Source organism: Hypanus sabinus, chromosome 6 (genome assembly GCF_030144855.1).
Source record: "Hypanus sabinus isolate sHypSab1 chromosome 6, sHypSab1.hap1, whole genome shotgun sequence".
In the NCBI taxonomy this organism is placed as follows: Eukaryota; Metazoa; Chordata; class Chondrichthyes; order Myliobatiformes; family Dasyatidae; genus Hypanus; species Hypanus sabinus.
This window is the reverse complement of record NC_082711.1, coordinates 178,760,229-178,874,416: the sequence shown is the minus strand read 5'-3', so window position 1 is coordinate 178,874,416 and position 114,188 is coordinate 178,760,229. Positions and strand designations below refer to the sequence as shown.

At 50.2% G+C, this 114,188-nt stretch overlaps 3 protein-coding genes and 1 long non-coding RNA gene across 4 annotated transcripts; 1 reads left to right on the top strand and 3 right to left on the bottom strand.

Moving 5' to 3' along the window:
- Nucleotides 1–3,087: 3,087 nt before the first annotated feature.
- LOC132395218 (proline-rich protein 36-like) lies at nucleotides 3,088–7,876 on the bottom strand (the record flags this gene model as incomplete). Its single annotated transcript, XM_059971506.1, has 1 exon — nucleotides 3,088–7,876. A coding segment is annotated over one exon (3,237 nt), but the record flags the coding sequence as incomplete, so codon positions are not given.
- A 3,188-nt stretch (nucleotides 7,877–11,064) lies between these two features.
- On the bottom strand, nucleotides 11,065–89,799 carry LOC132396167 (phosphatidylinositol transfer protein alpha isoform-like). The gene is made up of 13 exons (XM_059973708.1): nucleotides 89,753–89,799; nucleotides 69,989–70,019; nucleotides 52,420–52,491; nucleotides 43,937–44,082; nucleotides 35,256–35,347; nucleotides 29,152–29,159; nucleotides 28,305–28,379; nucleotides 26,264–26,347; nucleotides 23,520–23,597; nucleotides 22,160–22,270; nucleotides 20,851–20,973; nucleotides 13,905–13,973; nucleotides 11,065–12,123 (listed from the first exon to the last, which is right to left on the bottom strand). Exons 1-12 carry the CDS (start codon nucleotides 89,782–89,784, stop codon nucleotides 13,926–13,928), a joined length of 900 nt encoding a protein of 299 aa, XP_059829691.1. The 5' UTR covers nucleotides 89,785–89,799; the 3' UTR covers nucleotides 11,065–12,123; nucleotides 13,905–13,925.
- LOC132395132 (uncharacterized) lies at nucleotides 74,653–79,375 on the top strand. Its single transcript, XR_009512539.1, has 3 exons — nucleotides 74,653–74,929; nucleotides 76,997–77,078; nucleotides 78,893–79,375. It is a non-coding gene; the product is annotated as an uncharacterized LOC132395132 (long non-coding RNA).
- Nucleotides 89,800–104,999: 15,200 nt separating the features above from the next.
- On the bottom strand, nucleotides 105,000–113,510 carry LOC132396166 (large neutral amino acids transporter small subunit 4-like). The gene is made up of 3 exons (XM_059973707.1): nucleotides 113,393–113,510; nucleotides 110,494–110,617; nucleotides 105,000–106,821 (listed from the first exon to the last, which is right to left on the bottom strand). Exons 2-3 carry the CDS (start codon nucleotides 110,581–110,583, stop codon nucleotides 106,660–106,662), a joined length of 252 nt encoding a protein of 83 aa, XP_059829690.1. The 5' UTR covers nucleotides 110,584–110,617; nucleotides 113,393–113,510; the 3' UTR covers nucleotides 105,000–106,659.
- Nucleotides 113,511–114,188: the final 678 nt, after the last annotated feature.

Here is a 114,188-nt window from a genome sequence, read left to right as displayed (position 1 = left end):
GAAGTTACAGTGGCTGTTTAACCCAGGTCATTGGGATGTGGGAGAAAGCAATGCGGTCACAGGGAGAACATGGACACTCCACTCCACTCCCGGGATCGAACCCGGTCCGGGTGCCACAGTGCCCACCAGGCCACATTGTGAGTGGCACTTAGCCCTGGGACATTCCAGAGCCCCAGTCCCCACCACGGGATGTGCCAGAAGCCCTGGTCCCCCAATGGGGCATCCTGGAGTCCGGAGCCCGTGACTGAGTTCCACATCCATGATCCTAGGGTGTGACTGTAATATAACCCCGATTACCCACCATGTCCTGTGGAGGCTGGGGCATCTTCAGCTCCCCCAAACCAGTCCTCCACAGGTGAGGGGACCAACATATTCAACCCGTGCTTGTCTCTGTACCACCTCGCGAGCATCAGACTCTGAAGGAAAGGGGATCACTTGGCCATCCGGTGAGATGTTCCCACAACTGCTAATGTCACCAGACAGGCTGGGCTCTTCCCACAAGTGAGACAGTCTCTCCTATCTCACCTTCTCATTACTTAAAGCTATTTATTTCCATTTCCATTTGCACAGTTTGTCTTCTGCAGTCTGTTTGATCTTTGATTCTGTTGGATTTGCAGGATATGCCCACAGGAAAATGAATCTCAGGGTTGTATATGGTGGCATACGTACTTTGATAATAAATTAGAACGTTTCTCCTCTTGCTCAGCTTCGTTGGTCTGCAGGCGGTCTCTCTCCCTCCACTCACTCATTCCCCTCTCTCCTATCACCCTGCCATTTTCTCTCTCTCTCTCACTCTTATTTAGACAATAGACAGTAGGTGCAGGAGACCATTCGGCCCTTCGAGCCAGCACTGCCATTCAATATGATCATGGCAGATCATCCACAATCAGTACCCCGATCCTGCCTTCTCCCCATATCCCTTGACTCCACTATCTTTAAGAGCTCTATCTAACTCTTTATTGAAAGCATCCAGAGACTTGGCCTCCACTGCCTTCTGAGGCAGAACATTCCATAGATCCACCACTCTCTGGGTGAAAAAGTTTTTCCTCAACTCTGTTCTAAATGGCCTACCCCTTATTCTTAAACTGTGGCCTCTAGTTCTGGACTCACCCATCAGCGGGAACATGTTTCCTCCCTCCAGTGTGTCCAATCCCTTAATAATCTTATATGTTTCAATCAGATCCCCTCTCATCCTTCTGAATTCCAGTGTACACAAGCCCAGTCGCTCCAATCTTTCAACATATGACAGTCCCGCCATTCCGGGAATTAACCTTGTGAACATACGCTGCACTCCCTCAATAGCAAGAATGTCCTTCCTCAAATTTGGAGACCATAACTGCACACAATACTCCAGGTGGGGTCTCACCAGGGCCCTGTACAGATGCAGAAGGACCTCTTTGCTCCTATACAACTCCCCTTGTCATGAAGGCCAACAGATTTTTTGTTTATTTGTATTGTTCTCCCTTGCCAATCTCTGCAATTCTCTCTCTCTCCTCCCCCTCCCCCTCCCCCTCCATCGGCCACCTCTGTTAGCTAGTCGGGTTCCACAGGGATTAGCCGCTAAATCCTCTTTCTCGACAGGTTGGGATCCCACCCTACTTAGCAGCATTCCTGAGTAACGGACCCAGTCACAGGTTCGATCACGAGGGCCTTTCAAAGGCATTTCGGAACGGATTTATTCCTAAATAGAAGCACGTGTTGTAAACAGAATGGTTCACTTAGGCACGAAAACAGCTTCGTGGGAAGAGACTGTGATTAATGGCGAGCTGGCAGTTTTAGCCTTGTTACTTTTCCTGTTATATAACCTTTAAAGACTTGCTTTTCAAAAGAGATTAGCCTTATCCATCACATGTACATTGAAACACACAGCTTGCATCAACAGCCAACACAGGGCGAGGATGTGCTGGGGGCAGCCAGCACATGGCACCAAGCTTCCGGTGTGAACACAAACACACACGTTACTGACCCTAACCTGTACGTCTGTGAAAAGTGGGAGGAAACTGCAGCACCCGGAGGAAACCCATGCAGAGAACATACAAACGCCATACAGACCACGGCAGGAATCGAACCCAGGTTGCTGGCTCTGTGATGGTGTTATATTTCCTTCCACGTGACCATGTCACCCTAAGCAGCTCTTTCGCCTGGCGATGGTAGAATGGCAACGGGGCACGACAGCAGCAGCAACAGTTTAAAGGTAGAGAGTGAAAAGACACATCTTGCTGGGAATGGCTTGAACAGCCAGTTCAAGCAGTATTGCCCCTCCCATGGCACACCGGATCCTCCCGTGATCGCCATAGACAGCCCTTCTTTGCAGAGCTGCTGAATAGACTGGTTCTGGGAGAACATGGCACAGCCACAGGCCATTCGGCCCACAACCCCCTGCTGACCATGACCCCCAGGTGAAGGAGAAAGGTGGCACAATCGCCCAAGTCTCTTACCCGAACTTGAGGGTCTTGTGAGATCCGTGTACAGTCTTCAGCCCCTCAGCATGCAGGCAGCACTCCATCCTTGCCCCTGGTGGGGGCGAGGGTAAAGAAGAAAATCAACACAGTCTTTGGAAGAGGGGAAAGGCAGAGTGTCAAGTGTGGGTATGGAACTTTCTTAAAGCAACAACAGCCGACAGAGAGCCCCTCCCAGAGTGACCCTCTCCCTATACCACCCCTCCCATAGTGACCCTCTCCCTATACCTCCCCTCCCACAGTACCACCCCTCCCATAGTGACCCTCCCTCAATACCACCCCTCCCAGAGTGACCCTCTCTCTATACCTCCCCTCCCTCAGTATGACCCTCCCTCTACCACCCCTCCCACAGTGTCTCTCCCTCAGTGTGACCCTCCCTCAATACCACCCCTCCCACAGTGTGCCCCTCCCTCAGTTGTGACCCTCCCTCAATACCACCCCTCCCACAGTGTGACCCTCCCTCTGTACCACCCCTCCCACAGTGTGACCCTCCCTCAGTACCGCCCCTCCCACAGTGTGATCCTCCCTCAGTTGTGACCCTCCCTCAATACCACCCCTCCCACAGTGTGCCCCTCCCTCAGTTGTGACCCTCCCTCAATACCACCCCTCCCACAGTGCCCCTCAGTGTGACCTTCCCTCAATACCACCCCTCCCACAGTGTGACCCTCCCTCTGTACCACCCCTCCCACAGTGTGACCCTCCCTCTGTACTGCCTGACCAGAACCCTACTGCTCACTTCCAGGACCTATGGAGGGGTATTGTTGTTGTCAGCCCGAGAGCAATTGTATATGATATTCTCCTCCCCCAGAGTGGGTGGGAGATCCCAAACTTATTACAGGGCTGTCAGGGAGTGTGGGGCCCAGGGGCTGGGGGTGACATAGCTTTCTCATCTCTCTCCTTTACTTGTTCCAGTCCATTAGTTACCCAAAGACAGAGAACCCCGTCACATGTATGTTGTGTTAACTATTCTCCCCCGCTGTTGGACGTCCACTGCTGATGTAAATCCCCAGGGAACTGGTCTACAGGGGTTTGATGGTCTAACACATCTCAAATTCCAAGCTGTTACTAATCTGATCTCTCCCCAGTGGGCAATTCTGATTACCCTGGACACACTCTCCCTCACTCACAGAGCGACGCCCTCCAAATAGGTCAGAGTCGACCGTGGATATTGTGTCCTAGCTGTCTAGATACACAAGCCTGGGCAGTACAATCTGGAGAACAAGCTGTTGCTGTGTAGCAAGCTCCCCCTCTCCACACATCTGATGAACCCAGAGGAACGGCAGGGACCGACACAGTTCGGTGCCAGCAGGGTCGCAGGAGTTGCCTGTCAGCATGAACTCAATGTAGGGCGGCCTTAGGGGCTTCAGCTCTGGAGTTTTCCTCAAGGTTTACTCCCAAAGCCTCCCCCATGAGTGGGTGCCAGCCGCAAGGCAGTGGAGGCTTGAGATCAGTTCTCCTTCGCCCAGATGAGCTGCCCAACCATTGTTAATGAGCCCATCTGCTCATGCAACTGGTTTTACAGTGACAGTACTGTCTTTGCCCTCTATCCTCTCAGTAGAAACAGTCCTACCAGGCTCATGTGCAAAGACCGGGAGCTGGACTTAGTTGTCACAGACCATCTGAGGTGGATGCCATTAGGAGCATCTAATAGGTAGTGGGAGCCTAACCCATTACCCTCCTCACTGCTACGACCGCCTTAAGGAACCCATCCACAGAGAGACTCCCATGGTCTACTCTCCTTTCCTCTCAGATTCCTTCTTCTATAGGCCTCGACTTCTCCACCCACCTGGCTTCACCCATCACCTCCCCCTTTTTAGTCTGGTGCCTTCCCCCTTTCTGCTCAGTCTTATGAAGGGTTGGAACGTTGACTGTTTATCCCTCTCCATGGACTCTGCCTGGCCTGCTGGGTCTCCAGCATTTTGTGTGTGTTATCACGGTGAGAAGATCTGCATTTCTACCCCAGGACCTCAAACAACCAACGGCCAACTGAGCAGCTTGAGTTGTAGATCTGGTGGTATAAGTTTCAGATTCATTTATTAGTCATGTGTACGTTGCAACAGACAATTAAATGAGACATTTGTGTTAACAGCCGACACCATCTAGTGTTGTGCTGGGGGAAGCCGCTAGTATCCTCACACATTCCTGTGCTGACATAGAACCACACAAACACGTCACCTGGCTCACACACACAGACAAGTCTCCAACTCCAGGACAGGAACCTTAGCACAGCAAGGTCCTAGATATTGGCCGAACTGAGTCAGAGATAAAGGCCCTTCAGTCCGACCAGTTCCTGCCCACCCAGCTGGTCCCAATTTCCATATGTTTGGCCCACATCTCTCCGAGCCCCCCCGCCCCCATATGTATCCATCCAAGTGCTTGATAAATGGATCTGCCTCAACCTCTCCCGCCAGCAGCTCATTCCGAAAACTCCCTACCCTCCATTTAAACTGTTCCCATCTCACCCCAAACCTCTGCCCCTCAGATCTGGACTCCCTCATCCCCAGGGAAGGGAGGGATGGAGATGGAAATGAAGATGGAGGGAGGGACGGACGGAGATGGAGTGACGGGCGGACGGAGATGAAGATGGAGGGAGGACGGACGGAGATGAAGATGGAGGGAGGGACGGACGGAGATGAAGATGGAGGGAGGGACGGACGGAGATGAAGATGGAGGGAGGGACGGATGGAGATGAAGATGGAGTGACGGACAGACGGAGACGGATGGACGGACGGAGATGAAGATGGAGGGAGGGACGGACGGAGATGGAGTGACGGGCGGATGGAGATGAAGATTGAGGGACGGAGGGACGGAGATGGAGTGACGGGCGGACGGAGATGAAGATGGAGGGAGGGACGGACGGAGATGAAGATGGAGGGAGGGACGGACGGAGATGAAGTGACGGGCGGACGGAGATGAAGATGGAGGGAGGGACGGACGGAGATGAAGATGGAGGGAGGGACGGACGGAGATGGAGTGACGGGCGGACGGAGATGAAGATGGAAGGAGGGACGGACGGAGATGAAGATGGAGGGAGGGACGGACGGAGATGGAGTGATGGGCGGACGGAGATGAAGATGGAGGGAGGGACGGACGGAGATGAAGATGGAGGGAGGGACGGATGGAGATGAAGATGGAGTGACGGACAGACGGAGACGGATGGACGGACGGAGATGAAGATGGAGGGAGGGACGGACGGAGATGGAGTGACGGGCGGATGGAGATGAAGATTGAGGGACGGAGGGACGGAGATGGAGTGACGGGCGGACGGAGATGAAGATGGAGGGAGGGACGGACGGAGATGAAGATGGAGGGAGGGACGGATGGAGATGAAGATGGAGGGAGGGACGGACGGAGATGGAGTGACGGGCGGACGGAGATGAAGATGGAAGGAGGGACGGACGGAGATGAAGATGGAGGGAGGGACGGACGGAGATGGAGTGACGGGCGGACGGAGATGAAGATGGAGGGAGGGACGGACGGAGATGAAGATGGAGGGAGGGACGGACGGAGATGAAGTGACGGGCGGACGGAGATGAAGATGGAGGGAGGGACGGACGGAGATGAAGATGGAGTGATGGACAGACGGAGACGGATGGACAGACGGAGATGAAGATGGAGGGACGGAAATGGAGTGACGGACAGACGGAGACGGATGGACGGACGGAGATGAAGATTGAGGGACGGAGGGACGGAGATGGAGTGACGGACAGACGGAGACGGATGGACAGACGGAGATGAAGATGGAGGGACGGAAATGGAGTGACGGACAGACGGAGACGGATGGACGGACGGAGATGAAGATTGAGGGACGGAGGGACGGAGATGGAGTGACGGACAGACGGAGACGGATGGACGGACGGAGATGAAGATTGAGGGATGGACGGACGGAGATGGAGTGACGGGCGGATGGAGATGAAGATGGAGGGAGGGACAGATGGAGACGGAGATGAAGATGGAGGGAGGGACAGACGGAGACGGAGATGAAGATGGAGTGACGGACAGATGGAGACGGAGATGATGGAGGGAGGGACAGACGGAGACGGAGATGAAGATGGAGGGAGGGACGGACGGAGACGGATAGGCGGACGGAGATGAAGATTGAGGGACGGAGGGACTGACGGACGGACGGAGATGAAGATGGAGGGAGGGACGGACGGAGATGAAGATGGAGGGATGGACGGACGGAGATGAAGATGGAGGGAGGGACGGAGGGACGGAGATGGAGTGACGGACAGACGGAGACGGATGGGCGGACGGAGATGAAGATTGAGGGACGGAGGGACGGAGATGGAGTGACGGACAGACGGAGACGGATGGACGGACGGAGATGAAGATGGAGGGAGGGACAGACGGAGACGGATGGACGGACGGAGATGAAGATGGAGTGACGGACAGACGGAGACGGATGGACGGACGGAGATGAAGATGGAGGGAGGGACGGACGGAGATGAAGATGGAGTGACGGACAGACGGAGACGGATGGACGGACGGAGATGGAGATGGAGGGAGGGACGGACAGACGGAGACGGATGGACGGACGGAGATGAAGATGGAGGGAGGGACGGACGGAGATGAAGATGGAGGGACTGACGGACGGACGGACGGAGATGAAGATGGAGGGAGGGACGGATGAAGATGAAGATGGAGGGAGGGACGGACGGAGATGAAGATGGAGGGAGGGACGGACGGAGATGAAGATGGAGGGAGGGACGGATGAAGATGAAGATGGAGGGAGGGACGGATGGAGATGAAGATGGAGGGACGGAGGGACTGACGGACGGACGGACGGAGATGAAGATGGAGGGACGGAGGGACTGACGGACGGACGGACGGAGATGAAGATGGAGGGAGGGACGGATGAAGATGAAGATGGAGGGAGGGACGGACGGAGATGGAGATGGAGGGAGGGACGGATGAAGATGAAGATGGAGGGAGGGACGGACGGAGATGGAGATGGAGGGAGGGACGGATGAAGATGAAGATGGAGGGACTGACGGACGGACGGACGGAGATGAAGATGGAGGGAGGGACGGATGAAGATGCAGATGGAGGGAGGGACGGACGGAGATGGAGATGGAGGGAGGGACGGATGAAGATGAAGATGGAGGGACTGACGGACGGACGGAGATGAAGATGGAGGGAGGGACGGATGGAGATGAAGATGGAGGGACTGACGGACGGACGGACGGAGATGAAGATGGAGGGAGGGACGAATGAAGATGAAGATGGAGGGAGGGACGGATGGAGATGAAGATGGAGGGACGGACAGACGGAGACGGATAGACGGACGGAGATGAAGATGGAGGGACTGACGGACGGACGGACGGATACCCTTCCCTCACCGATCTGGCCCTGGTTTCCCCGACAGCCGGGCCCACCCCGCTCAGAACCGGAAACAGCGGCGCCCCGGGGTTCCCTCACCCGCTGCCGCTGCCGCCCGTCGCTCGCTCCGACTCCCGTCCAACCGCAGCGGCGGCTCCGGTTCTTAAAGGGATCGCCCGGTCGGTCGGTCGGTCGGCCGGCGTTTAAAGGGATCAGCACGTACCCGCTCGCACCGCCCCCCCCACCACCATTCCTTCTTCAGTTGATGATGCCGCTGAGCTTTCAGCGATTGGTCGACAGCTATCAGCTGACTCGCGGTCTCCACCAATGAGCACGCTGCCTGCTCAAAGCAAAACAGACCGGGACACCCTGAGTCACCGGGTGACTGGTGACCGACCGCCCAACCCACCAACTTTACCCCCACTCCGCTCTCCGAGTGTGTGAATGGCAAACAGCTTCTACCCCCAGGCCACTGAAGGCCTGACCACCCAGGTCTCATCACGTTATACTGCGTACTTTTTAACTTTGTTAATTTATTTATAGTAATATTACTTACTGTGCTGTGTATTTGAGTTATACGCACTGTGTTGTGCACCTTGACCGGAGGAAAGTTGTTAGAGTGGCGGTATATATATCTACAATCAAATGGCTACGAGCTTTAACTTGTTAACTTTAAGATTATTGGGAGGGGAGAATGTCAGAGGGAGTTTTTTTTTATTAAACAGCGACTACACGGTAAGAGTCTCTTAGGTATTTGGATGATGGAGGGAAGGGTTAAAAGGTCAGCACAACATTATTGGCTAGAGTTTTAATCTGGGACATACCCCAGAATTTTGATATGTGTCTGCAAGTTTCAGAAATCTAGCAGTGGAGAGGAATCATTGTCCAATTGCTCTCATTGCAACTAGCGAATGAATTTATTAAGGTGAATAGGGACTGAAGTAACACAGTGCTGGGTGATAAATGTTAGCGACAATAAATGGCACATTCTTCACAGCTGGACAATAAAACACAGGAAAAACATTCCTAAAGCTTTATTTAGAGGAGGGCCACTGTTGAAGGAACCAGGCAATTAATAATTCAGTACAGACTACATGGGCCAAAGGGCCTGTTTCTGAGCTGTTCTATTTTCAATGTTTTAAGAACAGCCTCTTCCCCTCCACTAACCAGTCCATGAAGTTACAAGCATTACCAAACTATTTTACACTCCTTTTGGTTTTAATATATTCTCATTGCAATTTATATTAACTTTTTTTAAAATTTACACATTGCTGCTACATTAGAAATTTCAAGCAACATGTCTGTGATAAGAAAGCTGATTCTGCATTTTGGGAAGTCAAATGGGATAGTACAGATGGCGGGGGATGAGAGATTATTAAAAATCAGAAAGATAAAGGTCTAATCCCTGAAAATGGCAACATGGCTCGATAGGGCAAAGGCAGCATTTGGTACACTTGCCTTCATAAGTCAGTGGATAAACTTTTAAACTCAATGTTTTTCTACAACTTTGCCAATCACCTGTTAGACCACAGAGTTCTGGTCACCACAAGGTACAGAATCAGCTTCATCATCACTGACATGTCATGAAATTTGCTGTTAACTGCTGCCCCAAACACTGCAATGCATAAAAATTACAATAAGAAATATCAAAAATAGTGAAATAGTGACAGTGTTCATGGAAACGGATGGTGGAAGGGAAGAAGCTGTTGAGTGTGGGTCTTCAGTGGTAGCAGTTAGAGGCAGGTCCTGGACGGTGAGGCTTCTTAACAGATGTCACCTTCTTGGGGCACTGCCTTTTGAAGATGCCCTCAATGCTGGGGAGGCTGGTGCCCAGGGTGGATCTGGCTGAGTTCACAACTTTCTGCAGCTGTCTCTGATCCTGCACAGTCCACCCTCGTGTACCCCCTCCCTGATGGATGGGTGGATCACTTTCCTAAGATGCTGGGGAGGCTGGTGCCCAGGGTGGATCTGGCTGAGTTCACAACTTTCTGCAGCTTTCTCCGATCCTGCACAGTCCACCCTCGTGTACCCCCTCCCTGATGGATGGGTGGATCACTTTTCGAAGATGCTGGGGAGGCTGGTGCCCATGGTGGATCTGGCTGAGGTTACAGCCCTCTGCAGTGGCCCCTCCATACCAGATGGCGACGCAACCATCGAGAATGTCTCCACGGTAAATCTGTGGAAATTTGCCAGTCTTTTGTGACAAACCAAATCTCAAACTGCCAATGAAATACAGCCACTGGTGAGCCCTCTTTGCAACTGCATCAACATGTTGGGCCCAGGACAGATGACGTGCAGGAACTTGAAACTGCTGACCCTTTGATAGGGACTGGTGTGTGTTCTCCTGACTTCTCCTTCCTGAAGTCCACAATCGATTCCTTGGTCTTAATGATACAGAGGACAAGGTTGGTATTACAACAATACTCTTGGTTGCAGCGGTCATTCACCAGGATGTTGGATAGCCTTGGCTTGTTCTCCCTGGAGCAAAGGAGGCTGGGATTGGGTGGAGGGGGGAATTGACCTGATGGAGGTGTATAAAATTACAAGAGATGGTAGATGGTGAATCTCTTTACCCAGTGCAACAGGGGATTTGTTTAAGGCATGAGGTAGCAGTTTTAAAGGCCGTGTTGTTTGAAAACTGGTCATGTTCAACTCTCTGACAGAGGTGGTGGCAGTGGAATCAGATGCAATCTCTATGCTCAAAGGCACAACCAGACAGGGTGTAGAAGGGGTTAGGACTTGGGTGGGAATTTTGGTCAGCATGGAAATATTCAGCTGAAGGGCTTGCTTCTTGCTGAATAGTTATGGCTCTTAAGTGGGGTATGGACAGAAAGAAACAAAATGCTGGAGAAAGTCAGTATCTATGGAAATTAACAGATACTCGATGTTTCAGACAGAAACCCTTCTTTAGGACTCAAAAGGTCAGCATGGACAGGATGGGCTGAAGGGCCAGTCTTCATGCTGTACAGGGCAGCATGATAGTGCAGTGGTTAGCACAATGCTCTACACTGCCAGCGACCCACGTTCAATTCCCGCTGCTGTCTCTATGTTTTCTCTGTGATCATACGGGTCTCCTCCCACATTCCCACGACGAAGGTTAGGGTCAGTGAGTTGTGCACTTGTCACGTTGGCGCCAGAAACATGGCGACAGTTGCGGGCTGCCCTCGGCACCTCTTTGGACTGTGTTGATTGTTGTCACGGTGTTTTGATGTATGTGTGACTGGTAAAGTTCAACTTTAAACTCCAAGAACGACACCCCAAAGGAGACAGAGCAGACAGTGAGTGCTATTGGACATTTTTTATTTATTGCATGAGTGAAACAATTAAAAAAATAAGTGATGCTTTGTTCAAGAAATGAAAAAAACCAAAAACTGGTTATAGTACGACAGGAAGGTGTTGATTCTGAGACAGAGAATGTGACAGACGACGGATTAAGCACTCAGAGTAAACTGGGTAAGCGGGGAATGGGGGGTGAGGGGGAGGAGCTGCACTATCGACTCTCAGCCCTGAGGTAAGCTCCTTAGGTCTGCAACAGCCTCACGTGGCCGGACGACAATGTCCCCAGCACATGAAGGTCCTTAATACAAGGCAAATGCCCCTGGTAGGCCCAACTACCCTCTCAGCATGCTGGGGGCTAAACCTCTGGAGAGGCCCAAGCCTCTTTACCGTGGCTCCCACTGAACCCCACTCCAGTCCTAAAGACGTTCCAACCTCCCGTTTGGTGTGGGACAGCGAGAGCCAGGAGGATTTGTAATGGCCCCACTTCGTGTCTCCTTCCCACCATCCTCCCCCTCCACCTCCCCTCACAAACTATCTCCTAATGGATATACCTGGCTTTGCAAAACATGGAATGCTGGTCTGCTCCAGAGGGAGGCACCTCAGGAGCGTTTTATTGCACTTAAGACAACCAAATAAATTAACGATTCTGCAATAAATTAACGTTAATAAGATCACCTCACATGGATGGAAGGAGGAACGAATTGGAATAGCACATCATAGCCACTCGATGGAATATTTGAGATTGGTCACCACCTTTGAACCATGGTCACTCAGTGCTTGGTTCAGACCAGACACACAGTACATCGATAATAGCAGGTAGAGCACAGCAAACCCTAACACTCAGTATATTCTGCATGGGATTAAAGTTAGTGCTTTCGTATTCCTCTGCCTGGTCCCAACAATCTATTTCTTCTAGCAACATCCCAAGATTTGTTTAAAAATATCATTCTGTGAATGGAGAGGTGGGGAGGGGGGCAGGGGGGGAAGGAGGAGGAGGGGGTTACTCAGAGGCAGGACGTCCTTCACCGCTGGAGTGTGACAGCCTCGGACGCAATCTCGTCAGCTACAACAGAAAGGAAAGGCCAGCTTAGAATCACTAGTCTCTCCTCTCTCTCCCCCGACCCACCCACCCACCCCAGAATCACCGGTCTTTCCTCACTCCCCCGACCCACCCACCCCAATGTAGAATCACCAGTCTCTCCCCTCTCCCCCAACCCACTCACCCCACCCCAGAATCACCGGTCTCTCCCCTCTCCCCCGACCCACCCACCCCAATGTAGAATCACCAGTCTCTCCCCTCTCCCCCAACCCACTCACCCCACCCACCCCACCCCAGAATCACCGGTCTCTCCTCACTCCCCCGACCCACCCACCCCAACGTAGAATCACCGGTCTCTCCCCACTCCCCCGACCCACCCACCCCAACGTAGAATCACCGGTCTCTCCCCACTCCCCCGACCCACCCACCCCAACGTAGAATCACCGGTCTCTCCCCACTCCCCCGACCCACCCACCCCAACATAGAATCACCGGTCTCTCTCCTCTCCCCCGACCCACCCACCCACCCCAGAATCACCGGTCTCTCTCCTCTCCCCCGACCCACCCACCCCACCCCAGAATCACCGGTCTCTCCCCTCTCCCCCTACCCACCCACCCACCCCAGAATCACCGGTCTCTCCTCACTCCCCCGACCCACCCACCCCAACGTAGAATCACCGGTCTCTCTCCTCTCCCCCAACCCACCCACCCCACCCCAGAATCACCGGTCTCTCCCCTCTCCCCCGACCCACCCACCCACCCCAGAATCACCGGTCTCTCCTCACTCCCCCGACCCACCCACCCCAACGTAGAATCACCGGTCTCTCCCCACTCCCCCGACCCACCCACCCCAACGTAGAATCACCGGTCTCTCTCCTCTCCCCCGACCCACCCACCCCACCCCAGAATCACCGGTCTCTCCTCATTCTGACCCACCCACCCCAACGTAGAATCACCGGTCTCTCCCCACTCCCCCGACCCACCCACCCCAACGTAGAATCACCGGTCTCTCCCCACTCCCCCGACCCACCCACCCCAACGTAGAATCACCGGTCTCTCTCCTCTCCCCCGACCCACCCACCCACCCCAGAATCATCGGTCTCTCTCCTCTCCCCCGACCCACCCACCCCACCCCAGAATCACCGGTCTCTCCTCACTCCCCCGACCCACCCACCCCAACGTAGAATCACTGGTCTCTCCCCTCTCCCCCGACCCACCCACCCCACCCCAGAATCACCGGTTTCTCCTCACTCCCCCAACTCACCCACCCCAACGCAGAACCATCAGTCTCCTTTCCCCCCACCCGACCCACCCACCCCACCCTAGAATGACCAGTCTCTCCTCATTCTGACCCACCCACCCCAATGTAGAACCATCAGTCTCTCATCCCCCCCCCCCACAGGAGGTGATTCCTCCTTGGGAGGGATTCCACTACCGTACTGCCCCTCCAACCCAATGTCGAACCATCTGTCTCTCATTCCCACAACCCCCGCCCCTCCCATCCAACGAGAGTCTCCCCCACCCATCCTCACTCCCCCAACCCCCGGGACAGTTCCCCTCCTCTCCTCCCTCCCCCAGCATTAGGACAGTGCCACCCTCAATCCCCTCTAGTTTTGGGAATAGAGTCACCCTCCCACCCCAAATCCCCTCCTAATGGGAGATTCTCCCTGCCTCCCAGCAAACCTTTCTGGCCTTGGGACAGGGTCAACAACTACCACAGTGCAAGGTGTTGGTACAGACTGACAGCTGGTGTACAGGAGTCACAGATACAGGCAGACTGTAGATCACAGGCAGAGTTGTACTTACTGCATGAACAGCAGTCCGGCACTATTCATCAGTGGCTGTCAGTCCTCTCACAGGCCCATTCTGGATCATCTGCAGAGGAGGAAATGAGTCAGTACACACATCCCTGCAAGTCTCAAAACACACACACACACACACACATCCACACCTCCGGTTCCCATTCCCACCCCAACCCGGTCTCCCCTCACCTCCCACATTAACACCAACCCGGTCACCCCTCACCTCCCACATTAACCCCAACCCGGTCACCCCTCACCTCCCACATTAACCCCAACCCGGTCTCCCCTCACCTCCCACATTAACCCCAACCCGGTCTCCCCTCACCTCCCACATTAACCCCAACCCGGTCTCCCCTCACCTCCCACATTAACCCCAACCCGGTCTCCCCTCACCTCCCACATTAACCCCAACCCGGTCACCCCTCACCTCCCACATTAACCCAATTCCCACTCCCACCCTATCGACAGTCTCCCCTCACCCACATTAACCCCAACCCGGTCTCCCCTCACCTCCCACATTAACCCCAACCCGGTCTCCCCTCACCTCCCACATTAACCCCAACCCGGTCACCCCTCACCTCCCACATTAACCCAATTCCCACTCCCACCCTATCGACAGTCTCCCCTCACCCACATTAACCCCAACCCGGTCTCCCCTCACCTCCCACATTAACCCCAACCCGGTCACCCCTCACCTTCCACATTAACCCCAACCCAGTCACCCCTCACCTCCCACATTAACCCAATTCCCATTCCCACCCCTACCCTGTCACCCCTCACCTCCCACATTAACCCCAACCCGGTCACCCCTCACCTCCCACATTAACCCCAACCCGGTCACCCCTCACCTCCCACATTAACCCCAACCCGGTCACCCCTCACCTCCCACATTAACCCAATTCCCACTCCCACCCTATCGACAGTCTCCCCTCACCTCCCACATTAACCCCAACCCAGTCTCCCCTCACCTCCCACATTAACCCCACCTCCCACTCCCACCCTATCGACAGTCACCCCTCACCTCCCACATTAACCCCAACCCGGTCACCCCTCACCTCCCACATTAACCCCAACCCGGTCTCCCCTCACCTCCCACATTAACCCCAACCCGGTCTCCCCTCACCTCCCACATTAACCCAATTCCCATTCCCACCCCTACCCTGTCACCCCTCACCTCCCACATTAACCCCAACCCGGTCACCCCTCACCTCCCACATTAACCCAAACCTGGTCTCCCCTCACCTCCCACATTAACCCCAACCCAGTCTCCCCTCACCTCCCACATTAACCCCAACTCCCACTCCCACCCTATCGACAGTCTCCCCTCACCTCCCACATTAACCCCAACCCGGTCACCCCTCACCTCCCACATTAACCCCAACCCGGTCACCCCTCACCTCCCACATTAACCCCAACCCGGTCACCCCTCACCTCCCACATTAACCCCAACCCGGTCACCCCTCACCTCCCACATTAACCCCAACCTGGTCTCCCCTCACCTCCCACATTAACCCCAACCCGGTCACCCCTCACCTCCCACATTAACCCAAACCCGGTCTCCCCTCACCTCCCACATTAACCCCAACCCGGTCTCCCCTCACCTCCCACATTAACCCCAACCCAGTCTCCCCTCACCTCCCACATTAACCCCACCTCCCACTCCCACCCTATCGACAGTCTCCCCTCACCTCCTCCCACTCTCTGCCTGCAACTGGAGCTTCACCTCAAGACCAACAGGTCAGGAGAGCAGCCCACACAGACAATGCTGGAGGAGCTCAGCAGGAGGAAAACCTCCATGGAAATGAATAGAAAGTCAAATTTGGAGCCAAGACCCTTCATCAGGACTGGAAAGGAAGGGGGAAGAAGTCAGAAATAAGATTGGGTGGTGGGGGAAGGAAGTGATAGGTGAAACCAGAAAAGAGCAAAGGGTGAAGCACAGAGATAGGAAGTCGACTGGTGGAAGAGGTAAAGGGCTGGAGAAGGGGAACCTGAAAGGAGAGGACAGAATGTGATGGGAGAAAGGGAAGGGGAGGCGCATCAGTGGTGGCAGGTGAGGTGATAAGGTGAGAGAGGGAAACAGCAATGGGGAAAGGGACTATTACCAGAGGTTTGGGAAATTGATGTTCATGTGATCAGGCCATGGACTGACATGTCAGAGGGGGAATGGGCAGTCGAATTGAAATGGGTGGCCACCGGGAGATCCTGCTTTTTGTGGGGGACAGAGCGAAGGTGCCTGTGAAGCGGTCTCCCAGTCTAGGTCGGGTCTCACCGACAGACAGGAGGCCACAGTATACGACCCAACAGACTCACAAGTGAAGGACTGTTTGGGGCCCTGGATGGTAGTGAGGGAGGTGGTGTAGGGGCAGGTGTAGCACTTGTTCCACTTGCAAGGGTAAGTACCAATAGGAAGTTCAGTGGGAATGACGAGTGAACAAGGGAGTCACGTATGGAGAGATCCCTGTGGAAAGTGGAAAATCAAGAACGAGAGGCAGCAACACCTCTGCCATGATTATTCTAAACGTGATGCTGTCCTCAGCCCGTGACTCTACTCCCTCTACACTACTGGCAACAAGGCCAGATTCTGCTCTGACTATCTACAAGTTTGCAGATTACACCACTGTAGCAGGCTGTCTCTCAAATAATGAAGATTTGGAGTACAGGAAGGAGATGGGGAGATCAGTGACATGTTGATCAGAAGCTTTAGGAAAGAATTAGGCAATTTGGCCCATTGAGTCTGCTCCACCATTTCATCATGGCTGATCTAATTTCCCTCTCAGCCCCAATCTCTTGCCTTCTCCCCATATCCCTTCATGTCCTGACCAATTAAGAATTTAAGGAAAAAAAGGTCAGCCATGACTGAAAGGCAGAGCAGACTCAATGGGCCAAATGGCCTCATTCTGTTCCTATATCTTATGGTATTTCAGAACCCTGGGGTGTAGACCATCTGGTTCACATGACTCATCTACCTTCAGACCTTTCAGTTTCCCAAGAACCTTCTCTCTAGTTAAATTCACACTTCATGACCTGGTACCAGGAAGCTCCAACATACCGCTAAGTGTCTTCCACAGTGAAGACTGACGCAAAATACTTATTCAGTTTGTCCGCCATTTCGTTGTCGTCCCCATTACTACCTCTCCAGCATTGTTTTCCAGCAGTCCTCTAGACTCTTGCTTCTCTTTTATACTTTATGTATCTGAAGAAACTGTGGCATCCTCTTTAATGTTACTGGTTAGCTTACTTTCACATTCTGTCTTTATCTTCTTAATGACTGTTTCTAGTTGCCTTCTGTTGGTTTTGAAAAGCTTCCCAATTCCCCAACTTCCCACTAATCTTTGCTCTATTATATACCCTCTCTTTGGCTTTGACTTCTCTTGTTAGCCATGGTTGTGTCATCTTTCCTTTGGAATACTTTTTCCTCTTTGGGCTGTATATATCATGTACCTTCTAGATTGCTTCCAGAAATTCCAGCCATTGCTGCTCTGCCAGTGTTCTTTCCCCAATCAGTTCTGGCCGACTCCTCTCTCATGCCTCCGTAATTCCCTTTATACCACTATAGTACTGATACATCTGCTTTAGCTTCTCCTTCTCAAATATCAGGATGAATTTGATTATATTATCACTTCCCCTAAAGGTTCTTTTACCTTAAGCTCTCTAATCAATTCCGGTTCATTGCATAAAACCCAATCCAGAATAGCTGATCCCCTAGTGGGCTAACAATATCATACCTGCCATTCTGCAACTGTATTGCAAGTTTATCAACCTTATTCTGAGTACTGCATGTACTCAAATACACCTTCAGTCTGCATTTACCCCTTTCGATTTTGTCCGCCTCTTACACGGCAACTCATCCTGTTGACTGCAATTTTGCCCCATCAACAGCCTCTCCTCTGTTTATAAACCAGCTACCTCATCTTCAGCACTATTATCCACCTTTTCTATGATACTTCTTAAACTGAAATATACACAGCTCAGGACACTAGTCACACCATGCTCAAGCTTTTGATTCCTAATTTTGTCTGGGGTCTTACCAACATCTGTCTCCAAAACTGTTCTGGCACTCTGGTTCCCATCACCCTACAACTCTAGTTTAAACCCCACCATGCAGCATTAACAAACCTTTCCACTGGAATAATAGTTCCCACCCTTACCCCACCCCCTCCCCAAGTTCAGGTGTAAACTATCCCTTCTGTACAGGTCTCATTTTCCCTGGAAGAGAGTCCAATGATCCGAAAATCTTGTGCCCTCCCTCCTACACCAAGTTCTTAAGTCACATATTAAACTGTTTCTGGCCTCACTAGCACATGGCACGAGTAGCAATCCTGAGATCACAACCCCGAAGTCCTGCATTTAACTCAGCACCCAACTCCCTATGCACTCATCCTACCCATGTCATTGGTGCCTACAAGGGCCACAACTGGCTGCTCACCCTCCCATTTAAGAATGTGGAGGTCTCGATCTGAGATATTCCAGACCCTGGCACCCGGGAATCTTGTTTTCAGCCACAGAACTTTCTGTCCATTTCTCTAATGAATCCCCAATCAGCACAGCGTGCCTCTTGCCCCTCACCCCCCCCTCCACTTCTGACACAAAGGCAGACTCAGTTCCAGAGACCTGACGGCAGTGATTCTCCTGTTAGGTCACCCCCCGCCCACCCCCGGGTGATAAACTTGAGGGAAATGGCCACATGGGTACCTTGCACTGGCTCCTTAACCTTTTTCTTGAATGTCACCAGTTTCCTGTGTTCTGCACCTTGGGTGTAACCTCCTCTTTATAACATCTTATCAACCCCTCAGCCTCCCAAATGATCTCGATTTCATCCAGTTCCAACTCCTTAATGAGAATTATTAGAAGCTGCAGTCGTGACAGCAACCTCTCCCTTGATATCAACAACACAACAGAGTTGGTCACTGACGTCAGGAAAGGGGTTTGAAGCACAAACTCCTGTCTGCAAAGGTGTTGAGGTTGAGAGGGTTAGAGATGTAAATTCCCAGAAACTTGCATCACCAATTAGGCCATTCAGCCCATCGAGTTTGCTCTGTCATTCCATCACGGCTGATTTATTATCCCTCTCAACCCCGTTCTCCTGCAGCCTTTGTCACCCTGACTAATCAAGAAGCTATCAACCTCTGCTTTAACTATACCCAATCACTTGGTTTCCACAGATGTCTGTGGCAATGAATTCCACAGATTCATCAATCTCTGGCAAAAGAAATTCCCCCTCATATCTGTTCGAGAGGGACATCCTGTGGGCTCTGGTCCTAGACTCTCCCACTATAGGAAACATCTTCTCCATGTCCACTATCTCGGCCTTTCAATATTAAATGAGATATCCCCCCCCCCCCCACCTTTTTTCTAAATTACAGCAAGTACAGGCCCAGAGCCATCAAACGCTCTTCATGTTAACCCTTTCATTCCCAGAATCATTCTCATGACCCTCTCAAATGCCAGCACATCTTTCCTTAAATATGGCGCCCAAAACGGCTCACAATACTTCACGTGGTCTGACAAATGCTTATAAAGCCGCAGCATTACATCACTGCTTTTATATTCTAGTCCTCTCAAAATGAATGCCAACATTATATTTGCCTTCCTCACCATCGACTCAACCTGCAAGTTAACCTTTAGGGAATCCTGCATGAGGACGCCCATGTTTTAAATGTTCTCCCCATTTAGAAAACAGTCTACGCCTTTATTCTTTCTACCAAAGTGCCCGAGCATACATTTCCCTACATTATATTCCATCTGCCACTTCTTTGCCCATTCTTCTGCCAGTCCTTCTGCAGTCTTCTTGCTTCCTCGACACTATCTGCCCATCCACCATTCTTCATATTGTCCACAAACTTGGCCACAAAGCTATCAATTCCATCAAGCAAATCACTGACATACGTTGTGAAAAGCAGTCCCAACACTGACCCCATGGAACATTACCAGTCACTGGGAGCCAACCAGAAAAGGACACCTTTATTCCCACTCGCTGCCTCCTGCCAGTCAGTTATTCTTCTATTCATATTAGTCTCTTTTCTTTTCTACGTGGTCTAACCATGAAGCCAAGAGAGCTCACCAATTCAGCATGTCCTGTCGACCCTTACTGATTTCCAGTGAAAGCACTCTGTCCGGATACACCACAGCTCTCTGTCTGTGACCGCAAGGAACAGCTCAGCACAACACAGAAACCAAACTCCCCTCCACGTCTGTACTTCTCACTGCCTCGGTGAAGCACCCAAAGACCCTTCCCATCCCACACATTCTCTCTTCTCTTCGATCGGGAAGATACAAAAGCCTGAATGTATGCCCCACCATGCTCAAGAACAGCTTCTACCCTACCGTTATCAGACTACTGAATGGTCCCCTAGTATGCCAAGATGGACTCCTGAATGAGTCTACCACACCTTGACTTTACACCTCAGTGCAATGCAGGCAGACAATTTTTCTATAACTAACCATAAGATACAGGAGCAGAATTAGGCCATTTGGCCCATCGAGTCTGCTGCCCCATTTGTTCTTCATTGTTTTACTTTGCTCGAGGTGATTGGGTCAGTATCTCTGTGCAAGTTTCAATAATAAACCAGTTCCTGTTCTGCTGAGCAGCCCTGGCTCTGATCGAGGACCACCCCCCCCACCTTACAGTCTGTCAGTTCCACCACACACCAATGAACTCTCCAATACTTTCCTCCATTCTGCTTCAAATTATGCCTCCCCCGCCACCCCACCCCCCATATTAGCCATTTCCGCCCTTGGCACACAGCGCGAGGGCTGCCTACTCACCTGCTGCTCATCAAGTCACCTCTCGCCCTCCTTCACTCCACACAGCAAGGTCCTAGCTCCCTCAACCTATCCTCAGACATGCTCCCTAATCCCGTCAGTGTCCTAGCAATCTCCACTGCCAAAACTTCCACACCACTCTCAGTCTGGTGGCAAAAAGGTGCTCAGGACGACCCAGGCTAACACACCTCATCAAGCTCCTTCTTAGTCTCCTCCTCCATCCGCCGGATATCGTCCATGGTCAGCTCAATCCACCGATCTATCCAGCAGAACAGCTGCCGGTGAAAGATTGTGAACAATCGCCTTTCCTGCTGCTCACACAAAAACAACAGACGTTAGTCACACCGTGAGAGACGAGGACACAGTGCGAGGGAGAATCCCAGACACAGACACACTGTGAGACAGGCGCACAGCGCGAGGGAGAACCCCAGACACTTACACCATGACAGACACAGTGTGAGGGAGAACCCTAGACACAGACACACAGCGCGAGGGAGAACCCCAGACACAGACACACAGCGTGAGGGAGAATCCCAGACACAGACACACAGCGCGAGGGAGAACCCCAGACATAGTCACACTGTGAGACAGGCGCACAGCGCGAGGGAGAACCCCAGACACTTACACCATGACACACAGTGTGAGGGAGAACCCCAGACACAGACACACAGCGCGAGGGAGAATCCCAGACACTTACACCATGACAGGCACACAGCGTGAGGGAGAATCCCAGACACAGGCACACAGCGTGAGGGAGAATCCCAGACACACAGCGCGAGGGAGAACCCCAGACACAGACACACAGCGCGAGGGAGAATCCCAGACATAGTCACACTGTGAGACAGGCGCACAGCGCGAGGGAGAATCCCAGACACTTACACCATGACAGGCACACAGCGTGAGGGAGAATCCCAGACACAGGCACACAGCGTGAGGGAGAATCCCAGACACACAGCGCGAGGGAGAACCCCAGACACAGACACACAGCGCGAGGGAGAATCCCAGACATAGTCACACTGTGAGACAGGCGCACAGCGCGAGGGAGAACCCCAGACATAGTCACACCTTGCGAGGGAGAATCCCAGACACTTACACCATGACAGACACACAGTGCGAGGGAGAATCCCAGACACTTATACACAGCATGAGGGAGAATCCCAGACACAGACACACAGTGCGAGGGAGAACCTCGAACACTGTAGATTCCACGCTCTGAACAACCAAGTCAGAGTCATAGAGCACCAGAGCACAGAAACGGGCCCGTCGGGAACCCCTGGATTAGAGGGATCACAGGTAAATGGATCAGTCGGTATGGAGACGGGCTGACAGGCCTGTTTCTGTACTGTATAACCCTGCCTAAAGTGAGACGTTTCGAAGCCAGTAACTGGAAGTAGCCTCAGGAGGATGTATCAGACACTGCAGCCCCCCCCCCCCCCCCCCGTTCACAACCCCCATCCCGTCCCTGCCCAGTGTCCCCTGGCTCGGACACTCGCTCACCTTCTGGATGAAGTTCTCCACTTTACTCTGCAGCCCCCACCACTTGAACTTCACGGTCACCAGCTTGTACGCACACATGTGTGGCCAATCTTTCCTCTTTGGCAGGTTTTTCTAGAGGGGCAACAGAGAGCAGTGAGTGTCCAGTGATCCTGGAGGGGGTGGGTCTGGCAGCAAGGTCCACGTTCGGGGGGTGGGGGGGCTCACTCCAGGGAGCACAACTTTAAGGTCAGAGGCAGTTGTGTTTGTTTTAAGAAACACATAATGGTGGGTGGGTGGATTGTGCTGCCAGAGCTGGTGGTTGGGGAAGATACATTAGCATCTTTGAACAGACCCTTAGGCAGACGAATTATAGAAACATGGAGGCCTATGTGGGAGGGAAGGGTTAGATTCATCTTTGAATAGGTTTAGGGGTTGCTGTAATGTTTCCTACCCTGATTGCCTGTATTGGAGGCAAAAATGAGAGTCAGCTCATCTAGAATCTGGAATGCTGGACGAATACTGGACTCCTTGAATTAGAGTACTGAGTGCATGAGCTGGGATGTTACGTTAACGTCGTATAAAATGCTGGTGAGGCCGAATTTGGAGATTCTGCTCAGCTACCTACAGGAAAGGTATCAATAAGATTGAAAGAGTACAGAGAACATTTACAAGGATGTTGCTGAGTCTGAAGGACCTGAATTATAGGGAAAGGTTGAATAGGTTAGGACTTTATTCCCCAGAGCATAGGAGAATGAGGGGAGATTTGATAGAGGTGTACAGAATTATGCTGAGTATAGATAGGTAAATGCAAGCAGGCTTTTTTCACTGAGGTTAGGTGAGACCAGAAGTTGAGGTTATGGGTTAAGGTTGGAAGGTGAAATGTTTAAGGGGAACATCTTCCCTCAGATGGTGGTGAGTGTGGAATCAGCTGTCAGGGGAGGAGCTGGTTGCAGGTTCAATTTCAACATTTAAGAGTTATTCAGTTAGGTACATGGATGGCAGAGGTATGGAGGGCTGTGGTTGAGTAACAGTTCAGCATGGATTAAATGGGCCAAAGGGCCATCCTGTGCTGTAGCACCCTGTGACTGACTCAGTGGCATCTGTGGAGGGAGGGAAAGGGTCCCAGGGCAGGGAGTTGCACTGGGATCAAGGTGATAGATGGAACCTGATGGAGTCACATTATCGTATTGAAGATCTGGTGGTTCGATAAAACAATGGCACTGAAGGAGGTATTCTGTATCGAGACCTTATGGGCTCCTGCCCTGGGATGGACAGAACAGGAACTTTATTCTCATCTACCAGCTCTTTCTCCTCTAAATTAGCGACACACTGGTTTTAACTCCAATGACTCAAAGGGATTGAACAGTCACATAGTCTGTACCTTCCAATTAGCATCCAGGAGGCCACGACCCGTCTTGACTGATTTGAATATTGCTGGATCTTCCTCCGGTTTGTAATCCTGGAGAGAAAGAGACACTGTGAGGCCGGATGGACTAGATCCAGCTGAGGACCAAGAGGAAGCATTTGGTCCCTGGAAAATGTGCTGTCTTCTCACTGCCACCATCAGGCAGGAGATACAGGAGCCTTGTGTCCCATGCCGCCAGGTTCATGAACAGTTATTACTGTACAACCATCAGGCTCCTGAGCCAGTGTGGATAACTTCACTCAGCTGATTCCACAACCCATGGATTCACTTTCAATGACTTTTCACCCACGTTCTCTCTACCTTTTACATTTGCTCAGTTTGTCTTTTGCACGTTCGTTCTTTGTCAGTCTTTAATAAAATCTGTTGTATTTCTAAACATGCCTGCAGGAAAACGAGCCTCAGGATAGTAGAGAGGAAGATGATCATACTTTGATAATAAGTTTATTTTGACTTTGACATACACTGATCCAGGTAACCCAGGATGTCCCTCGATACCGAGCCCGTGACCGGCTCATGTGGCTGTGATGTACATGCGCGCGTGTCTACGTGCGCAACTCGTCCAGGTGAGTTTAAGGTCAAGGGCAACCCCAGGACATGAAATGTGGAGAATACCACCATGATAATGCCACTGTAAGGGGTTAAGCTCTTGTTCCCCTCCTCCTTCCCTTTCTTCCATGGCTTACCATCGGGGTGGAGACATGCCCACACCAAAGGAGGTTTCTCCCCCCCCCCCACCAAATCAGGGTCACGTGAAGCCGTGGGAGCAACTGGTGCAGATCACAAGTCCCGGTTTTGCGACCACTGATGCCGGGCAGACAACCTCTGAAGAGTATTGATAATGGCTGGGGTCACCCGTCTGCCCACACACTGCCCAGAAGTGGCAATGGCAAACTAGTTCTGTAGAAAAAATTTGCCAAGAACAATCACGGTCAAGGCCATGATTACCCATGTCATACGACACATCACACTGAAAATGAATGATACCTTTTCATCTCTTCACTTCTCATCTGCCCATCACCTCCCCCCATTCCCCTTTCCTTTCTCTCATGGTCCAGCCTCCTCTTCCGCCAGATTCCTCCCCCTTTAGCTCGTTACCTGTTCCACCCATCACCTGCCAGCTTCTTACTTCACCTCCTTCTCCACCCACCCACTTCCCCCCTCACCTGGTCTCACCAGTTGTCTTCACCCCCCACCATCCTCTCCTGGCCTTTTCCCTCTTCCTTTCCCGTCCATGAACATGGGGAAAACGGAAGGCACGGACATTGGGGGTTAGTTTAGTTGGCCATTTCATTTCTAATTTAAGTGGTTCGGCTCTGCACTGTGACCCGAAGAGCCTGCTCCTGTATCGTACAGTTCTTGGCTCTTTCCAGTCCTGACGAAATGCCGACTCTTTATTCCCCTCCAAAGATGCTGCCCGAACGACCGAGACCCTCCGCATTATGTGTGAAAAATGTCCTCGTTAGACAGCCATTACTTTATGCCTTTTCTGACGGAGATGTTACTAGCCACTGCTGGAAGTGAGAGCTGAAGGACCATGATTCAAACCAGTTACCAGCATCGCTGCTGTGCTCCATAGTTGGAGACCCAGCCACACTCACGCCACCCACTGCCCTCCACCACCAGAGGGCACCGGCGATGCAGGAGTCACTGGGATCTATCGGCACTGCTGAGGCCACCCATTGGCTGGAAACACACAATTATCAGCAGTACCTTCAAGCATTTCAGCATCAGGTTTATCACTGACATATGATGGAAAATTTGCTGTTCTGTGGCAGCAGTACAGTGCATATAAAAACATTTACTAAGTTACAATAGTATTAAAAAAAGGAAGCAAATGAGTGAGGTAGTGCTGATGGAGGGAGGTGGGGTGCAGGTCTGTCTCTACCAAAGGAGGTGTAAGGCACCCCCTCCCTCCGGTTGCCCATGGGCCACCCTTGGGCAAGGTGTAGCACCCGCTCAGCCACCCCCCCAATCAGGGTGTCGTGAAGCCATGGGAGCAGCTGGTGGATGGTCGGATGAGCATTCGGGGCAGGTCACATGTCTGACAGCAGGCAGGCAATCTCTAAAGAGAATTGACAGTGACTCGGGCAATGGCAAACTGTCAAATACATTCATGGGCATGGAAAGTCCATGATCTCCCTTGTCACACAACGATGATGACGAGTTTCCACTGACCATTTAGAAATCTGATGGTGCAGGGGAAGAAGCCGTGTCCTGAGGCTCGGACTCCTGTAACTCCTCCTCCACGGTAGTGCTGAGAAGAGGGCAGGTCCTGGGTGGCAAGGGTCCTGCATGAGGCATCAGATTTTGACGATGTTCTCGATGGCGGGGAGGCTAGCACCAATTTGGAACTGAAATTCCCCCTAGCTAAATCTGCAACCCCCGAATGGATCTGTGCCAAAATCTATCCGTTTCACGGCGGTAAATCATTCACGAGCACTGGCCTCCTCGCCACAGGACATCTTTGAAACGGGGGCCTCATGAAGGCCTCTCAGCACCCAGGACCTGCCTTGTTCCCATTCCACCAACACGGACAACAGCACTGTAACACACAAATACTTACATACTGAAGTTACTTCCAACTCAAACCCCCATTGTGATTCAGAAACCGCTTTTCCCCTCCGCCAAAATGACTCAATAGTCCACGAACACCTCCTCCCACAGGAGACCCAGACCAAGCTGACGTGTGAACAACTCACCCGAGCATTAATCTGGTCCCGGTCTGCGATATCGATATGAACTACCTCCACACTTTTCCACGTATTGGGCTCCAGGCAGTGAACCTTTCAGGGTGAAGGAGAGACTGATTATCAGGGAAAGTCCAATCACCTTCACCATATAACAATCACAGCACGGAAACAGGCCATCTCGGCCCTCCTAGTCCGTGCCGAACTCTTAATCTCACCTAGTCCCACCTACCCGCACTCAGCCCATAACCCTCCACTCCTTTCCTGTCCATATACCTATCCAATTTTACCTTAAATGACACAACTGAACTGGCCTCTACTACTTCTACAGGAAGCTCATTCCACACAGCTATCACTCTCTGAGTAAAGAAATACCCCCTCGTGTTTCCCTTAAACTTCTGCCCCCTAACTCTCAAATCATGTCACAGATACAAGGTCGTACAGAATATGATAGTCATCACTGTATCGCACCGGGGTACGGTACCGGTGGGGACGGGTCTGTCGCTGTGTGACACCGGGGTACGGTACCGGTGGGGACGGGTCTGTCGCTGTGTAACACCGGGGTACGGTACCGGTGGGGACGGGTCTGTCACTGTGTAACACCGGGGTACAGTACCGGTGGGGACGGGTCTGTCACTGTGTGACACCGGGGTACGGTACCGGTGGGGACGGGTCTGTCACTGTATAACAACGGGATACGGTACCGGTGGGGACGGGTCTGTCACTGTATAACACTGGGATACGGTACCGGTGGGGATGGGTCTGTCACTGTGTGACACCCAGGTACGGTACCGGTGGGGACGGGTCTGACACTGTGTAACACCGGGGTACGGTACCGGTGGGGACGGGTCTGTCACTGTATAACACCGGGGTACGGTACCGGTGGGGACGGGTCTGTCACTGTATAACACCGGGGTACGGTACCAGTGGGGACGGGTCTGTCGCTGTGTGACACCGGGGTACGGTACCGGTGGGGACGGGTCTGTCACTATATAACACCGGGGTACGGTACCAGTGGGGACGGGTCTGTCACTGTGTGACACCGGGGTACGGTACCGGTGGGGACGGGTCTGTCACTGTATAACACCGGGGTACGGTACCGGTGGGGATGGTCTGTCACTGTACAACACCGGGGTACGGTACCGGCGGGGATGGGTCTGTCACTGTGACACCGGGGTATGGTACTAGTGGGGATAGGTCTGTCGCTGTGTGACACCGGGGTATGGTACCGGTGGGGACGGGTCTGTCACTGTATAACAACGGGATACGGTACCGGTGGGGACGGGTCTGTCACTGTATAACACTGGGGTACGGTACCGGTGGGGATGGGTCTGTCACTGTGTGACACCCAGGTACGGTACCGGTGGGGACGGGTCTGACACTGTGTAACACCGGGGTACGGTACCGGTGGGGACGGGTCTGTCACTGTATAACACCGGGGTACGGTACCGGTGGGGACGGGTCTGTCACTGTATAACACCGGGGTACGGTACCAGTGGGGACGGGTCTGTCGCTGTGTGACACCGGGGTACGGTACCGGTGGGGACGGGTCTGTCACTATATAACACCGGGGTACGGTACCAGTGGGGACGGGTCTGTCACTGTGTGACACCGGGGTACGGTACCGGTGGGGACGGGTCTGTCACTGTATAACACCGGGGTACGGTACCGGTGGGAATGGTCTGTCACTGTACAACACCGGGGTACGGTACCGGCGGGGATGGGTCTGTCACTGTGACACCGGGGTATGGTACTAGTGGGGATAGGTCTGTCGCTGTGTGACACCGGGGTATGGTACCGGTGGGGACGGGTCTGTCACTATAACACCAGGGTACGGTACCGGTAGGGACGGGTCTGTCACTGTGTGACACTGGAATCAATCGCTAATTGTTTTTGTCGTTGCAAGTACGGAGACAGAATGAAAAGCTTTAGAATACATGCCATCTAGACAGATCGGTCAGAATACCGAGGCACAGAAAACAACATTACAGGTTGGGTCGTAGAGAAACTGCAGTGCAGGTGGGTGTGGTGTGGGTGTGGGTCTGTGACTCACATTTTCTGTATTGCCCAGGTCAGGTTTGTGCCAAGTTTCGATTTTGAGCAGGAAATCATCCTTCATGTATTCGTTCTGTAACAGAGTGAAGAAGGGTTGTGCTTGGGATGACATCAGTAGTACAATTACAAACGCCCCACCCAACCAGAAGACACTTTCCTGTGTTCTGGTGCACTGGATCCTTCACCAGCACCGGGGCTGGACCTCCCAGCTCCCCTGACGGGGGTGTACTTTCAGATCTGCCCACTACCTGTTGAGGTGGTAGGTCATGGGTGGGCTCAATCCCACCTTACCCAACAGTGGCTGGACTATGTGGTAGTGCCCAGCACACCTGTGAAGGCAGGTGTAAAGAAATACCAAAAAGCCATTCGGCCCTTCAACCTCTTGCTCACTCAGCTAATCTGGGTGCAGTAAACCCACTGTCCTGGGATTAGGCTAGGTTTAAATCGGGGGATTGACGGACAGCACAGCTCAAAGGGCCGGACGGCCTTCTTCTGAATAAATAAATAAAAGGAGTTTCCAATTCCAGGGCAGCTGCCGGAAAGCACAGACATACAAGAAACTGAAGAATGGTTTTGACCCTATATGTGGAGGATTCCAAGTCACTAAGCTTGTCCCACAGCTGGGGAAAATGGCTGTGAGGGGGTAAACCCAGAATGACATCTTGAGATTGGGCCACACCCACGGAAGACTGGCTTCTTCTCTCTGCCGTAATCAAATCCTGCTCCACCTCCTCAACCGAACCATTGCCCATCACTGGGAGATGTTCTCATAGCAACCCATTAGCCAAACCAAATCTTGCCCCTTCCACCATGGAGCCACAGCCGACTGGCGCCCGAACACTCACCGTGATGACTGGAGTCAGCAGAAGAGCAACATAGGAGAGAAGAGAGAGAGAGAGAGAGAGAGAGGTTAGAGATTGCCAGTGACACCAGCAACAGAGCTGGGCTCCAGGACAGGTACACTGCAACCTGGACCACAGACACCAGCGTTTCACACCCACACTGACTGACCCGTCAACAGCAGTCTGGACCACAGACACCAGCGTTTCACACCCACACTGACTGACCCGTCAACAGCAGTCTGGACCACAGACACCGGTGTTTCACACCCACACAGCCTGACCCGTCAACAGCAGTCTGGACCACAGACACCAGCGTTTCACACCCACACAGTCTCACCCGTCAACAGCAGTCTGGACCACAGACACCAGCGTTTCACACCCACACAGTCTCACCCGTCAACAGCAGTCTTGACCACAGACACCAGCGTTTCACACCCACACAGCCTGACCCGTCAACAGCAGTCTGGACCACAGACACCAGCGTTTCACACCCACACAGCCTGACCCGTCAACAGCAGTCTGGACCACAGACACCAGCGTTTCACACCCACACTGTCTGACCCGTCAACAGCAGTCTGGACCACAGACACCAGCGTTTCACACCCACACTGTCTCACCCGTCAACAGCAGTCTGGACCACAGACACCGGCATTTCACACCCACACTGTCTGACCCGTCAACAGCAGTCTGGACCACAGACAGTAACATTTCACATGCACATCTTGCCCCTCATTTTAAATATCTCAGTACACAGATGTCCCCAGTATTATCCTGTCATTGGGGGCTGCGTCCTTCAGAAACACGTAATTTGCTGTTTTGCTGCAGCTGTACAGTGCAATCCATTATCTGGTCACACGGGTTTAACTGGGCAGTGTGGCCTCGTGCTGGAAGGGTTTATCTTGCTGCTTGTCCAAACAAGTAATAAAACAAAATACAGTAAGAAATTAAAAAATAAATAAATTAGTGAAAGAGCAGAAAGTTGTGAGTTAGAGTTCATGGGTTCACTGTCAGTTCAGAAATGTGATGGTGGAAAAGCAGCTGTGACTACAACATTGAGTGTCTTCAGACGCCTGTACCTCTCCTCGATGCTGGCAATGGGAAAAGGGTGATGGGCTTCCTTAATGATGGCACTGGGTGGAAAAACATGAAAGGGCATTGAAGTTTTTAGAATAATCTGTCACCTTTCAAGCTTATTTTTTGGTATTCTGAAGTTGTGATTCCATACACACCTTTGTTAGGACTGAATCTGACTTACTATCAGTGGACAGTTAGCATAACTTTTGTAAAGTAAACAGAGTACTGGCACTTTGTCAAAGGGCTTTAGACAGTCTCCAGTGTGACACCGATAGCCCACTCTGTCGAGGGCGCGGTGAACTCTCCGAGACTTTGCTTACAGCCAGACAATGCTGGAACATCGCCGGGTTGGGGTTCACACCCACACTCACATTGCAGAGAGCACTCTAACAAACTGCTTCACTGCTCGGAACAGAAACTGCACTGCGGTGGACAGGAAGGCTCTGCAACTTGTAGTCAAAATTCCTCAATGTATCACCACATCAGCCCACCTGCCATCAAGGGTGTTTATACAGAAAGGTGCTGGGAAAGGGTCACTGATCTCATGAAGGATCCCACCCACGCTGCTCATGGAGTGCTAGTCCCACTCCCATCGGGGAGGAGGCTACGTAGCATCCACGCCAGGACCACCAGATTCAAAACCTTGCCCCAAGCAGTAAGACTGATCAATATGTTCACTAATTCACTGCTCTGCACACCCCCACCACCACTTTATCATTTCCTGTCAGAGTCACCTCATGTACAGGCACTGCTGTGCCCAGTGTTACTTTATGGACATACAATCCACATATATAAGCTATCTTATTTATATTTCTTGTGCTGTATCGGATCTTGAGAAACAGGTTTTTCCAATCACTTACATACTGGAAATGACATTAAGCAATCTTGAATTCAGTAGCACATTGAAGGAATAAAGCTGCAGGGCAGGCTTGTCTCCATTTGTACAGAGCAACACTCTCCTTGGGAACTGTTCCATGGGGGGGGGGCAGGATTCCCAGGGGCAATGCTGCAAGGCTTTACAAATTCTCCAGGTGACTGGGGGAGGGGGTCACAAGGAGGTGGACAGTGGAAAGGGTGAGCAGCTTTAAGATCGTCAGTGTCAATGTATCTGGGCCCAATATATTGATGCAATTATGAAAACGGCACAGCCGTGGCTAGATTTCACTAGGAATTGAGGAGATTTGGTATGCCAAAGACCCTCGCAAACTTCTACAGTGGTACCGTGGAGAGCATTTCGACTGGTTGCATCGCAGTCTGGTATGGAGGGGCCACTGCACAGGAAGAAAAAAAGCTGCACAGGGTAGTAAATTCAGCCAGCTCAATCATGGGCACCAGCCTCCACACCATCTTCAAAAGGCCATGCATCCATCATTGAGGACCCCCATCAGCCAGGACAAGCCCTCTTCTCATTGCTACCATCAAGGTGGTACAGGAGCCTGAAGACGCACATCTAGGAACAGCTTCTTCCTCTCTGCCGTCAACAGTCCATGAACCCACGAATGATTTTGGTCTCTTTTTGCATATATATTCTCAGTGTGATTGGAAGTGATTTTTATGGCTGGCTCTGTACTGCTGCTGCTCCCCCGGTGCCACAGTAACACAGCAATCATTGAGGCACCATCACCGCTCAATTCCCACGTCCTCGGTAAGCAAGTTTGTACATCCTTCCCACAAGCACATGGATTTCCTCCCACAGTCCAAAGATGTACCGCTCTGTAGGTTAATTGGTCATTGTAAGTTGTCCTGTGATTAGGCCGGGGTTAAACAGATGGGTTGTTGGGCCAGCAGGGCCTGTTTTGCACTCTCTAAATAACAAATTGCACGATGAAAACCTGATTCAGCTGCAGTGAGAGAACCTGGTTGCCATTTTAAGGGATTATGTAGCTGCTGCCTGCGGGATCCAGTATAGCTGCTCCCTCTCCGTACGTTACAGTCTGAATGACTGCACTGAAATAAGAGAAGGCACCTCCGTATTTTAAAGTCTCTTTCCCACATTTAAAATCTTGAGCATTTATTGGCAGGCTTAATGAAATATTTACATAGCTCTGAAGTGACCCAGTGTGTGGTTTAACCATACTGCAGGGATCCAGTATCACCTCAGTGTCATAGCAATGTCACACACCACCAGCGCACGAGCAAGGCTGATGAATTAAAAAGGAACATCCAGCATGCGATCTTTGTTTCTGCTGCTTAGCTGCAGCATATTATACTTCTGAAAGTAAGCAAGGAGACATACACTTGTCTTTTAAACAAATACATCATTTAATATGAGAAGCTGCAGCTCAGGTTATCGTTTGGAAGCTCCAGCCATGCGCTTCTGTAGTTGTGACATTCTTAAAGAGGCCACTTTCTCCAGGGAAAGGAGGAGCATTTGATGGCTCTGGGCCTGTATTCACCGAAATATTGGGGGGGGGGGGGGTATCTTATTGAATATTGAAAGGCCTAGATGAGGGAGGGGTACCCAACCTGAGGTCCACAGCTTAAAAGTGGATGGGAGCTCCTGGCCTAGAAAGAGTGGACATGGAAAGGATGTTTCCAATAGTGGGGGGGGGAAGCCTAGGATCAAAGGGCACAGCTTCAGAATAGAGGGACGTCCCTTTAGAAAAGAGGAGAGGAATTTCTTTCGCCAGAGAGGGGTGAATCTGTGGAAACGGATGACTGTGGAAACTAAATCATTGGATATATTTAAAGTGGAGGTTGATAGGTTCTTGATCAGTCAGGGCATCAAAGGTTACAGGGAGAAGGAAGGAGAATGGGGTTGATAGGGATAAGTAATCGGCCATGATGGAATGGCAGAGCAAACCTAATGGGCTGAATGACCTCATTTTGCTCCTGTTTTATGGTCTAAACTTTGGCCTACTTGCACCTCAGACACCAGGTGATCCACATGCCTGAAGCAGTTGTCAGAGCTGGAAACCAGTGAAAGTCAAAAAGACCAGGGCCAGCAGTCTGATTCTAGAACAGGGTCTGGCCGTCACCGGGGAGGCCCTGGTTTTCTATCACCACTCACAAAATACTGCAGGAACTCAGCAGGTCAGGCAGCATCTATGAAGAGCAATAAGCAGTCGATGCTTTGGGGCGAGACCCTTCATCAGGACTGGATAGGAAGGGGGACGAAGCCAGAATAAGGAGGTGGGGGAGAGGAAGGAGTACAAGTTGGCAGATGAAGGAGATGAGGAAAGAAGCTGAGAGGGGAAAGGTGGGAGAGGGATAAGGACTGAAGAAGGAATCGAATGGGGAGGAGAGTGGACCATGGGAGAAAGGGAAGTAGGAGGTGAACCAAAGGGAGGTGATGGGCAGGTGAGAAGGAAAGGAGTGAGAGGGTAGTCAGACTGGGCAGCACTCCCCCTCCGCCCCCACCTTATTCTGGCTTCTGTCCCCTTCTTTTCCCATCAACGATGAAGGGTTTCAGCCCAAGACATCGACTGTTTATTCCTTTCCATAGATACTGTCTGGCCCGCTGAGTTCCTCCCACTTTCTGTGCATGTTGCTCTGGATTTCCAGCATCTGCAGAACCTCGTGTTAATGCCTCACACATCTACTCTATCTGAATATATTGAGAAATCTTGAATTTGAGTGATACTGTAAATATTAGAGAAAGTGAGCAGGAAGGTGCTGGATTGGATCCAGACTGAGGAGCCTGAACTGTGTTAGTGATCATTCGGGGGTTCGGAAATTGTGGACAACAGAATTAAAATGAGAAACAGTAACTAAATTGAGAGTGGGTATTGTTTATTCTCCTCCATAGATGCTGCCTGACCTGCTGAGTTCCGGATTCTGGATTTCCAGCATCTGCAGAATCCCATGTCTGTGATTTATGTCACTGACATATCGCTTGGAGAATCGGGGTGTTTGGACATTCATTTCAATGACCTGCTGGTCTGACCAATCTGGTTACTGTATGTCAGACGGAGGCAGGGATCCCTTCTACAGACGGATGGCTCAATACACCTGATAGATTCCAGTGGACACAGCTGTTAAGGACCAAAGTGTGTGACTGAAATAACAGCTCCATTAACGACTTTCTAGATTTTTGTTTGTTTTGAACAGTATCCGACTGCGAGAACGTGACGGGTGCTCATACGGCCGACTGATTGGCCGGTAAATCGATTGGTCCTCCTATGAGTGGAGGGTTGCTTCCTTTTGTGGGCTTTTGTCTCGGCGGGTTCAGTCTGCCACTCCCACACTGTGAGATGCCCAGTGTGTCCCGTCAGTAACATGACTCAGAAAAACGCTCAATTGTAACACTCGTTGTCATTCTCACAACACAGGTTTTCCTTGCAATTTAGTGAAATTAAACCGCTTTTTTTTTTAAGCTGAGACACAAAACTCCCAGGGAATGGAGGATGGAGGCCCAGCGTCTGAGTCTGGGCCAGGGACTGGAATCAGAGACCCGGCAGCTGCCTGTCCTGGGTTTGGAGGCCTGTCTGAGGAGTGAACACTTGTTTTGCTGTTTACCGAGAACTGTGCACATGCTACTCCCAAGCAATTAGCTCTGATCCCCATTCCAAACATGGCCCCAACAACCAAGCTAATATTTGACCCTATCTGTAATCTGACGAACCTGGCTTGTACAGCTGATAAATGATAATAAAGTAATATTCTGGATAGTCACACTGTTTAAGACCATGAGTAATTTTCAGAAGCAGGTTTGGTATCACTGGCATATGTGGTGAAATGTGTTGTTTTGTAGTAGCAGTACATTGCAATACATAATTTAAAAAAAAATTAAATTACAGTACAAAATGCATATATGAAAAAAATAAGTCATGCAAAAAGAGAGCAAACAAAAAATAAGGTAGTGTTCATGGGCTCATTGTCTATTCAGAAATCTGATGGGGAGGAAAGAAGCCATTCTTGAATCATTGAGTGTATGTCTTCAAGCTCGTGGACCTCCTCCCTGATGGTAGCAATGAAAAGAGGGCATGTCCTGGGTGGAGGGTAATTTTCTGACACACACACACACACACCTCTCTTCCAGTGGTCCCAAGCCCTCAACACTCACACAGACTGCTCTGCTTCAGTTCACTCACCAGTTCTGCAGTATGGATATGCGTTCCAGGCCTTCTCGTGTACATTCAGGGCTCCCTCGGGGGCTAACATCTGCACAAACCTCGGTACTTTGCTGAAAGAACAACATGCTTTTAACTGCCTCGCAAGTCACATCAAGTCTGATGTCTTCAAGCTTCTCTCACACAGCCTGAGTACAGGGACATAGTCATCAACGTTAGAATCTGAATGAAAACTACCAAATATCGAAAGGCCTGGATAGAGTGGATACTTCCTATAGTGGGGGGAAATCTAGGACCAGAGAGCACAGCTCAGAATACTAGGACGTTCCTTCACAAAAGGGACGAGGATAAATTTCTTTAGCCAGAGAGTTATGAATCTATGGAATTCATTGCCACAGATGGTTGTGGAGGCCCAGTCAATGGGTATATTGAAAGCAGAGGTTGAGGGTTCTTGATTAGTAAGGTTACAAGGATAAGGCAGCAGAATGGCTTCGGCGCAAGAGGACTTCGGCAAGAAGCCTGCATTTCATTTATTCTGACTAATCTGGGATCAGGTAATGGGGAGACAGTTAGAGCAGTGGTGTGCTCCGTATGCAGTATGTGGGAGGTCAGGGTTGTCCCTGATGACCACACCTGCAATAGGTGCGTCCAGCTGCAGCTCCTATCAGACCGAGTTAGGGAATTGGAGCAGGAGCTGGATGAACTACGGATCATTCGGGAGGCAGAGGCAGATAAGAATTATCGGGAGGTAGTCACACCGAAAAGACAGGAGGTAGGCAAATGGGTGACAGTCAAGAGAGGCAGGGGGAGCAGAGAGAGAGAGAGAGAGAGAGAGAGAAGAGCACCCCTGTGGCCGTTCCCATCAACAATAAGTATACCGTTTTGGATACTGTTGGTAGGGATGACCTACCAGGAACAAGCTGCAGTGGTCCTGTCTCTGGCACTGAGGTTGGACCCTCGACTAGGAAGGGGAGGAGGGAAGAGAAGAGAGCAGTATTGATAGGGGATTCTATAGTCAGGGGGGCAGATAGGAGGTTTTGTGGGGAAGATCCGGAGTCTCGGATGGTATGTTGCTTCCCTGGTGCCGGGGTCCGAGACATCTCAGATCGGGTGCAGGTTATTCTCGAGAGGGAGGGCAAGAATCCAGATGTTGTGGTCCATGAAGAGACCAACGACGTGGGTAGGATGAGTGAGGGGGTCATGCGTAGGGAGTTCAGGGAGTTAGGTGCGAAGCTGAAGAGCAGGACCTCCAGGGTAACAATCTCAGGATTGCTACCTGTGCCACATGCGAGTGAGGCAAGGAACAGAAAGATTATAAAGATTAATATGTGGCTGAGAGGATGGTGCAGGAGAGGGGGCTTCAGGTTTGTAGATAATTGGGCTTTGTTCCAGGGAAGGTGGGATCTGTTCTGAAGGGATGGTTTACACCTGAACTGGAGCGGTACTAACATTCTTGCAGGAAAGTTTGCTAGTGCATCTTGGGGTGGGGGGGGGGGGGTTTAAACTAAATTTGCAGGGGGCAGGGATCCAGAATGTGAGAGAGGATAGCGAGAGGAAGAATAAAGGACAGGTGGGGACTGCACGGTTCTGGAATATTAAGCGTGTAGTAGAGAAAGGTGAGGCGGAACAAGTGATAAAGAGGACACATGTACAGAGGGATGGTCTAACGGAACATGGAGTTAAATGGGTTGAAAGAATAAGTAAATTTAAGAAGGACAACAAAATTCTAGGGGCGTATAGCCCGATGGGAGTTCGGGGAGCTGGGTTAAGCACAATAGGCAGCGATTCAAACAGAGAGAGGAGAAATGGGCTAAAAATTCTATATCTGAATGCACGGTGTCAGAAATAAGGCGGATGAGCTTGAAGCCCAGGTGCGAATGGGTAACTATGATGTTGTTGGGATAACAGAGAGATGGCTGCAGGGAGATCAGACCTGGGAAATGAATGTACAACGGTATACATGCTATCGTAGGGACAGAAATGTGGGCAGAGGGGGCGGGGTGGCCCTGTTGGTGAGGAACGAGATTCAGTCCTTTGCAAGGGGGGACATAGGGTCAGGAAAAGTAGAGTCTGTGTGGATAGAACTGAGGAACAGTAAGGGCAAAAGGACCCAAATGGGTGTTGTCTACAGGCCACCAAACAGTAGCATGGATATTGGGTGCAAGTTGAATAGGGAGTTAACATTGGCATGTGGCAAAGGTAATGTCACAGTAGTTATGGGGGATTTCAACATGCAGGTGAACTGGGAGAATCAGGTTTGTGCTGGACCACAGAATAGGGAATTTATAGAGTGCCTACGGGATGCATTCTTGGAACAGCTTGTACAAGAGCCGACCAGGGACAAGACTATTCTGGATTTAGTGTTATGTAATGAACAGGATTTGATAAGCAATCTCGCAGTAAAGGAGCCATTAGGAGGTAATGATCACAATATGATAAGTTTTTATCTGTAATTTGAGAAGGACAAGGGCAGCTCGGAGGTGTCAGTGTTGCAGATGAACAGGGGAAACTATGGAGCCATGAGGGAGGAGCTGGCCAAAGTTGACTGGACGGATAGCCTAGCAGAAAAGACAGTGGAACAGCAATGGCAGGTATTCTTGGGAATAATGCACAAGATGCAAAATCAGTTCATCCCCCAGAGAAGGAAGGATTCAAAGGGGGGAAAGGGGCCACAGTGGTTGACAAAGGAAGTCAGAGATTGCATAGCATTAAAAAAAGGGAAGTATGACAGAGCTAAGGTGAGTGGGAGGACAAATGATTGGGAAGTTTTTAAGGAAAAACAGAGTTTAACTAAAAAGACAATACGGGGAGAAAAAATGAGGTACGAACGCAAGCTAGCCAGGAATATAAAGGAAGATAGCAAAAGCTTTTTAGGTATGTGGAGAGAAAAAAGATAGTTAAGAACAATGTTGGGCCCTTGAAGAATGAATTGGGTGAAATTGTTATGGGAAACAGAGAAATGGCAGAAGAATTTAATGAGTACTTTAGATCTGTTTTCACTAAGGAAGACACAAGCAATCTCCCAGATGTATGGATGGGCCAAGGACATAGGGTAACAGAGGAAATGAAACAGATTGACATTAGGAAGGAAACGGTGATGAGAAGACTGATGGGACTGAAGGCCGACAAATCCCCAGGTCCAGATGGTCTGCATCCTAGGGTTCTAAAGGAGGTGGCCCTCGAAATTGCGGATGCTTTGGTAACCATTTTCCAATGTTCCTTAGATTCAGGATCAGTTCCTGAGGATTGGAGAATGGCTAATGTTATCCCACTTTTTAAGAAAGGAGGGAGGGAGAAAACAGAGAACTATCGACCTGTCAGCCTGACATCGGTGGTGGGGAAGATGCTAGAGTCCATTATTAAAGATGAAATAGCGGCATATCTAGATAGCAGTGATAGGATTGGGCCGAGCCAGCATGGATTTACCAAGGGTAAATCATGCTTGACTAATCTATTGGAGTTTTTCGAGGATGTAACCAGGAAGTTAGACAGGGGAGATCCAGTGGATGTAGTGTACCTCGATTTTCAGAAGGCATTTGATAAGGTCCCACATAGGAGATTGGTGGGTAAAATCAAAGCTCAGGGCATCAGGGGGAAGGCATTGACATGGATAGAAAACTGGTTGGCAGATAGAAAGCAAAGGGTAGCGGTGAATGGGTGTTTCTCGGAATGGCAGGTGGTGACTAGTGGGGTGCCACAGGGCTCGGTATTGGGACCACAGCTGTTTACAATTTACGTAAACGATTTGGATGAAGGCATTGAAAATAACATCAGCAAATTTGCTGATGATACTAAGCTGGGTGGCAGGGTGACATGTGATGAGGATGTTAGGAGAATTCAGGGTGACTTGAATAGGCTGGGTGAGTGGGCAGATACTTGGCAGATGACGTTTAATGTGAATAAGTGTGAGGTTATCCACTTTGGGAGTAAGAACAGGAAGGCAGATTATTATCTGAATGGTGTAGAGTTAGGTAAGGAAGAAATACAAAGAGATCTAGGAATCCTTGTTCATCAGTCACTGAAGGTGAATGTGCAAGTGCAGCTGGCAGTGAAGAAAGCTAATGGAATGTTGGCCTTTATTACAAAGTGAATTGAGTACAAGAGCAAGGAAATCCTCTTGCATTTGTACAGAGCCCTGGTGAGACCACACCTGGAGTATTTTGTACAGTTTTGGTCTCCAGGGTTAAGGAAGGACATCCTGGCTGTAGAGGAAGTGCAGCGTAGATTCACGAGGTTAATTCCTGGGATGTCTGGGCTGTCTTACGCAGAGAGGTTAGAGAGACTGGGCTTGTACACGCTGGAATTAAGGAGATTGAGAGGGGATCTGATTGAAACATATAAGATTATTAAGGGATTGGACAAGATAGAGGCAGGAATTATGTTCCAGATGCTGGGAGAGTCCAGTACCAGAGGGCATGGTTTGAGAATAAGGGGTAGGTCATTTAGGACAGAGTTAAGGAAAAACTTCTTCTCCCAGAGTTGTGGGGGTGTGGAATGCACTGCCTCGGAAGGCAGTGGAGGCCAATTCTCTGAATGCTTTCAAGAAGGAGCTAGATAGGTATTTTATGGATAGGGGAATCAAGGGATATGGGGACAAGGCAGGAACCGGGTATTGATAGTAGTTGATCAGCCATGATCTCAAAATGGCGGTGCAGGCTCGAAGGGCTGAATGGTCTACTTCTGCACCTATTGTCTATAATGGGGTTGACAGGGATAGTAGATCAGCCATGATGGAATGATAGAACAGACTCAATGGGTAGAACAGCCCAATTCTGATATTTTGTGACACTTCAGATATGGTCGGACCATTGGGTTTCCCCTAGCAAATGACATAGCATAGCGACAGTGACAGTGACATAGTGACTTGGGTTCAATTTGCTGCAGTCTGTAACGAGTTTGTACGTTCACCCTGTGACCACATGGGCTTCCCCCCACATTTCAAAGATGTACATAATAAGTTGTAATTATGCTGTACTGACACTGGAATTACAGTGACAGCCAGCATATCCTCTGACTTTGTTGGTCGCTGACACGTCTGGACCATACCCTTCATATTCATCACTTCTGCTGACAACTCGTTCCACACACTCACTTCCCTTGAGTGAAGAAGCTTTCCTTCAGGTTCACCTCAACAATTCCGCCTGACATCCTTAACCCATGACCTCTAGTTCTAATCTCACTCTACCTCAGTGGAAAATGCCTGCTTACCTTTACCCAATTTACCCCCAGTGGCCACTTTACAGCACATTGCTTGTTAATGCAAATATCTAATCAGCCAATCATGCTGAAGCAAATCAATGCATAAAAGCATGTGGACACAGTCAAGAGGTTCAGTTGCTCTAAACATCAGAATAGGAAAGAAATGACTGACTGTGGAATGATTGTTGGTGCCAGATGGGGTGGTTTGAGTATTTCAGAAACTGATCTCCTGCGATTTTCACACACAGGTCTCTAGAGTTTGCACAGAGTGGTGCAAAAAACGTATCAACTTACAGTGAGCAGCAGTTCTGTGGGTGAAAATGCCTCGTAATGAGAGGTCAGAGGAGAATGGCCAGACTGGTTCAAGCTGACAGGAAGGTGACAATGACTCAGATAACCACATGGTGTGCAGAACAGCATATCCAAATGCACAACACATCGAACTTTGAAGTGGACGGGTTACAGCAGAAGATCACATTGGGTTCCACTCCTGTGCCTGATAAAGTGGTTCCTGCAGTTTAGTAGAGGCTATGCATTCCATCTCGTCCCTGATAGCTTCTTGTGGTAAACCTATTCCCTCTCTACATATTTCTCTGTATCCCTGCACTAACACATACCCACCCAGCGTTTTGCTTACACTGGGGGTATAGACAGCCAATTAATCAGCACTTTGTTGGGATAACATCATGGCTGCAGGATCCATGAGTAAATAGCCCCTTCTCCCACAGGCAGACTCTAGAAGTGAAAAAATATTCACAGATTGAATCCAGCGTAAATAACCTCCTCCCACAGGCAAAATCTAGGGGTAAATAACCCCCTTCTCCCACAAACAAAATCCAGGGTAAACATTAGAGGAGCCCTGAAGGGGAACCTGGTCAAAAACACCTTTGCCAGGTTCAGTTGCTCTACTCCAACCAACCAAATCCCCAATTACTACTTTAGCACCAGTGACACCTTGATCACTTTGCACTAAAATGGACTTTATTTACTGCTCTATTTGCCCCTTCCCATATAATTTGTGTAATTTTGTTTTTCTTGTGAATGCTGATCATCTGACGCTCTGTGCCTGTGATGCTGCCACAGAAAGTTTCTCATTATTCTTGTGCATCTGACAATAAACTTGACCTTGAAAAAGTACAAAGAAAGATTGGGAAGAGATGGATTGGGATAGGATACTGATGTAGAGCAGAAAATTTAGGCCAAGTAGCTTTTCTTTCTGTTCCTCAAGTTCAGTACATAAATGGAATGAATCTGTGCTGAGATGGGCATGAGAGATTTGATAATTCAGCAATGCAGCTGGCTCACCAGCAAGTAGCAAAATAACAAAATATATTTACAAATCCCTAATATTTAGATTGTATTCTTTTAAAAAGAACACTACAGCACAGAAAAGGCCATTTGACCCACAATTTTGTGCCAACGATTTAATCTTCTCCAAGATCAATCTAATCCTTGCATTCCATATTGCCCTCCATTTTCTACCAACCATGTGCTTAGCTGAGAGTCGCTTAACTGTCCCTAACGTATCCACCACTCCTGAATTTTTCTTTCTTCTTGCCTCAGCTCCTGGGGAAAGGCACGTATTGTGTGGATCTGTTCTGTGTAGATAGGAATAGGCTGTTATCACACAATCGCCTGCCGCCGCCTCATTTCTCAGAGTCCACACAAGGTAAAAGTGGGTTTCTGTCCATTAACTCTTTCTATGCCAATCAACATGGTGTAGCCGACCAAGCAAACTTGGGCAAAGTGGGACACGCTGCCTTGTGTTTCGCACAGCACTGCACAGCGCCAGCTGCAAGATCGGAGCTCGATACCCGCTGCTGTCTGTGACGAGTTTGAACGTTCTCCCCATGATCTTGTGGGTCCCTCTGGGTGCTCCAGTTTCCTCCCACAGTCTAAAGTCATAAAGGTTAGGGTTACTTAGGTTGTGGGCATGCTATGATGGTGCCAGAAGCACAGCAATACTTGCAGGCTGCCCAGCACAATCCTCACCGATTCCAGCTGACACCTTACTGTCTCAATGAAAATGTCATAAATAAGCTAACCTTTCATATCTTTAATCCTTATTAATATCTAAATTGACAGATGAATTTATAACAATCTGAAGGCTACGGTGTGTGCTGGTGGAGCTGCTGTCTCAGCTCCAGGGACACTGGGTCAATCAAGTGCTGTCTGCAAGTTGTCCCTGTGACCATGTGGGCTCCCCCACTCCCCCAGCGCTCCTATTCCCAAAGCATTTGTTTGCTGGCTGTGTTAAATTGCTCCCAGAGAGCAGGATATCGGGAGGTTAGAGAAACGGGTGGACGGGCTGAATGGACAGAATATTTTGAGCTGTTGTACTCATGTCTCTCTCCAGAGACTTTACCTGCAGAGGTACTCTCTGATGAAAACAGCCAAAGGTACGTGCTTCAGGAGGACATTCCAAACCAAATTCTTCCCATCTTTGATAAACAGCTTGATCAAGTATTACTTTTCCACTTTAACTAAAGAAGGGCACTGTGGTAGCGTAGTGATTAGCACAACACTAGCATAGCTCAGAGCGAAGTTCTGAGTTCAATTCCCACATCCTCTGTAAGGAGTTTGTATGTTCTCCCGATGAGCGTGTGGGTTTTCTCCACGTGCTCCAGTTTCCTCCCACAGTCCAGAGACATACTGGTCAGTAGGTTAATAGGTCATTGTAAATTGTCCAGTGATTAGGATAGGGTTAAATTGGTGGTTTTTGCTGAGCCGGAAGTGCCTGATCTGCATTGTATCTCTGAATGAAAAAAAAACCCTCTAACCATATCAATAGCTAATTCCTTAAGTTATATATTAATCATTCTCTGATCTGTGCAAGCACTCAGTATCTTAAAGTAAACTGCAGTTCCCTCTCTACACTATTTTGTTCGTGTTGGAAACCTGTTCCAAATGCAAAGTTCACCCACTCACCTTCTGCTCCCCACAAGGTTCACAATAACACAAGCATTTGTTTCTTTGTATTCCAACTCAACAGCTCCCAACAACAGCACCCTGTCAGCTACTGCCAGACCCTCACCAGCACTATCAGCCCAGAGAGACGTGCTACCAGCCGGGGTGTGACCCTGATCTGTTGCTGAAAGTGAAAGAATTAAACGACAAGGGAAGTTACCAGAAGCTGGCCTGTGAGCTCTCCATTTTAGTGGTAGCATAGGACTGAGGTTTTTCCAATGCTGAAAGGGTTTGTGTGGGTGGATGGAAAATAAATGATTTCTTCAGTTGAGAAGGGTCCAGAGTGGGAGTATGAAATAGCCGTTAAACTGGCTCAGGGATTGAAAAAGACCAGTGGATCATGGAACTGCACAGGCCCTTCAGCCCAGGATGTCATACCAACCTTCTAACCCAAGATCAATCTGTGGCTTCTCCTGGCCTTGCCACGCTACACCGAGCACCTCAGCCTGACACTACCTGACTGCAGAGGCTACCCAGAGTGAGAGAGGGGCAGGTCTATTCCCAACCCGCCACGGGCGGCAGAGATCGGTCCTTACCGCTGAAGGTGGTAGATCTTGTGCGTATACTGTCCCTTCTCGCCATCTTTCTCGTATGGTTCATTTTTTAACACCTCAACTCCTTCGCCGCCGCCAGTCTCGTTCTTACTTGCCTCTGCCACAGAAAATAGCTGCCCCACCTGGTACTGCAACATCGGACAAAAAGAAAACAAACGTTAATTCTACAAGAAAACAGCTCTTTCAAAATTGGTATTCTACACTGAATGCATACACCACTACCTTGTACAAGTACAGGGTGGTACTCTTCACTGAATACACCACTACCTTGTACAAGTACAGGGTGGTACTCTTCACTGAATACACCACTACCTTGTACAAGTACAGGGTGGTACTCTTCACTGAATACACCACTACCTTGTACAAGTACAGGGTGGTACTCTTCACTGAATACACCACTACCCTTGTACAAGTACAGGGTGGTACTCTTCACTGAATACACCACTACCTTGTACAAGTACAGGGTGGTACTCTTCACTGAATACACCACTACCTTGTACAAGTACAGGGTGGTACTCTTCACTGAATACACCACTACCCTGTACAAGTACAGGGTGGTACTCTTCACTGAATACACCACTACCTTGTACAAGTACAGGGTGGTACTCTTCACTGAATACACCACTACCTTGTACAAGTACAGGGTGGTACTCTTCACTGAATACACCACTACCTTGTACAAGTACAGGGTGGTACTCTTCACTGAATACACCACTACCTTGTACAAGTACAGGGTGGTACTCTTCACTGAATACACCACGACCCTTGTACAAGTACAGGGTGGTACTCTTCACTGAATACACCACTACCTTGTACAAGTACAGGGTGGTACTCTTCACTGAATACACCACGACCCTTGTACAAGTACAGGGTGGTACTCTTCACTGAATACACCACTACCTTGTACAAGTACAGGGTGGTACTCTTCACTGAATACACCACTACCTTGTACAAGTACAGGGTGGTACTCTTCACTGAATACACCACGACCCTTGTACAAGTACAGGGTGGTACTCTTCACTGAATACACCACTACCTTGTACAAGTACAGGGTGGTACTCTTCACTGAATACACCACGACCCTTGTACAAGTACAGGGTGGTACTCTTCACTGAATACACCACTACCCTTGTACAAGTACAGGGTGGTACTCTTCACTGAATACACCACGACCCTTGTACAAGTACAGGGTGGTACTCTTCACTGAATACACCACTACCCTTGTACAAGTACAGGGTGGTACTCTTCACTGAATACACCACGACCCTTGTACAAGTACAGGGTGGTACTCTTCACTGAATACACCACGACCCTTGTACAAGTACAGGGTGGTACTCTTCACTGAATACACCACTACCTTGTACAAGTATAGCCGAGGGGGCATTAGCGGTTAGTGTGACATTCACAGTGCCATTGACGCAGTTCAATTCTGTCAGGAGTTTGTACATTTTCCGTGACCTTACAATGCAAAGTCATGTGAGTGAGGGTTAGTAAGTTGTGGGCCACGCTCTCTCAGTGCTGAAAGCACGGTGAAACTTGAGTTGGTTGTTGATGGAAAAGTTGCATTTCTCTGTATGTTTCAATGAGCGTATAACAAATAAAACTAATCTGATTGAGTCCACAGACTGCTCAACCAAACTTCAACTCTTTGCTTTGTGTTACAAATGGAACTTCAGTTACCTCTCTAATATGACCTAAACCAGATGTCACTGAGAAACACAAAATGCAGAGGAGCTCAGCAGGTCCTGCAGCATCAGTGCAGAGGAATGAACAGCTGACACCGAGCCAAGACCCTTCATCAGGACTGGACCGATGCACAGGATTGGGAAAAAGCTGCAGAGGGTTGTAAACTCAACCAGCTCATGGGCACTAGCCTCTCCACCAACAAGTGTATCTTCAAAAGGTTACGTCTCAAGGAGTGGGCATCCATTATGAAGGATCTTCACCACCCAGGGCATGCCCTCTTTTTATTACTACCAATAGGGAAGTGTACAGGAGCCTAAAGACCATAAGACATAGAAGCAAAATTAGGCCATTCAGCCCATCAATACCACTCTGCCATTTCACCATTGCCGATTTCAGTTCCCATTTAACGTCATACACCTGCCCTCTCACCGTGTCCCTTGATGCCCTGACCAATCAGGAATCTATCAACTTCCTCTTTAAATACACCCACGGACCTGGCCTCCACCACAGTCTGTGGCAGAGCATTCCACAGGTTCACCACTCTTTAAAAATTCCTCCTTCCCTCTGTTCTAAAAGGTTGCTCCTCAGTTCTGAGACTGTGCCCTCTGGATAGCCTCACCATAGGAAACATCCTCTCCACATCCACCCTATCTACTTTCAACATTTGGCAAGTTTCAATGAGATCCCCATTTAAATTCTTCTAAATTCCAGTGAGTACAGGCCCAAAGCTAACAAATGCTCATATGTTAACTCCTTCATTCCTGGAATCCTCCTCGTGACCCCCCCCCGGTCTCTCTCCACCAACAACACATCCTTTCTGAGATAAGGGTCCAAAACTGTTGGCAGCACTCCAAGTGCGGCCTGACTCTGGTCTTACTCAGCCTTATCTCCTTGTTTTTATATTCCATTCCTCTTGAAATAAATGCCAACATTGCATTTGCCACCTTTACCACAGACTCAAGCTGTAAATTAACCTGCTGGGAGTCTTACACGAGGACTCCCAAGTCCCTTTGCACCCTGGTGTTTGAATTTTCTCCCCATTTAGATAATAGTCTGCAGTTCTGCTCCTTTTACTAAAATGCATTATCATACATTTCCCAACACTGTATTCCATCTACCACTCTTTTGCCCATTCATCCAATTTATTTTAAGTCCTGCTGCAATCACATTGCTTCCTCAGCACTACCTACCCCTCCACCTATTTTCATGTCATCTGCAAACTTTGCCACAAAACCATCAATTCCATTATCTAAATCATTGCCAAACAATATGAAAAGTAGCGGTCCCAATACTGACCCCCAGGAACACAACTAGTCCCTGGCAGCCAACCAGAAAAAGCCCCCTTTATTCCCACACACTGCCTCCTGCCTGTCAGCATCTTTCCTGTAATGCCATGGGATTTTATCTTGTTAAGCAGCCTCATGTGTAGCACCTTTATCAAATGTCTTCTGAAAATCCAAGTGACATCTACTGCCCCTCCTTTGTCCGCCCTGCTTGTTACTTCCTCGAAGAACTAAGATTTGTCAGATAAGTTTTCCCTTGACAGAAACCATGCTGACTTTGACTTATTTTATCATTTGGCTCCAAGTCCCCTGAACCTCATCCTTAATAACAGACTCCAACACTTTCCCAACCACTGAGGTTAGGCTAACTGGCCGATAATTTCCCTTTGTTTTCTTTCTCCTTTATTAAAAAGTGGACTTGCATTTTGCAAATTTCCAGTCCTCCAGGATCTTGCCAGAATCAAGTGATTATTGAAAGATCATGACCAATGCATCTTGTCTCTTCAGTAACCTCTTTCAGGACTCTGGGATGTTGTCCACCTGGTCCACCTTAAGACTTTCCAGTTTGCCTAGCACTTCTTCCTTTGTAATAGCAAAGGCACTCACTCCTGCTTCCCGATACTCATCAATCTATGGCATACAGCTAGTGTCTCCCACAGTAAAGACTGAAGCAAAGTACTTATAAATTCATCTACCGTTTCTTTGCTCCCCCATTACTACCTCACCAGCATCATTATTCAGTGGTCTAATATCAACTCTCACCTTCCTTTTATTCTTAATATAACTGAAAAAAATTATTATCCTGCTTTATATTATTGGCTAGTTTGCCCTCATATTGCATCTTTTCCCATTTTATAGTCTTTTTTACTTGACTTCTGTTAGATTTTAAAAGCTTCCCAATCATCCAACTTCCCACTCACGTTTCAAATACGAGGAAATCTGCAGATGCTGGAAATTCAAACAACACACACAAAGTGCTGGTGGAACACTGCAGGTCAGGCAGCATCTATAAGGGGAAGCACTGTCGACGTTTCCGGCCGAGACCTTTCGTTAGTCCTGCCGAAGGATCTCGGCCCGAAACGTCGACAGTGCTTCTCCTTATAGATGCTGCCTGGCCTGCTGTGTTCCACCAGCATTTTGTGTGTCCCACTCACTTTTGCTACTTTATATGCCCTTTCCTTGGAGTCCTCAACTTCCCTGGTCAGACACAATTGCCTACCCCCGCAACCTTGTGAACTATTCCCAGAAACTTAAGCCATCTATGATCTGCCGTCATCTCAGTCAGTATCCTCCTCCAATCCACCTGGGCAATCTCCTCTCTCATGCCTTTGTAATTCCCTTCATTCCATTGATAATGATACATGTGACCTATGCTTCTCCCTCTCAAACTGCAGAATGAATTCAATCACATTATGATCACTGTCTCCTAAGGGTTCCTTTATGTTAAAATGACTAATAAAATCTGGATTATTACACAATCTGAGACACCAACCTGATTTTCCCAATCCCCTTGCAAACTGAAGTCCCCCATTACAATTGTGACATTACCCTCATTAAATGCCTTTAACAGCTCCCTTTGCAATCTCAACTCCACATCTAGGCTATTTGGAGGCCTGTATACGATTCCCGTAGTGTTTTTTCACCCTTGCAGTTTCTCAACTCCACCCACGAAGATTCAACATTCTCTGACCCCACGTCACCTCTTTCTGAAGATGTAATTCCATCTCTTACCGACAGAGCCACACTGAATATTTCAGGAACAGCTTGCTTCTCCTCCACCATCAGGTTTCTGAATGGACAATGAACCCATGAACACTGGCTGCTTCTCTTTCGCACTATTTACTGTAATTTATAGTAACTTTTATGCATTATTGCACTGACGTTACAAAACAGATTTCATAACATAAACACAAGAGATTCTGCAGATGCCGGAACACACACAAGGGCTGGAGTAAACAACTGTTTATTCCTCTGTGGATGCTGCCTGACCTGCTGGTTTCTCCAACACTTTGTGTCCGTTGCTTTGGATTTACAGCATTTGCAGAAACTCTTGTTTATAGTCACTGAAACACCGTTAAAATGCAGCCAGCGTCATGATGCAGAAAGCACCCAGCCAATGGGCAGATAGCAAAGCCCCGCGTCCAACAACAAGGTGACCATTTCTGTGATAAGTGGCTTATGAGGATAGATTGAGTTGAGAGGTGACTTGATAGAGACGTACAAGATAAGAGGCACAGAGTGGACAGCCAGAGATATTTTCCCAAGGGTGTTAATGGCCAATACAATAGGGGACTGGAGGGAAGTGTAGAAGAAATGTTAGAGGTAGTTTTTAAAAAAATACAGAGTAGTGAGCAACGTGACCAGATCAGAGCCCACGTTTGTGACGCTGTGACATGCCCAGCTGCAGTTCTCTGGAGGTCAGTTACTGAGGTTAATTCGACACTTGGTTGTTAAATGAATTTTGGTCCATTTTGCAATGGAGTTGTACAATCAATTCTGACCTCTGACAACGGCTCTATTTAAAGAGACTCCAGTTAGAGGGCTGGGGGGAAATCGGATTAATGTTAGATCTAAAGCTCCACTTACATTAGCAACTGCGACTACACAAATATGTAAATGCAGATTTCAAGGAGGCAAAGAAAGAAGCTTTGCAACAAACAAGAGAACACAAGACCCCATCACAATATTCAGCCTCTTCAAGTCAGTTTTCAGCAGTTGCACCTTCAGCAGTAATTACACCCTCGAGTCTGTGTGGATAGGCCTCGATCAGCTTTGCACACCTGCACACTGCAATTTTGCCTCTTTAGATTTCACAGGGATCACGGGGATCCAAATTATCATTTGGATTGAGGTCTGGACTCCGACTTGGCCACTGCAGGACATTGACTTTGTTGTTTTTAAGCCATTCCTGTGTAGCTTTACCTATAGGCTTGAGGTCATTGCCTTGCTGGAAAACAAATCTCCCAAGTCACAGTTCTCTTGCAGACTGCATCAGGTTTTCCTCCAGGATTTCCCTGTATTTTGCTGCATTCATTTTACCCTCTACCTTCACAAGCCTTCCAGGGCCTGCTGCAGTGAAGCACCCCACAGCATGATGCAGCCATCACCATGATTCACAGTAGGGATGGTGCGTTTTTGATGATGTGTGGAGTTTGGCTTACACCAAACATAGAGTTTAGTCTGATGGCTGAGAAGTTCAACTTTGGCTTAATCAGACCAAAGAACCTTTTTCCAGCTGACTTCAGAGTCTCCCACATGCCTTCTGGCAAACTCTAGTCAAGATTTCATGTGAGATTTTTCCCCAACAGTGGCTTTCTCTTTGCCACAAATCTGTGACTGGTGAAGCACCTGGGCAACAGTTGTACGCTGTCTCTCCCATCTCAGCCACTGAAGCTTGTACCTCCTCCAGAGCTTTCATAGGTCTCTTGGTGGCCTCTCTCAATAGTCCCCTTCTTGCATTGTCACTCAATTTTTGAAGATGGCTGCTCTAGGTAGATTTACATCTGTACCATATTCTTTCCATTTCTTGACAATTGACTTAACTGTACTCTAAGGAATATTCAATGACTTGGAAATTTTCTTATATCCATCTCCTGACATGCTTTTCAATAACCTTTTCATGGAGTTGCTTGGAATGTTCTTTTGTCTTCATGGCATAGTTTTTGCCAGGATACTGACTCACCAGCAGTTGGACTTTCCAGATACAGGTGTATTTTTACTACAATCAATTGAAACAGCTTGACTACACACAGATCTCCATTTAACTAATTATGTGACTTCTAAAACCAATTGGGTGCACCAGTGATGATCTGGTGTGTCATATTGAAGAGGGTGAATACTTATGCAGTCAATTATTTTGTGTTTTACATTTGTAATTAATTTAGATCACTCTGTAGAGATCTGTTTTCACTTTGACATGCAAAAGTCTTTTTCTATTGATCAGTGCAAAACAAGTCAAATTAAATCCACTGTGATTAATTGTTGTAAAACACAATACAAAAACTTTCTGGGTGGGGGGGGGTGAATACTTTTTATGGGCATTGTATCTAAAAGTCTCTTAATGTCCCTAATGTATCTGCTTCTACCACCACCCCAGCAGCAAGTTCCACACACTCACCCTCTGTAAAAACCCCACCCGACTCCCCTACCCCTGCACTTTCGTCCAATCACCTTAAGCTTCTGTCCCCTGATGGCAGTCATTTCCGCCCTGGGAAAAAGCCTCTGACTGTCCATCTGATCTGTCCCTCATTTCTCGCGGTGATGAGACAGCCCACACAAAGAGGTTGACCCACCCTGACACAGTCACACCAAGATAACAACCTCTCCTTCAACGTCCAAAAAAGAGCTGATTGTGGATTACAAGAGGAACAGAGACAGGTTTGCTTTGATCAAAATCAATGGGTCTACAGTTGAGAGGGTGAGTAGTTTCCAAGTTCCTCAGTACACACATCACCAAAGATCTCACCGGGACTGTGCACACTGGCTTTGTGGCAAAAAAAAGCATAATACCGTCTCTTCCACCTCAGGCGACTGAATCCTCAAGACCTTCCACAGGGCACCATCGAGAGCATCCTGACTGGCTGTATCACCGCCTGGTACAGGAACTGAACCAATATTGATCGCTGGGCACTGCAGAGAGTGTGGTACAGACAGCCCAGCACAACTGTGGATGTGAACTTCCCTCCACTGAGGACATTTACAGAAAGAAGGCCTGGAAGATCATTGGGGACACGAGTCACCCCAACCATAAACTTTCAGCTGTTTCTGTCTGGCAAATGCTACTGCAGCATTAAAGCCAGGACCAGCAGGCTGCAGGACAGCTTCTTTCTACAAGCTATGACACTTATAAATTCACGTCTGTATATTGTGACAGAGTCATAACAAAGATTTTTTACTCCCTCGTGGTGTGGGATGGATGTAAGATTTAAATTCAATTCAATGTAAACAGTGGTTTCTACCCATGTTGGCCAATTGGTTTGGTGATTGGAGACAGACGGTAGACAATGACTGTACCTAACGGCATGGTACGTGTTTCTGTACCTAACCTGTGCTGTCTCTGTTTGGGGAACGAGAGATGGGATCCAACACTCCCTGAAAATATCTGATTTAACAACTAGGAACAGCTTTCTCCTCTGCCAACAGATTTTCATGAACATAACCTCTCCAATTTGCATTGTTTTATTTTATTTAGTGATACAGGCTCCTCTGGCCCAGCGACCCACCAATTTAACCCCAAGCTTGAGGATGAATTTCTTTAGCCAGTATGGTGAATCTGTGGAATTTGGTACCACAGGCAGTTGTGGAGGCCGAGTCAACCAGTGTATTTAAGGCAGAGTTTAATAGGTACTTGATTATTCAGAGTGTGAATGTCTACAGGGAGAAGGCAGGCGACTGGGGTCAGCCAGAGCAGACTCGATGGGCCAGATGGCCTAATTCTGCTCCTGTGTCTTATGGGTCTTGTCATTGCAAATTGTCCTGTGACATTAGCTTACTAACCAGTACGTCTCTGGACTGTGAGAGAAAGGAGGAGGAAACCCACGTGCACACAGGAAGACCACACAGGGGACTCTGGAATTAAAGAGAGCTGCAATAACATAGTGCTAACTGAAACACAACCGTGGCACTCAATCAGTTTTATACATCCTTATTGTCGTTTATCTGCCTGCACCGCACTGTTGCCACAAAGCAACCAATTTCACACCATACTGTAGGCACGTCAGTACTTTGAGAGTGTTGGACAGCTTTAATCGATGGCCCGGGATGAGTTTAGGGTAACGCTGATGCAGGGTACAAACAACAGCACTGCAGAGCGTTGGAGTCCTTTATGATGGAGGCTGGAGCAGTCGGGAAGGTCAGGCAGCCTTCAACAGCAGCTCCTCGATTTCAGCAACCAGCAGGTCTCACACTGCGAAGTGACGTGACTGGGAGGGAGAGAACAGAGACTGCCTGAATGATTATAGATCAGAGAGCCTTCAGTGAATACAGAGAACAAAAGCGTTTCCCTCCTCAATCCTTTTGAAGGCTGACTTAATGACATCTCCATCCTAAAGGAACACAGCTACCAGAGGACCGACAGGACAGCACTCTGGATTAGCAGCCTCAGAGGAAATAACACTGCTCCCCGTGAAAATGAACAGCAAACTGTTGCCAGATTCACAATTCATTTATCACGTGTACATTGAGACAAACTGTGAAATACGTCATCTGTGTTAACAACCAACACAACCCAGGGGGGTTACTGGGGGCAGTACACGAGTGTCGTCCTACCTCCTGATGCCAGTGTAGCATGCCACAATGTTCAGCTGAACAACACAGAACGTGACAAGTAAAGAAGCAACAGCAAAGCGAGTCCCGTTCCTCCCTCTTGCCCACCTACACACTCCCTCCAACCCAGAGCAGACTCACTCACAGACACTGCACCATCGACTTCCCCAGGCAGCATTCATCATTACAGATCCCCATCACCCAGGCATGCTCTCTTCATCAGGGAAGAGGGGCAGGAGCCCCAACCTTTCAGGAACAACTTCCTCTCTGCCAGATTTCTGAATAGACAAATAACCCATGAACACTACGTGACTATTTCCCCCTCTCCCTTTGAACTACTCATTTAACTTATCTTTGCAAGATACGTTTTGTAACTTAGTTATTATGTCTGCACTGTACAATTGTCACAAAACAGATTTCCCAACACGTCAGTGATATTAAACCTGATTCTGAAGTTTGAGGACTACCCCGGGAATGAAAGGGTTAACACATGAGCAGTGGCTCTGTGCCAGTACTTGCTGCAGTTCAGAAGAACGAAAGGGGATCGTATTGAAATCTATAAATATTGAAAGGCCTCGATAGCATGGCTGTGGAAAGGATGCTTCCTGTAACGGGGGAGTCTAGAACCAGAGGGCACAGCCTCAGAATAAAGGATGTCCCTTTAAAAGAGAGACGAGGAATTTCTTTAGCCATAGAGTGGAGTATCTGTGGAATTCATTGCCAAAGACGGCTGTGGCGGCCAAACTATCGGGTATATTTAAAGTGGAGGTTGACAGGTTCTCCGGGAGAATGGGGTCAGAAGGATAGTAAGTCAGCCTTGGTTGAACAGTGCAGCACAATCCTGGGACATCCACACTGAAGGTGGCCTGGTGTCCTCTCACCTGGAGGATCAAAACCAAGTCTTCGCTTCTCGAACACACGCTTCTCAATAGTCTACGGCGCAGCTACACCATTTAAAGTGGCTACAAATGTCAGCCATGATGTGAAGCCTGGACATTTGTGACTGTGGTATCGGGCAGGAAGTGTGTGACCTAAACACAGTCTACAGGATGTGTCTCGATACTAAGGCGAGGCCAGTCTGATTTGTTGACACACAAACCACCAGGCTCCATCTTTACCATCGCTGGGTCCAAAGGAGTTCATCCACACTATCCCTAAATAAATCAATAAATCAATAAATATTAACATATTTATAGAGCTCTTTTCATACAGATGATGTAGTTCAAAGTGCTTTACAATGGAATGAAGTGTGAAGATAAACAGATGTTAGTTAAAAGCAAGGTTAAATAGTCCTGAGCTGGCGTTTAAAAGCATCAAGGGTCTGCATCTCTTACAGTTTTAGGTAGTGAGTGCTAGAGTTTAGGAGCATAGATCAAAACATAGAAAACTGACAGCACAATACAGGCCCTTTGGCCCACAAAGCTGTGCCAAACATGTCCTTACTTTAGAAATTACCTCAGGTTACCCAGAGCCCTCTATTTTTCTAAGCTCCATGTACCTGTCCAGGAGTCTATTAAAAGACCCTATCGTTTCCGCCTCCATCACCATTGCCAGCAGCCCATTCCACGCACTCACCACTCTCTGCGTAAAAAATTACCCAACATCTCCTCGGTACTTACTTCCAAGCGCCTTAAACCTGTGTCCTCTTGTGTTAGCCATTTCAGCCTCGGGATAAAACCTCTGACTATCCACACAATCAAGATCTCTCATCATCCTATACAGCTATGACCTACCAATTATCTTTCGATAAATTTAAGAGACCGGCGGAAGAAGACCTGAGAGCTCGAACAGGGTTCTAAAACAAAAACAATTCTGTGATGTACTCCACTCCCAGACCTTTGAGAGCTTTAAAAACAAGCAAGCAAACTTTAAAATCAATTCTAAATGATACAGGAAGCCATTGCAGAGTAGTTAGAAAGGGAATATGTTCCTCATCCTGGTTTTGGTTAAAAGTCTAGCAGCAGTGTTCTGAATGGGTTGAAGTTTGTCAATAGATTGCTTTGGAAGGCCAGTGAGAAGTGCATTGCAATAATCTAGTCTATCTGGTATAAAGCCATGAATTAGTTTTCAGCATCGTTACCTGACAGTAACAGACACACTGTTGCAATATTTCTTAAGTACTCTAATCACTTTCTTTATGAGGAACTTCTGATTTTACAAGGGAAGTCAAGTTCCCCAGTTTATCAACTAATGTCATAGTGCATGAAGAAATTGTTAATTAGCATCAATTCAATGGCAGCAAAAACACCCGACTCAATGTAGAAGCTCTTAACTGAATCTGATACAACATACATAGACCCCAAGATCACGAAGGGCCCTCACCAGTGACCAGCCTTCTTCTCATTATTCAGCTGAAGGGGACCTTACAAAAAACCTATCAAACACAGTACTGTGGCGACCCATTTCCTGGCGCATCCGAACCGACTCACAATTAGATAGCCTACGGGGGTTTGCGAGCACAGAGCTTTGGAGCCTCTGCGCCATGGGGGGCCGGTTGAGGGAGGCTTAAAAGTGAGGCTGAAGTTTTCGAATAAAGTTTTTCCTTCGACTGCAGTTACCGACTCCGTGTCATAATTTTAGCGCTGCGAGTAGCACACCGCTACAATTGGTGACCCCGACGGTCCAAACGATTTTTGGACCAGAAATGACCGACGCCACCTCTGTTCATGCGGTTTTGTTGAAACTGCCGGGTTTCTGGACACAGCGCCCGGACCTATGGTTCCAGCAAGCCGAAGCCCAATTCCACGTTCCCCAGATCACCTCAGAAGACACCCGCTACTACTACGTGGTGAGCTCCCTCGACCAGGACACAGCGGCCCAGGTCGCGGAGTTCGTACAGTCGCCCCCGGCAGACGGCAAGTACACGGAATTCAAAGCCCTGCTCCTCAGGACTTTCGGACTCTCACGGCGCGAGCGGGCTGCCCGTTTACTGCACCTGGATGGCTTGGGCGACAGACCTCCATCGGCTTTAATGAATGAGATGTTGTCTCTGGCCGACGGACACACATGCCTCATGTTTGAGCAGGCATTCCTGGAGCAGCTGCCCGAGGACATACTCCTGCTGCTATCCAACGCGGATTTCAGTGACCCCCGGAAGGTGGCAGCCCGGGCGGACTTGCTGTGGAACGCCAAAAAGGTGAGCGGGGCGTCCATCGCACAGATCTCCCAGCCACGCTCCCGGCAGCAAACCAGTCCAGGCCCGGTCGCAGAGCCCGCCAACCCCCGGCCCAATGAACACTGGTGCTTCTACCACCAGCGGTGGGGCGCAGAAGCCTGCCGTTGTCGCCCGCCCTGCAAGTTCCCGGGAAACGCCAGGGCCAGCCACCGCTGATGGCTACGGCGGCTGGCCATCGGGATAGCCTCCTGTATGTGTGGGATAGAAGGTCGGGACGCCGGTTTTTGGTCGATACTGGGGCTGAGATCAGCGTTTTACCTCCGACGAGTTACGACACCCGCAGCGGGGCACCGGGTCCCCCCCTGAGGGCCGTGAATGGCAGCACAGTAAGGACCTATGGCACCCGTCAGGTGCAGCTACAGTTCGGCTCCAGCCAGTTCACTTGGGACTTCACACTGGCCACCGTAGCCCAACCGCTTCTGGGTGCGGATTTTTTGCGGGCTCACAGCCTACTGGTCGACCTGCCCAGGAAGAGACTGGTACATGCCGAGACCTTTCAGACGTTCTCCCTGGGTGCAGCCCAGTTGCCAGCTCCTCACCTCGGCTCCATCACACTGTCCGACAACGACTTCACCAGGGTCCTGGCGGAGTTCCCATCGGTTCTGGCACCGCAGTTCACAGCGGCCATGCCCAGGCACGGCGTACAGCACCACATCCCGACCCAGGGACCACCCCTCCACGCCCGCGCTCGGCGGCTTCCCCCGGACAAGCTCCGACTGGCGAAGGAGGAGTTCCAGAGGATGGAGGAATTGGGGATCTTCCGGCGGTCCGACAGCCCATGGGCCTCCCCCCTGCACATGGTGCCCAAAGCGACGGGGGGCTGGAGACCGTGCGGCGACTACCGCAGGCTGAACGAGGCTACCACACCGGACCGCTACCCTGTGCCGCACATTCAGGACTTTGCAGCAAACCTGCACGGCGCACGGATCTTCTCCAAGGTAGACCTCGTCCGAGGGTACCATCAAATCCCGATGCATCCTGACGACGTCCCCAAAACGGCTCTCATCACCCCTTTCGGCCTTTTCGAGTTCCTCCGCATGCCGTTCGGCCTGAAGAATGCCGCACAGACGTTCCAGCGGTTAATGGATGCGGTGGGACGGGACCTGGACTTCGCATTCATCTATTTGGACGACATCCTCATAGCCAGCAGCAGTCATCAGGAGCATCTGTCCCACCTCCGTCAACTCTGCGCCCGACTGAGTGAGTACGGTCTTACAATCAACCCCGCCAAATGCCAGTTCGGACTCGATACCATTGACTTCCTGGGCCACAGGATTACTAAAGACGGGGCAACCCCTCTGCCCGCTAAGGTAGATGCGGTCCGCCTCTTTCCCCGACCCACCACGATCAAAGGCCTTCAGGAATTCGTAGGTCTGGTCAATTTCTACCGCCGCTTCCTCCCTTCAGCTGCCCGGATCATACGCCCCCTGTTCGCCCTGATGTCGGGTCCGAGCAAGGACATTACCTGGGACGAGGAGTCCGCCGCCGCTTTCGTTCAAACGAAGGAAGCTTTGGCGGACGCCGCAATGCTAGTACATCCCAGAATGGACGCCCCTACCGCCCTCACAATGGACGCATCAAACACGGCAGTCGGTGGGGTGCTGGAGCAACTCATCGCAGGTCGCTGGCAACCCCTGGCGTTTTTCAGCAAACACCTGCGACCACCCGAGCTCAAGTACAGTGCTTTCGACCGGGAACTGTTGGCGCTCTACCTGGCAATCCGGCATTTCAGGTACTTCCTAGAAGGTCGGCCCTTCACCGCGTTCACGGACCACAAACCGCTTACATTTGCGTTTACGAAAGCGTCCGACCCCTGGTCGTCCCGCCAGCAACGCCACCTGTCCTACATCTCTGAATACACGACGGATGTCCGGCACGTCTCAGGTAAGGACAATGTCGTGGTGGATGCGCTCTCTCGCCCTACCGTTCATGCCCTTTCCCAAGGAGTAGACTTTGAGGCACTGGCAGAGGCGCAGCAGGCGGATGAGGAGATTCCGAGTTACAGAACCGTAGTCTCCGGTTTGCAGCTCCAGGACCTCCCCGTGGGCCCAGGTGAGAGGACCCTACTCTGTGACGTCGCCACCGGCCAGCCCCGTCCAGTCGTCCCGACAGCATGGCGGCGCTGCGTTTTCGACTCCATTCATAACTTGGCGCATCCCTCCATCCGGACAACTGTCCGGATGGTTTCCAGCAGGTTCGTTTGGCACAGACTCTGCAAACAGGTCAGTGAATGGGCCAAAACGTGCATGCACTGCCAGACGGCCAAGGCGCAGCGGCACACCAAAGCCCCACCGCAGCAGTTCCATCCCGCCCACCGGCGTTTCGACCACATTCATGTGGATGTCGTGGGCCCCCTGCCAGTGTCGCGCGGAGCGCGGCACCTCCTGACTATTGTGGACTGGTTCACAAGATGGCCAGAGGCGGTCCCGCTCACCGACACCACCTTCGAATCTTGCGCCCGAGCCCTGATCGCCACCTGGATATCTCGCTTTGGTGTACCGGCCCACATTACTTCCGACAGAGGCGCCCAGTTCACCTCCAGCCTGTTGTCAGCTATGGCCAGCCTTTTGGGGACTCAGCTGCACCACACAACTGTCTACCACCCACAGTCGAACGGGCTAGTGGAGCGTTTCCACCGTCACCTGAAGTCGGCCCTCATGGCCCGCCTGCGAGGAGCTAACCGGGTGGACGAGCTCCCCTGGTCCTGCTCGGAATCTGCATGGCGCCCAAAGACGATCTGCACACCTCGTCGGCCGAGTTGGTATACGGCGCGCCCCTGGTCATCCCCGGGGAGTTTCTACCAGCCCCAAGGGGGCAAGAGGAAGATCCCGCAGCAGTCCTGGGCAGACTACGCGAGAAGCTCGGTAACCTGGCCCCCATACCCACTTCACAGCACGGGCGGCGGGCGGCACCCGACCTGCGTACCCAAAGACCTACAGAACTGTAAGTTTGTGTTTGTACGAAGGGGCGGGCATCGGCCGCCGCTGCAGCGGCCATATGAGGGGCCGTTTATGGTGCTCCGGAACAACGGGTCCACGTTCGTGCTGGACGTTGGGGGGAAAGAGGAGGTTTTCACGGTGGACCACCTCAAACCGGCCCATGTGGACCTGGCACAACCGGCCGAGTTTCCGGCGCCTCGGCGCAGAGGCCGACCTCCCAAGCAGGTTCTGGCCCAGACTGTGGACATTGGGGGGTGTATCGCCGGTTCTGGGGGGGGGGGGGGTTATGTGGCGACCCATTTCCTGGCGCATCCGAACTGACTCACAATTAGATAGCCTACGGGGGTTTGCGAGCATAGAGCTTTGGAGCCTCTGCGCCATGGGAGGCCGGTTGAGGGAGGCTTAAAAGTGAGGCTGAAGTTTTCGAATAAAGTTTTTTCCTTCGACTGCAGTTACCGACTCCGTGTCGTAATTTTAGCGCTGCGTGTAGCACACCGCTACTGTACCTTGTAAAAGTATTCAAGTATTACAACCAGGGATTGTCCCTGCTTTTTCTGGCTCTACTGTGGAAAAAGGAGCATGTTGTTCACAAATAAAACTTCAGTGAAATTGGTCAAAATCCCTGGCTGGGGGCTGAATACTTCTACAAGGCACTGTTTTTAGAAGCCGAGAGTAGACGTTGAGAGGATGCTTCCTATAGTGGGAGAGTCTAGGACCGGAGGGCTCAATACACGGACATCCCTTTAGGACAGAGATGAGGAGGAATTTCTTTAGCTGAGTTGGTGAATTGGTGGAATTCATTGCCATGGACGGATGTGGAGGCCGAGTCACTTAAAATAGGGAATGATAGGTTCTTGATTAGTCAGGGTATCAAAAGTTACAGGGAGGAGGCAAGAGGATGAGGTAATATCATCCATGATGGAATAGAGGAAACTCAATGGGCCAAATTCTGCTGTTTAATGGTCTAAACAGCTTGTGAAGAAGGTGCCAGCACTGAACAGTTGGCGTAATGAAAGGAAATAACTGCTCTCAGAATGAACAATGCTAATGGCAAAATAAAACACTGACTGAGCCAAGGTGCCACCAGGCAGACAAAGTACAGGAGTGTACTCACACCTACAGATTCACTTTGCACTGATTATGTAGTGGACTGTGGATATTACAGGCATTACTCAGTGAAAGGGAAGGATAATCAGAGCTTTAATCATAAATTCCTTTCAAAGCACGATTATGCTAAGGCCTTAATACAGCTCAGAGCCTGCAGTACGTCACTCCCATTATACACAAGCAGCAGGAGTGGCCCAGTAGCATAGCAGTTGGTGCAATCATATCACAACAGCGACTCTTGTTCAATTCTCCCGCTGTCTGTACGGAGTTTGTGTGTCCTCAGTCAGAGCACTCCAGCACAGAAACAGGTCCTTCAGCCCATTTAGTCCACGCTGAACCATTAATCTGCCTAGTCCCATCAACCCACAGCTGGACACTGCCCTCCATACCCGTCCCATCCATGTCATTATGTGCCCTGTGGTATGGCGTGGCCAGTCAGTGTCTTGACCATGACTGATGCTCCGCTTTCCTCCCACACTCCAAAGACGTGTGTTATCAGAGTGTGGTGGGCCGTGCTACTTTGGTGACGATGCGTGGTACCACTCGCGGGCTGCCCTCACAGAACATGAACTGCAGAGTCCACAGACACAACCAGTTCAGTGCTGAGGGGAGTGAAGCTCGTCCAGGGCCCGATGGCTACAGGCCACAGTAACGGAACCAGTTCAGTGCTGAGGGGAGTGAAGCCCGTCCAGGGCCCGATGGCTACAGGCCACAGCCACAACCAGTTCAGTGCTGAGGGGAGTGAAGCCCGTCCAGGGCTCGATGGCTACAGGCCACAGTAACGGAACCCGTTCAGTGCTGAGGGGAGTGAAGCTCGTCCAGGGCCCGATGGCTACAGGCCACAGTCACAACCAGTTCAGTGCTGAGGGGAGTGAAGCCCCTCCAAGGCCCGATGACTACAGGCCACAGTCACAACCAGTTCAGTGCTGAGGGGAGTGAAGCCCGTCCAGGGCCCGATGGCTACAGGCCACAGCCACAACCAGTTCAGTACTGAGGGGAGTGAAGCCCGTCCAGGAGCCTGAAGGTTTCAGAGCAAAAACTGCTCTCAAAAATGCCAACGAGGACCCAAGACATCTGCATCAATGGTAGCAGCCAGAAGAAACGCAGGCAGTAGTGAGCCGAACACTGGTTCGTCCTCTGCCCTCGGCCTCAACACCTTAATCATTTAAATTTAGCCTGGCGCTTAAATCGGCCAAGCATCTGTTCATTTTCACTTTTGAGCTCAGCTTGATAAGGTAGATGAGAAGAGCCAGTGAAAATGAAGGTGATAGAAGCACCTTCCTACACACAAGGAAATGGAAGCATTGAGTGTTTCCTCAAAAAGCTGGGAGCCCGATGGACCTTCATCAGGAAGTTCTTGTTGGATAATCAAGGATGTACAGAAGTTGGGTAAAGGAGACAAGACGCTGAACAGACAAGGCACGAAGACTGGGAGTGTCTTGCGCTCACAGAACGTACAACAGTACACACCCCTTAGCCCACTATGTGTGCCTATCTTCTAACCTACTACAAGATCAATCTGACCCTCTCCTCCCACAGTCCTCCATTTTTAGTTCATCCACGTACCCAAGTTTCTTCAGTCCCTCCTAAAGTATCTTCTGATGTGTCTGTATTCCAACATGGAATGCAGTGTCTCATGTATCCACCACTCTAAAAAGCCTAGCTTTGTCATCCCCTCCCCCCCATTTACCTCCAATCACTTTAAAATACCCCCCCCCCTTGTGGTAGCTATTTCCATCCTGGAAAAAAGTCTGACCGTCTACTCTGCTTATGCCTCTCATCATCTTGTACACCTCTATCAAGTCTCCTCCTCCTCCACTCTAGAGAGAAAAGCTCCAGCTCGCTTACCTATTCCCAAAAGGCATGTTGTCTGGATTAGAGAGCATCCTGGTAAATCTCTTCTGCACTCTCTAAAGTTTCCACAACCTTCCTATGAGGCAAGCAAAACTGCGCACAATATTCCAGTGTGGTCCAACCAGGGCTGCAACGTTACCTCACTGCTCTTCAACTAATGAGGGTCAATACACCATACGCTGCCTTAAACACCCTATCAACCATATCCCTCACTGAGAGAGACGAAAGGGCAGATTGCAGCTCCGAGCGGGATGGAACCTGGTACACAGGCTGACAGCGTGAGAGCATTCAGAAACAAAATTCAATCAGTCTGTGCTGTTAAAAATAGACAAGTTGCTTTAGCAGACATCATCTGGTCAGAGGCTGGTGGGCAGGTCTGAAGGAGGGATCAGAGAGAAGCATTTCTATTTATAAACAGGTTATTTATTTATTTATTGACATGCAACGCAGAACAGGCCTTCGAGCCGCACTGCCCAGCAACCCAACATTTAACCATTAATCACAGGACCGTTTACAATGACCAACTGCCAGCTGCAAGGCAACGCTGCAGCTCGATAAAACCCTGGTCAGACCACCCTTGGCTTACTGTGTTCAGTCTGGTCGCCTCCTTATAGGAAGGATGTGGAGCTTTAGAGATGGTGCAGAGGAGAGTAACCAGGATTCTGCCTGGGTTAGACAGCATGTCCTGTGGATAGGTTTAACAGGCTAGTGCTTTTCTCTCTGGAGCAAAGGAAGATGAGAGGTGACTTGAGAGAGGTGTACGATATCAGCAAACAGTGGGTGGCTGATTAACAAGCTCTGAGGAATGAGAGACACCAGAAAATGTAACAAAGCAAGTTTAAATGCAGTGCAGAAACCGGGAGAACATGACAGTTCAGTTCAGGACCTTTGGCCCACAGCGTAAACAGTGAATAAGGATCTGATTCCAATGGCGGTGAGATGGACCCGGAGGGGGAGTGGTGGCAGGGACAATGGACCTGATTAGCCCTTGACAACAAGATTAAAGATTAGCTTTATTTGTCACATGTAACATTAAAACATAGTGAGATGTGCCATTTGTGTCAATGACAAGCCTGACGATGTGCTCCCTACCTGTCTATCACCTCCCTCTTGGTCGTCCTCTTTCCCTTTCTCCCACGGTCTACCTATCACCCGCCAGTTCCTCACTTCAGCCCCTCTCCCCAACCCACCTGTATCCTTGCCTAGCACCTACCGGCTTGTACTTCTTCCCAACCCCCCCCTTCCTTATCCTGGCATCCTCTCCCCTTCTTTCCTGTCTTGAGGAAGGGCCTCAGCCAGAAACTTCAACCGTTTATTCATTTCCATAGACGCTGCCTGACCTGCATTTTGAGAGAGTTGCCCTGGATTTCCAGCAGAATCTCCTGAGTCCCTACATCCCTGCCGCCTTCCCCTCCACCCCTCACACACTGGGCGCGTGGGATTTAAAGATTATAGGTCAAAGCAAGCAAATCAGCTTTGTGCTGGTGGTCAATGCAATCCAGTAAGCAAGGACAGTGGCGATTCAGATGCTGGTACACCGCGGATGCCTGGGAACGAATTAGCAGGCAGTAATCTAATCAAATAAACCAGGATTACAGCACAGCCACTAACTCCCTTTCAGGTACTTAGGCTTCGCAACCCTCCGGTTACATCACATGCAGTCACGGTTCAGATCGGGACCCACTACTTAAAGCTGCTCAGTAATTATTTATACAAATAATTTTTAAAAAGCCCTTCAATACAGAAGTCAGTTGGAGTTGAACTCCCAACACTGGACGTGCTCTTGATACCCTTCACAGCAGTCATGGGACAAGCCTGGGACACAGAATCAGAATAAGGCTCGTTACCAGACATATATCGTGAATGTTTTTGCGGCAGAATTAGGCCATTTGGCCCATCATATCTGCTACGCCATTCAATCATGGCTGACCCTTCTCTCCCCTCCTCAGCCAGAACAGCAGAGCATGGTGCAGGCCCTTCAGCCCTCTACCTGCCTCTGGCATCCCCCTCACACTGCGCCCCCTCCTATTAGCCATTTCCACCCTACAACACAACAGTGCAAGACAAAAAAAAGCTATTGCAAGTTACAATAGCAAATATATAAAAAATAAGCAGGGCAAAATTAGAGCAAATAGTGAGGTAGTGTTCATGGAGCATTCAAAAATCTGATGGCAGAGAAGACGAAACTGTTCCTGAAACATCGTGTGGGTCCCCTCAGGCTCCTGTATCTTGGTAGCAATAAGAGGGCACGTCCTGGGTGGCAAGGGTGCCCAATGACAAGTGCCGCCTTCTCGAGGGTCCGCGCTTTGAAGTACATTTTTAACAATAAATTTACTCAGAGTTCGTGTCGCGTGCACAACACAGCAAAACCCACCCTGTTCTGCGGCACGGTTTAACTTCACAACCTTCCTGTTCAGAAGAGGATCTGATGAAAGGTTTCAACACAGAACGTTGACAATTCCCTTCCTCCTGCTGATATTGCTGAACTACTTGAGTTCCCGTGATCAGAGTGGGTTGCGGATACTAGGAGACAGTATCCTGGACACCCCAAGGAAATCAAAAGCTGCCAGCAGAAATGCCGGATGACGGATCAATATCAACAGTCGAGAGAAATGGATGGGAGGGGTATGGGGTACAGGTTGATGGGACTAGACCGGCATGAGCTAGGTGGGCTGAAGGGCCTGTTTCTGTGCTGTATCGATGTCTACTACTGGGACAACAGCTTGCTCTCCATATTGCACTGCCCTGGTTTGTGTATCATGCAGACAGCTGGGACACAACGTCCATGGTCAACCCTGACCAATGGAGTCCTCAGGGTTCTATGACTCTAAAACCAAATCTTTGACAAGTATTTAGCAAAATGTTCACAAACTACCACGAGGAAGAATATGACGATAAAATGGCAGTGCCCGTAATGCCTTCTGTGCCAAAATCTTTCACCTTTAAAATCAATTCGACTTCTGCAGCAGTGAATTCCATTGGCTTCCTCAGCTGATGACAGCTCTGAACTTCTCACTGTACCCATCAAGCCCGGTCAGAGTTGTGCACAAGTTCCTTTCACCGGTTCATTGGTGAGATGACGGCAGTAGTGTGGACGAGGTCCGCATGCCGAGGGTGCAGCTACCCAGGAGAGGGTGTGGCATGGTGGGTCGCAAACTGTCCCCTCCCATACAGTGCTGCCCTCCAGCATTCACTTGGTGGAAGATGAAGTGGAGTGGATTGCATGTCTACAGCCAATCTTTATTTCAGTGCACGATAATCAGACTGCAGTGGGCTTGTTCTTGCCCGCAACACACCAATCTACACAACATGGCACTCAGATTTGGGTTACATTATTTTCTTCTGTGACTATGTTTCTACAACTGTACATATGCCTTGTGCTGTGTTTGACGGTTGGCACCGTTTTGCCCTACGATGAACGCAGTTTCGTTTGGCTGTATTCATGGCCATTCAGGTGTGGTTGAATGACAATTAAAGTTGAACTCATAGTCTCATTCCTCTAGGCACAGCAACAAACTTGCGCTCGACGTCAATAAGACCAAAGAATTGATTGTGGACTGCAGGAAGAGTAAAACAAGGGAACACACATCAGTCCTTATCGAGGGATCATGAGCAGTTACTTCAGACGACAATTGGTATGTCACCAAACACACTTGCAAGGTTCTACAGATGTACTATGGTGAGCATTCGAACGGGTTGCATCACTGCCTAGTGTGGAGGGACCACTGCACAGGATCGGAAAAAGCTGCAGAAAGTTGCCAACTCAGCCAGGTCCACCATGAGGACTAGCCTCCCCAACACTGAGGAAATTTTCAAAAGTTGATGAGGCAGCATTAAAGACCCCCGTTACCCATGACGTGTGCTCCCCTCATAGCTACCCATTGAGGTGGTGGTACAGGAGCCCGAAGACCAGTGATTCAGAAACACCTTCTTCCCCTCCATCAGATTTCTGAATAGACAATGAACCCATCACCACTAATCTGTAATTTCCCTTTTTTGCACTATTTATATATATTGTAACTTTTATTATTTTGCATTGCAACATACTGCTGCCGCAAACCAACAAATCTCACAACATATACTGGTGATATTAAACCTGATTCTGATACAAGCCCAGCCTGCTTGATATACAGCAGCCATGCCATCCCAGGCAATCAGTGTGCTGCTCACACTCTTATGGCAAATCTACCCTTCATTTAAAAAGGTTAGCTTTATTTGTCACGTGTACAGCAAAACAGAGTGAAATTCATTGTTTGTGTCAACAACCACAATCTGAGGATGTGCTGGAGTCCGCCCCAAGTGTCGTCACACTTCTGTCACAAACACAATTCTCTTACCCTGACTTCGGACAGTGGGAGGAAATGCACGCAGTCACAGGAAAAACATTTAACCGGTGAAATTCCACTCCACACTCCTATAATGGCAAGTCTATCCATAAGGAGACTAAATCTGCACTAAACCATGATGTCCCTCATTAGATATCAAATTCTGAAGTGGAGGGCCGAGGAACTGAAAACAAATTGGAGACTGAGCTGGCAGGCAGAGACAGATTCCATTCGGCAAGGATCAGGTTTAACATTCCAGTTGTGAACTGGAACTGTGCGGCTCTGCTGCTGTTGCAGTAAACTCGGGCGGTAGTGTAGCATAAAAAGGGACGGCACAGTACCATTACAGTCCGCATGATCGGTTTACAGCGCCCGTCTGTAAGGAGTTTGCAGCTTCTCCCCGGGACCACACGGGTTTCCTCCGCGTGCTCCGGCTTCCTCCCATATTCCAAAGACGTACAGGTCAGGATAGTAAGTTGCGGTTCTGCTATGCTGGCGCTGGAAGTGTGGCGACCACCCCCTACCCCCACCCCCCCAGCACATCTTCAGATACAAACAATGCATTTCACACTCTTTCAATGTACACGTGACAAATAAAGCTAATCTCTCTAACAGGGCAGCCAAAAGTGTCCACAGCTCCAAGTACAAACACACTGTACTATAAAACTGCAACTCAAGCAGAGCGCGGCATGGTACGTAGCTTTAAATCAAGTCTATCATAAAGTGGAAATGAGCAGCTCTTCTGTTCAGCTAGAAACCCTGTCAGTGCCACTCATGAGCACCATAGATCACCAAGTGAAAGCTTTCAAAGGCTGACACTAAGACTTCAGTGATGACCATAACTGCAAGGCAGCTACAGTCTGAGCACAGAGAGGACAATCAAAGCCCAGCACCAAAATGCATCTTCCCCAGCATCAGTACACAGCAAAGCATCCCAAAGGATTGTGAACGAGACTAACATTAATCATCAGCCACATGGAAGACATACAAGGATGTTACATCTGATATTCCTGCCTATTTTCCTCCAATCATTTTAACATTATGCCCCATCATATTGGCCATTTCTGTCCTGGAAAAAATCTCTGGCCGTCCACTGTCTTTGCCTCTTGTCATCTTGTACACCTCTTTCAAATCACCTCATCCTCCTTCGCTCCGAAGAGTGGGAGGAGTTAAAGAAAGCGTCACAGGTTTTGCAGACCTGGGTCACCCATGAAACAGCTCACTCTTCGTCAGCTGGCTGAGGTCGTGTCGGAGTCCATGACCTACAGTTCTTCATGAGTGTGGGTTCTCGCTCTCGGACTCACCGAGCAGCCCGACATTGGGGTGCGGGCTGTGGACGGCGCGATTCCTCAGCGATGATGCCGACTGAAGTGTCGTGGGAGATTGAAACAGCGAGACAGCAGATGGTGTATGCTGCGGTCAAAAGAAGCCCCTGCACTCAAGTACTCTCCCTGTTAATCTCAATGGTCAGCGACAGTCTGTTGCTCCTCGAGTCGGGGAACTCACAGCGACCTGGCAGATTTTAACATCAAAAGAGCAGGCTGTTGGTCTCCCCTCTTGCTGTTGCAGGAGCAAAACCCGTCTCTCCTCACGAGAGCGGGGTCTGTCTGAGATGTCGAAGTGCTGGGATTTTGGTGGACTCCAGACCTTGGTCTCGGTGGGCTTTGCTATTCCTGCTGCCTGTGTGTGGGACGGGGAGGGGGCTTTGGGGCTTCTAACATATTGCCATTCATTTCAGTTGTTTCTTTTCCTGTTTTGGGGATGTCAATGAAGAGTAAGAATTTCAGGTTCTATACTGCATACATTCTCTGATAGTTAAATGGTTTCATTTACTATCAATGTAGCAGAATACAACCTGAAATACGTAGTCTTCACATACATTCACGAAAACAGAAGAAACTCAAAAGAATGGATGGCTGAGAAATGTTCGAACCCCAAGGTTCCCTCTCCTCCCCTGAGCAAAGCATCAACTGCCCCTCCCAGTTCAGCAAAAAAAGGTGTCAGCACCCACCAAGAGCAAATCCATCAGAGACCATAATCTGCAGTCAACAAAAACGAGTCACCAGTTCGACATGCCACAGGCTCGTTCTCTCACCATTCTCACGGTGAAAGTGGACACTGACAGCTGCTGTTACAATATCACAGTTTGCCATGTCACTATATTCCAAAATTCACCGACTCGAGAATCCGCAGCAGACTCTCCCGCCATCGAGAGAACACGGTCGCTCAGCTGCAGAGGCTTCCACCCGCAGCATCTGCCAGCACAAAATCCTGACGTTCCTTTTCCATGACACCTCAGTCGGCAGCACCGTCCTGGAATCGGTTGTCCACAGGGACACGCGGGGCTGCGCCCCAGTGTCGTCTGTGCCACGGCTGGAGAACTGAAAACGGCCAGTCAGTCAGTGAGCTCCCAGTACGGGAAGTCACCACCGTGAAGAAAATGTAGTTTTGAGTGCCATTGCAGATCAGGGACCTCGATAGAAGCCCAGACACCTTCAAAAGGAGAAAAGAGACATTAAAGACAAGAATTTAAGATGTTTCCACAAATGAGCTCGAAGAGGCAGCCATTTCGCATCTTGAAATTTGTCTGCTTACAGGCAGCCACAAAGAAACCTGAATAAACCAATTTAAAAACAAAACCACTGCGCAGAGAAAGAGAAAAACAACAAATCATGCAAACAATAGAAGCAAACCAACAGTATTCCAATCAGAATGTCCCCAGATCCACTCCTGGAGCAGCCAGAGTAGGCCCAAGCCTCAGTCCCAATTCATCACACCAAACACAGCAGCCGGATCAATTCACAGCCTCTGCACCACAATGTGCTTGGAGCAATCCAATAAGAGAAAAACCTTAGTTTATTCAAATTTCCTCAAATCACATGCTTTCCAATCCAGGCAGCATACTGTACCCTCCTCTGTACCCTCTCTAAAACTTCTACATCCTTCCTACAACGAGGCAACCAGACATGAATACGATAGTCCAAACGTGGGTTAACTTGGGTTTTATTGAGCTGCAACACTACCTTGTGGCTTTTGACCTCATCCCTCTGACTAACACACCGCGTGCCTTCGTTACCACCCTACCAACTTATGTGGAAACATTGAGTGATCTATGGACATAGACTGCAAGATCCCCCATTCATCCACCTGCAAAGAATCCTGCCATCAATCCAGTACCGACTTCAAATTTGACCTTCCAAAGCACAAAGCAGCAGAGATTTAAAGGACAAAGATTTTAAAAGTGAGGCTACACCAGATTGTGAGCCGGCTTGTCAGCTGAGAACAGAAACACTGGGTGAAGGGGACCTGCTGTAAATTAGACGCACGATGACAGAATTTGACATCAATACCACGTCATGAAGTAAATTCTACTGAACAAACAGGACCAGGAGATCACTCACCTCTTCCACAGAGATCGGAAGGACTACTCGACTGAAAGAGAAGGGAAAAAAAACACATAAGCATCCGGAGCTGAAAACAGAACATATATTAATCACACCCACAAAAAAAATCACAAAATTCTGGAAGCGTTGAAGTCAAAGAACATCCGTGGACAGAGAAAGTTAATGTCAAGGCAGTGACCTTTCACCAGAACGAGGAAAAGTTTGAATCCTGAGAATTATTTGCAGAGACAGGGAAGAGCAGGGAGAGATCGGAGAAAACATCTGTGATTGAATGGTGTCCAAGAGAAGATGACTTTAGTTATCTGTGAGGTGGTGAAGGCTTGTTAATGACAGCTAACATACCAAATGCTGGAGGAACTCAGCAGGTCAGGCAACATCTATGAAGGGGAAATGAACAATCAACATTTTGAGCCGAGACCCTTCATCGGGACTCTTCTGTAAAAAAAAAAAATAGCCAAGGGATCTTCACCCAAAACATCAACTGTTTACTCCTCTCCATAGATGCTGCCTGACCTGCTGAGTTCCTCCAGCATTGTTCGGGATTTGCAGCATCCACAGAACCTCGTGTTATTACTGACAGCTAATCTGTCTGGAGACGTAAACAAGATGGATGCAGAGGGTGGGAAAGGGCCCAATCTGTGAGACAAACCAGTAGTTGCTGCAAATCCAAAAAAAGCATTGCTGGCAAAGCCCAACGGGTCAGGCAGTGTCCGAGAAAAAAACTGAGCTACAGGCTGACGGCTATAAAGCAGAAATGGAAAGGTCAGTCATCTCAAACACAGCAGTTTGACAGCTTTACCAGATGGAAGATGAGATGATGTTCCTGAACTTGCGTTGGGCTTCACTGGAAAGGTGCTTTGGGCAGGGGGTACAGATGCAGGTTCAGGAACAGTTATTATTTCTCAATTATCAGGCTCCTGAACCAGTGTGAATAACCTCGCTCACCACAGCTGAACTGTACCTAGGACTGAGACTCACTTTCACAGACTTTTTGCCAGTGGTGCTCCAGCATATTTTTATTTGAATGGTTTGTCAGTCTATGCGTAATTTTCTGAATTGCATTTCTTTATTTTTCCTGCAAATGCTTGCAAGAAAATAAATCTCAGGCAACAATATGGCAACGTACGTACTTTGATGACAAACTCACTGAACTCATTCCATTCCACACTCAGGTGGACTGAAAAGACCGCAACTACAATCTAAAGCCGGGTATTTTCCTTAGAACACGAGCTATCATTTACCTCAGGCAACACTTAAAGCAGATTCTGTTTGTGGACAAATAGGTATTTGCCTTCGTGGTTGTATAATCTGTGAATATACTTAGAAGTCCCTTCATTATAAATCGGTTTGTTTCGTCCAGACGCAGCTTTTTGCTTTCATGTTGGAGGCACAACATCTCATGTGGCCTCTAACCTGATGACATGGTCCTATCAGATCTTCCTCAGCCCTTTAGCTTTTCCACCCATCATATTGCAGCTTCTTACTTCATCTCCCCCCCCCGCCCCCACCTGTCTCACCCTATCACCTGCCAGCTGGTACTGCTTCCCCTCCCCTGACCTTTCTGTTCTTGCCTCGTCCCCCCCAGTCCTTGAGGATCTCACCCGAAATGTCGGCTGTTTACTCCCGGTCATGCATACTGCCTGACCCAAGATTCTCCAGCATTTTGGGTATTAATTTTCCTTTGCTTCCTTGGTTACCGATAAAGGTTCAGACAATCACATTAAGTATATTTAACCTCTACTTCAAGAATCAGGTGCCTTCAGGTAAACCTACTGAACAAAGCCCAAGACTTATTGGACAACTGTCGGCCCTGAAATTCAATACCTCTGCAGCCCGCCAGGAAATGTCACCTTTACTGTGTGCAGGCTCCTTGGAGAACGTATCAATTTCCTCAATGTACAGCAACTTTGACAACTGGTTACACAAGGAGATCGTGAAACAGACCAGGTTTTTGCTCAAAACTGGTTCCCACCACTGCCGAGGTAAAAATTAAAAATGTATGGTTTGAAAGGAAAGTCCGAGAGCAAGGACACCAGTATCTGACCCTTCGAGGGTCTGTCACCAGAACAACACTGCTTGTGGAGTTTGCCTACAGCTTCGGGCATGAAGGTGCAGAGGTGTTCGACCAGGATGCTGCCTGGGTTGGAACAAATTTCTAGAGATTAACATCAACCTGTGCCTCACAGTCCTTCATCTACCATCACTATCTTCAGATCTGGTTGCGCCATGAGGCAATCTACCAGGATGTTGTCTGGATTAGAGAGCACGGTTTTTGAGGATAGGCTGAGGCTGAGCGAGATAGAGATGACAAGGGTGTAGAAAATGTTAAGAGGTGAAGATCGAGTGGACATCCAGAGACTTTTCCCAGAAGTGGAAATAGCTAACCCCAGGGGGCAAAACATTAAGGTGGTTGTAGGTAGGAAAGTATAGGGGAATGTCAGAGGTGAGTTATCCCACTGCCCCCCCCCCACCCCGCCACATTGTCCAGAGGCTGCCTAGGGACGTGGGAGAGGCAGATATGTTAGGGACATTTAAAAAACTTAAGTGGCACAAGAATGACTGAAAAACTCAAAATAATTTGTATTATCAAAAGTATAGAGTATTGTGCAAAAGTCTTGGGTGTGTGTGTAAAGCTAGAGTGCCTAAAACCTTTGCAAAGTACTGAATTTGTCAACGTGCAGTGGAGAGCGAGGTTGTAAATCCGGCAGGAGGGCAAAGGTTAGAACATATGAATGTAAGAAATGGGAGCAGGACTAGCCTCTCTGGCCCATTGAGCCTGCTCGGCCGTTCAAAATGATCATGGCTGATCTGGCCATGGACTCATCTCCACTTACCTGCCTTTTCCCCGTAACCCTTAATTCCTCTACCATGCAAAAACCTTTGTTGTTGGGAACGGCAAGGGTGGAGTGCTGCAGAAAGGGTTTGGAGCAGGTGGCTGAGGAATACCAGGGTGGGTGCAGACACACCCAGCCCTGAAGCACCAGGCAAGGTTATTTGATTCCAAACAATTGGTTTATTGATCTTTACAGAAAGTCTCTCTGGTGCTTCCTGCTCCCTCCCCTCTCCCTTCCCCTTTTCCCAACTATGATTCCACCCTCTCTGCTCCCTTCCCACTCTCAGTCCACAATAAAGACCCACATTTCTGTTGAGTCTAATCTAATATTAGAATCAGTTTATCACTCCATAAAATTTTTTTTGCAGCAGCAGTACAGTGCAATACATAAAATTACTACAGTATTATGTACCCAAGACTGTTGCACCATTTACCACCATGAGATTCAATTCATTTTCTTGCAGGCATTTACAGGAAAATAATGAAATAGAATAGAATTTATGAAAAACTACACAAACACTGACAACTAACCAACATGCAATAAAGACAAATTGTGCAAATAAAAAAATTGGCGGGCCGTACAGGAGGGAAGGCTTAAGTTGAGAGGTGGGCACAATATTGTGGGCCGAAGGGCCTGTACTATGTTCCATAATCACTCTTGGTAAGGGTGCTTGTGAGCAAGCTCTGCAGCTTACAGAAACCAGAAAAATGCTGGAAATATTCAGGAGATCAGGCAGCAGAAACAGGTGGTGTTTCAAATGGAGGCAGATGCAGGAATCTGGGGTAACAAATTACCTCCTAGAGGGACCTGGCAGGTCAGACAGTATCTATGGGAGGAAAGGAATGGTTGACGTTTAGGGTCCAAACCTGCTCAGGTAGTATTCTTGGACATTAATAACCCTCACCACCCTATACATGCCACTTTTGCATTGTTGCCAACAGGGAGGTGGTACAGAAGCCTCAAGACTCACACACATTTAGGAACAGCTTCTTCCCCTCCGCCATCTGATTTCCGAATGATCCATGAACACTACCTTACTTCCTTCAAGCATTCCTTTTTAAAAAAATATTTCCTATTGTAATGTTGCGCCTTGCTGCCACAAAACAACACGTCAGTGACAATGAACCCGATTTGGATATTAGGGAACGACCTCTCAAGGTCACCTGTTTGAAATATTGTTTGGTACCACAAATGCTGCCTATCCTGCCATTTCCAGGATCTATTTTCACTTCACAACTCCAGCATCTGAATTATTTCTCCTTCGTATTTAAGGGATGAAACATTGCATTCCAAAAAACCGGTGGCCTGAGGGTTAAAGGAATTAAGGACTCCGGCCAGTGTATGGCTTGCAGATATTCCTTATTAGAGAGCTGGGGGATTCAGAACTGAGTCTGAACCAGTTTGTGCCGAGGGAATCTCTGATCTGATGCAGAGGACCCTTTCCACTGTAAAACATTTTTTGGGGGTGGGGGGACGACAGCAGCAACATCCCCCAGCTGCTGAGACCACATTCAAGATACTGTACGACTGCTGATTTCAGCAAGTTTGGGCGTTTTACCATTTGGCCAGCAGCCAGCAGAACAAAACACAGGCTGGAAAATCAAGTGTATACTGAGAGATTGTACAATATATTTTTTTAAAAATAGCAACAGATAACCATGATTTTAATTCAAAAAGGTAAAATAAATACTCAGTATTAGCGCTGCCTGCAAACCTCGAAGACTTAGACAGAAGGGAATTACTCAAGGGCTCTCCCACCACACCCACAACTCCACCCTCCCAACAAATACTTGCACCAAGAAAAACAAACAGCATGAGCAGAGCACACCCAGGATCACTGCTCCTGCTCCACGTAGCAAGTGTCCTGACCGGCTGCATCACAGTCCGGTACGGCTATTCCAGTAGCAGACTTGGCCCAATCCATCACAGACACGTCCCTCACCATCAGGAGTATCTACAGGAGGCAACGTCAACCATCCTGGCCGCACCATCTTCTCACAGCTGCCATCGGGCAGGAGGTACAGAAGACCGAAGTCCCACACCACCAGGTTCAGGAACAACTACTTCCCTTCAACCAAATTATCACATACTGATATTGCTCTAGGTAAGTTTTTCTTGCACCTGTGCATTCAGCAATAAATTTATTCTTGCTGCTCAGTGTTGGTGGGAAAAGAAGAGAGACATCTTCAAGGAGCAGAGCCTCAGAAAGGCAGTGTCCATCATTAAGCACCCCCACCACCCAGGGCATGCCCTTTTCTCACTATTACCATCAGGAAGAAGGTACAGAAGCCTGAAGTCACACACTCAGTGATTCAGGAATAGCTTCTTCCCTTCTGCCATCCGATTCCTAAATGGTCATTGAACCCATGAAGACTACCTCAATGCTTTTAATTTGATTTTTCACTAATTTTAACCTATTTAATAGACATATGCTTACCGTAATTCATTTTTTCTATATTTATCATGTATGCCACAGTTAACAAATTTTATGGCATATGCCGATGATATTAAACCTGATTTTGATGCACAGGCTGCACAACGCCGTGTCAAATTCTGGTCACACTTTGGAAAGTTACAGTGATCCCTCACATACTGCAGGACAGATTCACTCCACAATGCCAGGGAAGAGGGGAGCTGTAATATTGAAGTGAGAAGACAATCGCTTGCCTCGGAGCAAAGACGGTTGAAGGGAGATGTGACAGAAACAAGGTTAACCCTAGTTAACTGAGGGCACAGGGAATGTAAACACAAGAGATTCTGTAGATGCTGGAAAGCCAGAGTGACACACACACACACAAAGAATGGTCCATGAATCGAGAAACTGTGCAGGCTAAGTCTTTCGGACTATTTAGCGTGTCGGTTGATAGGTTCTTGAATAGCAAGGGCATCAAAGGTTATGCGGAGAAGGCAGGAGAATGGGGGCTGGAGGGAAAATAAATGATTGAATAGTAGAACAGATTTGATGGGCTGAATGGCCTACTTTTGCACCCAACTCTTATGGACAAAGTTCTGGTCAAATAGAATGAGCAAAATTCTTCTCACCCATCACTGGTTCGTTAGGCCTTTCAAAGATTCAGACAAACACCTGACAATAACTTGCAGAGTTACAAAGGGTACAGGACTGGTAATGATGAGATTACGCAGAGATACAGCAAGCCCAATTCCACCCACCTGACCAATTAACCTACAATCAGCAGGTCTTTGGAATGTGGGAGGAAACCAGAGCACCCAGAGGAATTCAGCAAGGTCACAGGGAGAGTGGGTACTATGGTAGTGTAGCAGTTAGTGTAACACTATTTCAACTCCAGAGGTCACCTCTGGTGCCATCTGTGAGTCTCTGTATGGAACGTTTGGCGTTCCTCCAGGTGCTTTCATTTCCTCCCTCAGGATGAAGACGTCCCGGGTAGGTTCACTGGACATTGTCCAGTGATTAGCTTGGGGTTTAATGGGGGTGGCTGAAAGGGCTGGAAGAACCTATTCCACAAGAAATTTCTAGATAGATAAACGTACAAACACCTTACAGACAGCAGCGGTAATTGAACCAGGTCCCTGGAGCTGTGACAGCGTTAACGTCGACCACTACACTAGAATGGCGCGTATTACTGGGACTGGTACGCATCGAAGGCCTGTGCTGTTACAATTCACTGCGTGCACCAAATTGCTGGTCACGTACACCAGGAGTGGGGATTCTCACACAAGTGCAACTGGTATGCCTGATAGCAAAATCCCCCACTTAACTCTAAACATTGTTTGGTTCCGGACCCTGCATTCCCTGTGAAAACAAAGTCTGCTGAGCAGATTAAAATGATTTATTCAGCTAGCTTTACAGAACACTTACATAACAAGAAATGGGATCAGCACTGGGCCCCTAAAGCCTTCTCCATTCAACAAGATCAAGTCTGATCTACCTTGCTCCTACCTCCCTGCCCCATTTACATCTGCATTACTGAGTTTTAGTGACCTCCTGAAACAGAACTCTCCATATACACTTCATGAAAAACACACTGCAGTCCTGATCAGAATACCAACATTTCAGAGACTGTGACCACTAGTTATGGACAAGACAAAGGGAAATCCAATTCTAATCACTCCATCCAGTCAGCTGAAAATTTCATTCATGCCACCTCTCACTTTTCGGAAGTCTAAAAAATATCCTCGTATTTCACTCAAGCTCTCAAGTACTCGGCAAATCAAGAATCACTGATGCGCCTTGGCAGCATGCCCTGAAAAGCAAGCACATTCCTTATTTTAAGGTAAGATAAAAATTGTATTCAATAGATTGGGTAATATTCTTTTCATAAATTTTTAATATTAAAAAAAGAATGCACAAAATGTGGGCCTGAAAATAAAGGATTAAAAAAAAAGAGGGCCAGACAGAGTGAAACTCCCTCCACACAATCCCGGGGTCAGACACAGAGTGAAACTCCTCCACACTGTCCCATCACACACTCCCGGGGTCAGACACAGGGTGAAGCTCCCTCCACACAGTCCCATCACACACTCCCAGGGTCAGACACAGAGTGAAACTCCCTCCACACCGTCCCATCACACACTCCCGGGGTCAGACACAGAGTGAATCTCCCTCCACACCGTCCCATCACACACTCCCAGGGTCAGACACAGAGTGAAACTCCTTCCACACCGTCCCATCACACATTCCCGGGGTCAGACACAGAGTGAAACTCCCTCCACACCATCCCATCCCACACTCCTGGGGTCAGATACAGACAAGGTGAAATTTCAACCAACTATTAGAAAATCTGACACCCAAGTCTGGCCCAGGTCACCGTGACTTTGGCCGGATTTGATCTCTCTCGGTGACACTGTCTGAAGCAAAGCTAGACATCGCAACGATGTCACCTTTGGTTGTCTTACTGAAGCAGAATCAAAGACACCCATCTTAATCTCCAACATCCTGTGTTGTCAGCAACTGCACTAATCCAGTGCCATTGTCCTTCGTTCAGCCGTGGACCCATGCAAACCTGCTGAAATATCCCATCAGCACTGGCCACTGCTCTACTCCCCATATACACATGACTCTGTGGCTAGGCAGAGCTCAAATACCATCAAGAAATTTGTTGACGATACAACCATTGTCGGTAGAATCTCAGGTGGTGACGAGAGGGCGTACAGGAGTGAGATATGCCAACTAGTGAAGTGGTGCCGCAGCAACAACTTGGAACTCACTGTTAGTAAGACAAAAGAGCTGATTGTGGACTTCAGGAAGGGTAAGACGAAGGAACACACACCGATCCTCATAGAGGGATCAGAAGTGGAGAGGGTGAGCGGTTTCAAGTTCCTGGATGTCACGATCTCTGAGGATCTAACCTGGTCTCAACATATCGATGTAGTTATAAAGAAGGCAAGACAGCGGCTATACTTTATTAGGAGTTTGAAGAGATTTGGCACATCAACAAATACACTCAAAAAATTCTATTGATGTACCATGGAGAGCATTCTGACAGGCTGCATCACTGTCTGGTATGGAGGGGCTACTGCACCAGGACCAAAAGAAGCTGCAGAGGGTTGTAAATCTAGTCAGCTCCATCTTGGGTACCGACCTACAAAGTACCCAGGACATCTTGAGGAAGAGGTGTCTCAGAATGGCAGCATCCATTACTAAGGACCTCCAGCACCCAGGGCAAGCCCTTTTCTGTTACCATCAGGTAGAAGGTACAGGTGCCTGAAGACACACTCAGTGATTCAGGGACAGCTTCTTCCCCTCTGCCATCCAATTCCTAAATGAGCATTGAATCTTTGGACACTACCTCACCTTTTTTTTAAATATATACAGTATTTCTGTTTTTGCACTTTTTAAAAATCTATTCAATATATGCAATTGATTTACTTGTTTATTATTGTATTTATCTTATTTATTATTTTTGTTCTCTGCTAGATTATGTATTGCATTGAACTGTTGCTAAGTTAATGAATTTCATATCACATGCTGGTGATAATAAACCTGATTCTGATTATGAAAGTGTCTCTAAGTTAAACCACAAATGATGTATCATCTTTGTCAAATTCCACCATAGTCTTGCTGTCTGCAATTTCCATCCTCTTCCAGATCTACAACCCTGCAAGACAGACTCTAACTTTCATATCACAGGATCAGTTCTGGGACTAACCGCAAGTGCTTTCACAGAAGGTCCAATGGTACCTCTACCTTCTTACAGGTTTGCTCAATTCAGCATGACATCTGAAACGGCTTCTATAGATGCACAGTGGAGAGTATCATCAGCCTGGTATGGAAACAGAGTGAATGAATAACTTCACTCAGCTCAACACTGATCTGACTCCACAACTTAGCCCAAAGTCAGAATCCAGTCAGCAGGTCCTGCAGACCAACACCTGGATCGGTGGGTCTGGAGTCTGTGAATCCAGGCCAGGGGCCAGAAGCTGATTGTAGACACAGATTGATTGTATTTCATAAAGTGACGCCAGGCACAGGAGTGTCTGTACACAAGGTGACTGACAGGAAATGAGAAAGTAGTGGTGGTTGGGATGGGTGAGTGGGTGGTGGCGTCAATCAGTCTCACTGCTTGGGGAGAGGAACTGAGAATCTGGTAGTCGTGGCGTGGATGCTATGTAGCCTTCCCTGTAATGGGAGTGGGACAAGCAGTCCATGAGCAGGGTGAGTGGTATCCTTCATGATGTTACTGGCCTTTTCCCTGTATATACAGTATATCCTCGAGGACGGGTAGGCTGGTGCCAATGAATCGTTGGGTAGTTTTGACTATCTGCTCTAAAGAAATCTTGTAAAATTCTTGTATGTAATAAACAGTAACATTATCAATTTGCTAACATATTTAATGCATATAGCGAATACCTCCAGCACTTTGATACAGCCCGATGACCACTCAGCCAAAAGCACCACCAGTGATTCTGTGGCACTATCTGCTCAGCACAAGCTTTACAACTTTTCCTTTTTAAGAAAAGCTTCAGTCCTCTCCCTGTCGATGACTTCTCTGCCATGTAAGCCCAGTAATAAGTGGGCCGTCTCCCAGCCCCTCACTAAGGAAATGTGCAGATATTGGAAATAAATAGGCCAAAGCAAACACAACAGACACATTCCCAGTGTGGTGACCATCAACGGCCTGGGGAATAAACATTTCGGCAACCATCTGACCACTTTTAAAAATGCACATGAATTTTACAAGATTTCTAAATCTTAAATACTGAATATTGGAAGCGGGGGCTGGCTGGTTCACCTCTATCTTGTCAGTAGCCACCCTCAAGATACCAGGGTGTCCTTGGAGAGTGTGACCAGCTCTCCAGAGATCTTTAGTGAGTGGTGGATACTGCAGGCCCCTTGGTTCATGGAGGCTACCGGCCTTCACGTGCAGCTAGCTACTAAGCCTGGCAGAATCATTCCTACCGACAGGAGAAGGACAAAGGCAGGTTACCAGCATCTTAATCCAGTCACTTTGTGCGGATGGAGCTCATCAGCTGTGGTTGGCAGCTCAGCTAGATGGAAAACTGATCTCAAACCTCCACTGCCTTGCAACTATACCCATTCACGGGGAAGGCTTCGGGAGTAAATCCCAAGGGAAAATATGCAGCCAGAGTCCTACATTTAATGCTGACTGGCAACTCCTGTGATGCCTCTGGTCTCTGCCGTCCCCTTGGATTCATCGGCTGCGTGGAGAGGGGGAACCTGCCGTGTGGACAACAGCTTGCTGTCCATATTGTACTGCCCTGGCTCGTACAGACAGCTAGGACCCCAATCAATGAAGGGCCTACTTCTAGTCTAAATGTTGTACTTTACTCAACTACTTTGTCCAGCAGTTCATTCTATATCCTCACCACCCTCCGGGGGAAGTTTCGCATCATTCACCTCTCAACTTAAACTAATGCCCTGTAGTGTTTAGCTCCCCTCCCCGGGGAAAAGGCTGTGTGTTCACCACATTTATTCCTCTCATGATTTTATACTTCCCTAAAATCACTGCTCCATCTCCTAAGTCCCGAGGAATAAAGTCCCAGTCTGCCTTACCACTCCTTATAATTTGGTCCATAAATCTTTTGAAATCTTACTCATTTAATGACATCTTTAAACTATTTACAATTGAACAGGTGTTAACAGTTAGCACGATCACTTTACAGCACCCAGTGATCAGCTTCACTTCCTGAAGTTTGCATGCTGGAAATTGCCCCAAGGATTTCCTCCCCAATTCCAAAGACGTACAGGTTAGGGTTGGTGAGTTGTGGACAACTCAATGTTGATGAGTAAGGCACTCGTGCACTGCCCCAGCACAATCCTCGCCGATTTGATTCAACGCAAATCCACAGGGTGGCTAGGCACAGCTGAAATGCTATCTATAAATTTGTTGACAATGTTATTGTTGGCAGAATTTCAGATGATAACAAGAGGGTGTACATGAGCGAGATACATCAGCTAGTTGAGTGGTGTCGCAGCAACAACTTTGGACACAACATCAGTGACAGCAAAGAGCCGATTGTGGACTTTGGAAAGGGTAAGACAAGGGAACACACCAGTCCTCAGATCAATCAGAAGTGGAAAGGGTGAGCAATTTCAAGTTCCTGGACCCAACATATCCATGCAGCTTTATTTCATTAGGAGTTTGAGGAGATTTTGTATGTCACCAAAGACACTTGAAAATGTCTACAAATATACTGTGGAGAGCTGCATTATCGCCTGGTATAAGGGGCAGGGTAGTGCATGTACTGCAAAGGATCGAAGTAAGCTGCAGAGTTGTAAACTTAGTCAGCTCCATCATGGGCACTGGCAGCCACCAAAGTATCCAAGACATCTTCAAGAAACGATGCCTCGAAAATAAGGCATCCATCATTAATAACTCCCACCACCCAGGACATGCCCTGTCCTCACTGCTAGCATGGGGAAGGAGGTAGAGAAGTGTGAAGGCACACACTCAGTGACACAGAAACATCTTCTTCCCCTCTGCCATCCAATTTCTGAATGAACCCACCAACACTACCCCCTGCTTTATTTTTGCACTACTTATTTAATTCAACTATTTAACATACACTTCCAGCAATTCAGTTTTTATTATGCATTGCATTGTACCGCTGCCCCAAAGACGACAAATTCCACGACATATGGCGGTGATAGTACATCAGTATTTCCCATAAGATGGCAACCAGAGCTGTACACTAGTGCAATTACACCAACATTGTGCACAACTCCAGAACAAGCACGGCCGTTAGCACAACGCTTTACAGTGGGTTCAATTCCCACTGCTGTCTGCGAGGAGTCCGCACAATCTCCCCGTGAGATCCCACAGCCCAAAGACACTGTAGGCATTAGTGAGTTGGCGCTGGAATAACAACGACCCTCACAGACGTCCCCAGCACATCCTCGGACTGCGATGACCGCCGATGCAAATGGCGAATTTCACTGTGTTCTCATGTAGATGTGACATAACGCCTCAACTCCTATTCTCAAAGTCTCTCTACCAATTAAGGTTGGCGTGCCAAATGCTTTCTCCACCCCATCTACCTGTGAGGACGATTTCAGCAAACTATGTATTCCTAACTCCTGGATCCCTGTGCTTCACAACACTCCCAATCTTGAATGGGGATGATAAAGTATGACTTACAAATATTCTGATTAATATAAATAAATTTCAAATTAAAATCAAGGAATTGTAGAACAGTGTGAATCACCATCTTTCCCATTTTCCACTAACAGTCTCTAATCCGAAGAAAATGTAAGCCTTGGCCGGTTGGCTTCTTGTGGAGATGATGATTTATTCTCCACATGCAACTGATCTGTGAAGTAGACTTGGTGGGCCCAATAGCCTACCTCTGCATCCTGTGGTTTCGAGCAATGCAGACGACCAACTGTCTGGATACCAAGGGCACTTGGGAATGAGTGGTTTTAATGCTGGCATGGTGGTGATAGAGCTGGGGGAAGAGAGACTGGCCCTGGAAGAGTGGGAGCACCTTCTGATCCACCAAGTTTTCTCCCACTAACCCCACCCCCAAGCCCTCTACACCCACTGAAGCTACTAGGTCCATATCTTCTCCAAATAGGCTTCCTCTGCTCATCAGCCCTGGTTCCAATTGCCACCAGCAACTGTAGGCTCTTGCATCTCTTGTCCACTTCCATCTTCTCTCCACCATTCCCTCTGCCCCCTCCCCCACGTACTCCCCTGATCTCCCATTATCCACCAGCCTCATTGCCAACTCCACTCCTCCCAGCACCATCTCCCCAACATTTCACTCCTTCCTTGGTCCCACCTATCATCTACCAACCCCTCACCTCCAACTCCATCCGGAGCAGCAGTTCCCAACCTTTTTTATGCCATGGACCAGTATCATTAAGCAAGGGGTCCATGGATCAGAAGTAACAGACAAAATACTAAAGGAATTCAGCTGGTCAGGCAGCATCTATGGAGAGGAATAAACAGTCGATGTTTTGGACCAAGATGCTTAATCAGGCCTGAATCTAGAGGCCTATGAGAATGACCTTGGGAATGAAAGGGTTAACATGCGAGCGTTTGATGGCTCTGGGCCTGTACTCACTAGTTTAGAAGAATGGTTTGGGGGGGGGGGGGGTGGAATCTCATTGAAACATCGAATATTGAAAGGTCTGGATAGGGTGGATGTGGAGAGGATGTTTCCTATAGTGGGGTGAGTCTAGGACCGGAGGGCACAGCCTCAAAATAGAGGGTTGTCCATTCAGAGCAGAGATAAGAAGGAATCTCTTTAGCCAGAGGGTAGTGAACTTGTGGAATTCATTGCCACACGCAGCTGTGGAGGACACCATTGAGTTTATTCAAAGCTAAGGGTGATAGCTTCTTGTCTGGTCAGGGTGTGAAAGGTTATGGGGAGAAGGCAGGAGAATGAGCTTGAGAGGGATAATGGAGCAGACTTGGAGAAGCAGAATTAGACCATTCAGCTCACCATCTCATGGTCTCTACATTCTCATTCCTGCTGCAGAGGTGTCATACAACCCTCTCACTTCACAGATGCTGCCTGATTCCTGAATTCCTACAGCAGGTTTGAGAGAATAAGGCTCAGGATGGTGCACTCAACAGTTACAATGCCCGCCAGCATCCACTTCTACAGGAATAATATCCTCTCAGTGATCAATTCCAACTGGGCTTCATCACAACATTCACAATGCAAGAAAAAGCAATCCAGATTTGAGAGCGCTTTTGTGTCAGGAAGCTATCAGCTTCTCCTCCACTACAAAACTGCCTGTCCCACAGGGAAAATGCAGCAGGCTGAGCAGCACCTGTAGAGGCACGAGTACATTTTTCAGGTGGAGGCCCTGCATCAGGACTGGAATGGATCAGAAAGGCAACTGGAGAGTATTCAGCAGCTTAAAGGGACCGGTTGGTGACAGCAGGTGCCAGATTTGGGGGGGGGGGGGGGGGGGTAGAGGAGGAGATGGACAGATGGAACAAGGTGGGAGAGTGGACGGAGGGAGGAACAGAGGGTGAAGACTGATGAGCGTAGCTGGGCAGGGAGTAGGTTAGGTAAAACTGGGGCTTTAAATTAACAAGGCACCACTGTAGCATAATGGTTAGTGCACCACTATCACAGCTCGGGTACTTCTGAAGTTCGGAGATCAATTGCACTGCTGTCTGTAAGGAGTTTGCTCATTCTCCCTGTGACTGCAAGAGTTTCCTCCATGGGCTCCAGTTCCCTCCCACAGTCCAAAGACGGGCTAGTGGATTAATTGGCCATTGTAAATGTCCTGTGATTAAGCTAGGGTTAAATTGAGGGTTGCTGGCTGGCTGAATAAACAAGAGCTCACACATTTTTGCTGTCAGCTACCTGGGGGAATAAGATACTTTTCCAAGTTGTGATTGGCCTCTTGTTAGCAATGGAGAAGGCCATGGACCAACAGGCCAGTAAGGGAGTGAGGAGTGACTGCCGCTGTGGGTGGACAAGGGTCCCTGGTCTACCCCTTGGTTCACAGTTGCACAGGAAGACAGGAAAATTCCCTCAGGGACTTCCACCTGCCCTAGCCAAGGAAGTGGAGGCAGAAACGCAATTGTTAGCGGTGAGAGAATCACTGTGTTGAGACTCGCGATAGGCAAATGGCAGGGCACTGGTTACAGACCATAGCAAGTGGCAGTGGCTTTGATTTAAACAGGAAGGTGGTGCTCATCTTTCCTCCAGGCTCTGGTTTAGAGTGACTGCTTCGAGGACAATCTGAAGCTGTGTTCAGGTTGTCGTCAGCGTGGGGTACAGGTCCTTGCAAACTCCTCTCTTGGAATTTAACACTCTGTAAAGGAAAAACCTAAGAACACGCCAAGAGATTCACACCACAGATATTGAGCATGACTCAACCTGAAACCCTGGCAGACACTCAACTTCCTCTCTAGCTCTTAAAGCAAGAACTACAGAACAAACAATCGTTCAGATCTCACATAGGAAACCATTTGGTCCACTGTGTACTAGCTCACAGCAATCCGAATCACATTCTGTCCCTTTACTTGCCTGCTGAGTCAGAGTAGATACAAGCCATTCATCCTCAACACTCCGTGCTGACCAGTGTTCACCCAGCTAGTTCCAACTTGCCGCATTCAATCTATTTCTCTCCAAACCCCACCCCTTCATTCGTCAATAAGACCAGAAGACAGAAGCAGAATTAGGCCATTTGGCCCATTAAATATACTGTCATTTCATCGTGGCTGATTCATTGTTCCTCTCAGCCCCAATCTCCTGCCTTCTCCCCGTATCCCTTCATGCCCTGACTAATCAAGAATCTATCGACCCCTGCCTTTCTAGACACAATGACTCGGCCTCCACAGCCGCCTGTACAATGAATTCCAGATTCACCACTCTGGCTAAATAAATTCCACTTCATCTCTATTCTAAATGGACACCTCTATTCTGAGGCTGTGTCCACTGATCATAGACTCCCTCACCATAGGAAGCATCCACTCTACCAAGGCCTTTCCACATTCAATAGGTTTCAGTGAGGCCACCCCTCATTCTTCTGAAATCCAGAGAGTAGAGACCACGAGCCATCAAACACTCCTCATGTGACGAGCCTTTCACTGGTACTATCGTACTGCCTCAACCCTTTATCTGGTACTTTGTTCCACAAACTCACCTTCTGGGTGACCCCTTTTAAATCTTTCTCCTCTCATCCTAAACCCATTTTATACTAAAAAATGTAAAAGTAAGGCGAGAGTGGATGTTGGACCACTAGAAAATGATGCGAGAGGTAGCACAGGGACAAGGAAATGGCAGATGAACCAGAATATTTTATTCACTGTTGAGGACATGAGCAGTATGGTGGAAGCTCCAGGTGTCAGGGGTCATGGAGTTACCATAGCCAGAGAGAAGGTTCTTGGGAAACTGAAAGGTCTGAAGGTAGATAAGTCACCTGGACCAGATGGTGTACACCCCAGAGTTCTGAAAGAGGTGGCTGAAGAGATTGTGGGTGCATTAACAATGATCACGTATCACTATATTCTGGAATGGTTCCGGAAGACTGGAAAATTGCAAGTATCACTCCACTCTTCAAGGGATGTAAGCAGATGATGTACTGGATGTTGGCCGCTGTTTGTCACCAGCAAAAAGGAAGGTGGAGGGTGTTCTATAGAAAAAGAAAAGGCACACAGTAGATACAATGACTGGAAGCAGGCATTGCTTTAACATGGGGGATCCCAACCTGGGGTCCATGGAGCCTTGGGTTAACTGCACAGAAGAGTTGAGGGACCCCCTGTTTAAGGGGTCTCACCACCCCTGGGTGGCTCAAGGCACCTGCGACTGGCAACGTGCAGTCACGCTTGTGATGCAGGAAATCCCGCGAACAGCAACGCAGTAATGACCATTTTCATGATAAATACTCCCGGACACTTAGCTGGCTTCTCTTGGAAGCAGCATCGTGGAATTGTTGACATCTTGCCAAGAGGGCAGGAGGGTTTCAGTGTAATGGAGGGTGGGGAAAATGGGAATGTGAGAAGCTCCGGCTCAATTTTACTGATGGCAGTTCTATTTTTGGAACAAACTCAAAGTCCCCTCGTACCCTGGACCAGGAGTACCAAGCTCAAACATTTTCTATAAATTCACTCATAGCATCAGTGTTGGCAGAGTCGCAGATGGTAACGAGGAGGTGTACAGATTAGCTGCTTAAGTGGTGTCACAGCAACAACCTCACACACAGCGACAGTAAAACCAAAGAATTCATTGTGGTCTCAAGCGATTCTGTAGACTTGAAAGAAGGCAGGAGAATGGGGTTGAGAAGGATCATAAATCAACCATGATGGAATGGTGGAGCAGACTCAATGGGTTCGGAATCAGAAGCAGTGGCCTAATTCTGATACTATGTCTTATGACGTTGGAAATCCAGAGATATGCACCCAACATGCTGGCGGAACTCTGCAGTCCAGCAGTCATCAATGAAGAGAAGTAAATAGTCAACGTTTTGGGTCGACCCTTCACCAGGATGCCCCTCCCGAGATGCTGCTGGGTTGCTCCAGCATTCTGTGCTTTACTGAGACATGACCACCAACCCACTTTACATTACGGACCCCTGCTTCTCTCCCTGAGGTGATGGGGAAAACATTCAGGGATTTAACCTTCCTCAATAACCAAACCCTCTGCCATCCTTCAGGATTTTCACACTCATACACAACTTCAGTTCTGAACCCGGCAACTGCAGCTCACAACTACCAAGAACCGGCTTTCTGTTAGAAATAAAATGTTTGATCCTAGAACAGCACAGGAAAAGGCCCTTCGGCCCACAATGTTGTGCCAAACCAATTAAATTAGTAACCAAATGGTTATTAAACTCTCCTGCCTACACAGTATTGCTGTACTTATCCAAATGTCTCTAACAGTCTCTATGTACAACCACCCCCGGCAGTGCAGTCCAGCATCCACCACTGTGTAAAAAGAGTTCCCATCCCATCCCTTTCTCACCCTAAACGCACGTCCTCTGCCATCAGAAATTTCAAGCCTGGGGAAAAAGATACTATCTGTCTACTCTACCTATGCCTCTGAATCTTATAAGCCTCTCTCATATCGCCCTCAGCCTCCTCTTTGGCCACAGGTACCACAGCCCTTTGTGCAGTTGGGAGATAGGTTCTTGACAACCCCACTATTTCACGGGCGATCTTCTGAATCTAAAGCATCACCGATGCATTGTAAATTCTCACCAGGTGAGACTCCCTTTAAGAAGTGAAAAGGATTCACCAGCCTTCTGCAGTATTGGCATTGACAAATAAAATGTGAAGCCGAGAATGTGAACAACTTCACTCAGCCAGCAATGAAGTTCTGTACATTTACATTCTGAACGCAGGCACGTCCACAGAAAATAATCACAGAGGGGTCCTGAGTTCAGCACTGGTGGGGCCGGATCCTCACTGCATTGGGGCAGCATGGCAGTGATTAGTGTAATACTGCGACAATGCCAGTACCATTATTGGGCTGGAAGGGGCTGCTAACATGCCACCTCTCGTCAGAAGTAATTATAGCGCACAGCGGCGGGCCAGCTAGAGTATCAGGGTCACACAGGACAGGTTCTTCAGTCCCATTGTCCAACCACCACTAATCAAATGCCATTTTTCTCCCACACAACCCAATCAGACCACTCACCCACCCTACACACAGGACAATCACATGGGCAAGTGGTCAAGAAAAAGCACAGAAATACGGCAGGAACAGAGCGCCCAGAAACAGCACACTCAAAGAAGCTCGGCATCAGTTCTATCACACCAGATCTCCGGGACACAGTACCGGAGCGGACGGGTCTGTCGCTGTGTGACACCGGGGTGCGGTACCGGTGGGGACGGGTCTGTCGCTGTGTGACACCGGGGTGCGGTACCGTCGCTGTGTGACACCGGGGTGCGGTACCGGAGCGGACGGGTCTGTCGCTGTGTGACACCGGGGTGCGGTACCGTCGCTGTGTGACACCGGGGTGCGGTACCGTCGCTGTGTGACACCGGGGTGCGGTACCGTCGCTGTGTGACACCGGGGTGCGGTACCGTCGCTGTGTGACACCGGGGTGCGGTACCGTCGCTGTGTGACACCGGGGTGCGGTACCGTCGCTGTGTGACACCGGGGTGCGGTACCGTCGCTGTGTGACACCGGGGTGCGGTACCGTCGCTGTGTGACACCGGGGTGCGGTACCGTCGCTGTGTGACACCGGGGTGCGGTACCGTCGCTGTGTGACACCGGGGTGCGGTACCGTCGCTGTGTGACACCGGGGTGCGGTACCGTCGCTGTGTGACACCGGGGTGCGGTACCGTCGCTGTGTGACACCGGGGTGCGGTACCGTCGCTGTGTGACACCGGGGTGCGGTACCGTCGCTGTGTGACACCGGGGTACGGTACCGGAGCGGACGGGTCTGTCGCTGTGTGACACCGGGGTACGGTACCGTCGCTGTGTGACACCGGGGTACGGTACCGTCGCTGTGTGACACCGGGGTACGGTACCGTCGCTGTGTGACACCGGGGTACGGTACCGTCGCTGTGTGACACCGGGGTACGGTACCGTCGCTGTGTGACACCGGGGTACGGTACCGTCGCTGTGTGACACCGGGGTACGGTACTGTTGTGGTAGGCTGATATGATTCATAGTGAAACACTGTCACTGTGGACTGCAACAAGGTGTGTACTGGATGTGTTATGCTGTTAAACAGTTGAGTACCTATCAACATGTGCTGCAGAGAGATCAGGCAGGGTATGGCGTGATCGAGGCTTCAAATTTTTGAATATTTTCTCTAATAGGAATTCAAGTGAGGTAATCCAGCACCAAAAAGCCCCCCAAAATATCTATTTGGAAAATGAAGATTTAGTGATAGGGTTTCGGGCAGGCAATTCCAGAGTTTAAAGGCACAGCAGTGATCTAAGTGGGAACACACTGAATTGTAGAGTACAGACATGACATTGCAAGGCCTGACAAAATCATAGCTGTGGATGAGAAAAGGCTGAAAGGGTCATTATCAGAACCTGGTGAATCAGAGGCCAACGCTTACCAGGAAGCTGGTTTCAAAGTACAACAGGCCATCAACGTTCACAGCCAGAAACCTGAGTGATCCCTGTGCCTTTGTAACACTCCCACAAAGGCAGGGTCTCACCCTTCTTCTCACTGTGGTTGTTCTGTGAAGAATGATGAGATATTGCGGAGAAGAGTGTTATGAACTGATTTCAGCATGGTCAACAAGTTTACACACTAACTGGATCTGATCTCAGGGCTCACATTTACTGTTCTGCATAATAATGAGACAAGTCTTGGTTAGAGGGCAGACAAAGTTACACTAATGCTGCTACAGTCCATTTTTCAATCCTGCCCCTTGTTACTAAGACAACCTGTCTAATAAATATACAAATCTAAGTTGCAAATATCTGGTGTTATAGGAAGACGTCTCAGAGTGCATCATTAATCCTTTTGTACAAACATTGTAAGCTGTGACTCAATACCGGCAGAATAATGTGGGCATGTGATTCAAAGGATTACTGAAACCTTGGGATGAATTCAAGGGGAAACCAAGGATCTTGTCGTGAGCAGCTTGAAGCAAATTCAAGTGCTATCAGTGTCAGAAACCATTTTCTTCTCCAATGCTCCCCTGATCAGGGCATCAGAGCAATGAATCGGACAGGATAGAGGGGGATGTCAGAGGTAGGTGTGTTTTACACAAGAGTAGAGGGTGTGTGGATCCCGCTCACAGGAGTGGTGGTCGAGGCAAACACATCAGGAACATCTCAGAAAATCTTATATAGGCACATAAATGATAGGAAAATGAAGGGTCATGTGAGAGGTTGATCTTAGAGGTTAAAGGGTGGGGTCAGCACCACATTGCAGGCCTAAGGGCCTGGACTGCCCCATTCTACATTGACAGTGTGGAAGCAACCTGGCCATAACCGCTCGGCAATAAGAGAAGTCCATCACGGGCAGTGGCCTCCCCACCTCTGCACATTCTCAAAGAGCAATGCCTCAAGATGGCAGCATGCAGTGTTGGGGACCCTCACTACCCAGGTCACATCCTCTTCTCATGGCTAGTCTCACGGAGAAGGTACAGGAGCCCGGAGACGCACTCAGCAGTTTAGGAACAGCTTCTTCCCTTGCACCACCAGGTTTCTTAACGGTCCATGAACACTACCTCATTATTTTGCTCTTTTTAACACGTTTATATTTCCTATTGTACCTTATATTGATATTTATATTAAATACTATATTAATATTTTATGCCTGGCACAAAACGTATCAGATAATAAACCTGGTTCTGACTGAGAACACAGCTGTGTTTCAGCAGCCCAGGGTCGCAGTCTCCTTCCTGAACGTAAGATGCAAAGCTTGTGTGAGGTTGGTGAAAATTGCTCACCAGGAAGGAAATCTTTACTCGCTCAGCTGGCCCTTAAATAGACCACAAAAAAAGTTGGCCTCATGATCTAATACGGAAAGCAAAGTCAAACCAATTCAGCCATCTTGAGAAAGCAGAGGACGTTAACACACTGAGGCCTGTCCCAACTCGAGGCAACAGGCTCACCACAATTCTCACACACCAACACATTTCTGCAATGGATGAGACCTTTCGGCCCACTGAGGCAATCCTACCTCACTGAACGAGATCTTTACTTAACCACTGCCTGCTGCTCTCACCAAACAGTTAGCAATTTTTTGCAATATATTCATCCTAGTCCATTCCAAAATGTATTCAAAGCTCAATAAATAGGACATTCAACATGGGAAATGGAGATTATTTGTAATAAAACTGTGGACCACCTTGGGAAGAACAGAGTCTCGGAGAGAGTGGACCAACAGTGACACAGTCACAAACAGAACCACCCCTAGTTACAGAATACAGCCCTCAAATGACACTGGTAGCTAAGGAAATCACACATCCATGCAGATTTGAGAATTTATAATGAAAGGCTCAGACAGAACTAGGGAGGGCAAGCCACAATCTGCACCCCCCCCCCCATGTACAAGGCTCACCGTGAAACGGTGAGTTAAAGTGAATTAAAAGACCATGTCAAATAGAATGGCCATAAAGCACCTTTTTTTGAAATATAGCAAGGAGAGACAAGACTGGAAGGTGTGGGGGAAACCCAGAGTGAGATGAGGGGATGCCAGAACATAGGGCAATGGGAGAAACAGGGCGGGAAAGGAGAACATGAGGCGAGGTGCAGGTGGAGGAGGGTGTAACCAAACTGTGGACAAAAAAAGGGAACCACAGAGGGCCCAAAGGGAGTTCAAAAATACAAATGCCATTACAGATAGACACCCACCTAAGTCCAGCAGCAACCCTCTGCCCTCTCCCCAGTATCAACTACCCCCGGCTTCTTATCGAAACCCCTCACCTAGCTCAAATTGCCCTCATCCCAATCCTCCTCCCTTCCTGACCCAAAGGCCCTCCATCCCTCCCAACATTGTTCCCCCTTCCACCAGCTTCTCCTGCTCTCCTCCCATCCAGGCCCTCGTCGGCCTCGCTCTCCTCCACTTACACCCCGCTCCAGAACAGGGTCGCCGTCTCTGACCCACTAACCCCGGTGCAGCCCCTCTCCGGTCCCCCCGGTGCCGGGCCGCCCCTCTCTCTCTCCAGGTGCCGGGCCGCCTCTCTCCCGGTCCCCCGATGCCGGGCCGCCCCTCTCCCTCTCCGGGTGCCGGGCCGCCCCTCTCCCTCACCAGGTGCCGGGCCGCCCCTCTCCCTGTCCGGTGCCCCGGTGCCGGGCCGGGCCGCCCCTCTCCCTGTCCGGTGCCCCGGTGCCGGGCCGGGCCGCCCCTCTCCCTGTCCGGTGCCCCGGTGCCGGGCCGCCCCTCTCCCTGTCCGGTGCCGGGCCGGGCCGCCCCTCTCCCTGTCCGGTGCCCCGGTGCCGGGCCGCCCCTCTCGCTGTCCGGTGCCCCGGTGCAGGGCCGCCCCTCTCGCTGTCCGGTGCCCCGGTGCCGGGCCGGGCCGCCCCTCTCCCTGTCCGGTGCCCCGGTGCCGGGCCGGGCCGCCCCTCTCCCTGTCCGGTGCCCCGGTGCCGGGCCGGGCCGCCCCTCTCCCTGTCCGGTGCCCCGGTGCCGGGCCGGGCCGCCCCTCTCCCTGTCCGGTGCCCCGGTGCCGGGCCGGGCCGCCCCTCTCCCTGTCCGGTGCCCCGGTGCCGGGCCGGGCCGCCCCTCTCCCTGTCCGGTGCCCCGGTGACGGGCCGGGCCGCCCCTCTCCCTGTCCGGTGCCCCGGTGCCGGGCCGGGCCGCCCCTCTCCCTGTCCGGTGCCCCGGTGCCGGGCCGGGCCGCCCCTCTCCCTGTCCGGTGCCCCGGTGCCGGGCCGCCCCTCTCCCTGTCCGGTGCCCCGGTGCCGGGCCGGGCCGCCCCTCTCCCTGTCCGGTGCCCCGGTGCCGGGCCGGGCCGCCCCTCTCCCTGTCCGGTGCCCCGGTGCCGGGCCGGGCCGCCCCTCTCCCTGTCCGGTGCCCCGGTGCCGGGCCGGGCCGCCCCTCTCGCTGTCCGGTGCCCCGGTGCCGGGCCGGGCCGCCCCTCTCGCTGTCCGGTGCCCCGGTGCCGGGCCGCCCCTCTCCCTGTCCGGTGCCCCGGTGCCGGGCCGCCCCTCTCCCTGTCCGGTGCCCCGGTGCCGGGCCGCCCCTCTCCCTGTCCGGTGCCCCGGTCCCGGGCCCCACTCACAATTCCTTGATGACAACCATCCCGCCGAACGCCCGCTCTGCCCGCCGCTACTACGGGAAAGGGGAGGGTGGGCCATTCGTCATCACCTGGCCAACATACGTCGTGACGTCGACGACTCGCCACATCGCGTCGACCGCGCCTAATTGATTATTAATGAGCGCCTGACGTCATGCGTTCCCCCTTAAAGCGGGCCCACCAGAGACTGTCCTGAGTCCGCAGCGCCTCGTATGGTAGAGTAGTGCTGGAGGGTCCGGGACAATCGGTGCAATTGGGGTGTAGGTCCGAGCTTCTAGTGTGACATGCAGTCCCAGGGGTCTGGATACCCAGTGTAGGAGGGTGGTCCCAGGGGTCTGGGTACCCAGTGTAGGAGGGTGGTCCCAGGGGTCTGGGTATCCAGTGTAGGAGGGTGGTCCCAGGGGTCTGGGTACCCAGTGTAGGAGGGTGGTCCCGGGGGTCTGGGTACCCGGTGCGGGAGGGTGGTCCCAGGGTTCTGGGTACCCAGTGCGGGGGGGGTGGTCCCAGGGGTCGGGGCACCCGGTGCCGGGGGGGGGGGGGGGGTGGTCCCAGGGGTCTGGGTACCCGGTGAAGGAGGGTGGTCCCAGGGGTCTGGGTACCCGGTGAAGGAGGGTAGTCCCAGGGGTCTGGGTACCCGGTGAAGGAGGGTTGTCCCAGGGGTCTGGGTACCCGGTGTAGGAGGGTGGTCCCAGGGGTCTGGGTACCCGGTGTAGGAGGGTGGTCCCAGGGGTCTGTGTACCCGGTGTGGGAGGGTGGTCCCAGGGGTCTGTGTACCCAGTGTGGGAGGGTGGTCCCAGGGGCCTGTGTACCCGGTGTGGGAGGGTGGTCGCAGGGGCCTGTGTACCCGGTGAGGGAGGGTGGTCCCAGGGGTCTGGGGACCCGGTGAGTGAGGGTGGTCCCAGGGGTCTGGGGTCCCGGTGAGGGAGGGTGGTCCCAGGGGTCTGGGCACCCAGTGTAGGAGGGTGGTCCCAGGGGTCTGGGCACCCAGTGAAGGAGGGTTGTCCCAGGGGTCTGGGTACCCAGTGAAGGAGGGTGGTCCCAGGGTTCTGGGTACCCGGTGCGGGAGGGTGGTCCCAGGGTTCTGGGTACCCAGTGCGGGGGGGGTGGTCCCAGGGGTCGGGGCACCCGGTGCGGGGGGGGGGTGGTCCCAGGGGTCGGGGCACCCAGTGCGGGGGGGTGGACCCAGGGTTCGGGGCACCCGGTGCGGGGGGGGGGTGGTCCCAGGGGTCTGTGTATCCAGTGTCGGAGGGTGGTCCCAGGGGTCTGGGCACCCTGTGTAGGAGGGTGGTCCCAGGGGTCTGGGCACCCAGTGTAGGAGGGTGGTCCCAGGGGTCTGGGTACCCAGTGTAGGAGGGTGGTCCCAGGGGTCTGGGTACCCAGTGTCATAGGGTTGTCCCAGGGGTCTGGGTACCCGGTGTAGGAGGGTGGTCCCAGGGGTCTGGGTACCCGGTGTCGGAGGGTGTTCCCAGGGGTCTGGGCACCCAGTGCAGGAGGGTGGTCCCAGGGGTCTGGGCACCCGGTGTAGGAGGGTGGTCCCAGGGGTCTGGGTACCCGGTGTCGGAGGGTGTTCCCAGGGGTCTGGGCACCCAGTGTAGGAGGGTGGTCCCAGGGGTCTGGGTACCCAGTGTAGAATGGTTGTCCCAGGGGTCTGGGTACCCGGTGTAGGAGGGTGGCCCCAGGGGTCTGGGTACCCCGTGTAGGAGGGTGGCCCCAGGGGTCTGCGTATCCAGTGTAGGAGGGTGGTCCCAGGGGTCTGCGTACCCTGTGTAGGAGGGTGGTCCCAGGGGTCTGGGTACCCGGTGAAGGAGGGTGGTCCCAGGGGTCTGGGTACCCGGTGAAGGAGGGTAGTCCCAGGGGTCTGGGTACCCGGTGAAGGAGGGTTGTCCCAGGGGTCTGGGTACCCGGTGTAGGAGGGTGGTCCCAGGGGTCTGGGTACCCGGTGTAGGAGGATGGCCCCAGGGGTCTGGGTACCCGGTGTAGGAGGGTGGCCCCAGGGGTCTGGGTACCCGGTGTAGGAGGGTGGTCCCAGGGGTCTGTGTACCCGGTGTGGGAGGGTGGTCCCAGGGGTCTGTGTACCCAGTGTGGGAGGGTGGTCCCAGGGGCCTGTGTACCCGGTGTGGGAGGGTGGTCGCAGGGGCCTGTGTACCCGGTGAGGGAGGGTGGTCCCAGGGGTCTGGGTACCCGGTGTCGGAGGGTGTTCCCAGGGGTCTGGGAACCCAGTGTCATAGGGTTGTCCCAGGGGTCTGGGTACCCGGTGTAGGATGGTGGCCCCAGGGGTCTGGGTACCCGGTGTAGGATGGTGGCCCCAGGGGTCTGGGTACCCGGTGTAGGATGGTGGCCCCAGGGGTCTGGGTACCCGGTGTAGGATGGTGGCCCCAGGGGTCTGGGTACCTGGTGTAGGATGGTGGCCCCAGGGGTCTGCGTACCCAGTGTAGGAGGGTGGTCCCAGGGGTCTGGGAACCCAGTGTCATAGGGTTGTCCCAGGCGTCTGGGTACCCGGTGTAGAATGGTTGTCCCAGGGGTCTGGGTACCCGGTGTAGGATGGTGGCCCCAGGGGTCTGGGTACCCCGTGTAGGAGGGTGGCCCCAGGGGTCTGCGTATCCAGTGTAGGAGGGTGGTCCCAGGGGTCGGGGCACCCGGTGCGGGGGGGTGGTCCCAGGGGTCGGGGCACCCGGTGCGGGGGGGTGGTCCCAGGGTTCGGGGCACCCGGTGCGGGAGGCAGGTCCCAGGGTTCGGGGCACCCAGTGCTGGGGGGTGGTCCCAGGGGTCGGGGCACCCAGTGCGGGAGGCTGGTCCCAGGGTTCGGGGCACCCAGTGCTGGGGGGTGGTCCCAGGGGTCGGGGCACCCAGTGCGGGGTTGTGGTCCCAGGGTTTGGGGCACCCAGTGCGGGGGGGGGGGGGTGGTCCCAGCGGTCTGTGTATCCAGTGTAGGAGGGTGGTCTCAGGGGTCTGGGTACCCAGTGTGAAAGGGTGGTTCCCAGTTCCTGTTGGAGACCTGCCTCAGTACCCATCACTGGGGTATTGACCTGAAACATTGTCATTACCATTCCCTCCATAGATGCTGTTCGAAGCAGTGCGTTCCTCCGGCAATCTGTTTCCTGGCTTCCCCTATCACATGGCTTTGATGGAGTTCGTTGAGGAAGTGACAAAGCTGACTGATAAGTTTGGGCCAGTGAAACTTCTGAAAAGATCTTCAAAGTAGGGTAGTTCAGAAGATGAGGGCAATGAGGTAGAATTCTGGCAGCAAGGAGGCGTACAGGAGTGAGATAGATCACCTGCTGGGGTGTCACTACTGTCAAATGTCTGTAAGTTTTGATCCCTGGGTTCTTTTAGGAGTTCAGGAATGAGCGAGGATCTTTGATTTTTCACAATTGTTTAAAGTTTAAACAAAGATACAGAGCATTTGAAACTAACTGAGGAGCTGAGGTTCAACAGATTCAATCATAAAAAGATGGTGCCTTTGAAAAATCTATCACCTTTATCCCTGAGGTGACAGAAATTCCTTTGATAACAGAATATGATCAAAAGGTTATATAATTAAAAAAATATAGCACATGTAGCCAATTAAAAATGAAAAGTTATACTATCTTCTGCTAGTAAGGTGGGGATAAACCACCATAGATGAGTTTGTTAAAAATACAAATTACGTCAGTTAAAACTATGATTTTAGTGGCACTTTAATACCTTATAAACAATATAAAATCATATAAAAATGGGGTCAGTGGTGGAAAGAGTAAGCACATTGGGTGTCAATGTCTCTGAAGATCTACCCTGAGCCCAACATGTTGACAAATTACAAAGAAGGCACATTGGTGACTGTGCTCCATTAGGAGTTTGAGGAGATCTGGCATGTCACCAAAGATTCTAGCAGGTTTCTACAGATTTGCCATGGAGCCCGTTCTGCCGGGTTGCATCACTGCCTGGTGTGGAGGGGTCAATGCACAGGACCAGAGGAGGGTTGTACGCTTAGCCAGATCCAGCATAGACACTATTCCCCACCCCGTCCAGGACATCTTCAAGTGGTGTTTTGATCATTCGGGACTCTCACGATCTGGGACATGCCCTCTTTCATTACTACCATCAGGAGGTACTGGAGCCTGAAGACATACACTCACTAAAAACACATGAAAATTTCTACAGATGTCCCTTGGAGAACATTCTGCTGGCTGCATCACCGTCTGGTATGACACAGGATTAAAGTAATCGGGAGAAAATTGTAAACTTAGCCCCTTCATGAGCACTGGGCCTCCATAGTATCCAGGACAACTTTAAGGAGTGAAGTCTCAAAAAGATTGTGTCCATCATTGAAGACCCCCAACACCCTGGTTATGTCTTGTTCTCACTGTTACCATCAGGTAGGAGGTACAGAAGCCTGAAGGCACATACTCAGTGATGCAGGAACAGCTTCTTCCCCTCTGCCATCCGATTTCTGAATGGACATTGAACCCATGAACACTACCTCACTACTTCTTAATTTCTATTTTTGCAGGACTTATTTAACTAATGTATATACTCACTGTGCTTCACTGTTTTTTCTCTATTATTATGTATTGCATTGAACTGCTGCCGCAAAGACAACAAATTCCACGGCACACGCTGGTGATATTTAACCCGATTCTGGTTCAGTGATTCATGAAGAGTTTCTTCCCTCAGCTATCAGATTGCTGTCTGTGCAATGAGCCCATACACACCACCGTGAATGTGGAGGGTGAAAACCAGCTGCCTGCCTTCTGATCACTTAGCTGCCAAAGAGAGGAGAGCGTGTGGCCTGTTGCTGTGCCCGGAGGATGTCATTGAGGTTTCCTGTGTGGACAATGGGCCGTGGACTCTTTTTCAGTCACAGGGTTTTTTTGTAGTCTGTGTTTTTGCATGTTCTTTCTCATTTTTTTGTGCAGGGGATTTGGGGGCCGATGTTCTTGTTGCGTTTTGAGTGGGGTGGTGGGGGGGTTTGGGGTTGATCATCGTGTTGATGTTCTTTTTTGTGGTGGGGAGTTGTTTGCTGTCTCTCTCTGATGGACTTTCACGGTTTTTCTATTTCTTGGCTGTCTGGAGAAGAGGAATCTCAGAGTTGTACACTGCATACATACTTTGATAATAAATGAGCCTTTCAACCACCTCATTCTCCCTGCTTCTTTGCACAAAGTATTTCTTTCTGACATTTATATATTTCTATGTATTGCACTATACTGCTGCTGCAATACAACAAATTTCATGTCTTACGTCAGTGATAAAAAACTTGATTCTGAATCTGTACTGGTCAATCAAATTCTCAGTTGGCAGAGGGCAGTGGTGGAGGGGGTGTTATTCTGACTGGAGGTCTGTGACCAGTGGAGTTCCACACGGATCAGCCGGGGTACTTTACTGTCTGTAAGATACGTGAGCCAGATGAAAATGGAGTTTAGTAAGTTTGCCGGCAAGATGAAACTTGACGGAGTTATGGATAATGAGGAAGGTTGTGCCTTGATTTAGCGGGATCCACTGCACAGGGTTGGACAAAGCTGCAGAAAGTTCTAAACTCAGCCGGCTCCATCGTGGGCACCGACCTGCCCGGCATCCAGGACATCTTCAAATGGCAATGCCTTGAGAAGGTGGCATCCATTATTGGGAACCCTCACCATCCAGGACAAGCCCTCTTCTCATTGCTACCATCGCGGAGGAGGTACAGGAGCCTGAAGACACACACTCAGTGTTTTGGGAACAGCTTCTTCCTCGCCACCCATCAGATTTCTGAACGGTCCATGAACACAACCTCACTGGAAATAATTCAGAAGCTGGGTGACTCGGGTGGGCCAACCACCACTTGAATTACGCGGCTTTGGAATTATCTCCAAAACCTTTGGGCATCAAACGCTCAAATGTGCTTGCCGTTGGGAGAACCGCCTGCAGGCAGGCCTCCACATGCACGTGACTCGTCTTCCCCATCAACATACTACCTCACTATTTTGCTCTCTTTATGCATTACCTACATCCTTTTATATTTTGTATTATAACTTGTAGTAAATGTTTATGTCTTGCAATGTACTGCTGTCTCAAAGCAACAAATATCGCGATAAACACTAGTGACATTAACCCTGATTCTGCCATTTGGAAATTTGGGCGTTGGACGTTGCATTGTGGACGTTCACTCGGCTCCACGCTGAACTGCGGGTGTCGGACTCTCTCAGTGACCTTTGGTTCAGAATGCTCTTTGCTTGTGGTTATTATGTACATGTTTTCTTTCCTCTGTACATCGGGGTGTCTGACGGTCATTTTTTGGGGTTTCTTTTGTGTTTCTGTTAGGAGACGAATCTCAGGGTTGTATAATGCAGACAGACTTTGATCTTGATCATGCAGGTAGGATTAGTTTTGTTAGGTATTTATTTACTAAACCAATTAGTCTGACACAGGATGATCCAGAAGGTGTTTCCTGCACTGGACAGTCCTGTGTTCCATCTACAGTGAATGACAGGAGCCTTGGGAGCCCTAGGGGTGGAGTTGATATCTTCTTAAGGGTGGCCACAGAGGTGGTCAAGAAGGCAAAAACCACACTGACCTTCACCAGACAGGACAGGGAGTATGATTGTTAGGAGGTCTTGTTGCAGCTCTATAAAACGTTTGTACACAGTTATGGTCACTTCATTAGAGGGAGAATACAAAAGTTTGGAAAGGACATTGGGGTTCACTCAGTGCTGCATGATAGTGTCATGGCTTCACAGTGCCAACAATCGGGGTTCAATTCCCAACGCTGTATCGAAGGAGTTTTTAAATTCTCCCCCAGTCCGTGTGGGTCTCGTCCTTCATTTCAAAGACATATGGGTCAAGGTTAGTAAGTTGCGGGCATGCCATGTTGGTGTTGGAAAAGTAGTCCCCAGCACATCTCGGACTAAGTCGGTCGCTGACACAAACGACACGTTTCGATGCCCACGTGAGAAGTAAAAGTGATCTTTCAGGTTGCTGTTGTAACACCACTCAACCAGCTAATCTATCTCCCTGCTTTACACCTCCTCATTGCCATCCGAGAACCTGCCAGCAGAAGTGTCACTGGTGAATTTATAGATAGCACTTGAGCTGTGCCTAGCCACACAGTCGTGGCCGTAGCGAGAGTGGGGCAGCGTCTGCTCCAACCTTCCAGATATTCTTCATGTTCAGCTGCAATGGGGATGAACCCCACCCCCATAGGTGATTGTTACTGCAGGTGACAGTGGCTCAATACAGCTACAAACCATTGCAGAGTTGTTATGTTAATAGCTTTCATGTTAAAACAGGACTTAAGGTGCCTTAAAAACAGCCACTTTGGGCAGATGGGGCTTGTCAGCTCATCTCGGAAAAGGAAACCTCCGATCTGAACCCTCCGCTGCCTTGAGGCTGTATTCACTCATGGGAGGGCTTCGAGAGTAAACCCCCCGGAAAAAATCCGGAACAGGATTCCCTGAGGCAGTCCTACATTGAGTTCTCCTGCGATACTGCCGGTGCCAAACCGTGTTGATCTCTGCCGTTCCTTTGGGTTCATCAGATGCGTGGAGAGGGGGAATTTGCAACAGGGGCAACAGTTTGCTCTCCGAATCGTAGCGCCCAGGTTTGCGTACTGTTTCGTGCATCTTGGAGAGAGCTAGGCCACAACATCCATGGGCAACGCAGACCAATAGAGAACCTTGCAGGTTAATGAAGTGAAGTAAGGAGAGTGGATTGTGTTCATGTGGTTAGAATATCGAAAACCTACAGCACATTTCAGGCTCTTGGCCCACCATGTAACCTACTCTAGAAACTGCCTAGAATTACCCTACTGCATAGTCCTCTGTCTTTCTAAGCTCCGTGTACCTATCTAAGAGTCTCTCACAAGATCCTGCTGTATCCAACCCTGTGGTTCCTGCTCAGATTACAGGAAAACAATCGGCCAGCGGAGGTGGTGCCTGAAGGTTCGATTGCAACATTGGAGAGGAGTTTGGATAACTACGTGAACAGAGAGGTATGGAGGTCAATGAACTTGATGCCTTTCAATGGGACTTGGGCAGAAGACCAGGTCACCATAGACTAAATGGGCCAAAAGGCCTCTTTCTGTGCTGTGGTACTCCATGATAATTTTGGCAAGGCTAAATTTGAGTATTGTGTACGGTTCTTGTCACTTACCTACAGGAAAGAGTACAGAGAAAATTTACAAGAATTTTACTGGGACTTGAGGACCAGAGTTATAGGGAAAGGTTGAATAGGTACCCGTATCATTATTCCCTGGAGTGTCGGAGAACAAGGGGGGGGATTCAACAGAGGTATACAAAATCCGGAGGGGTATGGATATGGAAAGAGCCTGCTGGCATTTACCCTGAGATTGGGTGATTAGAAGTAGCGGTCATGGATTAAGGGTGAAAGGTGAAATGTTTAAGGGGATCATGTGGGGGACTCAGAGGGTGGTGAGAATGCAGGTGGTGGATGTAAGTTGATTTCAACGTTTAGGAGAAACTTGGATGAATGGGAGGGGTGTGGCGGACAGTGGTCCAGGTCCAGGTCGATGGGAATAACAGTTCGGCACGGATGAGCTGAGCGAAGGGCCTGTTTCTCTGCTTGGTGATTTTTGACGTTATGTATTCTGGCTGAATTACTTTGAAGAACAATGTGAATAAAGAGCAGTTCAGTACCCCTCAGAGGTGCAGCACTTCACAATTCCCAATCCCGACCTCCGGGGCTCTCTGTGTGCACTTTCCAGCTTTGCCCTGTGACCACTAGGGTTTCCCTTGGGCATCATAGTCAGCAAACACCAGGCCCTTCAGCCCATCTAGTCCATGCCCACCCGTCCCATCAAGCTGCACCAAGACAGTAGCCCAACATACCCCTCCCACCCTCCCATCCACATACCTATCCAAACATCTCTTAAATATTGCAATCAAACCCACATCCACTGGCAGCTCATTCCTCACTACAGCAACTCAGTGAAAATGTTCCCCCTCCCTGGTTCCCCTTTAATCTTTCACCCTTAACCCATGACTTCTGGCTGTAGTCCCACCCAACCCTCAGTGGAAAAAGCCTGCTTGGATTTACCCTATCTGTACCCTCATAATTTTCTATCAAATCTCCCCTCATTCTCTTACACTTCAGGAATAAGCTTTCCCTATAACTCAGCTCCTCAATTCCCGGTAACATCCTTGTAACTTTTCTCTGTACTCTTCGAAGCTTATTGATATTTTTCCTGTTGTCAGGTGGCAGAACAGCAATGCTGCAAGTTAGGCCTCACTGACATCTCGTCCAAGACAGCTGTTAAGCGTCAGTGCAAGTCCCCAGAATTCTCCACAATAGTCAGTCATTTGGGGTCAGGTGTGGACTGCGTGACCAAATGGCCCAGTCACTGAGTTCAGCCCTCACCAGGCTGCTGGGGAAGGCGGCAGCTTCTCCCGTTATCAATCGGCATCTCCCACATCCACCCGTCCGTCTGTGCAGAGATCCTCTGCTGCACTCGTCTGGACAAGAGTGGCCTAGTGACGACCACCCACTGACCACAGACCCGAATCAGGTCTTGCTCGTGCCTCACTCCCTGCTGTGAAAGGATGGCCATGGGGGGTGGGGGTCCAACACTGTGGAGAGATTATGGCAGGCAGCAGGCCAACCTGACAAAAAGGGCTGAATGGCCTCTCAGATCAGAACACATGGGAGCAGAATTAGAACTCGGTCCATCCCATCATGGCTGATTTATTGCCCCTCTCAACCCCATTCTCCGGCCTTCTCCCTGTAACCTTTGATGCCCTGGCTAATCAAGAACCTATCAACCTCTGCCTTAAATATATCCAATGACTTGGCCTCCACTGGCGTCTGTGGCAATTAATTCCACAGATTTACCACCTCTGGCTGAAGATATTCCTCATTTCTGTCCTAAAGGGACATCCTTCTGTTCTGAGGCTGTGTCCTCTGGTCCTAGACTCACCCACTGCAGGAAACATCCTTTCCACACCCACTCTATCTGTGTCCTCTGGTCCTAGACTCACCCACTGCAGGAAACATCCTTTCCACACCCACTCTATCTGTGTCCTCTGGTCCTAGACTCACCCTCTGCAGGAAACATCCTTTCCACACCCACTGTATCTGTGTCCTCTGGTCCTAGACTCACCCACTGCAGGAAACATCCTTTCCACACCCACTCTATCTGTGTCCTCTGGTCCTAGGCACCTCCACTACAGGAAACATCCTCTCCACATCCACTCTATCTGTGTCCTCTGGTCCTAGACTCACCCACTGCAGGAAACATCCTTTCCACACCCACTCTATCTGTGTCCTCTGGTCCTAGACTCACCCACTGTAGGAAACATCCTTTCCACACCCACTCTATCTGTGTCCTCTGGTCCTAGACACCTCCACTACAGGAAACATCCTCTCCACATCCACTCTATCTGTGTCCTCTGGTCCTAGACGCCCCCACTGTAGGAAACATACTCTCTATCCAGGTCTTTTACCATTCAATGGTTCTCAATAAGATTCCACCCCCCCCCACCCACTGCCCAGTTCTTCTAAACTCCAGTGAGTACAGGCCCTAAGCCATCAAATAGTCCTCGTAGATTAACCCTTTCATTCCTGGGATAATTTATTCCACTGTCATATGGGGTGGGGGTGGTGACAGGGTAACAAGGGAGGGGACAAACGCCAAGTGTAAATCACAGTCACTCTGTCCGGACACAGACCAGTCGGCCCAACTGGTCCACACTGACTAGGATTCCTGTCCAAGCTGGTCCCTTTTGCCTGCGTTTAACCCTCATCTCTCTCTGATCTATCCACTTCTCCATCCAAGTGCCTTTTAAATGTCGTAAATATACCTACTCTGGCAGCTCAATCCATTTACAAACCACAGTCTGGGTGAAAAAGCAGTTGATATTCTCTCCTCTCTCACTTTTAAGCAGTGCCCTCTGGTTCTTGATTAATCAGCCCTGGGAAACAGACCGACTGCACTCACCCGACCTGTGCCCTTGTGGTTTTATACCCCTCATCATTCCAATCAATAAAGACCCAGCTGCTCAACCTCTCCCAAACTCAATACCTCAAATCTCCTCTCACTCTTTAACGGCATCGTTCCTATCGTGGCAGGGCTGCAGGTTCCTCTCCACCAAAGGAGGTGGAAAGCACTCCTGCCGTCCGTTAGCCTGCAGGTCACCCTGGGGCAAGGTGTAGCACCTGCTTAGCCCCCCCCCCCCCCCGGGTCAGGGTCACGTGGACCCACGGGAGCCACTGGTGGATGGTCAGATGAGCAATTGGTCCTGGTTATGTGAATACTGACGCCAGGCAGACAATCTCTGAAGAGTATCGATAACGGCTGGGGTCACCCGCCTTGTAAAGACACTGCCCAGAAGAAGGCAATGTCAAACCACTTCTGCAGAAAAATTTGCCCAGAACAATGATGGTGATGGAAAGACCGTGATCACCCACGACATATAACACAGTGCATCACGAATAAATCCAGCACCAGATTCCAAGTGTGGTCTCACCAACATCTCAAACAGCTGAAAAGAAAGGTGCTCTATCAGCTCTCGAGCCGGGCTGCGCCTCGCGTCCACTTGCCACGGCAAAGTCACAGGGTGGGCTCGGGCTGAGACTGGGTGCTGTGTGGATGCAGAATTGTTGTTGGTCAACCACAGTGAGGGTCAGGTCCCAGCTCAGCTTGTGTGTGTTTAAAATTTATTAATACAGATGTATAACCTGATAAAAGCTAACTTGTGAAATATACAGTTCATTGGATAATCCATACATACACATTTATAGAACAGGCAAATGATTGAGATCAGGAGAAATCAATCTCCTGTCAGTGATGTCATTCACAACGTCCCTGGATAAAGTGACATCAGTTACAAAAAAAATCTGAATAGTTTGCAATACTGAGCCATTCGGCCCCTTGACCTCCCTGCTGTCCAATGAGATCATGGGGGAACCTTGCCCCCAAAGGCAGGTGGTTGGTGGTCATTTCCCTTTGGGCAGTGGGGTTGCATGTAGAATGGACAGGGAATGGGGGCTCACCCTGCCCACTGCTCTCTGTAAGGTCGAGGGGAAAACGGCTCTCTGTGGAGGCTTTTATTGCTAACAGTCCCATGCAGTGGGTGGAGGCCTGGGGAGTTCGTGCTCTCTGCATTTCGTGGTCCCATCATCCAGCCCCTCTAGGTCACGCCGAATCCCAAGACGGCAAGGAATATATCTGCTCCCCTTGGCCATGTGGAACTCCCCCTTTAACATAGCATTCTGTGGGTGAGGGACAGCAACTTACCCTTTAACACAGAACACTGCCCCTTTAATGAAGAACCTCCCCTTTAAAGCAGAATGCTGCACCCGTAAGAGGGGAACCTTCTCCTTGGGGGGGGGGGGGAACTCCACTTTAATGCAGAACACTGTCTCTTTAATGATGGACGACCTCCCCTTTTACACAGACCCCTTTAATTGAAGACTTACCTCCTTAAACACAGAACATTGCCCCTTTAAGAGGGGAACCTCCCCTTTGACTCAGCACACTGCACCTTTTCTGGCTCCCATTGCAAGGGTTAAAGGGAAGGTTGTCCCATTAAAAAGGGCAGATCTTTGTGTTAAAGGGGAGGCTACACCCATACTCCAGCTGTGGAGTCCCTCGGCCCAGCCCCACCACTGGGACAATCGACTCCCAGGAGGGGTCACCAGGGTTCCTGGGCGGAAGGACTGCCAGGCAGGAGGCAAGTTTGGGGGTTTCAGTGCTCGAGAGGGGTGAAAGGGAGGGCATCCTCCATGGAGTCAGTGGTGGGACGGGGAGGGAGGGGTACCTTTTACCCTGCTCTCCCCATATTCCTGAGGAAGGGAGGGGGCAGTGGTTTACCCCAGGGTAGAAACTTTAACCCTTTGGGGGAGGTATTGTCCAATCTGTTCCTGCCACCACCCTGGGGGTATGAGTGACCATGCTGGTGCCACCCCAGACACTGATTCTGGGCTCGTGTCACCTCCACAGGGGTCACCCGGGGGGTGTGACCCTCACAAACCGCAGTCAGCTGCTCCCCTGGGTGCAGACTTGGAGGGAGGGAGGGAGAAATTCCCAGACAAGCCGGAGGGGATGAGGTTTCTCGCACCAGGTTGCGGATGATCCAACAGAATTGGGGTCTCTCCACCCCCCCCCACTTCCGAAGTGGGTCAGAGAGACCCCAAACACTGCGACTTTGGCCCATAAATGAGAGGGAGGAACCGGTGAGCAGCATTCCCCCCCCTCCATAAATAAGGTGATTAACAAGTGATATACGTTTCAGCACCATCCAGAATGGAGTGAGAGGCAGCCGGTGCTGACAGTCCTGTCCCGGGTGGGGGCTGGCTGCCTACACGAAGGCTTCATGTTTAGAGCTGCCATTGATCTTCATGAAGAGCTGGGCGTCCTCGGCTTGCTGTGCCTTCTGCTTGAGTAGCTGGTGCCGGTAGAAGAGGAGGTAACCAGGCAGGCAGAAGCCCAACATGCTGACACCCAGCAGGCCGATGTTCACCTACACACGGGGAGGGGGGTACACCAATTACACAGAGTCTGCAGGCAATGGAAATCCAGAGCTATGCACACTAAATACTGCAGGAACTCAGCAGGACGGGCAGCGTCCATGGAGAGGAATAAACAGTGGACGTTTCGGGCAGAGACCCTTCATCGGGACTGGAAAGGAAGGGGGAAGACGCTGGACTAAGACGGTGGGAGGAGGAGGGGAAGGAGTTCAAGCTGGTGGGTGATAGGAGAGACAGGAAAGAGAGAAGGTGGATGGGTGGGGGAGAGGAAAGAATGAAGTAAGAAGCTGGGAAATGTAGGTGGGAAATGTAAAGGGCTGAAGAAGAAGGAATCTGATAGGAGAGGAGAGTGGCCCATAGGAGATAGGGAGGGAGGCAAGGAGCAGAGGAGGGTTGAGAGGGGAACCGGAATGGGGAATGAAAAAAGAAGCAAAGGGGAGGAGGGGAGAGAGATTACCAGTAGTTAGAGAAATCCATGTTTATGCCATCAGGTTGGAGGCTACCCAGGTGGAATATGAGGTGTGGCTCCTCCCACATCAGTGGTGGGGGTAGGGGAGGCCGTGGGCAGACATGTTCTTATGAGAGCAGCAGACACAGAGTTAACACACAGAGTTAAGCTCCCTGGGGCGGGCGCCAGCAGCATTTCACACTAAGGGCCTCCGACCCGGGGGTCGGGGAGACAAAGCAGTTGGACAGACGAGGCCAGGACTGGGGCAGGGTGAGAGAGAGAAGGGATGGGCCTGAACAGAAGGATGGAGGAATCAATAGAGGGAGATTCACTCTGTGTCTGACCCCGGGAGTGTGTGATGGGACGGTGTGGAGGGAGATTCACTCTGTGTCTGACCCCGGGAGTGTGTGATGGGACGGTGTGGAGGGAGATTCACTCTGTGTCTGACCCCGGGAGTGTGTGATGGGACGGTGTGGAGGGAGATTCACTCTGTGTCTGACCCCGGGAGTGTGTGATGGGACGGTGTGGAGGGAGATTCACTCTGTGTCTGACCCCGGGAGTGTGTGATGGGACGGTGTGGAGGGAGATTCACTCTGTGTCTGACCCCGGGAGTGTGTGATGGGACGGTGTGGAGGGAGATTCACTCTGTGTCTGACCCCGGGAGTGTGTGATGGGACGGTGTGGAGGGAGTTTCACTCTGTGTCTGACCCCGGGAGTGTGTGATGGGACGGTGTGGAGGGAGATTCACTCTGTGTCTGACCCCGGGAGTATGTGATGGGACGGTGTGGAGGGAGATTCACTCTGTGTCTGACCCCGGGAGTATGTGATGGGACGGTGTGGAGGGAGATTCACTCTGTGTCTGACCCCGGGAGTGTGTGATGGGACAGTGTGCAGGGAGATTTACTCTGTGTCTGACCCCGGGATTGTGTGATGGGATGGTGTGGAGGGAGTTTCACTCTGTGTCTGACGCCGGGAGTGTGTGATGGGATGGTATGGAGGGAGTTTCACTCTGTGTCTGAGCCTGGGAGTGTGTGATGGGATTCTGTGGAGGGAGATTCATTCTGTGTCTGACCCCGGGAGTGTGTGATGGGACAGTTTGCAGGGAGATTCACTCTGTGTCTGACCCCGGGAGTGTGTGATGGAACGGTGTGGAGGGAGTTTCACTCTGTGTCTGACCCCGGAAGTGTGTGATGGGACGGTGTGGAGGGAGCTTCACATTGTGTCTGACCCCAGGAGTATGTGATGGGACGGTGTGGAGGGAGATTCACTCTGTGTCTGAGCCCGGGAGTGTGTGATGGGACGGTATGGAGGGAGCTTCACCCTGTGTCTGACCCCGGGAGTGTGTGATGGGATTCTGTGGAGGGAGCTTCACCATGTGTCTGACCCCGGGAGTGTGTGATGGGACGGTGAGGAGGGAGTTTCACTCTGTGTCTGAGCCCGGGAGTGTGTGATGGGACGGTGTGGAGGGAGATTCACTCTGTGTCTGACCTCGGGAGTGTGTGATGGGACTGTGTGGAGGGAGTCGAATTGGGACGGTGTGGGGGGAGTTGCACTGGGACGGTGTGGGGGGAGTTGCACTGGGACGGTGTGGGGGGGGGGGGGAGTTGAATTGGGACGGTGTGGAGGGAGATTCACTCTGTGTCTGACCCCGGGAGTGTGTGATGGGACGGTGTGGAGGGAGTTTCACTCTGTGTCTGACCCCGGGAGTGTGTGATGGGACGGTGAGGAGGGAGTTTCACTCTGTGTCTGAAACCGGGAGTGTGTGATGGGACGGTGTGGAGGGAGTTTCACTCTGTGTCTGACCCCGGGAGTGTGTGATGGGACGGTGAGGAGGGAGATTCACTCTGTGTCTGACCCCGGGAGTGCGTGACGGGACGGTGTGGAGGGAGATTCACTCTGTGTCTGACCCCGGGAGTGTGTGATGGGACGGTGAGGAGGGAGATTCACTCTGTGTCTAACCCCGGGAGTGTGTGATGGGACGGTGAGGAGGGAGATTCACTCTGTGTCTGACCCCGGGAGTGCGTGACGGGACGGTGTGGAGGGAGATTCACTCTGTGTCTGACCCCGGGAGTGTGTGATGGGACGGTGTGGAGGGAGATTCACACTGTGTCTGACCCCGGGAGTGTGTGATGGGACGGTGAGGAGGGAGCTTCACTCTGTGTCTGACCCCAGGAGTGTGTTGCCCTTGTACACCGTCCCGACACGCCATGGCGGTCGGTCCTTCCACCCAGAGGTGAGGAGGGTCCCCACTGGAAGTCCCTTTACGCCGGGGTTCTTCCCATGCACCTGGGGGATCTCGGCTGGAGGGTACTGCATAGGGCAGTGCCCTGCAATAAGTTTTTCAGTTTGTACATGGACTTCCCACCCGCATGCCACTTCTGCGGGCTGGAGGAGACCGTGTACCACAAGTACATGGAGTGTGTGAGGCTGCAGCCTCTTTTTGCATATTTGCGTGGGCTGCTTCTCGCCTTCTGGCTGCATTTTAGTCCCACCCTGTTTATATATGGTCATCCAGTAAGGAAGGGGGCATGGAGGGATGAGGATGCCTAGTCAACTTGCTCCTGGGGCTGGCGAAATCCGCCATCCGAGGGTCTTGGAAACGGGTGGCGGGAGGATCTCCCCGGGCAGACTGCCTGGCAATGTTTAGGGGGTATGTTCGTGCTCGGGTAACTATTGAAAAGGAACACGCGCAGTCCACAGAGGCCTTGGAGGAGTTTCGAGACCGTTGGGCTCCGCGGGGTGTAAATGCCATCGTGGATAGGGATGGCAACATTCTGGTGTAATGTCTATTGTCTATTTGTAGTGCAGTAATTGTGTTTGCCACTGTTTTGTATATATTGTATAGCACCGAAATTTGTAATAAAGGATTTTGTAATAAAAAAAAAAGGAGTGTGTGATGGGACGGTGTGGAGGGAGTTGAATTGGGACGGTGTGGAGGGAGATTCACTCTGTGTCTGACCCCGGGAGTGTGTGATGGGACGGTGTGGAGGGAGTTTCACTCTGTGTCTGACCCCGGGAGTGTGTGATGGGACGGTGTGGAGGGAGTTTCACTCTGTGTCTGACCCCGGGAGTGTGTGATGGGACGGTGTGGAGGGAGTTTCACTCTGTGTCTGACCCCGGGAGTGTGTGATGGGACGGTGTGGGGTGGAGTTGATTTGGGACGGTGTGGGGGGAGCTGCACTGGGATGGTGTGGGGCAGGACCTCTCTGTTGCTCACCCAGAGGGGATCTCCTTGCAGGGGGCCCATCATTGCCAGGAAGAGTGGTTGCTGCAGGAGAGCGAAGAGAGCGCTGATGAGCGACTGCATTCCCGTCAGGCTACCAAACTGCGTCGAGGGGTATCTGTGATGGGGAGGAAAGATTAGCCACACATCACAATCGGCAAGTCACCAGAATGGCAGGCCATTCAGCCCCTCTAGATCATTCTGCCATTCAATAGAACCTTGTCTGAAGCAACTTTGTTGGGGTCCTTTACCCACATCCCTCTATATCCCATTTGACCAATCTATTAACTTCAGCCTGTAATGTACATCAGCTGCTCTACTTCGCTGGGAGTTTGAGGAGATTTGGTTTGTCACCAAAGAGACTCAGAAATTTCTACAGAGGTACATGGAGAATGTTCAAACTGGTGTGGAGGGGGGACTGTGCAGGATCAGAGAAAGCTGCAGAAAGTTGTAAACTCAGCCTCCCCAGCATCGAGGGCATCTTGGAAAAGTGATCCACCTTTAAGGACCCCCATCACCAGGACATACCCTCTCCTCATTGCTACCATCAGGGAGGGGTACAGGAGGGGGGACTGTGCAGGTTCAGAGAAAGCTGCAGGAAGTTGTAAACTCTGCCAGATCCACCCTGGGCACCAGCCTGAGGTGAAGTTGTTTGTTCTGGGTTCTGCCATCTCTCAGCGTTTACCCGGGGAGCCCCTTGAAGATTATGCATGCTCAAAGCTGGAAGTTTTAAGGGAGGCACAGTAGCCTCGCAGTCAGCCTGACACTCCACAGCATTGGCAATCAGTGTTCGATTCCCAACACAGCTTACTAACCCTCACCTCTATGCCTTTGAACTGTGGGAGGAAACTGGAGCAGCAGGGGGTCACCGGTCCAAACTCCCTACAGGCAATGGTGGGAGTTAAAACCACTAAAGAGCCATCAAACGCGCCATATATATTAACCCTTTCAGTTCCGGGATCATTCTCGTGAGTGTGCCCTGGACCCGGACATTGATTTCTCTGACATGCCGAGCCTGTCCGTGACCTCCTGCCGTTCATTACGGCCGCAGGCAATGCCGTGGCTGCCCCCAGGAAGGGTGCTTTTCGAAGTGAAGGGCATCTCCTCAGGCTCCTGCTGAACAGGTTTAACATATTCCTGTTGGTGGTGTGCTTCCTCAGACACGGCATCTACGCAGCTGGATGAGGAATTTGAAGTTCTCAACCATCTCCACCGCTGATACATACAGGGGCACACGTCCATCTTGCTTCTAAACTCAGTGACATGCTCTTTTGTCTTGCTGACCTTACAGGAGGGGTTTCTGGTCTCACTAGTGTCCACATAGTTACACTAAGACTTCATAACTTTTAAACTGTAGAAATATTGAAATAAGGCCCAACCTTCTGGACATGGTTACCACTCAAAGTGCCCGCGTGCTAGCTGGTTGTCTTGGGCACAAATCTCTGTGTCACACAGCTTGCTGGAGGAGCTCAGCAAGTCAGGCGGTATCCATGCAGGGTGATTTCATAAACACTACCTGACCTGCTGAGTTGCTCCAGCGTTTAGCGTGTGTTGCTTAGGATGTTCTGCAGAATGTTTTGTTTAGAACCTCTTTGCATCGCAGCTTTCTGGAGTTTTTCATTAAAATGGTCTTTTGTTCTTCCAATATGAACAGCTTCACACGTTCCCACCTTTCCCTCCGTTTATTAGCCTTTTTGTTGTTTGTGTTGTTCTGCCGAGCAGTGTGGACGAGTTATTTTGGTGCCGGAGTGTGTGGCGGCAATTACGGGCTGCCCCCAGCACATCCGCGGGTGTGTTGGTCATTGACTATAACATTTCACGGTATTTTATGTACTTGTGATAAATATTGTACCTATTGAAATAAAAGAATCTGAATTGTTCGCCGCTAACTTGAGCAATCACTATTTCTCTGCAAGTTATTTATATTCTAGAACATAGCACAGGACAACAGAAAGGACAGTACAGGCCTCTCTTGTGCCAATCTTTCTTAACCTGCTCAGTCTACCTTTCCCTCCACACAGCCTCCATTTTTCTATCATCCGTGTGCCTAAGAGTCTTTTAAATGCCCCTACTGTATCTGCCTCTCCCACCACCCCTGGCGGGGCATTCCACACATCCCGACTCTCTGTGTATCAAACTTACCTCTGACATGCCCCCTATACGTTCCCCTGGTACTAGCCATTTCCAACCTGGGGTAAAGTCTATCCACTCGACCTATGCCTTTTATCATCAAATCAAGTCACCTCTCATCCTCCTTTGCTCCAAAGTGAAAAGCCCTACTGTGGTAAACTACGTATACCTGTCTGGACACACTCCCCGCTGACTGCTCCTGTGGCTCCTCCCACAGACCCCTGTATAAAGGCGATTGGGGCACTGCTCCTCCCTCAGTCTTCGACATGGTCGTGCTCCCTTTTACTGTTAATAAAAGCCTATCGTTCACTTCCAGTCTCCGAGAGTTATTGACGGTGCATCACCTAGCCTGCTCGACCTGTCTTCATAAACCATGCTCTGTAATCCAGGCAGCATCCTTGCTGTCTCGAAAACTTCCACATCCTTCCAACAATGAGGCGACCAGAACGGAGCACAATACTCCCAGTGTGATCTAACCAGGTTTTATAGAGCTGTTAGCCAATTTTAATCATTGGCCAGCTTATCTTCATATTCCATCTCTTCTCCCCGATTGGTTTTTCATTTGCCTTCGGTTTAGAAGCTTCCCTGACGTATTCCCTGGGGATACGTCATGCCCGCCCGTATCCCCAGCCCGCTTTCTACACATCCCATGAGCACAGGGAACACATTCACCTTGCCAAAGGGCAGAGGCATTCACCGCGTGCACATTCGGCTTGGTGCCCTGCCCAGCACTGCCTGAACCCTGTTCCATGCCAGCACTTACACTGCAGCGTAGAGTCCGCCCACTGCCGAGTGTATGAAGCCTCGGACGACCGTGTGCAGGATGAAGGAGAGGATCTGTGAGGTGGAGACAGAGCCCAGCGAGGGGTTAATGGCAGATACACATTGCGAACAAGATCACAGCACAGCATCCAGGATCACTGCATCCTCCCCCACTCCCAGCCTCTACCTGTGGGAGCTGGGAGCAACACACCAACCAAATTCCCTCAACAATTGCCACAGTGACAGGCAGGGGAGGGCAACGCAGTACACAAGGCAAACATACAGCCCTCTCTTAGCACTGCAATGTGACCCTCCCACAGAGTGACCCCCCTCGGTACCACCCCTCCCACAGTGTGACCCTCCCTCAGTACCACCCCTCCCCACAGTGTGACCCTCCCTCAGTACACACCCCTCCCACAGTGACCCTCCCTTAGTACCCCTCCCACAGTGTGACCCCACCCAGTACTACCCCCTCCCACAGTGTGACCCTCCCTCAGTACCACCCCTCCCACAGTGTGACCCCCCCTCAGTACCCCTCCCACAGTGTGACCCCCCCTCAGTACCGCCCCCCCCCACAGTGTGACTCCCCCCTCGGTACCACCCTCCCAGAGTGACCCTCCCTCGGCACCACCCCTCCCACAGTGTGACCCCCCCTCGGTACTGCCCCTCCCAGTGTGACCCTCCCTCAGTACCGCCCCCCCCACAGTGTGACTCCCCCCTCGGTACCACCCTCCCAGAGTGACCCTCCCTCGGCACCACCCCTCCCACAGTGTGACCCCCCCTCAGTACTGCCCCTC

What these genes read in the sequence shown, in the direction of transcription:
- LOC132396167 (XM_059973708.1), bottom strand. Translation starts at nt 89,784, where the DNA reads ATGGCCTGTTGTACTTTGAAACCAGCTTCCTG. An exon ending in TTCCGATCTCTGTGGAAGAG is followed by an intron (nt 52,492 to 69,988) that starts GTGAGTGATCTC and finishes CTTTAATTCCAG; the next exon opens with AGTCCCCTGTGTGGTCTTCC. An exon ending in TCCTGGATGCTAATTGGAAG is followed by an intron (nt 22,271 to 23,519) that starts GTACAGACTATG and finishes TTGCCCCTCTAG; the next exon opens with AAAAACCTGCCAAAGAGGAA.
- LOC132396166 (XM_059973707.1), bottom strand. Translation starts at nt 110,583, where the DNA reads ATGCAGTCGCTCATCAGCGCTCTCTTCGCTCTCCTGCAGCAACCACTC. An exon ending in TGCAAGGAGATCCCCTCTGG is followed by an intron (nt 106,822 to 110,493) that starts GTGAGCAACAGA and finishes CCCCGTGTGTAG; the next exon opens with GTGAACATCGGCCTGCTGGG.